At 44.6% G+C, this 144,179-nt stretch overlaps 1 protein-coding gene and 1 long non-coding RNA gene across 5 annotated transcripts; both read right to left on the reverse strand.

Annotated features, from left to right (window-relative positions):
* Positions 1 to 13,917: 13,917 nt before the first annotated feature.
* Positions 13,918 to 15,371, reverse strand: LOC147062703 (uncharacterized). Its single transcript, XR_015066634.1, has 3 exons — positions 15,089 to 15,371; positions 14,873 to 14,975; positions 13,918 to 14,692 (listed from the first exon to the last, which is right to left on the reverse strand). It is a non-coding gene; the product is annotated as an uncharacterized LOC147062703 (long non-coding RNA).
* Positions 15,372 to 19,133: 3,762 nt separating this feature from the next.
* Positions 19,134 to 75,649, reverse strand: zeb2b (zinc finger E-box binding homeobox 2b). Of its 4 annotated transcripts, none has more exons than XM_085909316.1 (10): positions 75,468 to 75,649; positions 67,423 to 67,573; positions 33,698 to 33,949; positions 30,302 to 30,367; positions 29,100 to 29,288; positions 27,760 to 27,974; positions 25,460 to 25,568; positions 23,373 to 25,372; positions 22,025 to 22,205; positions 19,134 to 21,137 (listed from the first exon to the last, which is right to left on the reverse strand). In XM_085909316.1, the coding sequence occupies exons 2-10, from the start codon at positions 67,493 to 67,495 to the stop codon at positions 20,551 to 20,553; spliced, it is 3,672 nt and encodes a 1,223-aa protein (XP_085765442.1). In that variant the 5' UTR covers positions 67,496 to 67,573; positions 75,468 to 75,649; the 3' UTR covers positions 19,134 to 20,550. The 4 variants fall into 4 exon arrangements, with proteins under 4 accessions (XP_085765442.1, XP_085765434.1, XP_085765451.1 ...); XM_085909308.1 differs by having other exon boundaries at positions 75,374 to 75,649; XM_085909325.1 differs by lacking the exon at positions 75,468 to 75,649 and adding an exon at positions 68,516 to 68,758 and having other exon boundaries at positions 22,103 to 22,205.
* Between the last annotated feature and the right edge of the window lie 68,530 nt (positions 75,650 to 144,179).

Here is a 144,179-nt window from a genome sequence, read left to right on the forward strand (position 1 = left end):
GCATGTGAGGAAACAATGCTGTTACATTACTGACGCTCACACGATTTGAGTCATGTGAACCGTCAAATATTGGACCCTCAAAACAGACCGAATAAATAGAATAAAAGACACGTGTCAAACTCAAGGTTTGGGGGCCAGATATGGCCCGCCACATTATTGTATGTGGCCTGCAAAGACAAATTCAAATTCCAGACAATTGACAAAATTCCCAAGGAAAGTTTTCTCGTGGATTTCAAACCCTTTTCCAGATTTGAGTTGGGGTATATTCCTCACAGCATTAATGCCGTGTCAGCGTTTTGAAAGGTCGCGCCCTGTTTTCAATCAACATACAAGTAGAAATGTGATGATGCAGTTTTTTTGTTTTTTTGGGGTTTTTTTAGCACTCATGCAAGCCAACTATTAAGTCGTGGGAGTGTTATTAGCAGCTATAACACAACACCTTTGATTCAAGCAGGCGACATTTCCATAGATACCAAACATCACTTTGGCGCAAATACGCAAAGATCAAATTTCCACAGCCACAAAATGCACAATGACTCGGCTTCACTTGACATCAACATCAGAACTTCCGAGGTGAAACTTTGGACTAAGGAGACTCGGGATGCGCTCTTCGTAGCAGAAGTTAATTGCATTACGAGTTTGGAGCGCGCTTAGCCCTCATCGCGGCGCCGAGGGGCTAACCGGTGCGGTGGCAATCTGCGGATCAGAGGGAGCGGCCGGGCCTCGGCTCCCGTGTGATAAATGAGTTTGTATTGTCTGTCGGGCTGGCTTCCTGCCAGCGCAGGTCACTGCTTATTAAATTACCACTTGTCAATGTCCTAAATACTGATTGATGGATGAGAGCGGCCAACCGAGGGCTGCTACCACTTTTTTTTCCCCCCTTCCCCTGACACAATTTTTTCATGACGAGGGGAGGCCTCCATCACATTGTTATCGACGTGTATCGAACCGGGGACCGCTGGCCGCCTTCTTGAATTCTTCTCGTAAGTTTGGAAAAGGTTGTATTTCACAGTCGTCAAAGTGACCTTTCGATGTTTTCCTGATCACCTCGTTGGATTTCCAGATCCTTTATTTTGACCTCAAACAAGAGTGACCGTAAACAAAGTTCTGCTTATCGGCCAGCCGTTAAATGAAGTTCTCCTTTTGGTCCTCCTCCAAGCGTGGCTGTGCAATGGTCCCTGAACGCCGTCAACTTGTGTGCGTTCATGCGCGCTTGGCGGGTCGGGGGCATCGGCGAGTCGATGATATTTGAACGACATTGAGTCCGTGAGCAGATCGTATCAATCGGCGCATTGTTCCCGCTGTCACCGCGACGCGTCATCGCTGTTGCCCGAGGAAGTCGGAACCAATTAAAAAGCAGCGCCGAGGTGCTCAAACTTCTCCAAAAAGAAACGCTCACCACCATTGTGTTTTTATTCCGACAACTTTTACCAAAAAGGCCGTCTGTTTTTCTAACTCTGCCACATTTGCGACCGACGATAAGGTAAATGAAAGGATGTTTCAAACGGAGCTGGCTTCTCTAAACACTTTGCTCACTCAAAGACCGGACAAACTAGAGCAGTTTGGAAAAAGGCCGCAGGCGTGCCGAGTGATTGTCAGCCATGCAAATAATCACTTACTTACACTCAGTGAGTTTGCTTCGGATAAGGCAAATTACCATTTGAAAATGAGCTCAAAAACACTCTAGGCAAAAAAAGCTTGCATCATGATTCTTGGTAATATTATCAAGGATACGTAAGCGTGCACACGTACACACACACACACACACACACACGCACGCACACACACACATGCACACGCACTACTGGCTGTAGGGTCATGGTGCACTCTCACATCTGATTTGCTGTCTCGCTGCTCTGATTGGTCCTCGGCCAATCGTGTGCCACCTCGGCTTGATTTCCCATATGCGAAAAGTTTAAAGACATTTCGGAAACATCATATAGAGAGGGATGAATGGTGGCTGCGACGGACTGGGCAAGGCTGATATTGAAGGGGGAGGCACTAAAGTTGTGCTTCAAAGAATTCAATGGATTCCAAAATCATAGAACAACAGAACCTGTGCAACTTTTATTTGAAAAAAAAAAAGTGCTCAGTGTCATAAATTGCGCTCACACTGAACATATGAGCTAGAAGACTCGTGATGGTTTGTTCAGCATTTTTGGTTTTAGTGCAGAGACACAAAGTCAGTCACGGAGCGTTTACAGAGGATCGAAGCGTCTCGGACTCTCGGGCAGGTGATGAGTGGATCACAGTGAATAGCCAGGTTTGGGAAAAAAATACTTTAAGCTCATCTTATCCACTTAGTTGCTGAGTCTATGGTCGACTTCAGCAACAATATGAGCATCTCAGCTGGGATTGGGAGGCAAGCGACGTTTAAGCTACAGTGTCAAACTAATGCCACTTTGATTAAATGCTGCACACACGAGCAGCGGGTGTTTTCGGATTCTCAGCACTCTCTCTTTTGGACCTTGTCTGGTGCACTGCACGGCACGTGGGGTCGGTTCTGTGGTCTTGGGAAAAAAAACATTTTTATTCATCTATTTTATATTTGTTTATTTATTACTTAATCAGTTTAAACACAGACAGGTTAATGTGTGGTGCAGTCAGATTTTTATATTTATTTGATATTTATTTATTACATAGATGTTTTATATTAATCAATTAATTAATTAAAGCAGTTTAAACATAGACAGGTTGATGTGTGTAGTATAGCCAGACGTTTTTGACCTATGAACTCATTAGCAAAAATAATGACTTCTGTTCTGTTTTGGTTTAGCTGAAGCAAATTTGGGTGCATCCAGTTGCAAATTTGCTCCAGAGTTGTGTAAAAGTGGAGCATTAATAGTCCCACTTTGCACAAGGCTCCAAAAGAGATGTATGAAGAAGGAAAAAAACATTCTTATGCCTGATTTTAGTCAAAAGGAATGCTGGCACAAGGAAGTTGGGAAGAAAAAAAACAAATATGAAGGGAGGCATCACAAAGACATTGTGGTAAATTCGCAAAAAAATTTGGCTGTAACATTAAACCAACGGACGTAATCCTCCAACAATAGTCAACCGACCGCAAACTAATGCTAGCTCGCTTACTAGCTTGTCGCATGTAGCGATTGTTGTCATTTGTTGATATGATTGCATATGGAGTTGAATTTTTTTCTAATTGAAATGCCTTTTCTTGTCAGTCGAATCACAAGTTTTGTTAAAGCAGACGAAAGGAAAAACTAATCAAAAGTAAAAAAAAATAATTTTGCAGCCCACCGGTGACCCTGATGTGTCAAAAACGGACCAATGGAAACATTTTAAAAAGAATCATTGTGAATGTAAAGCAAGCAAGTTTTTCATGGAAAAAAAGGTGATTGAGCAGGTTTAGTTTGTTCCTGCCAAGTTTTCATACTTCATGGAATGCAAATAATGATTCAGAAGATTGTTTGCAAGATTCAGACAGAAGGCTGGAAACTGAAGAAATCATATTACATCGTGAAGATATTGTTTTCAAGTAAATGGAATAGCCTCGATGGAGGTTTGGTTTTCCTTCTTTCTCTGGACAATGATAAAAAATCATTTGTCTTTATGAGACATGCTTAGTTTTTAAAATCCAAACTATTCTTCTTTGGTGAGGTGTGAATATGAAATATTCTGTTGCCACGCAAATGGGCAAAAGATAATTATTGCTGATGGCTACAGGTAAGAGCCCCAGCTGCAGCAAAGTAAAGAACAAAGGTCATTCTTCCCCACGATGCTCGGACGAGCTAAGTAAACGCTGAATAGCCGTCTTCCACAGTATTCCTGTCAGGGCTTATTACAAGCTTAGCAAGAAAAATGAGATACCGGTTGACCTATTTCTGAGCACTTTTTTTTTTTTTTTTTTTTAATTTTCAGACAGGCTTCCCTTCCTCCACGTCCAAGGCGAGTTCCTTTTCATGGCTGCGCCCACCGGTCCTTCCAGAGAGGAGGTCAGGTCAGAGGCCACCTGGCTCATCCACGTTGCCGAGCGCGAGCAACCTGGCAACAAAAGCCGCCGCTGTTGGAGATCCGTCACCCGCTGCCAAACTTTCACCGTCGGCCCCTCCCCTCGAAGGCACTCTGTGAAGAAAACCCCCGCGGGGATGCTTCAATGGGGGCAGCCGGCACCAGAGACTTTGCAGCGCTAAAGTTTGGATGCTGCTGTCACCAGGGGAGTCACACTGGGAACTCACGGGCCACGGGAAGGTGGGAAATAAAAGCGGTGACGTACCTCCGCTTTAGTGCCTGGCACAAAGACACTTCTACAGCCGCCGTTTTTTTTTTTTCCAAGTCTTTGACATCATCGGCATCATTTGGCTGTCAGAACTCATTTTGTTGTTGGGCCCCCAGAAGCTGCTTGATTGGCTGTTTCAAAAAAAACATCTTCAAGCAGCTTTAAATGTGAAACAATACGCTATGAAACCAGATGAAAGAGCATTAGTTTCTCGCGCCACGGAAAAAAATCCTGCACGTTGAGTTTTGCAGATAAGACTTGAAGGCCCCTTCGCTTCTGAAAGCAACATTGGAGACCAGGGGTTTGGTCTTAAGAAGAAGTTTGTTATTGCGCTGCCTTTGACTAAGGTCATACCAAATTAACAGATGAGTGACTGAATAAAAATAGCATGCTATTAATTCATTTTTTTTCTTCCTCATAGATCTTAAAGGTTGACCTGATTTTTAAAGCTAAACTATGTGGAGAAACCAGGGAGGGGAGAGGGGGGGGCTGCCAGGGTAGTCGGGCTCTTCAAATTGGAATAAGCAGGACACATTCTTCCTAAACCACTTTTCACAAGGAAACTTAAAAAACAAGTTTTGAAAAACAACTTACAAGAGCTCGGTTGGAATTCCTAAAGTCGTTGCCCGATCAGTGCTGACAACTGGAATCAATTTTCAGGTGATAGAAGGCATAAACAAGCCCAGTCGTTTAATTGCTAGCCAGCGTAGTCGTTAACGCGCTTAACTCCCGGGCACATTCAAATAGATGCTAATTATTTCTTGTTGAAGGCCTTAAGATTGTCAACTCTTGTGGCGGCTGACGATAAAACACGGCTCTTTCAAACTTAATCATCAAGTACATCCATTTGGCATGAATGGCTCAGAGGTTAGCAGCGCCATTAAGTCCGCCGTCCATTTTTGCTTGAATAGGCTGGCGTGCACAAAAAGCAGATTACGTCCTCAAATCAAACTCAAACTGATAATCGCGTTGCTGAACAGTCAATTATAGAATGTTTACTGTAGCGCCATTTTGTTGATAAAATGCGAGCTGGGCTCGAGATTGACAAGGATTTGTGGGGAAATTGCGGGAAGACAAATGACTAGCAATTGAAGACTTTTTTTGTTTTGTCCTTTTCTAAAAATGGACCACGAGATACCGGATGTTTAATGAGGAGAGGCGATGATGGGCAGTCTTCACATCATAATATGCAAATGAGCTATCTATGAAATAGTGTCTAATGCACTTGTGCACAGCGTCGGATGCCAATGACGACCGCGGCTGCTTCGTTATTGGGATAATTAGTTTTGTTTCGCTTTTTTTAAGAGAGGAAGAGTCAAAAGGGATAAAGTAACAAGCGAGGCACTGGAATAAATATGCACATCCTGCTTTTTGGACAGATAATTTGTTCATCAATTGAAAATATGATTAAAATGGAACCTCGTTTCCAAAATCCAGAATGCCACATCCATCCTTTTTTTTTTTTTTTTAAAAAGTCTTGTCGGACGGACGAACCGTTTCGTTCCTTGGACGGACCTCCCAAAGGGTCCACGATTAATCGCAGAGATATAATATGGAACAGTGGATATTCATTTTTTTATGTACATGGTCCCTGACAAAAATCAATGCATGAAGTAGATGAATAAACTCAATTCGTCATTTTGGCAATGTTGTCATTATACAACTTTTCAAAAAAGTCCCCCCCCCCAAAAAAAAAAAACTATTCCTGCTTTTGACTGAGGTTTTTTTGTTCTGTACCCTTTTTCATGTTGCATCTTAGAACAATGGAACTATCAACCAGCATTAATGAAAGACATTTCTGGCCACAAACAGTGTGGCCGGCCAACCTCTGCGTCTTTGAAGCCCCCCTGCCCCTCCTCCCCCCCTCGCTTAACTTAACCCACTCTGTTGGCTTTGTCCTTTAATGTGGCGGGCGAGCTGGCCTCCTCAAACCGTCCCAACAATCACGTCAGTCGACGTCTTCAGAGCGGGGACTATTTGCATTTCCTGCTCCGTTTGAGCTTCAATCACACAAAGGGTCCAGGATTGCTGCACAAGAAAGAGCGGTGGGGGGGTTGCAACCCCCCCCCCCCATCTTTAAAGTGATGTGGTGCTGCACAACTCAAACCAGATGAATCTTCTGTATTCTTACCTTCCCCTCTGCCAAAGACACATCAGGCACATCCTGTTCACTTCACCAAAGACGAACTGAGGGAACAATGATGCTTCACCCCACACACGTATTTGATTTTGGGTGTGTGTGGGGGAATCACAAACAACATTCATGGTGGGAATTATCAAACAAACATCAGAACGCAGAAGAAGTTTTTCCAAGGTGATTGTCAGGCTTTTGTGACAAATAACTTTGGTCACATCTAAAATTTTCCATTCTCCATGCACTGGCCAAACGTATTGCGACACTGTTTAGTTATGCTCTCAATTATGTGTTGTTTCTCTTTTGGAAAAAAAGTATTTATTATTTCTTCGTACGACGTTAAATGTTGATTAATCGTCTAGTATAGGCTGCACAACAAACTTATGAATAAATTGTTTTGAAATCAGAGACTAGTAAAAACTGTTTAAATGTTTTTAAAAAGATGAATGCTATTAAAATATTTCTAGAAAATTTTCTATTTTGAAATCAGAGTAGTAAAAATGGTTCAATATTTCTAGACAATTTTCCATTTTAAGTGAAGACAATTTGTCATTTTTGGTATTGACATGAAATTTATCCAGTGATTTATGTAACATTTTTAATTGATTAACCCAGGTGTCTTTACTTAGACCATAGGTGTCAAACTCAAGGCCCAGGGGCCAGATACGACCCACCAAAAGTTTTTAAAAGCAAAATCCAGACATTTTGCAGCCAATGTGAGTTATATGTAGCAGGAAACCGTGAGAGCTTTTATGAGACACTTTATTGTCATAGCCTATACACTGCATCACTATAATTTTCAAAACCTGACCCAAAATAAAAGTCTGGAGCCTGTGAATATCATCAACTTTGGCATTTCCTCCCTGGAAATGGGACTGTTGACAAAGATCGTGATGTGTGTCGCTCCCAACCTTTGTGTTGTTTCTTGTATTTGTATGTCGGACAAGATCTCAAATGGGATGATTCATCTGAAGGGGTAACTCCACAATAAAAGTTTAAAAACGTATTTGTTAATTAACTTGTTAATGAACTCATTTGTGATTGAGGCGGATTCAAATAAACATGACTTGCTTCAAAACTTTTACAAAGAACATACATGGAATATTTTAGAAGGGTCAAGGCGTCTGTCTTTTGTTAACCCAACGCTTTTCCTTGACTGAAAATTAAAAGTGAGGGCAGCAAATGAGCAGTCAGTGAAGAGCTTCTTAAAATGAGGTGATGATGTCACTAGAGTCAAAATGTAGTGATGATGTCACTGAAGTCGACTTCAGGCAGTCATTTGTAGCAATTAATTTGTATTCAAGTTGTATTTTACAAGTCAGAAACAGTGTTGAGCTCTTGAGAAAGGCCTTACATAAAACTACCCTAAGCCAATTCCCAAGAACCCAGTTTTACATTTTCTCTCATTTCATTTGGTTTCATTTCAAATCCATTTTTGTCAGGAGAAATCCTTCAACGTCTTTCTTTGTTTGAACACTTCTGAACCAAATTGCTTGCAGTATTTCTGTAAATTTGTGTCCTGGCTCGGAACCACACTTGTAATTTAGGTCTACAGCCTCGAGTAAGTTTGGGAAACTGCGGTCTATAGAGAGAGCGCAGAATGTAACTCCGCCTCCTCTGGCACCGACGGCCGCTTAAAGCAAACGGGGTGAATTCTTTGCAGCTCCTGCTTGTCCCCACCGCGCTGTGAGGTGCGAGGGTGTGGCCCGCTAATCCGAGCCATCTGAACTGAAGCGAAGGCCAACTCGGAGCCACATCGACAAAACACAAACACGAGCGGGAGTGATTTGCACAGCAGACAAGTGGAGCGAGCCGACCCGTCTACAATAGAGATGTTCTTGTAAACAAGAGAGCGGCCCTAAAACAATACAGCTGCGTCTCCGCTGGCTAAGCTGCGATCGTCATCGCTTAGTGTTTACTAAAAACGAACGCCGAGCCCCACGCAGTCTGGAGAACGCAAACCGAGCCGGAGACCCGTCCAAAGGCATCAGCGATACACTTCTTCTTGATCGCAAATTGTCATCTTAGCACAACGTCCTGCCCAAGTAATGCAAAGTGACAGTTTTCCCCCCGTCGTATCTGAAGGCCCGCAACACTTTCTCCACGGCAACATTTCCAAAACTAATCATCGGTCTTTATGGAAAAAGAGCTTATCATATGCAAAGTGCTCCACATCAATGTCTTCATATTCTCGTTTGAGAAATTCATTGCGCTGAGAATTCCCTGGGGAACGGCAAGTTTCTGCCTCGCTAAAGTTTTTTTTTTTTTAATTCTCTCGCTTTAATTCAACTTGGCACGTTATTTCTCAGAAATACCGTCGGGCTCGGGGGAGACACACAGACGTGGTCGCACTTGTTAGTGCTGAATAAAGATCAGACAATGGCTGAGGGGAGAGGGGCGGCAGTCTAGTGAGGTATTGACACAGGAGATATTGCCTGAACAAAGTGGATCCGTGAGAAAAGGGAGCGAGCGAACGAGCGTGAAGGGAGGCGGGAAAAAAAAAAGAGAAAGATTATCTTAATTTTCATTCAGGAGCTGCTTAGTGCAGCACCTGTGCATGAATAATGTCATTTATAGGCACATTGAGATGTGCATAATTCCCCCTTAAATCATACACATTAGCGGCATAACAAGGGATGAACAAGTCGGCCTCTCGCAGGCTCGCTCAGGAGCTTCATTGTCAGCCGCTCACCTCCCTGCTAAGAATGTACTTCTTTATTCAAACACTTGGCTCTTCTCTCATTTAACATTTGCTATTCGGACCACAGGGGCTGTGAGGTTACATATCCTGCTTCATATTACTGAGCTGGATTTCATTTGTGCCCCGCAATACTTCAATATAAGGCTAATGGAGCGCCAGCGGCGTCATAACGGTTGTGTTTTCGAGTCTTAAAGCGGCGGGGGCCGTACGGCGGCATAAAAACACGATTCGTCGCATTGTTTACCATCGAACGGCCACGGAAAAGATTGACTGCTTCTAAAGAACAGCCAGACGGAAATGACGTACTTGCGTTTGGCTAAAGGTTAGCTAGCTTAAGTGAGCTTGATGTAATAGTCTCACAAAGAGATAAACTTATATTGAAATATTGTGAATAATTTGGTTGCGCTGGGACTGAATAATTGATCAAATAATAAATAATTTTGATTCAAAAAATAAATTCATTAAAATAAAAAATAATTAATAAAAAAAACTAAACTAATTAATCAAATTAAGAATCTAATAATTTTCATTAAAATAAATTGAAATAAATTAATTAATTAAAAAATAATAATTAATAAACAAATTAAACTACAATGTCATTTCCGTCGATGCATACATTGAATAAAACAAAACAGAATTCAGGAAGCGTACCAAGTAATGGCTAAGCTAACGGGGTGCTTCAGTTATATTTTTGTAATTCTATTCACTTTGTCCTTTACGCAAGAATCGGCATTGACACAAAACAAAATACACTTTTCCATTTGGGGAGAAAGGTCAATTCATTTTTTTACCAGTGGTAAACATTCACCACTAAAAATAACGTTCCAAAATTTTGTGATTAATTTGTCTCACTTTTTACTTTTAGGTCAAACTAAATAAATATGAGAAGATAATTTGCATGGGTACGGGATACTTAGGGTTAAATTCTCAGAGATGCTCGAACCACGGTATCTTTGTCTCAGCGGAATAAATTTACACCACGAGTATGTCAAACAGTTGAGAACAAGGCGGGTGGGGTTCCAACATGCCACAGTCACAGAAAGTGTTTGTCAGCCACGTCAGGTTTTGTGTTGCCCTGGGAGACACACACACAGTAGCCTACAGTAGAAAACAAAAGTAGTAACGAGCGTGCCATCAGAGAAAAATGTCAGATATTTGGGCCCACACTGCAGACGCTGAAGCGGCCCACGCGGCCCAAAGTTCACCACGACAATGTTCGGCATTGTGGTGTCATTTAGTTTACGGCGGGCCCGTTTGAATTTCAACTATGCTGGCGAGGATTTACCGTAGGAGGCATCTGAGGGAGTTTGCCATATTGACACATTTTCTGGCGTGATCCTGCAACCACAGAGAGATATCAATTCTTCATCCAGAGCATCATATCACTTCTTTTACAAAATCAATTTGACCTTTCCTTCATACGTGAACTTCCTTCCGTCTTTAAAGGGAACGGAGGCTTCCCCTTTTCCTCGTTTGCAGCAGCGCCGACATCATCATTTATATCGAGATCATTATTCTTAATCCCTGCGAGCATTCCGGTAATGTTGGATAATTGCAGTGGCATGACCTCAGGACAAACGCCATTATGAGTCCAAAGGATGACAAGTAATCTGAAGGATGTAAAATTGGCTAGCCGCACGAGACACTCTGCCGTGTTCCGACTTTTTATTTATTTATCCACATATCTTTGAGATAAGCAACCTAAATAAATGATTCACATCAATTAAGGTTTAATCCCGCACAATGAGAAGTTTTTGTCCCGGAATAGCGCTTTTCCTATCGCTCGAGGACATGTCTGTTAAATAAAACCATCAGAGCTTTACGTAGGTGCAATTTGCATATTAAATGCTGGTTGGGACATGACGGTAGAATTGGCTAAAGCAATCTAATCATTGCGCTACTCTGACTAGAATCCCAAACACTTGGATTTTTTTTTTCCATTTGGTTCTGAGGACATCGTTTTTATATTCAGCCTTAAAACACAAGCTCGGGAAAAACACACCGGCGAATAAAAAAAATATTTTTAGCCCAATATATAATTTTTTGTCAACACTGGACACGACAATGCTAACACCTGCTAAATGTGAAAACAAAACAGAGGTAACGTTTTTACATAAACGTCCCGGGAGGTGGCATGCGAAATTTTTTTGGGGCCTAACATGCCGAGCAAGCGGATACTTTCTAACACGGGTTGACTGCAACAAACATGGCGTGCGGCTGTGTGTGTGTGTGTGTGTGTGTGTGTTTGTTTGTGTGTGTGTATCACGCTGATCACCTCTGATAGTCTGCTGCCCCATGGCTACACATGCCCTGTTTAGGCAGAGACAAGAAGACACCCGCTCGTATCATGGTCAAAGGCTTCAAGCGCCATAGCTCGGAGGCCCGCATCACAACGCCGCAATTAAAACACACAGACGTGAGTGATGTTTCTTCTGCAGCATGCAAACTGTTCTGCTAACAAAAACAACACCAAAGAGGAAAGCAAATAAAAATAATAAAAATCAGGAAATGAGGAGAAGAAAACAGAACGTAAATGAGTAAACAAAAGCAATTGGAAAGCGAATTAGGAGAGGAGATAAGAATAGCAAAGGGACAAGACAACCAAAGTGAAAAGCAAGATAATTGAGGAAAGGAAACAAAAAAAGCGGATAAGCGAGGAATTTACCACAATAAAAAGGATTGGAAAGTAGACAGGAAAGGACAAAACGCAAAGACAAGGAAGGGCATGAAGGAACTTTAAGATGAGTTAGCGAAAGTTGTTGAATGCTTTGTAGAGTGGACACAAAGTGCAGAGCAGCAAACTTCTCAGCCGGGCGTCACTGTGACTTGCTGTGATTTGTTTGCCCCGTGGCGAGCGGCGGCCCGCATGGGAAGACGAGAGGTGCCCCGAGTCCGTTCGCCTCTCTTCTATCGGGTCACATCACACGCCGGCGTCACTTCCATGTCCACTCACTTCGGACCTGACCCACTTTTACCAGTCCGAGTGCGGTGCCGTCATCCCGTCCGCCTCGGCCGATAGAGCCTGACACGCGGTGATTGGATCGGCAGTTAATTAAAACCTTGCTGCGCCCGCGTCCCCATCAGCAGATTGATGCTCGACCGCATCACGCAAATGAGAAGGGCCAAACGTTTGAAACTTTGGTCAACTTTGACAAATGCGGTCGAGAGGACAGAGTGAAACTCCAACTCTTTTTTTCAAGTGACTTGCTGTTCTGCTGCCAGAAAATACAGTTTGGATTTGCTAACGTCTCTCCACGCTGAGAGGAAAAACACTTCAATTACTGTTGTACTTATTATACACATAGAATAAATATGCTTGTCGCCAACCAAGTTTTTCATCTTCATTCTCTGCAATATTTCATTACTTGTCACAAGGCACGTGGCTTGGCTCCAATCAAGGAATCAATCTGCACTTTCACACAAATAAGGATGGAGAGAATTTTTTTTTTTGAGCTTCGGGCCCGGGAAGTTGCCTTGGATCCTGGACATCTGAGATGTCTGGGTTTTTTTTTTAACGAAAAAAAAAACCTGAAAACACCCACACAAATTGACTAGTATCCCCCTCCCCAAGTCACCCCAGCCCCTCTGTGCAAATTTGGACATGATTACAAGTGAGAAAAGCAAAGGGGGGTCTAGCTTCATGGCAGCAATGGAAGATATTGCTCCCATGTGTGCTCACACACACACACACACACACACACACACACACACACACACACACACACACACACACACACACACCTCAGCCACAACTACACACGTGCCCAGCAAGTCGACTCAATATGCACAGTTGCACAAATGGCATGACTCGGAAAGTCTCCAAACCTCACTGGAGGTGAAAAGTGTCCGGGAAGAACTTGAACAAAAACGCTCTGTGGCTTTGGCGTGGTCACCATATTCTACTTTTCCTGAAGTCTTTGAAAGAAAAAAAAAAAATAGATGAGCCAAGCTAAATATTGCAAGATTAAGGGCTCCAATGACACTGCTTTTCTTTGATTTAAATTGAGTAGGAGCATCATTACACTTTAAAAGTCCTCAGTGGAAAAAAAAAAAAGTCAGTCATTGAGTCAAAAGTCATCTAATTACCAGAGGACAAATGCACATAATTCTTGGCGCCAACCCCCACCTTGCGGCTTGTACTCAAAAGGGAATGTTGTCAACCATTTGGGGATTATGGTGCACGACAGCTCAAGCACTTTTCACTTGAGGTGTCAAGGTTTCACCGGCTGCAAGAGGAGAGTTAATTCCTGCCAGGACAGCTGGCACTTGGGGATCTTTGCAAATTCTGCTCCTGAGTGGCTTGTCATCCACGACAGAAAACTACCTTCAAGATGACATTTTCAAGTCGCTCTCATATTTTTTTTTACTATTAATTTTTATTCATTTATTTATTTTTTATTTAATTTATTTTTATTTATTATTGTCTTTATTTTTATTATATTTTTGTTTGGGGAAATAATGTCATTGCACTGTTATGTCCCCCCAGCACAGTTCCCTCTAACTACTTGTTACACTAAAGATATTTAATTTTTTAAATGTACCACAGAATGTTGGCTAATAACAATGTGAAATTACTCTTATCCTAAAAGGTACGGAAGAGGATTAGGGCCAGTGAAGAAAAAAAAACGAGGGGTGACAGGATTATGACATTTTTTCTTAGAATTCTGACTTTAAAGTCCGTAAAAAGGTCTAAAAAAAAAAAATCTTAATTAGAATCGTGTGGTGCGTTTTTTTGCCATTTACTTTGAACAATAACATGAAGGATTTAAAACATGCATGAAATATACAATAATCAACTAGGATTGTACTTTTGGATTACAAATGAAGTCAAATATTTGAAGACAAATGTATAAAAAAATATATTTATTCTTTTTTCAATACAAAAGGTGCCTGACATGACATTTTATAAAGGAGACAAGCCCTGATTTTGCAACATCCGATTTCCGCGTGTAGCACAAAACTTAACACTTGCGGATGCGCGGACAGATGATGAACGTGAATCCTACGAAGATTTGTTACCGACTGACCGTGTAAAAGTTCCCCTCTGACATCCTGCTGCTCAATACTCATTTTCTTGAGATATTAGCCAATTTAATTACACTTAAGAGCATTAAGGAGCAACTTTAACTGTAATTTGCAGTTCATGAACTGTTTTTGAAAATGACTCTTAATATAATTAACTTCTGTCATTAGGCCTAATCCCTGCAGGCTGTGCTTCCTTAAAGACATTACATACAGGCGAGGCGAGGAAAGGCGAGGCCACATTCATCCTTCTCCACCAGGAAGGTTGGACCAGGAAGTGGCGTAATTAACTTTTCCCACGGAGTCAAAAAGCGGATAAAACGACGCCTTGGCAAAAAAACCGAATTCTTCTTAGCAACGCTGCAGAAATGAGGGCAGGCAAAGGGTTAACAAATGGCTGCTGATTTTTTTTTTTTTTTTTTCCCCCGAAGACATTAACCCCGTGTTCACTCAAAGTGTCACGTCGTGCTCGGCTGAAGAATGCTGCTTAATTACAGCAGATATTTTACGTCCAAAATGCTGAGCTCTCATTAAATGGAGTTGCAAGTGAAGTGAAGGCCTCGACCGCATATGTGGCTTCATCAAAAATACATGCTGATCCCTGGAAAAAAAAAAAACCGGTCATTTCGAAGAGGAATCAACCCCGCACCTTTGCGATGCTTTGCTTAACGTCTCCTCCGATGAGGTTGAGGACGTGTCACTTTGTCTATGGCGGCCTTTTAATCAGGCTCCAGCCGCGCCGAACTGACCGCTGATTTTTGCATGATATGATTACACCTACCATGCTGCGCACCGTCGTGAATCAGCCTCCCTCCTCTCGAAAACCTGTAATGAGCGATGTACCCTGCGCCCAGCTGGGACCATGATCCGGCATCCTAATCAGCCTTCAGCCCAGAAAAAGAAAATTTAGAAAAAAAAAAAAAAAAAGCCGCATGTTAGAATCTGTGTTTGTGCATATCAAAAGATTACCACTTTGGCAAAACACATAATCACTTACCCCGTAGTGACTGGTGGGAGGGGTTCTTCTTTGAATGCGGGAAGATGCTACCACTGTTAGATGACCAGCTGCATGTTTGATTTGTGTGGCTGAATGCATACTTTCAACTCAGTTACTAAACAACAAATTCAAATTGGAATAAACAGCAAAACTGTCAGAAAGTGATTGGGGCTAGGCGACCAAATGCAGCTTGGATCAGGGCTTATTGGAGAACTCAAAAGACGAGAATAACTGAACAAAAAGACAAGATAAAGACAAGAACAACGACGACGACAGACGAGTCGGGAACAATCCGACGGGTGTGACCCGCAGACAGGACTTATATACACGACAGGTAGCGAAAGGCAGGTGACTGTGATTAGTACATAGATTGAGAGTAGACACAGGAAGGGAGGGGCGAGCACACAGACACTGACAGAACTAATGACAACCTACACATAATGGATTAACCGGGGCGAGTCGTAACAAAAACATGGCAATCCCATACAGTACAGAAATACGTAACAATGTTTCTACGTTGATATCGACCTGTAGCTAGAAAGCGAAGCGCAGAGAGTCTCTGTCCCCGAATCGGGTGATCCATCACTACCATAAAAATGTTGTCTTTTGACAATCGTGTCATGTTCTCGGGATCCGGTAGAAAGATTACGAGATGTTTGGCGCCTCAAAACCCGATACAACGCCACAGTCGGTCAATCGCTTGGTGTTGTGGTGAAGAATCGGTTTCACACGTAAAAAAAATACGATGACACAACTCATTACGTTCGACTCTTTATCCTGCTCATCGAAAATTAGCAATACGTTGAGTTTGAAATATTTTGGTTTTTGCTATCTTTCATTTCTTTGAACGTCTTGAAGAAAAATATTATGGTAAGGGTGATGCGTGGTGGCGCCCTCTATTGACTGGTTGCCAAGTGTATTTTTTTTTCCCGGCCGTCCAGTTCAGCCTCTACAATTATTTGGATAAGACGGAAAATAAGAAGAAAATGTTTTCAAACTCATCTTGGTGTGATTTGTTGACCTTTTTTAAACGTTAGCATCTTGTTCTACCTTCTGTTCCTATATTTTCACTACTGCTTTTATTTTGGAAAAATGGCACATCAATAAAGCGTGATCTTGGCTTATTTTTCCCATCTTCTGCGTTTGTAGAATATTTATTCATGATAATGCGGGCAGGGAGTCGGCGAGTGATGCCGAAACATTAGGCGAGTGTCTTTCATCAGCATCTTCCTCCTGCCCCCCCCCCCCTTCCCCCCTTCAGCACCGCTGGCATCAGGCTGCACCACCTGCTCCAGGCCTCATTCCGCTCGGGCCAGAATGAACAGCTGGCCGCTCTTCTGACACTGTGATTGGTTAATCCCTGCTGGTCACTTGTGCCTTCTCCTCCCTGCGTGTCATTGAACTTTTCTCTCGCCCAGAGCCAAGACCCTCCTTCATTCTCTGGCCGCACCCGGCAAATGGTCAGGCTACCATGTTGGGGTTGTGCTCATCAGGTAAATGTCTGCAAGTGTCATTTTGGTCTTGGCTTGTCAATAAGTGGATCAACACAGATTGATGGTGAGCAATTTTGACTCAGTGAAGATCATTAGGAACTGGGCGAGGATTAGCACCACTGTTGCTCTCGAGGGAAACCATGTGGGCTTGAGGGACACATTTGTGTTATTTTTTCGGTGACCATTTGTGGATGAGGTTAAAAATAAATTGTATCGAAAATATGAAATTTTAATATGAAAATCCTCATGAATGTCAAATTATTTCATACGAAAAATAAGACGGGTCAACATTTTTTTTGTGCAAATCAGAGAAGCAAGTAGACTTCTAAAATAATTTCTTCAAACATATCAAGTCTTTATCATTATAATGAGGCTAAAACAATAATATCAAATGTGGTCTTTGTAAATGAAGGTATATCAGGTGGATTTTTTTTAGAAGGTCAGATATAAATTATAATAAATAGTCATATCAAAACTTGATATGATAGAAAATCAAAACGTATAAATCCATTTCTAAAAATGTCCTGTTGACAGGTGCAATTTGATGTATAAAACACACATTGTGAAGTGGATTATTTGCAATAAATCAATTAAGCGGTAGTTGATTAATAATCATTATAAAAGACCCAAAATGTTCAATTTAAAATGTATTTTTCTTTGTGGCGGAATAAATTAATTATTTGATCTTTTAATGAGTCAAATAAATCTCAGAATATGACAAGACTCTTGATAATCTAAATACTGGTTGGGCCAGATTAAAGAACAAAGCGGGTCATACACGGCCCCAGGCAATACTTTAGCCAAGCGCTCTTCCGAGGTTCGCTGAAGCTCATCGACTCTGCGGCAGCAATTCTTTGCTTCCATGTTGAAAATACCAATTGTGTTTTGCTTGAGTTCAATCCAGTTTGCAGGCCCAGCGATGTGTTTTGAGAGCATTTTGACAACACGAGCGTATCGCTGTCATTGAGCGCCACGCAGCCATATGCCTGGCCCAGATTGGCGGTTTGTGTTGGACAGCTGAGCTGCGATGATTCACTGCGGGGCTTCGCCGAGACCAAAGCGAAGTGTACATTTAGCCCGAGGCCATCGCGCTGCCTGCGCACACGCTCGCTCCCGCCGCCTCCATTGACTCCTTTACATCGAAAACACCGTCTTGCTCTAATCACTGTCGCCCCGTCGTCTTGCTCTTCAGCAATCGAATGTGTTGGGGTGGGGGAGGGAGCGGGGGACGTGTTTTTTGTGTTTGAGGGGGGGGTGAGAGGTTCCATTTTGCAGTCCCGGATGGGAGTGACACAAGGCCATGCTTAACAAAGCAGATATACAAACATAGCTATTATTTATTTATTTTTATTTTATAATGATATGTTTTATTTCTTTTTTTTATGCCTAGTAGCGATAGACATCATAATGTCTTGAAGAGCAAAAATAACTGTTTTCATGTTGAAATCAGTTAGTAAATGAAGTGCACCAAAAATCAATGCCTGTTCACGTACGTACATCGAGCTCGATTGCAATTAGAAGTGGACCTCTACTAACAGTGCCAGACGATATTGATCAGCACATGGAACTGGATCACTTTCAGCCGCTGTTGGCGGAATGACACGAGCGCTCCACAGCGATGCGATGGCTCGCTTCGTCTCTTTTATTCGTCTTTGGCTCGCTCGCGTTAGTGCTTCGTTAGCGCGGCTCCTGCAATTGCATCACACCCATCCTGACCTTTGACCTTCTTTTCAGTTGAGCCAGCGAGCATGTGTGCAGGTCAGAAAGATGTAACGGACGCTCACATATTTTGTTGATGCGGCCTTGACAACCGCCACCGCCCCCCTCCCTCCGGCTGGGCTGAACCAACTGGCCCACTCGTTCAACACTTTCCGCCACGTCACATATCAAATTCGACAGCTAATCAACATTTAGCCCCGCTCGCTGCCCCGCTTTCATCCACGAGATAGTCTGCGAATGATCCGGTGGCGACGCGATCGATGGGGAAAAAGGCAAAGCTGGTTGTGACGTTTGGCATGGCTCAACCTTTGCCGCTTTCATCTGGGCCTTTTGAAGTTGCCGTTCATCTGCATAAAGCGGACTGAAGGGCGGGATGGAGTCCACCTGTCAGCGCCAAGTACAAAAGCGAGAGGACGGAAACATAACTAGAATTTCCTCCTGCTCAAATGAATTGGTGTTTAACATGGGAAAATTTTTTTATGTGTATGTGGGGGGGAATCGTTTCTTTTTAAAATGAGGAATACATTATTTATGGTATTTATTTAGAAGTCCACATTTGTATAATTAAGAGCACATTTATTTCATTTTAATTTAAAACATTTATTTATTTTAAAATGTTTGCATAGTTTTCGAAATGAATTGCATTAGGAGGAAATCACATGACAGTGATCAATAATATCAATGGATAAGAAAAAAACAAATCAGCGTAGCCGAAGCCGATTTCAACTCAAATGAAAGTGAGCGCAAAAAGCACGAGAAGCAGCACACGCTAATTTGCCGCCTACAAACAAAGACGACACGGCGAGCGTTTTGTATTTTGTAATTTGGCTACTTTTATTCGAGCAGGGTCATTTTCAAGAGAAATTACAAATCAAGAATTCAATAATACTTTTACAAAGACATTTCAGGAAAGATTCTTCTTCAGTCATGATATCATACATAGTATTTAACAGTCCCTCTTCATTTTTTAGCTTAAAAAAAAGAAACAAAGATGAAGAAAGTGGAATTTTTTTTTTCAGTCGAAAATACAGTGTTTTCACAATTGTATAAAAGTTCCCAAATTTGGAATTTTCCATTATGTGGAAAATAGAGGAAATAAAATAAAATAAGATTAAACTTCGCATTTCACAATGTTTCAAAACACAATAAATGCTCTCTTTACGTAAATTTTGCCCTATGATCAACACCATGTTCCTTTTTACTAAAATATATCTATATATTGAAGACCTATAGTACTGTACACAACAGTATGAAATAAATAAAATTAGGAAATATAAAATGGGCCACATAAATAAGTTTTTTTTTTTCTTCCGACCTACAAATAAAATGAATGCAATTTGTTCGTTTTCCAAAAAAGAAAAAAAAAAAGGTTTGGTGTAATACTGACAAAGAAACATTGCACAACATAATGTAAACTAAGTAACTGCTGCCTAGAGTCTTAATACTGACACGGGTGCCGCAGAGAACAATGGTAAACCATCCCATAATACTGAAGCTGGTGGGAAAAAAAAAAAGTAACCTTCCTTTGACACAATACGAGGGTGGCACTTGCAGAAAACACACAGGTTAAAAGGTTTGCATATAAGGCTTCTTCTTTTTCATAAAACACCTCAAAGGCTTCATCCTTCATTTGACACCTCCCCTCCCCGTTTTTTTTTTTTTTCCCTTAAGACGGAGGCACCGCCAGCTCATCCGCCTCCTCCTCCTCCTGTTTGCCCCGTTTCCTTCACAGTCTTCATGATTGGAGGCCTGACACAGTGCGGCTGCAGGTGGCGGAACTAAAGGTGGGTGACGACAAACACCGAAGGGCTGAAGGGGGGGTACGCAGACCCCGCTGCTCTTGTTCCGACCCCGTATAAATATATACATAGGCAACGCTTTCTTTTTTGTCTGTTTTTTCTTCTTCTTCTTGGTGATTACAGAAGCGGAGTGCAATTTGTACAAGTCACTGTTTTGTGCTATAAATACTATGGAACACGGACGGGCAAGGGGAGGTTAGCACCACACTCTTGTGTCTGTACATTTTTTTCCAAATGTATTTATTCTTTGTCGGGTTTGCATAATGCAGCTTCAGTCACAAACCCCTCCCCTTCACCGCCGCCGCCACTGCCGCCGCCTCATTGATTTAGCGGTCGAAGCTTCCCGGAAGCTTCAGGCACGTGCACGTAAGGGTTTAAAACATCCCCGTCTTAAACCCAACAGGTAAGAATACCGAAGCGGGAGAAAAGCGTTTTTCCTCCCCCCCGGCGACTACATGGCGTCCTCCATGGCGTCCTCGCGATCCGATTTGGTTTCCATTTTGCCATCCAGCGAACTGTCGTCCATCGAGTGCTCTCCATTCTCTTCTTCGTCCCTCAACGTGTCCGGGTCCGTGTCCATGCTCTTGCTTTCCTCCTCCTCCTCAAACTCAAACTCGTCCTCCCTGCGTCCCATCTTGCCGTATTCTTGGTCCACTTCCTTGCGTCCCTCTACGATCCCTCCGTTCACGCCGTCGTGCCGTAAGATGGCCTCGCGCTCCGCCGCCACCGCCGCCAGCTCGGGGTAACCCTGAGGAGCCATTCCTTGCAAGTAGGCCCGGCTCATCAGCAGCTCGGTGGGCTCCAGGTGGCCCTTCTCGCGGGCCTCCCTCTCAGCCGCCTCGCGTTCCTCCGCCTCGCGCTTGCAGTACGAATAGCGATGGTTCATGTGCTGCGAGTACGAGCCCGAGTGCGAGAATCGTTTGCCGCATTTGTCGCACTGGTAGGGCTTCTCGCCCGAGTGCAAGCGCGAGTGCTCGATCAGATGGTGCTTGTGTTTGAAGGCCTTTTTGCAGATCTGGCATTGGTGCGGTCGCTTGCCTGCAGACACACAAAAACAAAAGAGCGGACGCCGTGAGCGCCGTGACGACGGGCGGGACGCCACAACAAATCACACAAAAGCAGAGGAAAAGCATAGAGTTGGATGGATTGGATGGCGTGGAGCAAAATGACATAACGGGGACATCAAATCCAGAGTTATTCAAATTGGGAGCGGAAAATGCGCTCGCATTCGCCGCCTGATATTAGGAAAGTTCCCTCCTGCGGTCTAAACAAAGAAACTCGTCGACGCGTCGCCAACACGCTGGCTGAGGAGTCGAGAAATCGGCGGGATCTAGTCGGGAGGGGGGAGGGGCTTATCCGGAAATAGGATTGAAGTTCACGTTGATAGCCTGCCTGCCACAGGAAGCCGCCATTTCATTTCTTTGAAACTTTTTGCAAACGAGACGAGGCGAAAGGGGTTTTTAATCTCCAGTCCGACCACTTCTCTTCTGTGCGGGGACCAGAACAACACGGCGACGTGAGTGAGAAAGCGGCGCTGCCCCGGCCCACCCCGCTTTCATGTCCGAATAGATAAGACACACAAAAGCGGCAAACACTAGACGAGAGATACCGACTCTGAAATGAATGATGCAACCCCATGAAAGAGGAACTGGCTACGCTAACGCTAATAAGAAAGACTTGTTTACGGCGCTCTGAAGGCGTCGATGCGATCTCTCGCCAATAACGGAGTCGCTTTTACTCGTTGGGCTAACAAATAGCAAAAAGTATGTCCGCCCTGTTGATGAAGAAGCAAGTTACAAGATGTGCAACAGAGGAAGGAGGAAGAGGAGGGGACAAGTTAAAAGATTCACTGAGGATTTTCAATACAAACATTGACAAAAGGAAATATAATGGGGTTGGAAATAAGGGTCTAGAACAGTATATACCTGTGTGTTCATATTTGTGTCTGAGAAGGGAACTGCTCTTCTGGAATGTTTTGTCGCACAAGTCACACGCGTACATACCACTTTCAGTCTTCTTAATCTTCTTCCGCGACAGACAGGAGTCGGGGTCTGTCATGTCGTCCAGCCCTGACATGTAATCGGCGGTAGCGTCAAGCAGCTCGCCCTTAGCAAGGACAAAGAACAGAGAAGACGAGAGGACACACACACACACAAAAAAATCAATTGGGGTTGGAATTCAGATAACACAAAAATTCCTCATCTTAGATATTTACTCGTTCCCTTACTTTTCACGGGTGATGCGTTTCATGTTAAAATATAAGGCCCCGCCCCCTCACGCACACGGTTCCATAAACACTTGTTACAAAAGTTTCAAATGTACTTTCCCACTCCAAATGCTGTGCCCAGTGAAGGACCAATAACAGGCCTTGTCAGAATTTAGCCCGCACTGTGCCCCAAAGCAGCTGAGAACTTAGATGGTTAATACACGGATCACAAAATTCTGGCACTGACTGAATTTTTTTTGGGTGTCATTTAATTTAAATGTGACATTTACATCTCGTTAGGAGTGCTATGCTAAAAATGCTAATCCAATGCTATCCAAACCTTAGCATAGAAATCTTTGTCTAAAATGAAAGTCTTTTATCCGGCCTGACGCAGAATGAACGGAGATTTGCGAGGTGGTCTATTGTTTCTCCTTTCAGTCCAGTCAGTAAGAGTACCATCCCTTTAAAAATCTCTCTTTATATAATGAAGACAAGTGTGGCGTGTGAATTGATGGAGAACAATACGCCGCGGTGAGAGGAACATTCTGCGGCGGCGATCACAATCACAAGGTGTGACGTGTTCCTTTAATGAACTTGACAATGCGAGGATGTTTGAAGACGGGACGGCGCTATCACTCGGCAATCAATTCCAACTAAACGCCTGTAGCTGTATTTTTAAAATCTAATTTAATAACTTAGAATGAGAAACATTATTAATACTTTTTTTTTCCTCATCAAAATGGTTTCCCTCTATGTTAAACAGCCCTCAGCATGCAGCGGTAATGAACACGGGTGCATTATTAAAGTGCACTCGCAAGCTAATCTCGCTTTAAAATGCGACTGAGGTGTGGTGGAGTGGCGTGGGGGTGCTCTTCAAGGCGGGATTTTGTCATTTGTGCAAACATTCTGGGGCTTTTGCAATTTGGTACCAGGGATATGATGACTCGACACCGAATCTAGTGATGGAGCACAGGTTTTTTTGGGGGGGGGCGGCTCTAATTAGCAGAGATAAGCGTTTATTTGGTTTCCGCCTGGAGCCGTCACCAAAGTGCAGGTGGTTTATTTACCTGGAAACCATGTTTCCGCTGGTACTTTCTCCGCTGTTGCATCTCAGCAAAGGTAGCGGCACCGGCTGCGTATGTGTAGGCCATGTGCGGTAGGAAACCCATCTGCTCCATGCCCGGGTAGGGCCGGAGTCCCGGGATGCTGGCCTGCATCGGCGGCATGAACGTGGCCGGCGGAAAAGCCGTCTGAGGTGGAAGTGACGTGTACATGGGTTTGGCGGCAAAGGGGTTAATGCCAAAGATGGGGCTAGTGCTTTTCTCCAGGTTGCCGTTGTTGGCAGAGGCGGAGAATTCCTTCTTGAGATAGGCAAGGTTCAGAGGCTCCTCAAAGTGCTCGCGCGGCGAAGGGACGCCGCTAAGCTCGACGGCGACGCTGTTGACTTTGGGTCGGCTCTTCACCGTCAACGCGTGCTTAGGTTCCTTGATGAGTCGTGGAAGCGAAAGGTCCAGCGGCTCGGCTTGCAGGTCCTCCGACACTAGGCTGTTGGGGGTGTACGAACTGCTGTGCGAATGTTTGGAGGAGGTGGACGACAGGTTGAGAGGTGACGGAGTGTTGCTGCGGGAATGGTCCAACTTGTCACCCGTGGCTCTGGCGTCGCCAAATTGGTGGTTTTTCAAATGTCTGAGGGAGTTGTCACAGTTGTTGTGGAGCTCGGCAATGGCTGGAGATGTGATGCGGTCGCCCGGTTTGATTAGAGACATGGGCGACCGGGCCGCCAGAGGGTCTTTGGGGGGACTGTGGCGGTTGTTGCTACCCACAACCATTTCCGCGTTGTTCTTGTGCTCGAGCAGTGGCGGCGTTCTACTGCTACCGTATGGAAACATCTTCCGCTGATCAAACCACTGCTTAACGAATTCCTGAGGAAGGCCGACGGCAATGGAAATCTTGAGCAGCTCTTCGGAGTTGGGCTCCATGTTCATGGCGAAATACGCCTTGAGCACAGACATGTGGTCCCTGTAAGGGTGAAGGGAACCCGCCATTCCCTTTTCGGTCAAAATGGAAGATGTCAGATGAACGTTCTTCTCCATGAAGATATGCTTGTTGGGCATCAAGTTCTCGCTGGGTTGGAGCACGGCTTTGATCTCCTCGTTCATTTTGCACAGGTAGCGCTCATGTTGGTGGAGAGGGATGGGACCCGGGAAGGTTTCTTTACAATACTGACACGCGTACGGCGTGAACATGTTCTCCGATGCCTTTTCCTCCATGCCACCTTCCAGCATGTGGTTGGGTTTCTCGTGTTTGATATTGCTAATCTGTCTCTTTGAGTCTGCGGTCAAGCTCTGGAGACAGGCTTTGGCTTCGTTGACCTTCTCAAGCGTGTAGTCTATGATGCTTTTGGTGGCGCCGTTGTGATTGACGAGCGGAAGACTGACCTGCCCCCCTGCTGAGTTCAGGCCCTGTCTTTGCTCCTCCACCTGTGAGCCCAGTTCCTTCATGTAAGCCGTGAGCTTGGACAGCTCCTCCGGTTTGCAGTCCATTTTCTGCCTGCACACCGTGTTGTCTACAATTTGGAGGACCTTTTGCACCTCGCTCAGGTTGTTCATCAGAGGGCCCGGGTAGCCCAGAAGCTGCGACTCCAGCCCGGGCATACCCAGGTGCTGCAGAGGGCTCTGGGCCGTCGAGTTGTGGTGAACGCCCAGCGGACTGTTGCCTCCAACTCCCCCGTTCATGAAAGGCCCAGGAGCGCCGAATCCGTGCGTGGCCATCATCAGTTTATAGTCGTTGAAGTCAAGCGGTTCGGTCTTGATGCTCAGGTGGTTGTTGTGGTCGGCCAGGCCCACCGGCTTGCCGTTCTCCAGCTTTTGTCGCAGTTGGGTGATGGCAGTGTTGGTAGGGGAGGAGGACGCCGAGGTGGGCGAGGAGCCCGTTTTCATGGCGCCGCCACGCATCCGACCGTTGACGGCGATCAGGCCGATGCACTTCTTGCTGCTGATATGTGAACTGTACGACCCAGAATGCGAGAAGCGCTTCTTACAGTTTGGGCATTCGTAGGGTTTCTCACCTGGAACGGAAAAGCAGATACGATAAGCCGTCTGGAGGGGGGGGGGGGGGCACACGTCTGCAAGCGGCTTCTTAGACTGCCACTCACCACTGTGGATGCGGAGATGTTCTTTCAGATGGTGCTTGTACTTGAAGGCCTTACCGCACTCGGTGCACTTGAACTTGCGGTTGCCGGCCGCTTGGTTCAGCAGTTGGTGCTGCGGGAGAGATACTTGCCGTTAGAATTCTGCACTGTCACCACAAGCGGTCAGCATGTTTCACTCGCTGAACGGCCGGCCACAAGCGGTGGCGATAACAGAGAGGATCCCACACCTTTTCATTTCCTGCCTGCTCGACTGTCTTTAGAATTTGGCAGCCCCAGAAAATAATCTATATTTAGCGCATTTGCCTTCATTAGAGGCACTGATATGATCTACTTTTTATTCATCTCCCTGTAATAAGTCTTGTGTCGCCCTGCATACCTGCAGTCGCATCATTTGGGAATTTTTTTGTAGCAGCTCATTAGCACTTGGAACGATCATCCGTAACCAGCTAGCTCGAACCTGCTGAAAACAGTCACCCCAAATTGGAGAGGACATTGTTTTCCGAGCCCGGACCAGAAAAAATCCAATCCCTCCCCTACCGACAAATGCTGGGCTGTACAAATTCCTGGAGAGACAGATGGTAGTGCACAGGACACTATGAAGAAAAGCTCCAACCTTCACAGATCAAGCAGGGAGAGTTGAGGGTGGAGGGATGGGGGGGACCCGCCAAGCGCCGGAGAGAACCGCGCCACTCGTATGTTGCTGAGTTGCATAAACAAACAGCAACAGCTGCTTCGATGCCTCCTCCCCCTCCTCCCCCTTCTCCCCCCTGAGGACCTCTGCCCGTTAAAGTTTAGTCTCACTGCTAATAAGACACTCTGGGCCCTTAATTGTGAATGGCACCAGCAAAATGCTCCATCTCGCCTTCATGCACTGGCGCCGTCACTTGTGGGCGGGGCACCGGCAGAATGCTTGCATATGTATAAGATCTAATTAGTCATATTCCGGCTAATTGCTTAAAAGGAGGAGGAGCATTAAGACTTGTAAACATACGAGAGCACATGTTTACTGATGGGGTACATTATTCCTTATGCTAATGCACCTCGTTGTCAGGTTCGCCTCGGCGGGGACGGGCGGGACGGAAATGACAAAGCGACGGAGAAGCTGACAGCGCAGTTGATTTTATAAGTGAACACAAGTGGTGGAGCAGAAGGAGCTGCGGTGCTTGAACACGATTGGCCGGCCATTGAGAGCCAAAGCGGCGGCGGCACCGGCATGGTAATGTGGGGATTGGGACGGCCAGGCATTGGGCCGGCCCATCTGCTCACGTTTACATCCAGCTGGTAGATCAGGTGATGACATCAAATTCAGCCTGAGGCTGTCATGCGACCTCAGGAGACAAGTCAACTATGCACGTGACATGGATTTTTTTTTTTTTACACCACTTTTTTATCCTGACTAGAGATTTTCATTGGTGTGAATACACTTGAAGGGATGTTTGATATGAAAGGATATTTATTTATTTATTTATTTATTTATTTATGTTTTAATTTTTTTTATTTTGAGGATCTTCCAATTAAATTTGCAGAGAAAATAAGGTCATTTCTGACAGTAGTTTTTTTTTCTATTTTTATTTTATTTCAGAATTTGTTTTGTGTATTTATAGCTTTAAGTTTTGACTTGGATAAAAAAAAAAAAGTCTAGTCCCAACCAACATGTTCAGAGATGATTTCTCTTCCAATTCTCTAAATAACTTGCATTCAATGTATGTACAATCTTATTCCATATTGTGGCCCTAAACCGTACCATATCGAGCTCTTTAAATCCTAAATTTCTTTGTGCCCAATTTATCATTTTATTTAAAATGTTAAAATCATGTCTTAAATTGAGCTGAATTGCAGCTTCATTGCTATAATTTAACATCCATGACTAATGGAAGTGTTTCATCCTCACGGGACGACTCACGTCAACTGTCACGAGACGCACTTATATTACAAATCTCTGAAGTATGTTGTGTAGATGTTGCTGCTGATTATGCAGTGTGTGTGTGTGTGTGTGCGTCACCAGAACAACATTAAAGACCAGGAGCAAAGTTAAGGAGCTGATAAAAATTTCCAAATTGGAAATTAACACAATCACTGGATCGTGAACACGAAGCTGCAAAATCATATCAAGGAAGGCCATCAAAAAACCATTTAGGGCCTCAATTAAAGTTATTACCATTAAAGGAGTCGCATCTTCAAAATGCCATGAAAAATTAATAATGATTGCCAATCAGAAAAAAAAATGATCTCTCTTCTCGGAGGATCAGAGCACATTACAGATAAGATGGAGGTTGTGTGTGCGCGTGTGTGAAATAGCTAACCTGATCCCTCGCAGGCTTGTGCGTGGCCATATGTCGCTCGAGCTGAGTGCGGTAGGCAAACGTGTAGCTGCACAGCGGGCAGGCGAAGTTCTCCTCATTCTTCTCATGGCGGTACTTGATGTGCTCCTTCAGTGATGTCAAGCGCTTGTAGCCTCGGTCGCAGTAGGGGCAGGTCAACAGTTGGGCGAAGGCATCTGGCGTTCCAGGTGGCAGGTCTGCATGGGTAGGAGGGGAAAGCGGGCCAAAAGGTCAGCCAATCAATGGCAGCTAATGGGCGCCTTGCCCAGAATGCTATGGGAGCTATCTACACAATCTGCCGCACACCCAAGGACTTGGAAGGGAACAGAGTACAATTATTTTCTTATTGGACTAAAGATTACATTCTAAGTTCACATATTTTAGTAATATCATTGAATTAATTTCATTTAATTACAGGAGATGTAATATGTGTACAAAAGGTCTTTTTTTCGTCTCATGAATTTTCTCTTACTTTCTGTTTAGGTATTGAAGACTACACACATACAAACATACATCTGCACACACACACTCACACTCACACACACACACACACACACACACACACACACACACACACACACACACACACACACACACACATACACACTCGCCCACAGCAGGATAGCAAGTTCCTCACTGCTGTCACGTCTTCAAATCTTTCCCACTCCTATGCTTGCCATGTCTGCAGCTTGACCCCACTCGCTCAATCCTCAATCCCAGTCCGCCTGCTGGGACCTTCAGAGGTGAACTATCTGGTTTCTGCCCAGCTGTTGCTTGAGACTGGAGGTAAACACTGTGGCATCCGGCAAATCTGTGGGACCAACAGCTGTCTGCTCGCGTCGGGCGAGAGAGCTGCTGCAGCTTCTCATCTCTCATTCTGAACTTTTTTTTTGCCCCCTAGCGCACGAGTCAGGAGGCCGATTGCCCAGGCAATTGTCTTATCTCCGTTTTGATAGTAACATTTTGGCTCCAGTACTGGCTATTTGTGTCCTATATAGGCACTATATATGTAGTATTTGTAAATATGTGTAGATGTATTCGTGTGTGTGTATAAATATTTATTTATATTCATTTATTTATATTTATATTTATTTATTTATTTATATTTTTACTTATTTATATTTATTTAAATATATATATGTTATATACACATTTAAAAATACGGTTGTGCATTTAAATTGGAATCTGAAGGTTTCCAACACTGAAAATGATTTTTTTCTATTTTATCCTACCAAACTGATGCTAGTTGAAAACCTAATGCAGCGACCGCCACAAACAAGTTGAGGCGGCAGAATAAAACAAGAGGCAAAAAAGTCCCGTACCGTTTTCCTCCGGGCCTGCTGCCTCCGGCGTCCCAAGTCGGGAGAGCTCCTCCGGGGCTTCTGGGTAGATGATGGCAGTATCGCCTCGCTGGAGATACTCGGCGATGCTCACTACGTGGCTGTCACTGTCGCCCAGCTTCCTCTTGGCAAAAAAGTCCTCGAACTCTGAAGTGCAATTGACGCTCTTGACTAAAGGCGAGAAGGGAGAACAAACGACAAGACATAAGATTCCTTTTTGAGAAAAGATTTTGGGAGGTTCTTGCTTCAAGTGTGAGGCGACACAAAAAGAATAGAGCAAAGCGTCGGGCAGATACGACTAAATTATGGGTTCTGTGTGTCATTCCGCACTGCTAAAATAAGAATCGGAACCAAATCCAACTTCAAATCGTACAATCAGTCGAGGCAGAAAAACTTGAGCGAGGTAATTCATTCATGACTGCCAAGAGGTTTCTTCCATAGCAGAGCACGGAAATCACGTTTAAGACCGGTGGAGAGATTTTTTTTTTTTGGTTTCCGCCAAACCAAAATTCATCCCAGCCGTGGCTGGTGGTGCCAAGATGACCATGAAATTGCTAACCATCATTAGTCCTCATTTGAGTGACAACTAAATGAAGATCGATTGTGGCTAACGAGCCTTTTGGATGGCGAATCAAGGTGAGCTTTAAAGCCATAACTTGACCGGCCAATTTGTAAAAGGTCAAGGTAGCAAATATTTGGTGATTTGGTGGGGGGGAAAAAAAGCAAATGTCACCGGTGCCAATGGATCCCTTTTTCGCAGCCTCGACGGCATCATTTACGCTATTCGTTAAACGTGTCCTTCCGAGCTAATTGCTGGAATTGTGCTCATGCTGATTAAACCGGCTCGCTACTTGTGAAAATGATAAATGTGATATATTTGAACCTGGCCTGGGAGGAAACTGCATTCCTCACAATGACAAGCATATGTCATTATTTAAAAAATAAATAATAATAATAATAATGATAAGAATAATGATCATTATTATTCTAACAATAAAATAATAAAATAACAATAAAACTAAATATAATAAATAATAATAATAAAAACGATTTTACCAAATAGCCTCAAGGATATTGTGTGTGAGCATCACATTATGAACAGGTGAGCATTTTATTTGTTGTTGTTTATCAACACAAAGTGTTTCAAAAGTTGTAAACAAGGGGCAATAAACCGAGTAACTCACCTGTACCGTTTCCAGCTATTTGCAAAGTGGTATCGGGGCCCAAAGTGTCAAAATCTTTGATTTCATCTGCACAGAAGAAGGGTGGGGAGGGGGTGTGTGGACAAAGAGGGCGGAGTGAGTACAAGATGAAACGTTGAAGGTGTGGCTCTTTGCTCATCACTCTCAATGAATCCTATCAGGGCAGCCAGACGGCCACGTATTTACCTTTCACATGACAACAAGCTGCGACTAAACGCGATATCCACCTGAGCAATTGTTGAGCTTGAGCCAACATGTGGCTTGAGCTCATTACACCCCGACTGCGATGCCGCCGCGCTCTGCATTTTGCCTCCTTTGTGACATGTTTTCATCCAAAGCTGTTACACACAGCGGCAGTGCACTAAAAATAACACAACTCGCCACCGCAAATGAAAAGTTGCGTTACCGCCTTTGCTGTCAAAAACGGCCAACCCACAACCCGATTGCACTTTGTGCGTCTTTATTGGAAATGAACTTTCTTCCAAGAAGGCCGTGTTTTGTGCCTCACTTTGTCACGAGGCGCCACCGTCTGATGTCACTCTTCACGCCACAGGAAGAGGCGGAGCCAGTCACGCCGATGCTTAATGTTTCCCCCGCACAAAAGCCAGAAGCAAAGTGGCTTTTTTTGTATTTTTAGCCGACAATGGACTTGATGGCGGTGTATGCTGTGAACGCCCCCACTCGCTGGCTTCTGGAGACATTTTTTTTTTTTTTTTGAAATCACATGTCTGCCAAGCGACATCAGAACCGCAGTTTGAGAATAACCGTCTTTTTAGTGGCATAAATCAAGAGCAACAGATTGAAATATACCCACACGGCTCGGATTTCAGCACATGTGCGTGTCCTCACGGGCCGTGTTTGCTTTGGCTAATCAAATTTGGCTGCATTCTTTTGCCCTGACGCAAGGGGATGACCAGTGGGATTTACTGCTCCTCCTCTCTGCCCTGTTAGTGTTTACCTTGGAAAACATGTGTTATCTGCGGCGTGAGGAGGGCGAGCGAGCGAGACGCGGCTCCACCTCTGGCACCGGGCGATGTGTCACCGCGGTGAGCGAGGAAGCAAGCCAGCGGGAGGCGTTTACGTCCTGACACGGCAGCCGACGCTCTTTACACGGCGTGAAAGCCGTCACCAGAAATGCCGCAAAAAATGTGCGGCTGTGGGTCACGGGGTAGCCGTGCGTGTGTTGCGTCAGCGTTGGATCGCACAAGAGCCCACACCTCGTGGAAGAGCCAGACTCCGGCTCACGTCGTCACGCTGCTGTTTGCTATGAAAACATTCCTTTTTTAATGGATGTTCTCCATTTAGCTTCTGAGCCGTATTCGACCCAAAAAATATTCAGAGGGGGTGTGCAGACTTTTGCATGCATCTTTTCACGATGGAGGAGTGTAACACTTTGATATTAGCTGTTTGTTTTGAAAACATTCCTTTTTTAATGGACGTTCTCCATTTTGCCTCAACAACAACAACAAAAATATTCAGAGAGGGTTAGGGTGCAAACTTTTCCATCCATCTTTTCACGATGGAGTAGTGTAACAGTTTGATATTTACTGTTTGCTATAGAAACATTCCTTTTTTAATGGACGTTCAACGCCCCCCAAAAAAATATTCTGAGAGGGGGTGTGCAGACCTTTGCATGGATCTTTTTCACGATGGAGCAGTGTGACAGTTTGAAATTTGGACGTGACAAGATGGAGAGGGAGGGCAAACGCTTCTATTCAACAATCCTCGAAACGTTCGCAATGACATGTCCGGTGGCAATAAAAATACGGCGCCGTGTTACGTTGCTCGCTGGAGCATCAGGTGATTTATGCGCAAATGCCTGTCAGTGACAATGATGTCATGCTTTCCAGAAGACTTCATCCAGCCACATTGTGGGATGAAGGAATGTCAAGGACAAGGCCAGATAGAAGACTTTGATTGTCTTCTGGAATCCCAGGAGCTTCCTGTCTGCTGGCACGACGTCGTCGCCGTTAAAGTACATTCAGATTTTTCAAGCCAGATTCTTGCGAGGCCTGATTCGGCCTTCCGGAGGCCCAGTGAGAAGCTCCTGATAGGGCTCCAAATCAGCAGGACAGCGATATGTGTGTGTGCGTGTGTGTGGGGCTGCTAGCTTATCTCAGGACTCAGTTATGTGTTGAGGTATCTGCGCAGACACTCAGGCACCGGCAAAGTAAGAGTAGGCTGGGAAACACAGCAGCCACAAGATTGGGAAAGAGACTCTAATGAACTTGACTCGCTCTCCCAAATATGTCAGACACTTTATCACAGCACAAGCAGATTATGTGAGAATTGCAACATGGCTGATTTACAGACATTACGGCACCGCGGGTCTTTATCAAATAAACAATTACCGTATGCAACGACAGCTTGTTTATCCTTTATCTTGATTTATTTACCCGACTGTCTTCTTCCTCGTATCCCCTGAAGGATACGAACTGTTATTTCGGCTTTTTTTGCCTCGACTAATAAATGCGCCACCTCCGGTATTAAAATTTAAGCCCGCCCGAACGTTGCCGACTTCTCGGGCGCCGTGCATGGCTAGTTCATTAGCAGAAATGAATAGCAAAGCCGAGCTCATTTAGAAAGGCGCTGTCTTACATGACTTCTCGCCGCACTCTGTTCCTGTCACTCGCTTCCAAGAATCATTGACTCTTATTATACATGTAAATGGCTATCATAAAAATAAAAATTTCATTTAAGATTGCTAATGACTTTTTTTTCCAGCAGTCTGGCTTCCTTTAATGGGTCTACCCTGCCCCCTAATTAAAAGTATTTATCTTTCAAGCATCCGTGACTGGCGCCCCGGCAATCAGCGCCGTTTGACAAAAGAGCATAAGTCAAGTTTGGGGGTTGGGGTGGGGGTGGGGGTCACCTGGGAGCAGCAGATCGGGGGTCTCGAGCTCATTTTTGTCACATGATGCTCCTCAAAAGTTGTTGCTGTTTTTTTTCGATGGGCTCATGTGACCTAGATTATAATAGCACCGCAAAATGGCGAGTGAAATTTTGAATGGCGTGCATATTACAATTAATGGTGGTGAGCGCCACGGAGGCCTCGCCGTCAGACCTGGCTCCAGCCTTGTTTGCTCCACACTTGGCTCCATTTGTTTAAGGCTACACCAGATGGGAGGGGTTTAACGTATAAGATGATCCCACAAGCGGCAGCATGAGCACATACAGAATCTGCCGGTCGGATTAGGCGAGTTCAGTCAAAAAACGGCTCACCTTGAACGCCGCACATCTGGCGGCTTACAGACTGCCAAATTCTACACCAGGTGTCAAGTTTTTAATTTAAAAAAGAAGGTATGTAGGAGTGGTGCTTGCTTTCTGTAACCCCGCCCCTTTTCTCAACCCGGAGAAATGACATCGGCCGGTACTCACCGGCACCATCCGCCGAGGCACTCAGCATGTCGCTGTCGGGCCAGATGTGCTCCACTCCGCTGTCCCTCATTTCGTCGTCCTCCTCTTCTTTGGTGGGCAGCCCGTGGCTCTCGGCGCACGGCGAGGCGTCGGCGTTGACCAGGCTGGCCGGGCTGCCGGTGCCGTTGATCAGCGGGTCTTCCTCGGACACCTGCAACTTGTCGTCCTCTTCCGTCTCCGAGCCGGTCTCCAACACATTCTCGTAGTTGAGAGCTGCCAAAGAGAGGACGTTTGGATCAGTGGGCGGGGTCGTTTCTTTCCCAACGAGGATTTCAACATCTTTTTGGAAGCCGAGAAAGGCCCCGCGTCGCTATTTGGCCCGAGTCACGGGTTCCGCCCCAATTACAGGACTGGAATCTGCGCTTGATCCACAGCGACGGGCAGACAGCTGCCGGTGCGATGTGGGCCAAAATAGCCGCTAATTTCGAGTCGCACTCAAATGCCTGACGTGCCGGCGTGCTGCACCTTTCACGCATTTCAGATGCTTAACATAGCACGAGCGGCACAACCGAGTTGCGGCGACGAAGCTCGACCCGATGACTCATCGGGGGAAGCCATTCGTGAACATAAATACAAATTTTAACTAACTTAAAATAAAAGCAAAGACAGGACTCAAGGCTCAAGAAAAAACACACACGGACGACCCTGGTGTAAAAAATTTAATAATGAGCGCTGAAGAATGATTATTTCAACAACAACATTTAACCTGTTAACTCAAACAAATGACCTCTGACCTTTTGTTGCACAATCTTTGAATGTTTTGACTATTGTGATGGCCTTCAAGGGTCTGAGGTTTTTTTTTTTCTATCTCTTGAAGATAAAGCGTGCGGTCAGTACAGGGTGCCTTCATTTTTTTTTCTTCAGGTCAATTTTGTTCTGTTAGTGTTGTAACGTAAACAAAAAAACGCTGGAATTTTATTTGGTCATTTCAATACATTTGAATGGATTGTTGCATTATTGCATTATTAATTGGTTTTATTGTTGTATTAATTTAATTATAATTAATGAAATATTTTTATTTTATTATAAATTCATTATTATTATTTCATTGGCCATTTTGGTGGGTTGTCTTCAACACAAAAAAACTCGACAATTAATCCTTGTGAACTATGAACTCGCTCCAAAAACGGCATCCGATCAGGCGCCACCATCAGCAGGTCGCGGTGAAGGTAGACAAGCGAGGCCGTCTCTAGATTCAATCACGAGGAGGCAGCACGTCGCATTACGTTTCTCACATTTTGAGAGCTTTCATAAATCTACGAGAGGCTGCCTCTTCCCACGGTGAAGTCCGTGCATGACACTTGTGTTCACGTTCTACATATGAAAGGCTAAACCTCCCACAGCCCCCTCCAGGCACGTATGACTGGCTGGTCCACACTTGCCTACATGGAACAACTGCACAACAGGTGCAAATTAAAATGAAAACGGGGCTTTGAGGCGGGGTCGGGGTGTGTGTGGGGGGGGTGCGGGCGTCTGGGATTGCGCTGACCTGCTTCGAATACCAATCGGTGGAGGAAACAAAACCCTTTCAAGAGGTGTGATCACAAGGGTTTAGGCAAGTTCAGACTCAGTAATGCTGCTTGTGATGACAAAAAGGGCAGTGGTGACCTGCGAGGGAGGGGCGAGTTGTGGGGGATTGGTGCCGGGCGGGGGGTGAAACTGGGCCGGTCAGGGTTCTCCTGGGTGGTCCAAATCTACCTTGGCATGGTTGATACTGAGCCTTTACTGCACAGCACTCAAAAACAACACCATTTGAGGAATTTGACTGTTTCAAACGGAATTCACCAGCCAACATCTCGCCGCTTAGAACAAAAGCAAGCCGGAAGGCTCGATCGGCTTGCCGCCGCGGACCCCAATCGAGGCATGCAAATTTCCGTGACAGCTTGTGAATGACATTATGGAAAGGGCGGCTAGGTTAGAAAGGTTGCGAAAGGGGCCTATTGTGTGGCGCTAAAAGGAACGAGGGAGCATCTCTTTGTTGCGCCGCTGACTTCCACTCCCACGTGTGGAAGGTGGGGCGCCGCCCACCTTCCATACAACAAAACTTTCAGTGAGGAGAAGAAAAGTGGCGCTTTCATTTATTTTCGTCACCACTTTGTGTCGGCTGCTGCACGGGGGCGGCCAACTGTCTTGCCAAACTACAGCCAGTGCCATCTTCCCCGAGCGTCAGCTGTCTGTTGGCGTCGAGGGAGCTTGTCAAGGCACGACATGCGCCGCTAACGTGCAGAAAGACGCCTTTGTTAAGGTGCCACGGCTGACGAGTCGCTCAGCCGCCGCCATTGTGCCGCGCAACAAAGTAATTCTAACCTAGCAACATTTCGCAGGCCGTCATTTTGTCACCCGCTTTATCATCCTTTTGTGGTGGCCAAGACAATGATGTTGACGCTCGCTCGTCGTACCTCGGTGTCAAAACGGCGACGAGCGTTACCTGCGCGGCCGCGCTGCTAATTCGGCCTAACTGTTGCCGTTTCTGACACGGGGCTTTCACGAGACCGCCATTAGCGGCTCTCTTGTAAGTAGAGTGCTGCTGCGCTATTGATTAGGGCGGTGACGCTGACAGTTTGTTTCATTGTTCTCATTTTTTAAAAATGTATCAAGAAAAAGCGTCAAATAAGGACAGAAAGTTTGAAGCGCCACTCGCCAAACAAAGACAGCAAGCACAGCAAGCACAGTTGTGCTGCCACATGTTGAAATCCACAGCCGTCAACTCTTCAACTCATAGGTGTCAAACCCGAGGTTGGGGGCCAGATACGGCCTGCCACATCATTTTATGTGGCCCGCGAAGACAAATTTTGTATCGACTTTGTGTCATTACTAAAATTACAAATTGTCTTAACTTTAGAACAAAGAGATATTGCTTACAATTTTTATATCTATTTGTCTTTTTAAAATATTTGACTCATAATGGCCCTCTGAGGAAATCTAAAACTCCAATGCGGCCCTTGACAAAAATGAGTTTGACGCCCCTGCACTTCCAACTTAGTTAATATCTTTGACGTCTATAACCGTCAATGGCACTGAATGAGTTAACATGCTCGTTTGACCCGATCAAAAGTACGAAATCACGTGTGCGATGCAACTTTTTTTCTTTTTTTTTTTTAAAAGCCAAAGATCAGCAAGCTTCCCCATCAGGTGAGCGCTTTGCTCTCAGGCGCCGAGTTCAGAGGTGCCGCACCTGCGCTCGGCAGCGCTAACAATGATAATCACATTCATTTAAGCATCCCAAGGTGGCGTTAAGCGCCGCGAGGAGGGCGCCTTTCCTGCTCGGGAGAGAGCCAGAGCGCTCTTCCTTCTCACGGGGCGGCGGTAAGAGGTGATGGCCGCGAGGTGGAATGACTAACACCCACGCTGTAATGCTAACCCCGGCTGACTCTTTAGCCGAGTGTCGAGGCTTAGCTTCGGGTGACACACTTGGCCTCCTACGCCGATAATGAGCCCGGACATTCTCCCTATTGGACCGTAACTGCTCGCGCTCGCTGGCTGTCTCATGAATGTGAGCCAAGCGGATCACCTGGATAGCTGAGAGCGAGATACGGGAGGGGGGGGGGGGTGTAGCGTGGCGTTACGCAGCCTTGGTGTGTGGGGGAGGGCACCAAGGTGGAGGCGAGGTTGCTGCCTCGTGGCTACGGCTGGCACAAGTGGATTTTTCGCGATGACCTTTTGTCTGCCGCGGCTACTTCTCGATAAATAAAATACAGTTTCAAAAAAAAATTGAAGGCGAGACACGACGACCTGATAAGGGGGGGGGGGGGGGGGGACGCCAGATAAACAAACAAGCCAGGAAAGTTTCTCCCATTACACTTGAGAGAAGAAAGAATTGTCAAGTCGCCGACAAAAGTGAGTGTTTGGCTATTTGGTGTTATCTGGTCTGGGAATGAGGGCACGGGGGCCACGAGGGGGCCACGAGGGGGCCGAGTCGTTGAAAAGAGGGAGGTCGTGGGCAAACAAAGACCCTGAAAGGACACAGCCAGAGTGAAGGCAGGAACGAGGAGGTGGGGCGGTGGCGTGCGATGAATGGTGAAAACTCAGCCGAGTGGAAATGCAACCTGGGAGTGGGCTTATGCATGCGTGTGTGCGTGAGAGAAAGACAGTCTTCATAAAGAGATGGGGGGGGATGCTGCCACGCTGAAAAGTGCACTCAATCCAATTTGGAAACTTTACGCAACTTTGAGATAAAGGAATTGTTTGTTTTTGTCTGGGACTATTCAATAGAAAAAAAAATTACTTACTGGGTGTTCAGCCTGGTCCAAAAGAAAGGACACTGGTGACTAATTCCATTAAAGTTACATTAATGTGTCAAGCAACAGGCAGGGGGGGTGTTTAGCGAGCTGGTGTGTATCTATCTTTCAGTTGTGTGTGTGTGTGGGGGGGGTCCCAAATTAGGGCCAAGGTTTGCTAAACAGCTCAGTGGTACCACCTTTGCATCGACCAACCATCTGTGACCCGCCTTCCATAACTACAATCAACCCCCTCGGCAAGCTTGCACGCCCACCGACGCCCCCTCCTCGCCCCTCCCCTACCCCCCAACACCACACATGAACCCCTTTCCTCCTCCCTCAGTTCATGGATGTTCCCACCTCAAACAAATGTCCCCCAACCCATTTCCAGCCCCACCTCCTCGTCCTGCTGGTCACACAAGGAAAAGAATAAAAAAAAAGGGACACAAAAGCTTCCCTGGCTGCCCTCAGGACCCCGAGGCCTGCAGAGAGGAGGAGGAAAAAGAGGGGGGGGGGGTCTTGGAGGGGGGGGCGACTGACAAACCTTTTCCTTCCTGCTCAGGTAAGCTCCACTTCACCTCCTGACTGTACTATTACATGCATGGAGCAACAACACGAGGGGGTTCAAATTAGAAAATTTAATTTATTTGATAATTTCCCAGAATAATTAGAGTTAATGTGGGTTAATTAATATGCAAATCTCTCAGCAGATGTTCGTCAGGGAGGCCAAGGAAAAAACAGCCCCCGTCGACGGTACCTTCGCCTAGCCGTCTTATTGGCTCGTAATTACTGTAACTAAGCAAATGTACACACGGTAAGAAAACAACGAGCTGAAAGGAAGCAAGTGTCCATATTTTTTTTCCTCGCCACAATAAAAACTGCTTTTACTCATAATTAATAAAACATGCTGCCACAAAAGACACTTCAAACACTGACATCAAAAAGTTTACAGCACAACATTTTGCAAGTTTCGAAGCCCACGCAATCCATTGATTGACAATTTGAACGAGTCGTTCCGTGTATCCTCAAAGACACACACACCTAAGAGCCGACACGGCGACACGAAAGCCAGCTTTCCAAATAGACAACACTAGTAAAAACACACGCTGGTGGGGCGGCGGAATCTGCTGACGCCAGCGCGGAGCTGCTTGAGGGGGTGCCAAATTGATGGCCGCTGCCCTCTTATCATCTTGAGTATAAAACCTGTGCGTGTGTGTGTGTGTGTGTGTGTGTGTGTGTGTGTGTGTGTGTGTGTCTCCCCAGGAGAGGTGGTGTAGCCTTGCAGCACTTTGAGCCACCCTGATAACACATCTGCTTTAACTGTGTGTTTATGAATCATGCTTATCTGTGCAACCATTGCTACGGCGCGCCAGTATGTGTGTGTGTTTGTGTGTGAGTGTGTGTGTGTGTGTGTGTGTGTGTGTGTGCACATGTGGGAGAGGACATCTGAGTATGTGTATGTGTCACTTTGTGTATTTACTAGGGAGGGAAACAGGGAGGCAATGACAAAAGGGAAAAAAATCTCAAGGAACGTCCAACCAAAGACACACAAAAAAAAGAAAAAAAAAAAACCACTGTCCATGTTTTCCATGTCAACTTTCTTGAAGGTCCTTCTGGGAATCAATGGCAACAAATATCTGTACAAGTCCGCACCGAGAAGAACGTGAGAGGAAGGCAAACTCTCACCAAGTAAATTCCAAAGACAAAAATGCTAAACCGTCAGAAAGGTCTTCATTTTTTTTTTGTCTTTTCTTATAAATCTCTAATCCCGCTCCCTGCTTTGTGCAGAAAATATTCTACAAAAATAAATAACATGCAAGCATATGCAAATACAAACACACGCAATCATTGTGAAATGATTTTTTTTTCCAAGACTGATTAGAAGCATTAATTAATCTATAAGCAGTGTTGCAGCAATCTGATATTATAAATATATTAGGCTGTCTGTAAAATTAATTATAAAGCTGTGCTGACATATTGCACTGCCAGGACAGATTAGTCAACTTTTTTTTCTTTCCATGAGCAAAACCTGGCCGTAGCACACCAAATAAAACACACAAATGAAGTTTCTCACGCCTCCATTTTGGAAGAATTAATGGTGGCTTCAAGTTCATCTTTAAATGATGCCAAAATCCAGCAGATTCAAACTGGAAGCTTCCAATGTACGTACAGACGCCATGAATCAAAATCTCATTTGAGGTTGAGTAAGGCACGCACCATGCCAAGTTTACGGCTCAGATTCTGGCAGCGACCGAATAGCATTCAAATGAGCAACCATCCTTTGCCTTTTTTCTCTCAGACACCAAAACTGTTGACCGGGTTTGATCTTACCAAGGTTGCATTCCTGACTAATACCACAAGGTCGCCGCTTATCTCTGCATAAATATAACCTGAGCGCTAAAAAAACGTGTTCCTGCCTTCTGGAGGTGCATTAGGGAACAAAAAAATAAATTCTACCATTGTGGATGACAGTGAAAAAAATGTAGCACCGTCCACACGTGTATGTGTTTGTGTTATAGCGGACAGGAAGTCAAGCAGGGAGCTGGGATGAACTAAAGATATCAGACAGACTCAACCAAATGGGGGGTGGGGAGCAAGGGTCCAGGTGAGGGGCCACATGAGGGTCGGGGATTCTTCTGTTTCCTCTCTAGATTGACTGAGCCAAAGCGGCAGCCCAGGGCCTCATTCATATGCTAATGAGAGTGTAAAATCACATCTGTTACTCACACGCACACACATTTGGTCGTCTGGACACTCTTAACCAACCTCCAAATTAGCTGGTTAGCTATAGTGCTACGTTAGCCGCGGTAAATGCTTAATAACGACGGAGATGTTTTATTTCCGGCTCGGCGTGCATCTGGAGTTTTTTGTTTTTTAAACACACACATACAAACACACACATTTGGTCGTCTGGACTCTCTTACCAATCTCCAAATTAGCTGGTTAGCTATAGTGCAACATTAGCCGCGGAAAAGGCTTAACAACGACAGAGATATTTTGTTTCTGGCTCGATGTGTATTTTCGTGTACACGTCACCGGAGGGGATTATTTTTTTTTAAACAATGCAAACTAGATTGATTTTTGCAAAAATTTGCTGCTTGAATAACTCCGTACTAGCTAGCGGCAAGGTGCGCCAGGTGCAGGCCGACGGCAACGTGACACGACTTAACCTCTCTCGCCATCTCGTTTTAACGGCACCAAGCAACACCGGCGAGGTCCGGGCGGGGCCCCAGAGCCTCGCATGTGTGAGTGGGAGGCAACAAGCGCTGCTTTTTACTCTTTCCCTTTTCCAAATCATCCACCTGTCTTCCCTTTGTAGCTGCGGGAAAGTCGACTTTTAATGACAGCGTGGCGTGACGGAGGAGGTGGGACACCTGGGGCTCTTTGAGCCCACCTTAATAAGACAGCCAGCATGTTTAAGGTTACGACCCCTAACGTGAGCTCCCGTTTGATCACGTCAGAGCTGAACATCGCACTTTGCCGCAACAACAGTTACCACATTGGATCTTTAACCCTTTGGAGGTGCCCTCATTGTTAGCCGGTCGACTGTCGCAGGCGACAAAATTCCCTGCTTGCTCAGATGAGCGCTTACATAATTGAGCAGCTGCACTGGTGTGATGTGCTGCAAAACAAACGCTCTCTCTCGCTCTTTCTCTCTTCTACCCCAGGGTTCAGCCTCCCCGTGTTTCTGTCAATCCTGCTGTTTTTGATCAGCGGATTGAAAGCGGCGCTCAGGTACTCGGGTGCCGGCGAGGCGCTAATTAGCTCGGCAGGCTAATTGACGTGTAGATTAGGCCGCTGAACAAACGCTCAGACTTATTTGTTCTCCGCTACCTCAGTGCTAATGAACAATTTACCTGCCGAGTTAAAGGAGGTGCTTGCGTCAACAAAAAAAGGCTTGCGCCCGAGTTGCGTCGCCACATGCCGAGCGAGCATCTCTGGGATTCCTGAGTGCAAGGAAGCGTGCGTTTCCAAACCCTGAAGGAGAGGATGGCAAACATGCGTAATTCCAGAGGGGGAAACGATTCAGTAATGAAAGAGCATGGCGTAAAGAGCGAGGCTATGCTCCCAGTGCCCCGCTTCACCCCACCTCCCCAACTAAAAAATGATTTCCTCCATCTTTTTGTCTTCAGGATAGCAAAGCACGTGAACAAGCACGTTCCCCCCGCTCGCATCCGTTCTTTAAAAGCGACGACTGCATACAAATATTGGCCCGAGCTTTTGTTTATAGACTGATCGCACACGCATTTTTTGTTTTGGTTTTTCAGCTTTACTTCCAGTGCAAATTTGCTACTTTTTATGAAATATTTTTTTTCTGAATACGCTTAGTTTTAAGTTTTTTTTGTTTTTTTCAGGATAATAATAATAATACATTATTTTTATGAGTTAATTTTTTTAAAGACACATAGTTTTAAGTCTTTGTTTTTTCAGATCATAATAATTAAAAATAACAATAATAATAATACATTATTTTATATTATTATATTATTATTTGTATACGTTAAAAAATTCAAATAATAATAATAATAATAATACATTATTTGTATATGTTAAAATTTTTCAGAATACGCTTAATTTTAAATTTTTGTTAGTTTTTTTCTTTTTTTCAGGATCAGGATATTATCCAGCTTCTGCAAACCTTTCCGATTATCTGATCATTTTATTCAGGTTGTATCAGGGAAACAGAAAATATCGAGGACACTGGCACTCAAGGGTTAGTAATCGCCCAGTCTTGCTTTAGCGGCAAAAAACTGTGAGGAAGTGAGCCCAGCCCTCAGTCAGTCCGGCTGAGACAGGAAACCTGGTCCGAGCGCTTTTTATCTTTCTCACTCGGTCCCCCTGGACAGAACGCCGCGAGCGAAGGGATCATTTTAAGCACATACCTGATAAGGAAAGATGCATGAAGGAAAATTACCTCCCTCCCTCCTAGCGTGGTGAAGACCCACTCATCTTTTGCAGATAGAGTCCCTTTCATCCCCGCCAATCGGGTTTCCGACGGTGATTAACACCTTAAAACGGGTCATTACGGAGGGCAATGGCGATGGATCAGAGAGCGCCACTTTGAAATCAAATCCCACCGAGTTCGGACCTGGGAGGACGGCAGCATTTTGAGTTTGCGTCATTATAAAACAAACAGCCCCCCCCCCCCCACTAGCACTAGCATAACTAGCGCAGTTCCCAGGCCTTCTTTTGCTGCGCGAGAAATAAATGGTGCGCCAGGGGAGCACTTTCCCTTTCCTTCCTCATCTCATTCCTCCCTTGCCACTGTTTGTTTTTTCAGGTAATGCAAACAGAGCATCTCACAGCAACATTGTTGACTTGACCCCGAGCGACCCCAAGCGCACCTCCCTCACATATCCAGAGGTGAAATTTGACAAGAGGTTCAACTCCTCCCCTCTGATGTGTTCAAATTGAAATACCCTGTTGCATAACTACTTCGTCTCCATGGTAACCAGTAACTAATTGAACCTTGGCGGGGTTGTCATGGAGGGATTTTATTTATTTCTATTAGTTATTTATTTCATTTAATTATTTTATTTAATTTAATTATTTTTTTACTTATTTTATTTCTTTTTATTTTTTTTATTTTAATCATTTTCTTTGATTTAATTTCTTTTAATTATTTTATTTGATTTTATTTATTTTTATGACCTGCTCCAACATGCCTACCCTTTATGTCAGGTGTGACAGAAGCTACCAAGAGGAGCCAATCAGTCTTTAACACCCTGACTTGTTCTTTTAATGTGCCCGCCGCCGCCACTGTGCCTCGTGCACCGTCCTTTGCTACAAATTGGCTTCCAACAGAAATATGAGGTGTCACAAAGCCATTAGACGGACGGAGACTTGAAGTCAGCCCAGGAATCATGTGACAAAGTGCGACAATCAGCCGGCCATTAGCTTTGGCAGCAAAGTCACATCTTCAACTCACATCAACATTAACTATTTTTATTCACATCTTCATCAAATGACAAGCAGAACAAGCCCAATTAGAGCTTTTTTTATGATGCTTGCCAGTTGTCATTGTGCGCCACCATGTTTTGTATGATAAGTTCAGTTTTGCCTTTTGACTTCCTGCTCGATAACATGACAAACTGGAGCAGAAATATTTTTCTATCAAGTCAAAGTTTGGACACTGGACCCCGAGCTACAGAGAAAGAGAACGCTGAGAAAGCAGGCATCTGACCCTCGCAGCTGCTTCCTTTAGGGATTCCTCGAGTTGCAACACTGGAATTTCGCCTTTTTTTTTTCTGGACGGACAGGAAGCGCACTTTGACCAGGGAACAGTTGCGACATGGCGCAAAAATGACATCCAGGGTAGCGACTTCAGCTGATGAACCTGAGGACAGCTTCATTTCCCCTTGGCCATGCCAGGAGAGTTGAAGTTTTGAAACCATCTTGACCAAGAGTCGGCTGCCATGCTGAACGGACACGCTGACAGATGTTTTTGCGAGGACGACGCAATTGGCGAGCTGGCTGGCAATGAGAGGGCCACCCACGCCTAGACCGCCATACTTAATGTTATTACGGATCGCCGGTAGCACATTTTGCTGGACACCCAACCGGTGCGGCAATTTCTCTTAAAAAGCTAGCGTCCTATTTGATTAGCAATGCTCAATTAACGACAATTTAGACGGCGAGGAGGAAGTCGGACCTGAGAGGAGATCAGGTGGCGTCTGTGCGCGGGAGATAAGAGCGGTGCGCATGCAGTCGGCCCGAGGCCCATTCCGGAGTGTGTGTGTGTGTGTGTGTGTGTGAGTGGGGGAGGACATGTGCTTGTACAAAGATTTGTGTGTGTGTTGGCGTGGACGACACATGAGAAAGGTGCTTGACGGCGTGAAGCGACTTATCTCTCATTACGGCAAACAGAGCAGGAAGATGCTCTCTTCCAAACAATTAGACGACACGCTGTCGCGGCCGACACGGTGCCCGCATGCTAGCCCGCGCGGCTAACGAGCCGCTCGCGCTTCCAAAGGGACACGTGACGGGCTTTGAGGGCTTTCTCGGAAAAATGTAGGATTCAAAATCGATGCGGACTGGCGAGCCAGACACAATGAAGCAACTCCAGAAAGAATGTGTGCAGCGGGAAGCGTGATGAAATGAGAGTAAAGGTAGCTCGCGGGAGGATAAAGCAAGTGACAGCACGTGAAAGAGAACCCCAGTCGCTCTTTTTGTCCTCCGCGTGGATTTGAGCATCCAGGTTGACTTTCACTTTGCACGTCGCCACGCATCAACGTGTCCGCCGCCGAATGGCTAAAAGGCAAATGTCGAGTGACAGGCCCCGGAGAGCTCGCCGCCCTGGATGTTGCTGCTCGTCCTTGATGGCGGCCAGAAGAAGATAAATATGTTTGTGGCCAAAGAGGAAGAGGGAAAAGAGGATTTGGCGCCACCCAAGTGTGTCTGACAGCTTGAAGGGCTGGAACGGCGCGCGAGCCGACACCTTGGTGACTCCCGGGTGGATACGGGAGCCTTGTTCGGTCGGGGAGGAGGAGCGGCAATACAATTTTGCAGCCGGTGTATTTGTATTTATAGTCTCACACCTTCCCGCTGACACTCTGGGTTCCCTCTCGGGCAAACGGAACCGCCACAACACACGCAGACGCTTCCAGGTACAAGTCCCCGCTGATGCTTCCAAACCACTTCCAGCTGATCCAATAAAATACTTAATGATGATTCAAGGACAACAATTCTGAGTTCTGATCAAGTCCAAATGAATCAAATAGCAAGAAGCGAAGGAAGCGACGCCGACCAACCCTCTCGTGATATTTGCCACTTCAGCTGCCACTCTTACCTGCCCCCCACCCTCGACAAGAATAAAGGGCTTCTTAAGGATGAGTTCCTTGGTTTTAAACAAACATGACCCTCCTGGTTCCTTCAGAGGAGAAGTGGACAAAACCACGGCTGAGTGGTAGGGAAAGCTAAGAGCCCTCCATGGTGGCGATAACTCCTTGCTTTTTGTTGAAGAATAGGTATGATGGCGCTGGTAAAAGGGGGGGGGGGGGGGTAGGGAGGGGGAGGTCTTGGTGAAGTACCATCCAACACCACTTCAAGCTGCACCCTCGTTACTAAAAATAGATGCGCCTGGAGGAGGGAGAATTAGGAACATAAAGTTCGCGCATGCGCGTAGAGCCTAGCCGTGGCGAGACAAAACAGCGCTGGAGTTTTTACACGGCAAACCAAAACTTTGGTGTTGAACATCTTATCTGCCGCTCAGGGACGTCTGTCGGAAACTCTGCTCGGGATTGCGACACTTCCTAACATTCCGTGATGGAGAGTCGCGGGGAGGGAGGGCAAAGAGGAAGTAGGGGGAGGGGCGGCCATCTTGAGGTCTTCCAATAAGGGATTATGACATAGATCATAAATATACTCAAGCTTATAAATATTTGAGCAAAGCTACTCCTCTTGCTTAATGTGCTATACAGGACTAATTAAGCTGCCATCTGATAGATGTAATGACGGGGCGGTGGGCTCGGGGTGTGCGTGGTACGCTGACGGAGGGATCATGATGTAGCTGTGGTGGCTGGGGACAGAAATATCATCCGTATTGCTAGCTTTATAATCATGATAGCAACGCTAATGATGAGCTGCCACTTCAATTAAAAGCGCTTACTATGACCCAAAAGGAGACGCCCCCCCACCACCACCACCTTTGACAGACACACTTGGTCTCTTTCCACCTGTTTAATTGGAGGTCCAACTTTCCAGCACATAGCGGGAACCCGACATCCCGCCAGTGAAAGGTTCTAATTCCAACGTTTTATTTTGGAGGGTGATGACAGGTGCCAACAATAGGCATAAAGAGAGGAAAGGCGGCCCCTTGCTCACACTCTTATTAAGAAGAAAAAAAAATATGCTAAGGAGTGACGTCTTTACGACGCGCCGTAGAGTGAACCCGTTGATTCTAATGCGACCCGAGACTGACTTTTGCGAAGCTATTGTCCGGTGAACCCGAGAAGAGGGAGCCGCAGACGTCCTGACTCGATGATTTCGCCGTAACCGGATGATCGATGCAGATTAATTATGTGATAGTGGTTCTGGCCACCTGCCACGATGTGATTGTGACTCTCGGCTTGAAGGGGGCAGAGGCAAAAGTCAGGCTCGTTCAGGTACTTTATTCAATTAGAGTTGCACTGGAAGCACACACACACACACACACACACACACACACACACACACACACACACACACACACACACACACACACACACACACACACACATGCACGCACCGCTGACCCGACACGCTCATACTGCTGAGCAAACACGCATGCCAAGTAGCCATGAGCCTAATGAGCCCATTATTGTATTTACCTTAGATAAGGTGAGTGATGCCTGTCGATAAGAGCCAGATAAGGCGCGGGGGGGGGGGGGCGTACACGTCGCTTCACAATTCAACGGTCGAGCCAAAGTGGGATCGCCGGATTTCAAAATATCTACTGGGGCAGGGCGGGATCTGATTCTGAACATCATGAGTGACTTCTCAGGCGCGTACACGCCACATATGTAATGTCCCCCCCCCCCCCACGTCCTCCTGCATGCAACCTGAGATGGGCCCCCAGCAGAATTGTGGGCAATTTTTCGCTCACATGCTACACTGTCGAAGGCGGCGCTTTTTTGAGGTGAGAGAAAGTGACAGCGCCGACTCTCCAGGGCAAAGCTTCCCAGTCGAGTGGATCGGCATAGTGAAAATCACTTATGAATAGTCATTAAGGCTTGGTTACTGAGCGCCTGCGAGCCCGCCACTTCCTGCCTGGCGTCCTCGCAAGGTGCATCCTTTAATTGCCCGATGATCCCCCCAATGTGTGAGTGCACATCACATGACAAGACGCAGCCTCAGTCAGCCCTGGGCCTCCACATCTGTTCAAGACCCAGAAGAACTCGGAGTAAAGAGTAAAGAAATGATTTCGGTATTCTGTCCTTTTCTCATGCCGAAGGAGCAGAACTCGCCGTATCAAGCCAATGTTTCATTTTTCTGTTTCCACATTCCATGGGTGAGCCAACCTTTTAAAAAGTAAAAAGAAAAAAATAATTTCAAATCTTAAAGAAATTTCCGCCCTGACCTCCCAACGTGTCACCGACGCCCGCCCGCTACAGAATCTCTCGCGCTTTTTCTGGTGTCACGACATTCAAATCAACAGGGTTATCCGTCAGGTGCACTTTGCTCGGGGCGGAGCGAGCATCGCGCGTCGGCTACGAGGGTCATTTCTACGCTGCCTTTATTTGCAGAGCAATTTCATCCCGCCTGCGTGCGTGGAGGATTGAGCTCGCCGTCTCGTCTCGCCTTCAAATGTGGCAAATCAGTACAGTCGCCCCGTTTGACACCAAATGCGGCGCGATTATAGACTCGATGCAGCCTTAATAAGCTAAATAATGAGGGAATTGCAGAACTACCCCGGCGCCATTACGGCCCAACAATAACGCAAGGAGAGCGTAAAGCAGTGTAGGGCAGAAGGTAGGCGGCGAGGAAATAATGAGGCTACTGTGGAAGTAATGTTGTCTCCATTGTACGCCTGTGTAAAAGGCTGATTCTTAACACGCAGCAATAAGCCAGGCGGAGGCTTCGGGAAGAATGGTGCACAGAGCGCCGCTCTCTCTCGCTCACTCTCTCTCTCTCTCTCTCTCTCGCTACTTCACCCCGTTGGCCGCCGCCTTTCTTTCTGCGCTCGTCTTGGTGACGGCCGGCGACGTCGCCGGCTGGCAACGCGTGGCGCCTTTAAGGCGAGGGATGAGCTGCAGGTGTGCCAAACTTGTCAACACGAGCAAATTGCACATTTTGCCAACCCGTGGCAATGAGGTCACGGAATAATTGCTGTTTTGTCAGCGTCGGGGCGGAGGAGGATTTTGGCTTCACGCGATCGTAAACATTTTGGCGGCAAAGTACTGCGGCGCCTTGCATCCAGCTGCTCAAACGAGGAAAGATTCGTACACGGTGGTCATTTTGACGTGCATGTCAACACGGTGACCGACAAAAGTGTCCGTCCGCTCTTGCAAGACAAGACAGGTGCATATAATTCAACAGCGGCGCACGTGTGGCCCTGAAAGAGCGCTCGGCGATGGCCGCTTGGCAGGATTGCATCCAGGTGGCGAGCCATGAATGCCGACCTCTGTCGGGCTCCATAGAGCGGCGAGTGTCTGCAAACAATTCAATACATTCTTCCGAGCCGTACGCACGTTTAGTAGCCGCCGAACGCTCGGGGACCTTTGACCCCATCCTTGCATCTTCAGCTGCTTCCTTCGATACGTTGCACTTTGTTTAAGTAGGCCGAGCCTCGGCGGTAATTTTTATTTTATTTTTTTTACGAGCCGTTAATATCGATTGGCGCCGGCGCCGAGAGCAGACCCGGCTCAATCTCGGTAACGGCGTTCCATTATATAGCGGACGACAGGCGCGTTAGCCGCGTGTCTTCCATACAGCGGCGTGCGCGGCGGCGGTGAGTTATCAAATTGATAGTGACTCAAATTGATTTGGATAATGAAGGTCGCTGCACCTTGAAATATAACGGCCACTTATTGTAATTACTGTCGCAATTACCAAGGTCATCACCACGGAGACAAAGGGCCTGAAAGGCTCGTGCCAAAGATGAGCCTTTTATTTACTGCTGTCGCTGTGGCGAAACATCTAAAAGTCATGTCAGACTTACAACAAATAACCGCTTAGAATGCTGTTTGACTTCAGGCCCCCTCGGCCCCTCCCCACCGCGCATCCCTCCCGCCGTTCCCCTTCTCCTGACTGCCTGTCACCGAGGAATGACATCCGGCTTGAGACGTACTCAACACCTTGGCGGCGGCGCCGGCGGGCACAAAAAGGTTTGACATGGAGCATCTTAGAAAAAAAACCCAAAGTGACTTATGCGGCGCTGTCAGGTGCAGCGGCTGTTTCCTCGCTACACTATCTGTCAGAATCAAACACTATTAGAGCGTGTTTCCTTTCACACAGTCGAGCCTGCAATGAAACCCGTGGCCTTTGTTTGGGCCGCACCAAGCAGGAGGATGACCTCAGCTCTGAAACAATAAAGGCCCTGTAATGGCCCCTCCAGAGGCACGCCGGGGGGGGGGAGGGGCTATAAACTTTTCTTTAACACACTGTGCAAATTGATGCCATAAAGTCTCCATCTCATTTGGGAGATCCACCGCTTATAAAACAAGCGAAGTTTGTTTCTCGCCGCAATAGGCGCCGAGACTTTGGCTTTTGCTTTTGACAGCGACGTGTGGCTTTAAAAGTTGTAGGAGTGGGCATGAGGCATGGCAAACCGCTAAGAGGATCAAATATGGGAGCACAACAAAAGCTGTGTCACAAGACGCCCCCTCCCCGCCCCGCCCCTCCCCACCCACCGCCTTTACCTCTAACCTCCTGTTACCACGACAGCACCACAAAGGCAGCGGCCCATAAGAACACAAAGAACAAAACGGCAGACAGATGTAGGTATTGTCATGCAGAGTCCGCGCCAGCCCTCCGAAGGCTCCCACCCCGGCCTGGCCCGACCCGGCTCGGCCTCGTCTGAAAAAAGAGCAACTGTGCGGCACTGCCCTCGCGACGGCCGTGACTGTCGCCGACCAGGTCGATCAGAATTGGCCATCTAATCTTGACATCACTTGTCTTTCGGTGTTTTTAAAATCCAAAATGGATGCCATTATTCGGCTATCGCGTCCGGGGTCGGATCCGATTTGTGCTGCAACTTTTGGACCGATGTGTTGCGGCACGTCAGCGTTTGGACCACTCAGGGTATAATTGCCTTGTGGTGGTAATGACTCAAGAGCGGGGGCGTCGCGGAGCTGCCTTAAATTAGCCGAGGATTTAATCTAATTGGTGAAAGTCATCTGCTCCAACCGTCCTCATGCTAAATCCCCTCGCTCGGCAGTCTAGACGGAATTCTCATGTTGGGACAAATGTAGAGCGGCTGGCCGGTCTAATGCCTGAGTTAGCAAAGCGTGCGTTTTTTTTTTTTTTTTTCTTCACCCAATCAATACGCTTTAAATTGATTCTTGGTTGTAGAGTCAGGATTTGCCCTGGAGAGGAGCGGCGAGCGGTGAAGGACCCGAGCAGGTTAAATAGAAACAAGACATATAATCACACATTTCAAGCACTTACGTCAACGTAGCGCACAAATGCCTGAACCAAAAGTGGGCCATTGCGAAGGTAATTTGCTCGTCATCTTTCCTACGCTTTGAACGTCCTCTTCAATAAACCTGTTGATAGCCTGCGGCACGGCGGCGAGAACACCCGGAGGGAACATCACGTATCAAAGGAAGACAATCTTTACCCATACAAAAGCGCCACTACACCTTAATGTTAAGTTTAATCTCCCGCTCTCCCAGGTGCTAGCAAAACTGTTCATCCATTGACGTAGCATAAAACGTAGAAATCATCTTACGACGTGACATTTTACGAGCGCTTGTGTGTACGTTGTAAGGTGAGACGTGTGCACGATTGCGTTCTATTAAAGATGAAGCACGTGCACACACGCCGCGAGGCTTAGTGCATAACTCTTTTTTTTTATGTCATTCAATTTAGCTGCCGCTGGTCCTCATGATCAACGACAAACCTGAAGGCGTGCGTGGCGTGTCAGGGCTCCACCTCACCCGCCACCTTAGAGGATTCCTCAAAGTGGATCATTTTCCTGCTTTAACTGAGCGATTGTTTACACAGTCCCAGTGGGAGGAAAGCGTTACCTACACCTTGGATGCAAATAGCACGCCTACGGAAGTTCAATGAGCCATTCGCGTTAGCTTTAAAACAACAGACTAAAACAAAAGAATCTACGTAAGAAAAACCAAAAAATTCCACTCGATTGTAATGAGATGTCGCAGGCTTCCCGCAGCCTTGACTGTCCAAGCTTGTACAGTATGTCGGCGAAATGCATTTCAATATTCATCTCCATGAATATTTTCCTCTGTTTTGTATGAGAAATAAGGTGGAAATCATAAACAGGTTCCGGGGGATGTTGGAAGGGGGGAGGTGCTGTCTGGGAAATTGTGCGTGGTGGGAAGACAAATCATGGCCTTACCTCAGGTGAAAAATATTGTTGCTTTGTTTAAAAGTGCATGGAAGGCGAGCCACGTTATTAGAATGTTTAAATATTAATTCTTCTGCTCGTAAAGACGATGGAAGCGTTCACTACTTTGTCCCTCCCCTCCACGCCGCTGCAGCAATCTCAGTGTGCTTGCCCTCCTGGGGGGGGAACGTCATTTGCACTTGGGGCAACATGATGGTGTGCAGGTTAACATGTTTGTGGTGATATTACAGCAGGTTGTCACGAGGCCGCTACTGATGGGAGCGTTAACATCTGACACCTCAACAACCTGCAGCTCACCTGTCACATGCTGAGAGCTGGCTAATTGCTAACCACGCGCATGTGGGTCGCTCCCGTGTTGCTAAGGAAACGTCCAAAATTATTAAGTTGCCGAGACATTGCATATTTTAAAAAGGAAGCGGTTATCCCCCCCACAAAAAAATTGATATACATCCGTAGACATGGCATAAGTATTCACGCTTTGCTCCAAAATCAGTACAGGGACTCAAAAAAAAAAGAGAAGTACTGATTCAATTCATATACTGATGATTTTGAGATGCACCTAAGCACAATTTTCTTTTATTCTTATCACTGACATAAAAACCTGTTTCACTGAAGAAAATAAGCTAGCTAGCTTTAGCTCAGGCTTTTATGCTATCAAAACTACCCATCTTGTCAAAACAAGCTAATGACGTCAACAACAAAAAATATATAATTTTCTGGTCAGTTTTTTTCTTATTTTTCCATATAGGCAGAGATTTTTTGAATGCCAGAAGCTGGTGGTTTTTAGTTCACACACCACTGGCTACACACACACACATCAGTGAGTCACTAAGAGGCCGCCAAAGTGCGGCCAAGGATCCACGTTAGCTCACGCAGACACCGAGAAGACATCAGATAGCCACTGAGGTCTGCGTGCACGAACGTGAGAACGTTTGGCGTCACTCTCAAGTCTTCCCGCCGAGCCCCGCCCCGCCGCCACATGTTGAAGTCAGTGATGCGGCAGCGGCAATTCACCAGTTGGGTGTCGAGCCACTCTAAAAGCTCATCAAGCACGGCCTCTGCTCGTAGGAAATAGCTTATTCATGACAACGGCGGACACGGCGAAGGTAATTACTGACATCAAGGTGGCCTCGCAAATGTTTAAACCTACAAGTGCTGCCAGAGCGCATGAATAATGCAGCGTCATTTGCATCGAGATCTTTTAAGTGTGCTTTATTCGGGGTAAAAAAAAAAAAAACTGTAACATGGGCAGCGATTAAACTTTGATGAGCGAAAACTGAGTGTGCGTGTGTGTTTGCCGCATCCTTGTTTCTAGAAATTATTTAAACAGGTGATAAAGGGGACGGAGGAGGTGAGAGGAATGGCCAATAAATAATAATAAAGCAAGAGTGGTACAACGGTGGTGGCAGCGGTGCCATCAAACAGGTTCGGTCGCCTTGTTTTAGACAACAAACACGTGTTTTTACAGCTCATTGAATAATAATGAGGACAGAGAAAAGCTGGCTGCTTTTTGAAAAAAAAAAAAAAAAACAGGCTTACCTGCTTTGGAGCCAGCAGGTGCACAAGGAGCGGGACCCCCCCAAAAAAAGAAAAGGAGAGTGAAATTAGTGAACACAGTAGCTTCATGTCACTGGTAAAAACATGATGGGACCGTATGATAATGTCTTCAGCACCCTGTGTTTGGCTGATAAATGGACCTGAGCCCTCCCTCTTTGTCAAACAAACCATACATCACCGGCTCGCTCTGCTTGGCCGAGCCGGGGGCCGCCGAGGTGACACAGAGCAGGGGGTGAAGGAGGGAGGGGGGGGGGGGGGGGGGGCGCGCTGGGTATTTTTAAACTGAGATTGCAAACAAAGACCCCCACCACACACACACTTCTGCCCGGAGGATCACCTAGCACCCCCCCACCCCCACCCCCCACCCTGCCCCACTTTTCCCACGCTAACCTCCGGCCTCATTTGCATCCCCACCCAGCGCCGCCGCCATTATTTTCAGGTGAGCTGTTCCGTATAAAAGAGACGGCTTAAGGATGTGTCACTGTGCACATTAATGTGCATGTGAGGTGATGTCTCCAGGTCCGTCAGTGTGTGTATACACCCCTGCCCATTATTCGTGCTCCCCCCCCCCCCCCCCCCCCCCGCCCCGGGCTCTTAATTACGACTGACTGGCACCAGACACAATCGCCCCCTTGATTCGTCTGCTTCCCATCGCCCCTCCCCCACCGCCGCCGCCATCGCCACCCAGCAGCCCGCCGTTACCCGACTCATTTCCCAGCAGCCCGAGAAGCTCCCGTTGGTAAACATCAAGACATGACGGAACTGCGTCGAGCTCGCCATGAACGTCCAAAAGTCATCTCCACCTTCACTTGACCTCGCGAGAGTTCACCGGCACCACCTTGCTCTGACACCGGGAGAAAAGATAGTAGTGCTTCTTTTTAGCGCACATGAAGAAAAGTCACCAACTTAATGTGGCGAGCGTCTTTGAAGTTAAAAGGAAGGAAGTGGGACGCCACTTGAGACGCCAGAGGTAATCGTCCAAGGCGCCGACGAGCGTGATGTCACACGGCGCATGCCGAGACCTCATTTAGCAAATAAATGAGCTCCAAACCAAAAAGATGTGAAGAAGTGAAGCTCTGCCAGTTAACACATTGTGGAAGACGATCGAATCCATTTTGAGGCAGGGGAGGGGAGGGGGGGGAGTGTTATCAGCGGATACACCTCCATTTTATTTCATTTATGAATTACAAGCAAAGATGCCATTATATATTATTAATTCTCTGCTGTTGCTTTGGCTCCGGCTGGCGCGGCGGCGACGGCGGCGAGCTACGGATGTCGGCGGCGGTGTAATTACGTTCTAGCCGGGCAGCCATCCGTTTCCTTTCAAAAATTTACAGGATTCTTAATCACGTTGCTCATTTGGGTGCACGGTGGCGGTGATGGCGAAACACAAACAGGGGGGCATGTCTGCTTGCACGGGAACACCTGCTTAGCATTGATAGCAGATGTCACCCAGTCAACTGAGGAAGGGGAAAGTGCGTGTGGCGAGGAGGGAGGGAGGGGGGGGAGGAGGCGGAATTAAAAACGCAAGCATCACCAACTTCTTATTATTTACTGACTCTGAAAATGAACTACTGGAATGGGAAAAAGAGAATCCTGGCAAACGTCAGGCAAGCGGGCCCCTCTAATTGTGGAGGGGCCTCCTCTCTTTGCTAGCGACTTCTTTCCGTTTGCATCAGTCTTTTGCTGCATTATTCATTTGCGTTACAGCACGGGATGTTAATTAAGCCTAGGATGCCGTTGTCTTTATGTGAAACGTGCATATTTTAGACCGGATAATGCAGAATGACACACACACACACAAACACACAATCTCAAATCACGGCGCCACCTTGCTACAAATCCACTCGGCTACTGTTTGCAAAAACAGCGTGTAGAAAAACACACACAAAGGTCTTGGCGACAAAGCTAGGACCTTGATACGGGCACCTATCAGTAAGATAACAAAAGACGAGAGAGAGAGTCAAGGAATTAGGGAGGACGGGAACAGAGGGTGGAGAGGTGACCTATGTCACACATTTACAGACACACAAAAAAACACCTTCCAATTCAGAAGGTCTCAAACACATTACGAGGTCAAGAAATTAACGGGTGATAACGCACAGCTGTGAACTGAAAGTGGTTCCGGGTCATAAAACGTCAGCCACATTGAAAAAGCTGACTAAGAAAATATCGACGCTGTTGGGATGTCTACGATGAATAATCGAAATAATCAAATTGTTTGGATTAACAAAATTGTTATTCTTAAAATAATTCCATCAATATTCATAACATTAACATTGAAAAAGCTGACTAAGAAAATATCGACGCTGTTACGATGGCTACGATGAAGAATCGAAGTGATCAAATTGTTTTGATTAACAATATGTTTTTCCTAAAATAATTCCATCAATATAAACATTCATAACTTAAATATAAAAAAAAATCTGGTATGTTTGTTTTTCACGATTGTACACGATTGTACAACGGTTAGCCAAGTAGCATAGCGACGTTGCGTGAAAGGATGCTAGCTTCGAACGTACACAAACGTGCCAACGCTGCAAGACAAAAGCTGGCGAGGTGTGATGGAGAGCTCGCTCGGTCGAGAAGGAAGGATGAGCGCTGCCTTTAACGCCCATCTGGCTCCGAGATGTAATAAAAGTGACGTATTGATTCCTTTGAATTTACGAATGCCTGCCATAAAGTGCATTTCCAAAGCCGTGGCCTCTTTAGAGCGCCCCCCTACCACCCCCCCCTGAATGGATCAATTATGTGCCCACGTAATCCTGTTACCTGAGGAACCCTGGCATACTTCACAGGTCGCGCTCGCATTATGCGCACATTAATTCACTCAAGCTTTTTTTTTTTTGTTTATTTGTTTTTTTTGTGTGTGTGTGTATTCCACAACCCCCCCTCGTGCCCCCGCTCTAATGCTGTACTAATTTTAGCGATGCCCCCGCCTCCGGTTTTCCCTCTCCGTCTCTCCGCCAGGCTTTTCCCTACACGCTTTGTTGTCATCTCCCTTTCACCTAAGCGCCGTCATCCCGTCACACAGGCCGACAGAAAAAATATGTCGGAATCATAGGGAGACACTTAAGGTAGCATTTTGTCTGATAAATCCACGGTTGTCTCCACACTGCGCCCGGGGCTATAAACAAGGTAGAGTTTTTTTTAATACGACACACGAGAGGCTTCCTCCATCTGCTACGAGATAAACGCCACTGTGTGCGAGGAGGTAAAGCGCAGCTCTACACATCTGTTACACCAGTCGGGCAGCTCCAGCCATTATAATAATATTATCTCTTATATCCAGTTGGCAGAAACACTTATCATAATAAAAATCACAACAGGTACTCCACACAGATCAGAAGAAGAATTTGAAAATGGTGGGATTCCAAAATAGAATGGGTTCATTTGAATCTGTGCCAGCAATTTTTCAAAATAAGATAAAGGCCTTCCTTGGTACAATGCAAAAAAGTGCAAAGATTCATCGTCAATAATCTAAAAAGAGTTTGGCGTCAAACTAATTTTTGTGGCAGGCCGCATCAGAGTTATGTTTCACTCTTAATGACTTAAATAGAAATGAATGGGTGGATATTATCACATCCACGCAACAGAAAAGTTCAACAATTTTCTAATTTATTTTGAAATTAGGATTATAACAAACATTGTTCCAATATCTCACTGAAAGATAATTTTGGTATTTGAACAAGAAACATTGAATTGACACACATGATTTTGCGGGCCACATAAAATGATGTGGCGGACCGGATCTGGCCCCTTGGGCCTTGAGTTCAACATCTGTGGGTTAGGGCAACCTAATCCCAACAAATCCTAATCCTAACCCAGAGTGGAAACAATTTCTACCCCAATCCAGGTTATTCATCTATCTTCGAAAATGACTACCGACATGAATATCAGTACCGGCTCATGTGGTAAAGCGGGTACAACCAAACTATACATCCAAATAATACTTCCAAAGCAGAAATAATAATCACGGTGAATTATGACACACTTGGCTAAAGCAATTTATGATTTACAATATGTCGGCAGTGACTCAACACGTGGTCGCGGCGGCCATAAGCGGTCACGGATCATCGCGGCGTGAGTGTAAAAGTTGGACGCAGACGGCGGCCTGTCAGGTGGAACATAAATAGACGTACCAGTCTAGATATCTGTTTTACTATCTCAGTGGAGCCGAGAGGGAAAGTGGTGAGGTGGGCTCGGGAGGGGGGGAGGGATTGTTCAATGGCGGTGAAAGCAAAAAAAAAAAAAAATCAGCCTCGATCTTATTTTCCACACTTGGGCGAGCTACAAGCAGCTCAGTTACACTACACTTGCAGTGAACAATCAGTCTGGCAAAGGTTCACAAAACAGCGAAATACCTTGTCACTTACTGGCTGACCTGCTCCGAGGATGAGAAGAGAGGGAGGGAGGGAGTGGGAGTCTCCGAGAGGGGCTGACAACATGAAATAATCGGGAAGGAACTCTGCTGTGACTGAAGGAAAACGGCCCTTTTGGAAAATATCTCTTAAATTGTTTATTTTTATTTTACAGATTATAACCCCTAAAGGAAAAAAAAAAAAATCGGTCGACTCTGCTGTACATATTTTGTGATGCACAACGACCCAAAATAAGATCACAACAAAAGTCGTGATGACGAGGAGGTTTAAGGATTCACTCCTGGACTTTCCGAACTTTTTGCCGCCACGCTCTGCCGTAAGGACGCCTCCCATTGGACGTAGCCTTCCACCCCCACCAGCTCTTTATACCACACTGTAAAACACAAGCGCCATGTTTGCTGGCACAAAACAGCCGTCATAAGAAATGTGGCTCTAGCGAGACGTTCTACAGCCAGTTTGTTTTTCTCCCCCCCCCAAGATGGTGGAAAGGTTTGGCTGACTGTCTAGTTCCAGATCCGACATTCCAGCGCCGCCAACTATAATGATGTACAATGACAGGTAATTACTAAGGGTTGTGAACATGAGAGGTCCAGATCAGCAGTATCTGTGAAGGTTCTGGAAAATCTGAGTGGGAGCGAGGACGGCCGCCAACATCCCGAGCGGAGCTCCCATCGGAAAAAAAGAAGAAAAAAATTCCCAGCCACCAGCTTCGTGTTGTGTTTTCCTTGACTTGGATTGTGAAGCAGCAACATTTGGGTCGTGTGTGAGCCACGTGCACCGAATTTCCAAATAACTTCCGAGCTTTTCTGCGTGTGGCAAATAACTTTCTGTATTTAGCCAACACTTTCACCTGCATGCAGTGTGTGTGTTGCAGTAATCATCCTCACGTTACACCCTCCACAATGCCCCTCCCCCACCCGCCATAAATTACCTCATCAGTGAGTGAAATTAACGCAAATTCTTGCAGGCAATCTGACAATTTCTAATGCTAATTAGCTTCTTCCCTTTACTTTTAAACTGTAGCACCTGTTTAGGTGCTGGAGTGTGTGTGTGTGTGTGTGTGTGTGTGCGTGCGTGCGTGCGTGTGTGTCTTTGCTTGCGCTGCAGCCGCATTTAATCACAATTTTAATTAAGCATGTTGGTAGATGTGTGAGAGAGAGGCAATTATAATGCAGATGAATGATGATTTTTCCCGCATTAAATTGTTTTGTTTCTTCGTTAGCTTGATTGCATAAACACTGCTCACTTCTTATCTGCTGTAATTTTGTAACTGTTTTGCCAAGGGAGGGGGAGCGAGGGGGGGGGAACACCAAGTTCTTGGGATTCTTTGATCCAGTTAACCCTTTAATTACGCCAGCGAGAGGAAGAGGATTTACTGTCTTTCTTCCTCAAAACAATCAGAGTAGCAGCTTGTCAATCATTGTGAGGGTTTTTGTTAGAGCGCTGACCTTAAAACAACCAATCAAAGTCTTCCGCTCTCAGGCGCAGATGGGTTCCACTGGCACCGGCTCCCGATCTTTATGTGCTCGTCAAAGTAACATTGGGTTCCACGACGGCGCCTTCACCCGCCTTTACGGCTCTGGAATGTAGCTTTGAAATTAATGTAAAAACAAAGACAAACCACCACGGCGCCTTTTTTTAGTTTATATGGGATGGTTTTTCCCTGAAGAGCTGCAAGTGGCGGCCGTCCTCCCTATTTTTTTTTTTTTTTTCATTCTTTCTTTAAAAGAGCCACTTTGACACAATCGGTAAACTGGACTTGCCCGAAAACACGGTCGGGGAAAAAAAAACTCCCAGAATCCCTCCGTGCTGTGTTCAGTCCAATGACCCCCTCCCCCCGAAACAACACTCATTCTCTAATCCCACTGAGCACTGCTTTCAGTTTGTCCAGAGAGCATGCAGGGGACAGTCCAGACACACACACACACACACACACACACACACACACACACACACACACACACACACACACACACACACACACACACACACATAGCTATATAAAACTTTGCCTTCCCTTCCGTCACCCTGAAGTGCATCTAACAGGCCGGAGCTCCTCTCTGAATATTAGCGGTGACTGGCTGGAGGTAAACAGAGCATTAAATCCTGCAAAAGAGGCCAATATGCGCTCGGGACAATGGACCCGGCCCGCCATCTCCAAGCCTTTGTTCTGAGCTTAACAAAACTCTGCCGTCACACTGCTTTACCTCAATGGCGGCCTGTCGAAACGGCCATCAAGCCGTCAGCCCGCAAAAAAAGATGAGGGCGGGGTAGAGACAGTGGGAGGGGGAGGGGGTGGGGGGGTGAAGGAAGAAGAGGATGATGATGACAGGAGAAGATGAAGGCAACGCGAGTCGTGAGAAGATGAAGCGGACTACCGAGAGGAAGGAAGCCGTTAAATTATTTGCAAACAGGTGGTGGGAGGAGGGAGGGGGTTGAAATTAAAAACATAATCACCCTCGCCTCTCCCACGCAAACCTTAATAACAATATATGGCAGCAGGAAGGTTGGGGGCGGGGGGGGGGGGGTTGTCTGTGACGTGAAACTGGAGCAGCCAGACTCACTAAAAGTTTCATCAAAAAATCCTTATCTGCTTCCCTCTGAGGGTTGCAGCGAGGTGGGCGGAAGGGGGGGGGGGGGGAGAAGCTGGCCGACACATGTTAAATAAAGAATGTAAGCGTCTGCCATTTTGTAATTGACAAAAAAAAGAGCCTTGGTGTAAACGGTTGTCTGTCGTTCTTGCGACTGTCTGGCGACCAATCTGCTTTAGTCTGCGAGACACTCGAGTACCTCGCCGAACAGACTAAAATTGGAAAAAAAGTAAAAAAAAAAAAAGTCCTGAGTCAGCAGAAAAAGTATCACCCAAAAGTGGGCAGTGCCAAATTATTAATTGCCAATGCAGCATGACAATTAAAGAAGGCTACTGCAAAGGTAGCACAAATGAATATTTCATGACTTTAATTACTGAAAAGTCATTGCCAGTCACAGCAACTAATTAGCAAACATAATAACATTAGCCAAACTGTGATTGGTGTTTCACCAGCTTGCAGACAAATGAAGAAAGCAGGAACAGCAATACCTCCACCTGCATATCTATTCCCATTATCCATGTCCCGTTTCTTTGGGTCAAGGTTTTGAGATCATGCCTACAATAATGTCAAGAGGCTCAAGAAAGAAAGTACTTGGAAATGAAATGAAATCAACGAGAGATGATCAATTTCTCAGATTTTGCCTTTTATAGATCAGCCAACTGAACATTCATTTATAGAAAACTAAAATTAGTCACAATACTGATGAAAATAGAAAATATATCTCATTATCGTGGATAATTTATGAAGATTTTTAAGAAGTCAGAATATTTTTTATTGCATCTTTGCAATGTCATTTATATAATCTGACTTTATACACTGCAATTATTTTATTCAATTTTGAAATTTCAGTTTTAAAACTTTGCACTTTCAATTTTATTTTATTTCCAACGTTTGAAAGGTGATTACAAAACTGTGAGCTTCAATTTTCCATAACATCACAGCAGATACATGACTTGCGTGTGTTTTCCTTCCTTCTCTAGGGGACCAGAATAGTTGTACAGTCAGCGCCATGTTTTAAGATGTCACTCTCAATCTAATTATAGACACATATCATTAACATACTAAAAAAAAAAAAAAACTTGGATCGTATAGGATCAGATCGCATATAAGTATATACTATGTATATATGTATATATATAGAGAGAGATACACATATTTTATTCATATTATATATGTATATATATGTGTAAATGCTATAGTCAGTAAAATTAATAAAAATATGATATAAATAAAAATAAATGTGAATTAAAAAATCTCAACTTTAGAATGCCTCTCAGAACAAATGTGTTTTCCGCAATTTTTAAAAATACTCCAGCTCCTAGCTAAAAAGAGGAAGTACAGTCCACAATTTGTGTCTATCACCTTTAGTTTGCTATTTGGTGCGAAGGACGAGAAATAAAAGGCGCTCATCAGAACGTAGTGCCCTAACACCATCATAAAATGACCTCAAATTCAAGTATGGAAGATCTCGTCAAGTCGTAAGAATAACAGTGCAATTTATCTGAGGAATGCCGGACGATAAGGATGCAGCTTCTCTTGGCGGGGGTGCATATAGACTGCACGGAGGAGAAGGGGGCGGGGGGCTCGATATGGGCTGGCGGTAGAAGTAATTAGATGCTGAGCTGCACGGAAGTCCCAACTTCTAGTCAGGAATGTTTGGAGACTAAACACCAGTGAGTTCCAACCACTTGCTTTGTGGATGATGAGAGCTCATCAGGTGTGCCAAAGGTCAACCTTGATTGGTCCTCCAAAGATATGAACCTATTTCTCCACTTTCTGCAATGAGCGTGCATGGCTGCCTCGGCCTCGTTGAAACGTAAGCCCGAGTGTCTCCTCGGCCGTGTGAGCCGCCTGTCAGGACGACGGGCCTGTCGGCGTGATTATCCCCCCGCTACCTGAGGAGGTGTTTGTTTGACATCTGCCTCTGACAGCGGCGGGACGAGCGGCGTTCAGGGGCGGGGGCTCGCTATCCAGTCACAACCGATTAACACGTAAATTCACCTCTCTGACTTTTTTTTTTTTTTTTCGCCACGCTCGACTTTGCTGCACATGTCCGTGTGCTGACATTTAAAGTAAAGGGTGCTGCACTCCCCCCCCCTCCCCCCTCCACGTTTCATCTCTCCTTGACTCACTCTTGCCAGAGGTTAACTGTATGTTTGAATAACAGAGAGGCCGCGTGTAATTTCTGACCATTTCCTCTTTAGGCTGCAACCTCCGGTTAGCCGGCCGCTTGATCAGCGGTTGAGATGAAAGCTAGAAAAAATGCGTGCAGCCGCAAAACGACCTAATTTTGTTCATCTGGCTTGGCGATCGGCCGCAATTAAAACGAGATAACGCGTCGGAATTCCGTGCGAGGGCACGCGGCGGCGCGGGCTAGGCCTCGTTAGAGAAAGGTAACGGGAGGGGAGCGGCGAGGTGGCTCCCAAGCGGTGAATAATGGAGCAAAGTGATCTCGCTTCAAATAGCATCCTCTAGCAAGGTGGCAAACGCCGCCGACTTCCACCTTTACATACCGCGGGTTGGATAAGCTCAAATCGAAAAAAGTCGAGTCGTCAAAATCACATCAGAAAACAAGCAGCGGGATGAGTCAAGCCGTGATATCTGCCGACGCATCGGGTATCAAAAGTGGCGTGCATCAGCGTGCAGGTATTTGCCGGACCACTGAGGTCTACATTTTCTTGCAAGGGAAGGGAACGAGGAGGCGGGACATCAAGTCCAACACGTGTCAGAAGAGTCCAAGAGTCACCAGCCACCAAATCACAACGTCCTGGTCGCCACTTTGGCCACAGACTGCAAATGTGTGTTTGGGGACCCCCCCCCAGCCACCAGCCACCCCGTCCCTCCAAAGCAGGGGTTAATATCATGGCTGCCTGGTAAGGCATTATCCAGAACCTCCCAGAACAAAAGGCCCCTTTTGCAAACAGACTCTTTCTCCTTCACCCCCTCCACCCCCACCGCCAGTGTCCAAAGGTGTTTGCTGAAGTAAATCTGCCTAAATCCTGCGCAGCTTGGCCATGAGGAAGAGGAGGGGGAGGGAAGGTGTACCGATAATCCTGCTTCTTAACCAAAAAGAAGAAAAAAAGTTCTGTGTGAGGAAAAGAAAGGGTAAAAAGAAATCCATATCACATGACCCCCCCCCCCCCCTCCCGACCAAATCCCACACCTCCCCATCTTTACTCAAGATTTGCATCCATCCCCGCCTGGGAGGTTGCCGATAAAGATATCAGTTACACAAGGAGCTTGCGAGACACCTGCCCGGTGTTTGCGGCTCCTAACTTTTTTTTTTCCCCGGCAAGAACCAGACGACACCTGCTCGCGGATGCTCCGGCCCGTCGCTTCTTCTCAAGAAGCGGACGGGTGTCCACGAATAGTGCGAGCACGCCATCTCGTAACACTATCTGTGTGTCAGGAGGGGCCCGGGCCCCCGCATAGAGGAGGGAGGCTATAAAAGGCTTGTAACCAGGGGACCGGCAACAAACAAGCACAAACAGCCCAGTTATTTCTCTCCAGCAGCCACCCCTTCCTCCCTCATCTTCCTCCATCACCTCCCCCCCTCCCACCCCCTTTTCATCTCGGCCCCCTTTCTGATGCTGAATGCAAATGTGCAGCCCTGCTGCTGGCGGCGAGAGGGGCTGAATTGTGATTAAGAGGGAGAAGAAGAAGCAGCAGAAGAGGAGCTCCTTTCTTTGTTCTCCCCCTGGGGGATGTTTACCAGGAGAGACGCGGCGGATCAGATATGAAAGGCATTCAGGTCAGCATTGATGTGAGCCAAAGTGAAATGGTACCTAAGGCATTCCAAAGACCCGCCGTGTCAGGGGTCCGGCCCGCCGGTGCCTCTGCGAGTGTGGGTTCTCTGGCCGCCAGGCGGAGGAGAAGGGGAAGGTGGGGGCGGGAGGGGGGCGGGTGAAAAATAAAAGACGTGTCTTCACACCAGCGCGGTGGTCGAGGATGCAAAGGAAATAAAAAGAAATCAAAATGGTAAAGAAAAACAAAAAAAGGTCAGAAAATGTTTTTCGTGGCTATTTTCGGGGAAGGATAAAAAGCTTCCATCCAACGTCCAGGATGGAGGAGATGATCATTAGTCTGTGTGTGTGTGTGTCCTGCTTTTATGTGTCTTATCAAAGATGCAAGCAACTGTGCATGCATGTGTACACATGCTGCCGAACTAGGACACAAATCAGAAGAGATGACGATGAAGACAAAATGTCACATCAGAAAATGAGAAAATGACAAAATATCAAATTTAAAAAAAAAAAAGGATTCAATTTTTAACGTTGGGGGAGAAGAAGACTGCCGTGCGCTCGACTTCCATCCGGCAGACGTATTCATAAATCTCTTTTTATATTTACATTTATAAGCCACGGCCGAGGGAAGATGAAATCCAAAGGTGTCACGCCGCCGGTGACGGGACAATTCTGACCTCGGCCCGTTTGTGATTGTCGCCGGGCTGTGACAACGCCGCGTTTGTGCCGACGGCGCCGTCGCAGCGGGCCCCGGAACATCTCGCCGTCATTATTTCACTCGCTCAAACAGAATAATCCCTCGGACGCAGACGCGGCCGTGAACTGCTTGTATGCGCTAGAAGAAGCCATCAGGAGCGGAAGGCTGCACACAATTGGCGACCCGTATGGGAATGGCGGCGCTGAATGGCGCGGCGGACAACCCCCCGCCATTATTGACGGTATAAACATGTAAATGAAACACATTACCGCTGACAATCAATTGTCCGCGAGCGGCCTGCGAAACCTCCTCCTTCCCTCCCTCTCTACCTTGAGGGAGAGGGGAGGTGGGTGGGGAGGGGGGGGCACCTTGCCTCACTCTCACATGCCCCCCCCCCCACCCCTCCTCCCTAAACGCTCACGGTTTTCTCCCACACAACTTTAAAAAGACTGCGGAATAATTGTAATGGACAAATTGTTTGGACTGGCACAAATGTGGCATTGTGTTACACTCAATACATGCTTAGACACACACACACGCACGCACACACGCTGTAATTCAGACGACATGTAAAGCGCGTTACTGAGCTGCAGCTGTTATGTAATCTGAGTACAGTTCCAAGGGGACATCCTGACAATTAAAGGTCAAAGGTCACAGAGGGAAATCAGAAATGATTCAGATGAGGGCAATGCACAGGGTGAAAATAAATATATTTCCCGGTTTATCACAAGATTTGCCGTTGCCCGTCGTTTGGTGGGAAAATCAACCGCACATTTGTTCACCGCTGGATCCGAAGAGCCACACCTGACCGGGCCGGAACTTTCACTATGTGTGTGTTCATGTGACTTTGGAATATTGTGCGCAGACATGCAGGAGGAAGTGACGAGCTGTGTCTAAATATCACATGACACGCTGGCCAGAGAGCGTTACCGTGTGCCACCTCCAGCCCTGAAGGCCAACAGTCATCTGGATGAGAATGTCATCGCTTGGACAACTTAGTGAGCAAAGGCCTCATTAATACTAATTGGCTGGATGGCTGGAGAAAAAAAAACAAAAAAACATCACATTGGCCACAAACAGGCCCTAAAATAAATTGCAAAAGAACACACGAAGCCGCTTTCTCCAAACCGCGCCAAGATTTCGACACCACGCACGTTTGGGTTTGAGTCGTCTTATTCTGGCGGTGCTCTCGGAGCCGGGCACTGCGGAACAGACCGGGTTAGTCTTCCGCGCAGTCAGGGGGAAGACACAAACCCCAATAAGACTCTAGATTCCCAGGGGACTAGGGGGTGGGGGTGGTGGGGGGCGTAAAGGGAGGGCCCGGTGAGGGCATCAAGCAGGGATCTTACTACATGTCATATAATATTATTCAAAATACTCCATGCAACTATTTTCACAAGCGATTCAAATAACTGAGCTCCTCCTTAATGTGTGAAAATCATTTTGAATATTTTTTTAACATTAAGGGGGTGATAAAAAAAACATTTATTTGAAAAAAAGGTGCTACTCAACAAACTCTAAATATATATTTGTTGAAATAAATAAATATTTGAACGCCAGCTGCTGCTTTTCACAAGAGGAATATTATGTTTTCCTAGCATCGATCCAGCAAATCAATAAATGAAATCTGATCCAAATAAAGAATCCGTGTCGGCGTTGCTATAAAAATCTAATACAATTAACAAGTTTCGATTCAAGAAAAATGCAAAGCTTGTCTGAGCAGCTGCATGGCAGCCTTCATGTTTCACACACACGCGCGCGCGCGCAAATACGCAAGCACGCACGTACACACACACACACACACACACACACACACGCTCAGCGTGTATGTGTGGAATAATCAGGAATAACGGGGCCAGGAAATGTCACAGCACATTTGCCTCTTGTGGGAAAGTGCGCACTCGAATGGATAAAGAAAAGCAATAAATGTGCACCTCCAGCGCGCCAATTAGTGTCCGAGTTGAGACGACAAGTCGAACCGTCAAGTCCAGCAATGCACGCGACGAGCCGCGTGGCTTTCTGTCACCGATCATTTTAGGTTGAAAATTAAATTAAATTGAAAAGAAAATTACGCCCAAAAATTAGATATACAAGAATAGCCTGATGTAAATAAAAATCCAACACCCACACGCGCAAATGAAGCAAAAAAAAAAAAAAAGGAGTCACAAGTCGCGCGTGTCCAGGGATCAGCCACACTCGGGTGACCGTTAGACACAAGCACTCCAACTCCACCCCACGACGGACGGGTTCGTGCCAGTCAGCAGGCCCGTCGGCACCGACACAACTTTCCAACATGCCAAAGTTTGCTCACCAGCTCCATCAACAACGCAGCCCCAAAAGACACGCAAGCCGGGCACACGAGACCGCACAGGCAGGCAAGCAGGCGGGCGGGCGGGCGTGGGGTTTGTCCCCGAGCGGACTAACGGTCCCGACTGGAGCGCTCAAACAGCAGAGCGAGAGGGAAAGATCGGAGCGGATGATCTCTTACCGTTTTTCCGTCTGGGGTTGGCCTGTTTTCGCCGCTTGCACCGGGGCCCATCCGCCATCATCTCCTGCCTCATTTAGAAGTGCGCGTGTGGGCTCACTCAGACGGCAGCTCGCATGGACCCCAACGCGTGGATTCAGTTTGTCGTCTCACTCTGACGGGACACACACACACACACACACACACATCAACATGCACGCACACGCACACAAACAAGAGCCGCGACAGTGTTAGCCTTGCGAGACAGACGCACAAACTAACTTTGGTGTAGACAATGACAAAAATAAAAAATGATAAATACTTGGGATAATTCTGAGATTACGATGTCAACAAGGGACGATAAAAAAATCAACAAAAACCTCACACATCTTCATTTTTTTTTATCATGGTTGTGTTTAAGCTTGAAATAATTTCATTTTAAAAGTTCCTCATTTTGACGTTTTATTTATTTAGTTTTACTTGTTCAAGTAACAGCTTGTGTAGTGGCTTCAAACTCGACAATGAGGGGGGAAAGGCACCTTCATCATATTTTAGGTCTTTTTTAAACTGAGTTCCACGGGCGTGCACACACACGAGGAAAAAGTATAACGGAACTTTGAACAAATTGCTGCGACTGCATTGTTAACGCCGCGCACAGCTTTCGCAAATGGCAAAATCAATTAGAAAACACGCAAGTGAAAATGCAAGAAAACCAGGTTGCGCTGAATGCGTAAATTGCGCACAAAGGAAAGCTAAAAGATTGTCGTGGAACTAACTGATCAAATATGTGCGAATAAGTTCGAAAACGACGTGTCAATTGTTTTGCAGCGTGGCGCGAGTGGGCACAAAGTGGACCGAGCGGGCGGACCAGCGTCGTCTGCTCCTCTCCGAGCACAGGCGGAGCTGCGCTGGGCAAAACGCCGGGCAAAGAGCGCCCGGTGCCGGCTACGAGGAGCCTCCACTGACCGCCTCTGCGCATGCATGGATTTCTCTTTTCCTTTTTTCTTCCCTTCAAACTACCTCATCCACCTGCGCAGGTAAGTTCCAAGTGAGGCGCGAAGTGTGGCGCGTCAGTTTGGAGGGCGAATAAAAGGGGAAAAAAGTGCGCGGAACGTACCTGCTTGCTGTGAGGGGAACAAACAGTGGTGTGTTGGTCCGATGACACCGGAGCGCGGCGGTGAGCGGATTCCGGTCCAGCGGTGATAATAAAGCCTTAGAAATAAAGCCTGCTTGTGGTTGGGAGGAGGGAGGGAGCGCGCGTCCTGCTCGGGCAGGTTTACAACTGATGTCTTACACCCACTCCAGGAAACAAACCTGGGTCGGGACTGACGTGTTCCGCCTCTTCTAATGACATTTTTTTCTTTCCACCTCCTTTTCTTTGCAGTGCACACGGAGGAGAAGCCCCCTAAAACGCACGCCACCTATCTTCACGGGAGGGGATAATTGAGGGGAGCCAAACGTGAGCATCTTCTGGCTTCAACTTATTATTATTATTTTTTTTATTTCCTCTATCCCACCCCCCACCCCAACCCCCGACACGCTCTTGTTGCCCCCTCCTGCTCCGCTCGCTTTCTGCATCCTTCTCTTTGGCACTGTGAAACCAACTATGTCCACGCGGAGTTTGTGTGCAAGTGTGATGTGTGCGCGCGTGTGTGCGCGGGGAAAAACTTGAGGCACGTCCACGCCAGCCGCAAACACGTAAGGATTCTTATTTGCAAATTTTTATTTACACTTGGTGTTTTGGGCAGAGATGTGCGCATTCTCGATCCGCTTCATTGACCGCAAAGCGTTGGCCGGTCGCCCAAATGTGCAAGTTTTCAACGGAATATGTATTTTTCTTTAAAATACAATAGTAGCAATTTTGTACGCTAAATTATTGAAATTAGAACCAACGTCTTTTAGTGAGCGTCTAACTATGTTTCTGTGAAAATTATTTAAGAAAACTCGAACAGTTTCACTCAAAAAAAAAATTGTGTGTGGGTGTTAACAAATAACAACGTTAATATTTGGGCTCTTCGTTTTAAATTTGATGCATAAGATGCCATGTGTTTGTAATTTTATTTGTTAATTTTTTACCCCAAAAAAGCTGACAATCCTGGCACTGCATGAAAGTATATCTACATAACTTACGTGTAAATGTAACATGCATGGAGGGGGGGGGGGGGTTAATTAGCATTTTACTCATTTGCACATTTTTTAGCGCTAGATAATAAATAATAAAAATCAAGCCCAAAAAAAAATCATGGTTTTACATTTAAATGACAAACTATATTCCAACAGTGACACATACAGGCTATTTTAAAATAGCTCTGTGGCACTAAAAGAACGAAGAAATAAAAAAAAAAAAGAGAGGGGAGAAAAACATAAAGTGACATAAAGAGACGTAAAGTGTCCGCGGAGCTGCACGAGTCCCTGCAGGAATATTATGCGAATATCATCGACATTTTCGAGCTTTATTAGAGTGATTCTCGCTTCTGGAGGCCACTTAAGAGGATGAACCCCACATTTATTAAAGAAGTCAACCATCTCAACTCTCTCTCTCTCTCTCTCTCTGTCTCTCTCTCTCGCTCTCTCTCTCTCGCTCTCTCTCTGGCTCTCTCTCTCTCGCTCTCTCTCTCGCTCTCTCTCTCGCTCTCTCTCTCGCTCTCTCTCTCTCTCTTGCACACGCGCGCACGCGCACGCACACGCACACACACACACACACACACACACACACACACACACGCACACACACACACACACGCACACACACACACACACACACGCACACACACACACACACACACACACACACACACACACACACACACACAGGCATATACACACATCCACAGAGGGATGGAGTGAGGGAGCAAGCCCCGCCCTTGCAGCGAGTTGATTGGCTAAGCAAATGAAGGGATATTTTGTGTCCCTTCCTTTTGCAGGTCGCTACTGGATGGCTAATTAAATCATCAATCAATCCCCATCCTCGTTTTTTTTTTTTTTTTGCAGCAACAAAAACAAAGATGCTGTTTAATTTGCAGGAAAAAAAGTATAATCAAGCTTGAGTCTTAAACTTATTATTAATTATTATTATTAATTTGTATTATTATTATGTATTATGTATTATTATTATTATTATTATTATTATTATTATTATTAACGGGTAAATTGAATTTATTTCCAGCCAACTTTTGTGGTGTGACGGAAGTGACGTAAGGCCGCTTTGCCTGTCATTTTCCCCGGGTGAAAAGTGAATCAGCTCCTGGGTGAATTATTGCCACGCGTAATTTGCTGTTGGGGTATTTGCATGTAAACGAAGCGGCGTGGTTGGCGCACTTTCACACGAGCGCGCGCCCGCGCGCACACGGCCACAGATGCATTCATCCAGGCGGGCCTGAAGTGGTAGCTCTTGCTTTTCTCCACGCACGCAGGCTCTTGTGCGTGGGGCCGCATATTCAGCGTGTAAACGGATTAAGTGTGTGTGTGTATGTGTGTGTGTGCGTGTGTGTGTGTGTGACCTTTAGGGGGAGGCGGTGTGTTTAGTGCCTATATGTTGTTAATTGAGGGGGGCGTTACTGTTTTAATATTTATTCTGCATGTAAATTTGATTATCAAAGTGCGATTACGAGGTGTATTCTTTGTCTGCTTGTTTAATACGACGTTGCAGCAAAGAAATCTGATGGCTTATTTTGTCAATTTGAATCAATAGTCGCTGGGAGTTTGAATGTGCCTGGAGGCAGAAAATCAAAATATAATCCTCGTTTTTGTTTTCTCTGTGTGTGTGTGTGTGCGCATGTGTATTTGTGTGTGTGTGTGTGTGTGTGTGTGTGTGTGTGTCGTACAAAGCTGCCTACTTTCCGGCCCAAACTCTGAGAAGGTGCTGCTCAAATTGAACTCGCAGAACAAGATGACAGCAAAGAAGCAATACATTTATTTACATTTTGAAAAGGTCAAAGGTCAGGAAACAAGTGCTTGAAAGAAAATATGGATTCCTGCTTAGGTACAAACACAGATTTTTTTTTTCCTCTTGATGTCAAAGCTTCAGTCAACTGAGCAAAATGTACAAATATGTCGGCTGATGAATAAATTCATGCAAGGTTTGTTTGCTGTATGCTGCACACACGCACACACGCCAAAGAAAGACGCTGCGGCAGCTACGGCGCCGACACGGGGCTCGACTACCACTCCGCTACCAAATTACAAATGTAGCATTTCGGAATAAAAAAAAAAAAAAGTCCACAATGGAGATTTTATCTTCAGTTCATCTCGTAATCATGAAGGGTACTGCTCTAACGTTGACATGAGGATATCATGAGACACGTCAGTCGTGTCAAAACAGATCATGTGGAATTCCTCTGCGCCATTTTTCCTTGTTGGAAATGAAAATGTGGCTTACAGTAAAGTAACACAGAAGGAGAGCGGCGAGAGTTTGACCTGCGACATGCCGACTGACCTCGCCGGTTCCTGAAGGCCCGGATCTGTTTTTTGTTGTTGTTTATGAGTAGAGTAGGAGGAGTCTGAAGCAAAGCTCGGGCATCCCGTATCTCATCTCACCACTGTGCTTGTTTGCGTCTCTTGCAGCTTTGCCAACATCAAACCGAGCAGCTCCCATCTGACTTGGTCTCTGATAGCCGCCAACGCCACGCCACGTCAAGATTGACGGACAATTAAAGAGCGGGAGGCGACGGCCGGGGCCGTGTGATGTGTAAGGGCTCCTCCGACATCTAAAATGAAGAGTTAGCATTTTTTTTTTTTTTTTCTGATCCTTCTCGCGAGGACAAGAAGGAGAACAAGCTAGCCCGGGCACAAACAAATGTTTGCACTGGAGAACTATTGATTTGCCATCTTCTCAACTATTCACTGACACACACATACACACACACACACACACACACACACACACACACACACACACACACACACACACACACACACACACACACACACACACACACACACACACGGATACAAACGTCCGCATGTGAAATGAAGCCGCCGATGCTGGATTGAGTGAATAAAGAATTTAAGACAACTTTGCACTCTGTAGACCTTCACTGACAACTGGACTTCACTTTATTAGGGACACCTTGCCGCTCACCACCACATCACATGCAGTCAATGTCACAAAGAATCAATTTGACAAATAAAAAAAAAGGCTTCTGATCCGGGCTCTGATAGATCCCGCCAGGAAACTTTTTACTTGCAGAGAAAAAAAAAAAAAGCATAACTTTAGCGCTTGCCCCAATGAATAATTGACAGTGTCTCCGCTGAATAATTAATCAAACATTTGAATAATTGTTGTATCTCTCATCTCAACATTCATTTGCATATTGCCGTGCTCTTAATCGAGTGCACATCCTCTCAGGACACAAAGAAGAAGAAAAAAAAAAAGTACAAGTGTACATTTGCAAGAACCTCGTCCCACATTTGCGCCCGACGACCACAAAAACATTTAGCTGGGATAAGAAAATAATCAAGATCGTTCTTGGGAGTCACATTTGATATTTTCCGCAGAATTCCTCTTAATATCCCTCAGGGAATAAGTTGGTTGCAAAACTAGAATAGCACTCAGTGGATCCCGGACCTGGACCGAGGCAGAACAAACCTCATTTGGATCCCGTCAATTGCAAAGGAATGTGTGAGATGTAAATGGAAAAAAGCAATGTGCATCAACGCATGAAGAGATCAAGCATTAAAAATTAAAATGCTGCAATAATGGGCAAAAAAAAACCAGACAATAATCTAAATGTGAAAATAATAACAGCCATATAGGAAATTACAGGAATAAAACTGCAATCAATACATTCGCAATGTGAGTGACTCAATGCATTCGGCATCTTACCCTAGATGTGGAAAAAAATGCCTCAAGTCAAGAGCAAAAATGTATTTCCAATATACAACATGCGTTCGTAAAGCAGCAAAATCTAAAAATCGGCCAAGGTCACATGACCCAAGCCAGAAAACAGCTGAGCCGTGATTGGTCATTACGTGAGCCCGGTCGGCCGGGCAACACTGCGATGATGGTGACAAACGGCTGCGTTTTGCTGCTTCATTCATATCTCACAAATGAATTATTAATCACAAATTGGGGATTAGATTATAGTGGAGGCGCATAGAATACATATTATTGCCAACAAAATTCTTGATTTCACTTCCTCTTGAAAAAAAGAGCAATAACAATAATCAGGTGTAAAAATCAGGGCGGAGCTAGCCAATGGCTCCGCCCACAACAGTGTGTGTATGGTGAGCTGCTCGAAAGCAAACATCTTTTCATGAAGCTTTCGACTCGTGACCTCTCCGACATGCCTCCGGGAGTCTTGCATGTTTTCACATTTTCTATTTGAATTATTTTCGATATACTTTTCAGACGGGCTAATCCATTGGTTAGAGGTCAAGGGGAGGGGAGAGTCACGGTCGGCCGGACGTCGGTTTGTTATCCCGACACTCAAAGGATTTGGAGGGATGTTGATAGAAGTGGCTCGAACGCTTCCTGCCGAGCGAGCGGGCGAGTAGACGAGACGAGCGCAAGCACGCACGTGGCCGAGGTACGACGCCTCTTTTGATGGCGGCCTTGTTGTCGCAGCCTGCGCCGACTCGAGAGATTGTTGGCCACAATTGACTGTGACAATTAGGGTGCCATCAGCGTTCTGAGTGGCGCTCTTAAAGCTAATTTACATGTCACTTTGTTCTAAAAAGAGAAAAATATGCCGCTCACTGCCTCCTCCCCCCCCCCCCCAACCTTTTGCGGCTGTCTCCAATCCATCCCAGATCGCCTTGTAAACTGTCATTTGTACACCGCTCAGGGGAACCTGGCTGACGAGAGGCGGCCCGGTCGCCATTTCCATGTGAAAAGAGGCAATCACCAGGGCACTGCTGAGCCTATTGTTGGCGGCAAAGGTGGTGGAGAGGGGAGTGGGGGGGGGGCGCCAATTTACAGGCAGAGAAGTTAACCTTCTGGCGAGGTGCGTTTCACACCCATTAGGCACGTATGTGTGTCTGCTGTTTGCCGATTTTCTGCCCTTTTGTCAAACATCTTATTAAGCCCTTGAAGTTCGCTTCGGTACAAATTGTGAGTGCAAAACCTGTAAGAATAGTGAAATAAACAATTTTGGGAACAATTACCAACCGCCATGATAGAAGTCACCGTAACGGGAGCGAAACACAAAGCCAAGCCAGGGCCAATAACCACGACATGGAAATTGCTCTTCCTTGTTGAATTGATTGGCGATGCTGTCGCTGTCTTCCCGCATTGGCAAGCTCAACTTGAGGAAACGGTCGCTCGAGTGTACTCGAGTGGCACGCTCACCCACACACCACCAGGATTTACACGATCCAGATTTTGGAGCCGACTGCCGATTAGCAAGTAACGATTAAAGTAACGATAACCAGCGTACATTTGGGATTGGGACTGGCCCGGCCCACAAATTCTGTCTAATAAAACAAATGATTTAAAAATTTGCTGTGAGTTTCTTCCTTTGCGAACGCAATCAATGACGAGATTGATCAGTTTTCCGATCATATTTTAACTGATCATTGTTTTTGCCAAGTATCTGCTAATCTATGAAGTCTACTGAAATTGTTTTTGCTCTCACACATACAGGATTAGCGAGGTGCTTTTCTGTTATATATAAATGAAATATTCTCATACCACCAAAATTCTTTCACACAAATGTATTTATTTATTTTTTATATTAATATTATACGATTATATATATATATATATATATATATATATATATATATATATATAAAATATTGTAGAAAATATATTTTTGTATTGATTTATTTTTCCTCTCACACACAAACAACTGAAACACTCGGCTGTTCATGACCGAAATGATCTCTCACACAAAATTTACATTTGATGATTTGTCTTTTGTCTAGAACAGGGGAGCTCACACTTTTTCAGCTCACGAACTACTTTTAAAATGACCAAGTCACAAATATCTACCGACTACAAAAAAAATTATATATATATATATTTTGTAATTACCTGAGTTTAGTTGTTTGATCACTTGCACTTGGAACCCCACTCACTTTTGATGATCATAAACTTTTAGTTTAAAAGAAAAAAAGCGAGTATTTACCATCCGTGCATTGATGCATAGTGCGTTGATTAACTTGATAGCTTTGTCGCCAGGTTTATGTGAGTAAGGGGGTGGTTCGAGCCTACAGAAAAAAATAAATACATATTGTTTTAAATGTTATTTGATCGACCAGTAGTAGCTTGGCGATCGACACCCCTGGTCTAGAAGATATTTAGGTTTGTTTTTGGTGGTTTGTCGTTGATTCCACCTGTGCTCGTCAACCAAGTCTCTCGTGTTAGCCAATCAGCTGGCTCCAACACTTTGTGTTTTCTCCAGGTGTTCCTGGTTGTCTCATCATTTGGCTTGTATTTACTTCCCTGGTTCCTTAGGTTCTGTTTGCGGTCTCCTTGATGTGTGTTTTGTAGTCACTTTGAGTTTTGGTCTCGCTTGTTCTTTGGAGCACCCCCACCAACTCCATTGTTATTTTTTTGTTGTTGTCATGAAATCAGTTGATTCAGTAAATCCTGCCGTTTCTGCCTTGTCTCTCCCGCAATCGGTTCTGTAATCGTACCATGCAAAACCTTGAGATCACATTTTTGAAATGGCACATTGACACTGCTGAAATCTTTCATACACAGATTTTTTTTTTTTTTAAATTGTATTCACACATTTTACTGAATTACTCTTCCACACAATTACTGTCTGTATTGTTGAAACATTCTCACGCCCACATTTGTTTCAGCTCATACTAGTGAAATGGTTTCATAAGCATGAGAAAATCTCTCTGATGAAAATTATTACCATACTTTTGGACATATTTACTGAAATTCCCATACACTGTCTCACACTCACACAACTGAAACTCTCATCCTCGCTTTTCAAGCACAAATGAAATTTGTCTTTCAGTTTATCATAAGGGCGTTTGCCAGTATGTGTGAGAGCATTTCAATACTGTGAGTGAGTGAGTAACAATTCACTACTGAGTATGTTTGAGTGGTCTGAATGAAAGCAATTGTTTTTATGAGCACATTCCAGCATCATATGTGAGAGGTAACCATGAATTATGTCGCTGATGGGCCCTCATAGTAACATCCGGACGGCCCAAGTTTGCCTTGTTGTGAGAGGCTGTCGGTGGCAGGTGCAGTGTTTGTGTGTGTCTGTGCGCCAGTGTGTGAAAGCCCCCCGGCCCCTCCTACTTTTAACCACTCAACACACACATGCGCACACACCGGCTGTCCTTTCAAAGGGAGCACAGAGTGTGTGCAGAAACAGCAGGTTGATGGGATAATGCCCATCATCTGTTGCACCAGTGTCATTTGCGCACCGCCATAACCTGCTTTTGTAACCGCCGTACACACACACACACACACACACACACACACACACACACACACACACACACACACACACACACACACACACACACTTTTTGGCAGCATGGATTTTGCAAGTGTGTTTACATGTAAGTCTGAACAGACACAGAATCAGATGGGCTTCCCGTGTGTGTGTGTGTGTGTGCGTGTGTGTGTGCGTGTGTGTGTGTGTGTGTGTACATGTGTCAAGGTGGCGTGACATCACCCTGTTGTGCAGCTCACAATAATCATTGGAATAAATTCCCTCTTGTGATGCGAATGACCTAATCCAGATTTGCTGCTCATTATTTCCATTCTGCCACAAACATACAACAGATATAATCTCGATAATTCTTAATCTCAATAATTCCGCTGAAAATGCTGACAAGGTGGTATCTTTCTCAACAACCCAAAATTTGCTTGACAATTTTTCTACAAATCTTTAAGCTTTTTTTTTTTTTTTTTTTTTTTTTATAAACATGGCGGTGAGGCAAATATGAGTGAGAATGTCAGTTACTAATCGTGGCCTTTTAATTAATTGTGTAGCATGAGACAGGCTGGATTAGTGCGCGGACAGGTGGGCAGATTTAAACCGTCGGACACATGTTGGGACTAAAAGCGAGCCATCATCCCGAACAAAGAGGCTTTTTTTTTTTCATGGATACACTCCAAATGTGTTTGTGTGTGTGTGTGTGTGTGTGTGTGTGTGTGTATGCCTGTGTTCAAAGAATAATCTTCCAATCATTCAGCAGATATTTTTTCTTCTTGTTCCTTGGTCAAAACCATCTACTGTGTTTGTTTTCTTTCAACGGAGTCTTTTTGAACAACACCTCTCTAAATATCATCATTAAATGTTGCTGCAAAGTCTCCCCAACATGAGTCATTGTTGTCATGCCACCTTCACACATCACGTGACCCACTAACTGGCACATGAAAATAAACAGACAGATGTAGAAAAATACAGTTTTACCTTCACTCACAAAAAGAAGTCATCTGTGACTAAGTTTGTAACTTTCTTTACTTATGCTGATGTTTTTGACATTTTTATGCTTTTTTTTCATATATACCATTAAGGGACAGCTAAACCATTTGATGGAAGCTTGAATAGAAAAACAATAAAATTATATTTATGATAATATAAGGAATATTGATATTACAAATAATACAATATAGTATAATCATTTTTTTTAGCATTCGTCATTCATTTTTTATTTGTTACTTTAAACGATACCTGTACAGAGCTTTTACAGTGGTAACAATTTGATTCTGGTTTTTATTTCTATCATTCCCAGTCACATCTTAAGATGCTGTCTTTTAACTTTTTGACCATCAAATGTGCTTAGTAGTGAGTAGATCCCAACTAAATGATGTCTGTTTTGCAGTCTTGTCACGCACGTATGGACAGGTCTGTCGGTGCGGAATGAAACTGGGCATCAGTTGCATTTGGACTTGAAAAAAAAAAAAAAAATGCATAGAGTGTAAAACGCACACAGTGTATGGGTCTCATTACGCGCAGCCTCCAGTGGCACAGCAACATTTTGTCCTTCATGCCTGCGGCGCTCCATACAGGCTGTTAGTGGCCCCCGACGCTTTCACAGCACATCTTGGGTTTGATCTCCCGTTGGAGGTTTAATGGTGTTGTGTGGCTGAGCAGATCAACACCACACACAAGGTAAGCTTTCGGCCATGTGGATACCTCACTCCATTTCAGCCACACACACACAAACATTTTGTAGTAACTTTATAGAATCAAGCACAAACAAGATATAAACAGACCAAAATAATCACAAAGATACATTTCTTTCCTTATAAAGTACCAAGAACCAAAACTGGAATCAAAACATCTGCTCATCAGATTTCATCACTTACCTTTGTGAGCACAGGACAAAATTAAAAAAAAGCGGGAGGAGCCTCAACTCTCCGGCTGTGTCTTTCCAGAGCCGTCTGTCAATAGGTGCAGCCGGTGTCAGTAGTCCTTCCCATCAAACCGGGCCTGACAAAGAAGCGGCGGCGCATGGGAAAGGGGCAGCAAGGTGAAACTAATGCCATGGATGTTTGATTCATCAGGGCCTCATTGTTGGCGGCCACAGCTGATTGTGAAGGTGCAGTCAAGCAAAAGGGCTGCGGAGTAATCAGTCGGATTTATGGTGCCGAGGGCCTCGGAGCTAGGGAGGAGGAGGAAAAAAATAAATAAATAACTGGATGGAAGCCGTGTAAGCCGCGGCAAGAACACATTTTCGAGTCATGTTCCGATGCTTGTTCTTGTGCATAATATATGTTGGAGCGTTGTCAGTCGTACAGGTGAACAAGCGCTAACACCAACTAGAAACCAGCCGGTCCGTCAATAAAATCAATCTAAAACCATTCTAAAAAAATTGGAACCACCTGGAAGGAAAAAGTTAATGAAATGGAGTGGAACTCTCAGAACAGAAACGGAACATCTTCGAAAAACACGACGCGTTCGTACACAAGAAGCGGATTGCAAGTCACCGCCGGCCGGCCTCGTCATATTTTCCTCCCTTTCTACCATTCTAATTCTCCATCATGTCGGACCTCCCCTCCCCCTCTTCAGTGCACCTTCCTGATTGGTGGCGGTAGGAAGACAGATGTAGGGCGAGCAGCCACTAAGCCCTTGTACTCTTAAGCCTAATGTGGAAGTTTTATATGCAGAGAGGTGAAGCGGGGAGGAGGCGCTTGCCACTGATTATGATAATTCCTGCTTTTAATACAGCTGTCCCTCCAGCTTAAGGTAAACCAAATGTTGCCATGGGAGATTAGTGTACCTTGCTTGGCTATTAGTCAATCCCTGCTTCCCCCACGTCAACTCAGCCCCTCACGCGCATGTCAGAAATGCCACTAAAGCCGCTCACGCTGGCGTTGATTCCAGAGGCGGAGAGGCAGGAAGCAGAATGGGGGGAGAAAAAAAACCAAAACATTTTGCAACTTGATCAGTCGCCGCACCTGTTGGTGGAAAATGATGCACAGCCGCAGATTCCGCAAAGACATTTTGTCCTGTCGTGACTTTTGGATCTTTTTGGCCTTGTGTGTGTGTGTGTCTACCTGCGCATTAGCCTATTTGTCAGTGAGCGTGAGCGGTGGAGATTCTTTAATGCCTTGACACCCACAAGAGAAGCAAAACACAGTTTGACACACTTGGCATCATATGTCAAACAAGATGTCAGCCGCTCCCTGTGGAAGCGACTAAACAAACTCTCACAAACTTTCAGTGCTCAAATAGCCAAGCAGGAAGTCCAAGCGGTCGCTAGATCTCTAATTTGCCTTTGCTTACAAAGTAATGATGGTGCTGCTTATTCCAGACTCAGTGGCAAATAAAGTGGCACTTTATTGCCTGGTTCTCTGCAAACGCACACAGGAACAACATTCTTCAACATTGTGGCTTTGGAAAGGCCCTTTGCTGTTCTGCAAGACTTTGCCCAGTGCACATAGCAAGACTTGCACAATGTTCTTGTGGATGAAGCATATCGTGAATAAAAAAAAAAAGCCTGGTCTGATGTGAAACTCACTTGCCCTCATCATTCAAACTGTCAAAGGTAACAGTGAGGTGATTCCTTACTCGCCTCACACAACCCTTGTTATAAGCTGTGCTAAATCCAAAAAGTTAATCCATCTTTGAGTTTATCTTGACACATCCGTTGATGGGGAGGATTTGCTCATACGGTCAAATCTTCATCTAAATTTGCCTATTGGGCATCAAAAAACATTCACCTGTAAAAAGTACAGTTTTGCACGCCATGTTTTGCAGCGGGCAGTGTTGATGAACTCAGCAAAATGTTGTTTTGGCAGCAAGGCCTGAACGTTCAGCCCGGGGATAAATGGCAGGACGCAGTCCACCGGGAAGAGAAAGATGAGCAGAAGCGCCCCGCCAGTGCAAGGCTGTAACTTCTCAAGAGGACTTTGACTGCTACAAACGTGACCGTCGTGACACGGCCCTCGTCTGTTTTGACATCGGTGACAAGCACAGGCAATGAACTTCAACCTGAGATGCCGCCACCAGGAAGCGGCCTAATCGCGGTGAGGAAGCGATAAGGCTTGCTCTGTTGCAGGAAGTGACCACTCAGCTAAAACATGCAAACCTGCCAAGATTCAATCAGCTCAGACCTCAGAAGAATTCCAAATGGACTTGTCTTAGTTTAACTTTCAAGAATCTACCTGGCTGAATGAAACACTTTTGCTAGCTTGTCCGCTATTTTTTTTTTTCCCTGCAAAATAACTTCTTTCAGTATCTGATGAAGAATAAAATATGTTTGTTGTATATTGTACCAGTCCAAGGTCTGTTGGTTGGCGACGACTGCACTCGAGTGTATGGTCATTCTTCAACTTTTGAATTTCAGCCCGTTCAGTATTAACAAACATTTCTACGGACCCCAGGAAGCCACACCTACATTCTTCCCATCCTTCCTGCTGGAACAGCACTTCGGCAAAAGTCACCTGGGCCCGAAACAGTCACTGAGCTCATGTGAATCAGTGACAAGCCGCTGAGAAAAGGCAGTTCTGGCTGCGAGCTCTGGGGTGTGTCCGCTCTGGGCCGGCTGTGCGCAGATGACAGGGCAGGCGAGCACGGATCCGAAAGGAGGGAGGGGTGACGGTGGGTCGGGTCTTTGCTGTTCTCTGATTAGAGAAGCGGCTCTTTGGGAAAGTTTTGCTCAACATGGAACTCTGGCCTCTGCTTCTAGTCACCGATCAGAAACCTTTGCAGGTCCATTAATGGTGCCACGGGTACCTGTAGTTGATAGGGGACCAAATAATACGCTTTCAATCGGCGCTCCCGGTTCCGTCTACCAAAAACAATTTTATTGCTGTCAGCTTTGCAACATGAGTGGGCTCGCTGGGCGTATTCGCAAGCTCTGGTCGTCACTGCCAAATTGTGACGTCACATCCTTATGGTTTTCAAATTTACTTCAGCTCCAAATATTGGCTCCAGCGTGTGAACAGACATGACCTTTGACCCCACCGAATACAGAATAGTAAATTATTACTGTAGATCACTAAAGCCGTTTACTTCACTACAGATTGTGTGGTGGACTATTAACATTAAATAAAGCTGATATATTATATTGATTATATTAATTATATGATATTATTTTTTTATCATATTATATTATTTTATAATATATTTTATATTATATGAATCTGTATTTAGATCACTGACACATTTACTTACAATTAGCACGGTAACCAAGTATTTGTATTTTTGTTAATTCCCACAACTGACATCGACGCGACATGATAGAGTCTTGACCTCACCACCAACGGGCGCTCCAGATCTCGTCACTCACCAGGGCCGAGTCATTCCGCCACTGTCAATCAAATGAGACAAAAGCCAGTTGTTGGACATCGGGACGTCGCTAAGAGCAACCAACAAACACCAAGATGAGACACTCGCGTTTGCGATGCCACCCGCCCACTCGAGCGGCTCGCAGTGAGGGCTCACTTTTTCGGCGGCGGCTAGAGCATCGCTAACCCGCCACTTTCTTTTCAGCGCCATAATGTTGACCCATATTCCCTGCTGGCGTGGAGTATTATATATCTGCAAGAGGTAATGTTTTTCAGAGCCATGACCAAATGTGTTTGGCTTGGCCCAGATAGCTCGGTGAGATTTAACACAGGTTACATTGGGCTGATAGCTGGTCCAAAATAAATTAATTCCAGCGGCTCAAAAAAAAAAGGTGAACATAATGAATATTTACACAAGGCTGAGCACATGTCAAACTTCACGGAGGCGGGACAGAGATCACTCACTATGGCGCCACACGAAGGTGAAGTAACCGCATTGTGATGATTTATTTAAACAAGTCGAGCGTTCCGGCAGACAAGCGGCGAAACGCTGGTGATTAAAGCAGAAACGGAGGATGAATTGAAAACAAAGTGAACGAGAATCTAGCCACCAAATGCAGCTTAGCCAAATTTCTCACAGCGACTTCGAATTTGAAAAAAAAATCTGTTGACATAATGGCGAGTATTTATCGTAAAGTGGATCGTGTGGAATAAAAACTTGGGTTTGTGTTAGCATAACATGATACGGTATGCTACATGCTACGCCTTATATGTCAGTATAGCGAGAATCCAGACACCAAATGCAGCTCAGCTAAATTTCTCACGCCAACATCGGATTTGAAAAAAAAATCTGTTGAAATAATGGCGACAATTTAACATAAAGTGGATCTTATGGAATAAACCATGGGTTTATGTTAGCATAAAATGATATGGTACGCTACATGCTACATGTTATATGTCAGTATAGCGAGAATCCAGCCACCAAACGCAATTCTGCTAAATTTCTCACGGCAACACCGGATTTGAAAATAAAATCCGTTGAAATAATGGCGACAATTTAACATAAATTGGAAAGTAGGGAATAAAAACACAGGTTTGTGTTAGCATATAATGATACGGTATGCTACACGTTATATGTCAGTATAGCGAGAATGCAAACAAGATGAACCCAGCCAAGCCAGTTAGGTCATGTTCCGTTTGACACGCAGAACGTTCCGCGCGACGTTGACGAGGGTTTTATTGTGATATTGGAAAACTCTAAATTGGTGAGACGCCGACTTCCTTGTCCTCTTTGCCGTAGACGCTCATTTACCTCCTGACACCGTGGCAGAACACTGCGCCTATTTTGTGTGTCTGTCTTATGCCCCTCCCTCATAATTCACAGTGAGCCATTTGACACAATTAGGCGCACTCTTCCCACCGCATCGCATCCCGCTGGATGGCCCTCATTATCACGAGCGTTCGCCTTTTAGATAACTTATAATGAGGCCGAAAATGTTTCACGTTTTGCTTTTGCGCGACACCGATAGTTCAAAGAGATCCACTTCCAGCTAATTAGGAGCTCCAACGCGGCTCTCGCACGCTTTTTCCCGCTTCTTACGACATATGGATGTACGCTAGACAGGATCCCAAAGCCATTATGTCAAGGCGGTGACAAATATCCTTGAAGTGAGCGTCCCGCAGTAATGTTGGAGGAGATGTTGGAAGGCGGTGTGGGGAGATTTTCATTCCCCAGATGGAGCTGACATCTGCACATGTCAAGCACCTGCTCTATTCTACCACCTCGTCCTGCCCCGGCCGGCCTGCCGGCGGTCTGACGTCGGAGCAACGGCTCAATCCTGAATGTTCCCATGTAATCCGCCCGGGAGCTCGGATCCGTCGGCGCCGTTTCCAACACCTGTTTGGACGCGCATTGCGATCCCGCTCGGATTCTTTTGGAAGCTGCAGGAAATGGACGTTTTCCCACAGACCGAGTCAAAATAAAAAAAATAGGACGCGTTATTGATTTATGCGCAGAAAATATACCCTGAAAAACAACAACAGATTTTCTAAGAGCACACTTATATATCCTAAACTTCACCTTTGACCTTACTTGACCAGCATTCTACCTGGGCTGGTTAGAGGTCACCGATGTGTGTGTGTATGTGTGTGTCTGTGTGCATATGTGTGTGTGTTTGTCAGTTCCCTCACTTCAGTCAATTTAGCTGTCAGTGAGCAACACCTTGAGCAGAAGTTGACACATATGAGAGGTGTCAAATTTCGAGTCCAGGATGTAAAGCCAAAGTGCTGAAGGTTCTCCTCACCTGGAGCTTATTTACCTGTCAACCACCCATGGCTAAATTCACTTTTTGTCACACATTCAATGAGCTGAATTTGCTTCTCCATAAAGTTAAGACACGTTCCTCTCTAGACAACTGTCGGCTGAGTGTTGCACATGTCGATGACGGCTGAAGTCATCCGCTTGCTCAGCGGCCCCGCCTCCTCGCGACGTGAGCCAATAGCGACTTCCTTCCGCCCGGCTCGCTACCTTGGCAGGAAGGTTAACGGCCAACAGGTGCTGCTTTATGTGCTGCTGCTGCCTCAGCTGCTTACCTTCGCCGCAAATGCATCGCGGCGGTCGTCACGCTGAGGTTTTACTCACACACTGATTTGGCAACCACCCAATACTTTGAATGATCTGTGTGTGTGTGTGTGCTGGTTCATACGTCAACAATTGCATCCTGAGCTGCTGTTAAAAGTCCAAACCTTTTCCAATGAGTTCACAGCTCTCATGAAACTCCTGTTTAGAATTTAAAGGCTGCAAATAAGTGGAAGTCATCTGGTTCCCATAATCCTACTGTCAAAGCAGAAGCCGCCAGGTCCCGCAACATACGCGGATGGACAGCACACGTGTTGTAATGGCTCACACACACACACACACACACACACACACACACACACACACACACACACACACGCACACACACACACACACACACACACACACTCACGCACATACACACACACTGCACAAATGTCAACGTTCACTTTGTCGCACGTGAGTTGACCAAAAATAGATAAAAGTTTTTTACAAATTCACTTTTTAGTGACCAAAAAGTGTTCAGTGTTGCTTCCTGCATTAAGGTTTAAATTTGACCCATTTTCAGATTCGACGGCAATAAAAATAGCTAAAATGTCATTTTTTCACTGTGATACTTGAATGAATGAATGAATGAACTTAATTATTTGATACTAAAGAAGCTAAGGATTTGACAATTATTTTCAGGATATTCTTAGCCCGAGTCAAAACTAACTCGGCATGTAGGTGTGCAGGGAAAAGGGCAAAGGTCATCTTTCTCTCTATTGAAGAAAGATGAGTGGGCTTGTGTCACCATCTTGGCACGACTGCACAATTACTCCAAAGGCGTCTGCGGCTGCTTTTGTCTTTCCAAAGCAGGTCAGTTAACCACCTGGCGAGGCTTCCAAAGTGGGAAAGCTTTGTTCCGAGCACGGCGAACCTTTTCCCTGTCGACTTCCCGGGGGTAAGATAACGCACACGGTATAGGGAGGCCGGCTAAGTATTCCCCTTCTTTTTTTTTTTTGTTGTCCAACCCATCGTCATTAGCGGGCTACATTGAAGAAGAGGGAGGAGGAGGAGGAGGGAAAGAAACGTGAGGCCCTTTACGGGACCTGAACCTTTTCAAATGAGAGCGCGCCTTTTGTTTTTGCAAGCCTGTCAAGAACGCTCACCTAATTAGAGCTGATATCTCTGGCCAGAGAGAAGCCGTTTGTTAATGGCTCTTTACTGAATGTTCTTAATGAGTTTAGATGGCCATTGTGCCACACAGAGCTCCTCTAAGACAAGTGCGCACGCACGCACACACAATAAAAAAAGGGGGAAATGAGGGCGAAGAGTCTACACGAGTAAAGAGGAAGGTGTAGCAAGAACTGTGAAAATGGCGTCAAGGCGGGTCATTATGGCGGGCGCAATTTTGCGTGGTTATGTTCAACTCTTGATGGACATTTGAAGAGACAAAAGCACCTTGATCAAGTCACGACAATTTTCTTGTGCAAACTCCACTCCTCGATACTGCCTCGGCTCCAAACCGCCCCCCCCCCCCTATTCTCTTTCTTCTGCTTCTTTGTATTTTCATTTTATTTATTTATTTTGCGTTTGTTCATGTCTCAAGGCTGCAGCCTCCTCCTTTCTTGTCAGTTGCGCAGAGAGGGAACGAGCTTGTTAGCTGCCATGGATGCTTTGACTGCAAGACACTTTGGCCACTTGCCTATGGAAAGAGAGTCAAACCGCAACCTGGTTTAATTGTCACATGGGCAGTCCTGGGAGAGGTCTTTGCCGAGGTCCGGGCCTAATAAATATCAAAAGCTCCTCTCATCTGATGCTCCTTCCCTCCTCGTCTTGCTCACCAGCCGGGAAAAAAAAAACTTATAAATTATCTCGGTCTTTCTCTTCTTGCCTCACAATGTCTAGTTATTTTTCTGTATTTTTCCCAGAAGTTTTCATCAAAGCCGAGCACTGTCTGAGGCCTCGTGCAAGACCATCCATGCAATTTATAGATTTGATGTTTATAGAGGCTTGCTGTTTCTCGCTTGATTTAATGAGAGTCTAAAGCTTGAGCAAAATACACAGCAGCACATGAAGGAACATCTGCACACCCGAACGGCAAACAAGCTGCTTCGCTGCTCGGGAAGAAAGGCGGATGTTGGGGGGGGAGTCCGACTCTGTGCGACTCGCCGCCGCGGAGAATCCGATCCGAGTCGTACGCACGAGGTGTCGACAGTGGGCTCATTGAGAGGAAAGGCTAGCAAACATCCTCGTAACTTAACGTTCCATTCAATTAAAGGTCACAGAAAGCACTTTTGTTGGAATCCATCAGAAACAAATGCATTTGATGAAGGAAAACACGTCGAGGTGAGTTACGATAGTTTATAATTCGTATATTAGCAATGGCTCATATGGACTGCGACATTGTTGACATCAAAGATTCAGCGTTGGGCCGTAAAATGCGCTTTGGTCATCGTTGCTGTAGACATGAGACACGGCGGCTCGGATTCACGGGGTTTGGAAATCCCAGCGTCACATGAGGACTCGATGATATCAGAAATCTGGAGACTTATGAAGCGAGACCGAGAGCTGTTTTCCAGTAAATGAATTAAGGTCGGCAAAATATTAGACACAGCTCGGTATGAGTCAGTAGAATTTTACAAACGATGGTGGCAATAGTTACTGAGTCGCTGCCAATTAAAAGTGTAAATTATCATCATTGTACAAGTGGGAATATTTTAATTGGATAGCATGATATGGTAGTGGTCACAGTCAGTGCTTTAAGTAGGGGAAAAAAAACAAGTGGCGTTACTTCTTTACCTCCGGTACACTCGAGCAGATCATTAAGTTAATAAATAAATAAACATATAAATTAAATTCATTAAATAAATAAATAAATAAATAAATAAATATGTGTGTACTTTTTTATTATGACTTGTTTAAATTAAAGAATACTCATTTCAAGACTGCTATATATATATATATATATATATATATATATATATATATATATGGGCCTAGTACTATTTTCTTATTTTCACAAATATTGTCAAGTTAAACTTTCTTCTACTGTTGGCAGATAATTTGGCTTATTTTACGCATTATTTTCTTTTCTATTATTGTTTTTTTTCATTTCATTTCATTCATTTTTATTTATCTTCTCAAGTAAACCTTTCTTGTTCTATTGTCAAATATTTTGACTTATTTTAAGCATTATTTTCTTTTTTATTATTTTTTTCATGTTTATTTTTTGCAGTGTACCAAGGCTTTTGTATCAACATATTATTTGGTAAGCTTCTCTTTTGAAGTACCGCTATTCTATACGGCTGCATACGGGCCCACTCACCGTACGAGACATATTGTAGTCCCTCTTTTATATTGGCTTCCTCCCGTTCTGGACAGTTGAAGCCGACTTTGCGTACGTGTCTATTTGCTGAACATGACACAGTGTAGCCTTGTGTGCTTCTCATGTGAGTGATTTACATTGTGTTTATGCAACCATAAAGTTCTTGCCTTGGAGACAAACTGCTGACAATTTCTGCTGCATGGGGGGAGGGGGGGGGGGGCATGCGGTGACTTAAGGTGACATTAGAAAAGGGACATTTCGTGTGAAAATGAAGAAAATAACAACAGCACAGTGCTCCGGGGTTGAAGTGTCAGCTATGAAAGATGCACACAGACAGTTGCCTTCTCAGAAAAACAAAGAGGGTTTAAGCTTTTAACGCCCCCACCCACCCAGCCCTTTTTAATAAGCACACTTTGCGACAGCTTCGGTTTCATCGGCATCTTAGGTGAAACCAGGCAGAAAGTTCCAATTAAAGTGGGAGGGGCCGTAACGAGGAGCGACCGAGGAGGAAGGTGACGATCTGCATGTTTTTTTTTTCTGGCAAAACCACTTTGTTAACCCAGTTAGTGTTGTCGTAATAGCCGCCGCCATGCTTTATGGACTGGCCGCAATTGGATTAGTTGTTTTGTGCTACTTGGCGGTGGCCGGATGTGAGGAAAGAGGCACTTACAGAAAGTCCAGCTGTTGATTTGGAGTCTGGACAAGGGAGACGTGTCGGAAGCTGCTTTCGCTCGCATCTGCCTGCCATTAATGCTCCAATCTTTGACGAGTCGGCTTTTTTGGGCTTTGGCTCTAAGAGGTGTCAGTTTCGTCGACCTGACGTTGACAGCGGGCGGGGTGATGAGGTCACCTTGGGTCACCGTGGGGAGGCGACGCCCCTTCCTTGGCATCAGCGTGTCCAGTTTAAACTCTTTGGGCAGAAAATTCCCTTTCAAAATGCTACGTCATGTTTGAGCTGCAACATGGTGTCTTGTGATAAAAACTTTCCACTTATCTCTTGATTTCCATGCCTCCTGCGCCTCTGTGAATCGGCATGAAAAATGATGAGCCGTTCATTTTAGTGTGTGACTATCGGTCCTACGGTCATCATTATGTCTTACGCGAGGAGTCTTTGTTTGTCTTTTTCCAGGATTCCACAGAATTGAATGGATTTCCACGGAACATGTTACGGAATGGTTTTCACAGAAATTCTTTTTCCTGCAATTTGCTGAATCATTCTCCATTTTTATTACATAACGCGAGTTGCTATGTTGCTTTGTTGTTTAAAAGACCTTTCTGAACAAGGTACATGAAAGAATATTATATTTCATTATATTATATTTCGTTACATTACATACATTATATTATACATATTAAATTATATTATATTTCATTATATTATATTATATTTTCTCATATTATACTGCTGCGCCCAAAAAAAAAAATTCCAGTGGTCTGACCATACCTTCCCACTGCTTTCACCAAGATTTATTATTGTAACGTTGCAGACATCAACATTTTGCATGTTAATCTTCAATCTGACCCATAGATCCCCACAAACTGGACAAATTGTGACGTGGATGGTTCCAGCTGATGCCAGCCATGCAGTATGATATCTGTAAGAACAAGCTCCAAGACTTTGCGTTTAATGTTTAGTGAATCGTGTACTGTGGGTCAAAGTGAATATTCAGACGGAGGCTTTTACAGCTGACTGCCTCAAAAACCTGCCGTCAATGTTTACAAACCAGGTGAAGCTCACCTGTAGACAAAAAGTTAATCATTGCATTTTTTTTTTGAAAAGCTCAGGTAAAAGTGTAAAAATATTTCCAGAAGCCAAGCTGACACTGCACAAAACACTTTCCACTCTTTGCACACAAGTTGGTTTTGTTTAGACCGTCGCTTTTACCTTCTTGCGACGCTCTAGCCAAAAGAGTATTGATGACGAAAATAGAAGAAACACACAGTCATTTATCAGCGTGCATTTTAAATTATTAAATGTGCAAATGTTGTCTACACAATAGTTGGAAAGATTTTAGTTGGAAAGATCCATGCAAGATCCTGCTGTTAATGCATCAATTATGCATAAATGCATATTGCAACGCTTGTGGATTAAATGCAAAATCTTTTCCAAACAAACCAGAAGTCACACTGTGCTGTTTTTTGGAGGAAATAAAGCCATTGCGGCATGCGAGCTTCCCTCCTCCTTAGCGCACCTTCACTTAATCCACTTACAATGTTCGAGCTGTTTGCCAAACACGACGACATCATCAACTGTCATGTTGGCAAATAGCGCTGGGCTAATGCGCTCAACCACCTGCAAAGAGGTGCTGTTCGAGAAATCTGTTGCTAAGGAACGGCGGCATGGGAGGTGAAGGGACCTCCTCGACGCAGATAACGACGGCGGGTGACGGGAAACAAAATCACGACATCACCGGGCCCTGCCAGGATTCGCCGTCTCTTTCCAAGATGCAACCTGCACAGCTTTATATCTCGGCTAATGTGATTGGTGTAGAGACGTCCCGCGTGAAGGATGTTTTTAATTCCAAACCGGTGCTAACGTGGCCTGCATAGCGTGGGCACCCAAAGTGACGATGATGAGGAGGGACCGTGAGGCTCATGATGCAACCTTGGGATCATTTTGGGAAGCAGAAGAAAGCGTTGAGGTGCAAAGAGACACAATAATGGTGATATCAGCTGACCGGAGTTGAAAGTGTGACACACATTGAGTCAATCGATCTGACTCAATATAAAAAGTAGAGCGTGAACATTTGCTGGAATTGGATTTTTGCACAAGGTATCAGGTCACATGAAGTGGAATTGTCAGGATAAGTGTGCATGCATGAATTATCACTGTCGCGTGTCGCAACAGGCCCGCTCATTTATTTTTAACAGGCTGACTTTTTATTCAGCGAATGATGCGAGACTCACCTAAGCTGGCCAACGCCGTGCGGCCGATTAACTGTAATTGCACGCTTTAGCGAGTCAGCCAGGTCCGCCGCGGGTCAGCACTCTTTTATTTATCAAACGGGGAAGGTCAATTATAGGCGAGCATATGATGAGCTGAGAGGTTCTGGCAGCTGATCTGAACCTGATGTAAGCGGAGCCGTGCTGAGATTGCCCGCTGTTACGTCATCTCGTGTGCGGATGATAACTAGGTAGAACCCACCGAGGCACCTCTCGGAGTGATGAAACGGACCGCTGGTGGAGGGAAGTGCCAAGATATGGTGAGAGCGTCGGCAAAACGCTTCTGCTCTGTAGATAGATAGATAGATAGATAGATAGATAGATAGATAGATAGATAGATAGATAGATCGATCGATCGATCGATCGATCCCTCCCTCCCTCCCTCCCTCCCTCCCTCCCTCCCTCCCTCCATCCATCCATCCATCCATCCATCCATCCATCCATCCATCCATCCATCCATCCATCCATCCATCCATCCATCCATCCATCCATCCATCCATCCATCCATCCATCCATCCATCCATCCATCCATCCATCTATCTATCTATCTATCTATCTATCTATCTATCTATCTATCTATCTATCTATCTATCTATCTATCTATCTATCTATCTATCTATCTATCTATCTATCTATCTATCTATCTATCTATCTATCTATCTATATATATAGATATATATATATATATATCTATATATATAGCCGCAGGTAACAAGAGGCATCGAGTCCATGGAAGTGTCTATCGATTGAGGTCGTTGTAAGAGGGGGCGTAGTGACTCGTCGTGGCAGGCGCTGCTATTGATGGGCTCAAAGGTTCCGCTCCCGGGTAGAAGAATTCGCTGGCTAAATGAGTCGCTCTTCTGCCACAGCTTGTCGTGAGTGGAGCTGATGAATACGGCCCTGGTTTTGTCCCCTGCCACCTTCCCCAGGTTGTACACCTCTTGACCAACCAGAGACATTCTTGAGTTTACCAGTCTTCACTTTGTCGTACTAGCAACCCACTACAACGTGCACCGGCCACCATTGATTGAATGATGTTTTGTTTTTTTGTCCAGACTTGCAGAAAGAGGTCTACGCGTTCGTTGCTATCAGGCAGCGGGGCAGTGGGCTTGCGCACACCTGCATGTAATATTTACCGGTGTCGGATATCCCGACCTGCACGTTGCGGAGATACCTGTTTGTCTCAGCTCTTGTAGAAACGACAGCGCTCGGTCTCTAGCTAACCTTTACATGTTAATATTTCATCAGGTCGTGCTGATATGTTTAGAGAGCTCTCTGTAGAATCAGGAATGGGTGAGCGAGAGGGGGGGGGGCGAATCCACTCTGTTCAAGGAGTATTTCTGTACCTGTTCAAACATGCTGTGGTAAATTATTCATCCAGCCAATAGTGAGCAGCCATGCTTTTACATCCAAACGGTGAAAATGCACCTTAACGCACAAATAGTCCATCAGTGATGGGTTGGGGGGGGGGGGGGCAGAGTAACATGGCCCACAGCAAGACACTCGGTTACTAACCTGTGCGCTAATTTTTCTTTAAGGGACACTTTGCAAAACTTTAAGGTGCCATTAAAGTTGGTCGAAACTTGGAGGAGCGCTCTAATTAGTAAAATGCAAAATGTGTCTTTAATGACAAGTGGTCTTCATCTCACAAAAGAGTCTGAAGATAGAGAGAAAGGGAAACTTGAGATTGTTGAAGGAGCGAGAAGATTAAATGATCAGCTCGGGCCAATCCTTGCTGATCAAGGATATTACAGGATGGCTCATCATCTTTTGTCTCACTAATTTCAAAGAAACATGGTGATGCAAAATTCTCCACAGCGCATCTCCACGTGCTTCAAAGGGCTCGCGAAACGTTTCAGGAGGAAAAAAAATAGAATGCTCTTGATGACATGCTCACACAACTTTTTATACACAAAATGTATGTTGTCTGTCAAACTGCAGTTCAGCTTGTTTTGGGGCAAAAACTAATCAGTTTTTTTTTATGTAGGACTCAATTTTATTTAAAAAAAAAATCTTTTTTAAGTCACTTTACATTTTGAAAATATCAAATATATTTTTGTCTATCAAACTGCAGTTCAGTTTGTTTCGGGGCAGCAAATAAACTAATCACCAAAAGAAAATACTAAATCCAAGGCCTTGTCTTCCGTCGTTGGACCAAATCTGACGGTAACGATGTGAAAGATGTATTCGTAAAAATAGGTACAGACCTGAAATAAAAGGTGCGGGTCTTAAGGAACTGGCCAAGTAGACAATGAATGCTCTCCGTGGTTGTGTTCGGAAGTGGGAAGCAAATGTCTGCATCTTCAAAACGCAATTTGGAGGTTTCTCGCTAGCCCGCGTTAGCCACCGGGGGCGGCTTTCTGCTTCAGAAGAATTCCTGGCAAATGAATGCACTACCTCTCGGGCTAATTAAATTAAAGGGGATCAAACCTACAGAGCTGCTTTTGTGGCGGACACAATGTTGTGCTTCATGTGCTTGTTGCTCCAGGGGGAATTTCTGCCACGTAGCCTCCATGCCGCCGCCGGCTCCGCGCCGGACTCGGCTAACACGGTCAACTTTCTCTAATTTGCTTGAATGAGAAGGAATTACCAACTGATAATAAGAGAGTGAGAAAGCGTCGCAGGGCTGCGGGCAAGGATGAGTGGCGAGCGACTGAACTGTGCGGCACCTGAAGCACACGCGTGCTTTTTTTTTTTGTATGATTAATTTCTCCTTAAAACAAGGCATTGAGGAGTAAAATTGCTGTGCAAACGACATGAGCGATTATGCTTGTAATTCCTTGTCTTGGGCAAAATGTGCTCAGAGGCTTTGCGGCATTACTTAGCCGCTGCTAACAAGCTACTGCTAACTATGTGGCATTGAGCATGATTTCTCTAATGCATATTAATGAGATTACAGTGATTAACTTCTGCATACATATAGTATATGAGTTGCGATTTTGAACAAGGTCAGATTCATTCTAATCAGCCTTCACACTATTGTTGTGTTTTTAAATATGTAAAAATATATGCGCGTACCTTGTGGCTTAATAAATAAATAGATAAATGAACGAGTAAATAAATCAATAAATACAAACTAAATAAATGAATGAACGAGTAAATAAATAAATAAAAGTAAAAGTCAACACACTGTGGCATTATGGGAAAAAATGATTTAGCATTTAGCCTCCAAGTTTGTCTTTGCAAGTGAAGTAATTATTTTAGCTATTCCGGACTGTGAATTTTACTTGTCAGATTTTATTAGTATTTTTTTTCAACCTTTTTAAGGACATTAATCAGCTGTGTTGAGTCAGCCTCACATCTGTAAGTGAATATGATTTGGACCAGAAAACCACGAGTCTTTCTCGCCCTCCTTCAGGAAATTGCTCAGACATTGGGAGGGATACAAGCCCCGCCCACAACAACTGCCACAGACTGGTCATAAATTAATACATTAGTGTTTGCTTGACATGGACGTGGATTATCTTCGGCTGTTGCCATTTTTGCAGTCACGGCGACGGGGGAGGGGGGTTGAGGGAGATTATTAAGGTGACATCATCTGATGTTCTCTGTCTCAAGGCAAACACAATCCGCTCTACCATCTCCATATTTGATCACACGGACATGAGATCGGCGGTCGTATCTGCGCTGAAGGATGCTTCAGGCTGGAGGATCCACTCCGCCATCCGAGTCGTGACCTTCTTGTGCCCGCTTTAATCAGCGCCGCTCGCGTGGCTTGCGGCGTGCCGGCTCTCAGGTTATTAAGGTCTCGGTGGTCATCTGTGTGGGAATGTGCCAACAACACACCACCTTTAATTAATACATGTGCGCTCTTTGTTTGCACGCACGCCCAACACACAACGTTGCGACTGTGATTCTACGCCGCTGGAATTAAGCTCTGTGAACTTTCACAGGCCAGCAGCTGTCCAAATGGCAACTTGCTGCCTAATCCGTCGAGACTTAGGCTCCTTCCTGTGTACAAGGGCCCGGGTTGGTCAGGGCCCCTGTCCTGTTTAGATGTGTGAGGCCGATAGACCTCCACGGCCAACAGGTCTGTTATGAGTGGGAAACGGCAAAGCAAGGGGGTCGGGCTGGGGGGAGGGGCGTTCACATAGCCAAAGTCAACCAGGGGATAATACCTCCGTCCTAATGGGGCTCAGCGCCGGCATTATCGGCAGCAAATGTTGTCCCCCTCCGCCCCCCCTACCCCAGCTTCCTCTTTGTTCAGTTTATCCGGACTCCCCGCCGCTCGGTGAACACGCAACCAAAATCCCCCCAAGTTCCGACCTGCTGGACTCCAGGTACAGCAGCGAGAACGTGAACTCGACCGGGGCCATGTAAGAGCCTTTTCCCATGACAACACCGAGGGGAAGATCTCGTGTTGGTCTCCGGGATGCTCGACGTGTCGGTAAGGTGCCGTCACACCGCAGTTTGTTTTCTCTGGTCCGATTTAGTGGGTGGATTTATAAACTTGGCCCGGTTTGATTTCTATTTCACGTGGAATGAAATCAAAGCAAAACAAAGAAAACACGAGCAGGCCTTGGCATCTGGAATTGCAATTGTGAGTCATCGGGAGTTACGTCGCTCTCGTGCCATTTTGTGTCAAACCTGAGTGTTGTTTTCGATTTTCTCCCTTTCTTAAAATAACCAAACAGTGTTTTTATCAAGATGAGTTCTCGGGTGGAACTCTTCTCGAGCAAACCGATGATGGTCCACACCCAGGTTCTGCATTCTACCTGCTAAAATAAACCACCCCGAGTGGGATAAAAACCCGACTAGTGGTTGCTTGTAGGATAGCACCCTAAATTAGTCACGGTTGTTAGTCGGGGGGGTGTTATAGCAGTGCATACCTAAAGAGCCAGGTTGCCGAGTGATTACAAGGTTGTTATGCGGTGCAGATGCTAATGATGTACATTTCAACTCGTCTGTCACCCCAAAAAAAGAGAGATGGCACGTGAGGCGTTGTCGCTTTTTAATGCAATCATTTTCACATCAGGAGAAATGTGCCAAAACAGACTCCTGTCAAACATTTGCTACTTGTCAAATCCTCTGCACACTAATGAAGGCCATTACCGCCGTTGCTACCGAGATATGAAACCAAGTAGTACTTCTCGGTTTGAAACGCAAGCTAGCTGCTAAAATCTGTGACGACGAGCTAATTTGCTGTGATTGGGCAGAACCGCAGAACCTGCGAGGAACATCGGGAGAGCTTCATTTAAACGCGTCCGGCCAAATAGAAACGGGAACGACGAGGTAAACAAATGGAGCGCTCCAACCCTCTCCGACAATCTGGGGGCGACCTCAGAGGATCTCCACCTTCGCAAAGGCAGACCGGGACTGCGAGCACGCTCGCGGAAAGAAAGCAAAGCGTCAGCTTTCATCGCAGCCTATCTCTCTGTATACAGGACCCCGTCTGCCCGTTTCCTCTGTCAAACAGCACCCCCGCCCCCCCCTCGCTTGCTCTCTGTTTGCTTTACTGTAATCATTGCGCTGGCCCAGAACCGTGTGGGTGTGCTGGCAGCCGCACAGAAAAGCAGGAGAAGGAGAAGTTACATGGGAACTGAGTTAAGGTTGAATATTTATTAGAAGAAGCCATCTGGCGTCACAATGTCTGCACAAAGAGGGTTCTGCTCTGCTCTGCTCTGCTCTGGCTATGTAATGGTCCCTCCTCCTTCTCCTGCCCCGACTTTATCTCTCCTTCTCGCTCCCATTTTCTTCATCCGACACCCCTCTCGCCCCCCCCCCCCCCTTTTTCCCTTCCACCGGCCACCTCTACGCCCAATCGGCAAGAAAATATTCATCTTTGACCGCATACTTGCGGCGCTTTCACATAATCACAGTGTTACAGCATTTCAAAGCGGCTAATCAAAGGGAGGAGGATATTCTATCCTGGATGGGTTACTTTGCAACCTGTGTGTGAGGGATGGGGGGGGGGGGGGGTCGAGGGTTAGAGGGGGGGGGTGCAGGCATGTGTGCATGCATGGGGGCTGTGGCACAGCTGTTTACACAAGTCTCGTCAGTTAGTGACATGAAAATGTACAGTGGATCCTCGCTAGTCACGAGGGATGGGCCTCAGCCCAACCACGAATAGCTATATTCGACAAATAGTTCCCTGACAGTCATTATATATGTTTGTATTGAAAGTGCCATATATACACGACGGGTGCAATTGATTATGCAAAGAGGCCACATGAGAAAGTGGAATGTTTGCAGAGGGCCAAAGCCCAAACCAACACCACGAACCACAACTTTGTTGTTATTTTGAATGCATTGTCTTGTTTCAATAAACTGCTACATGTGTGTGGTATGTATTGTTAGAATTAAGAAATAAAAGACACAATTAGAGATGGTTATTTATATTGCATTTTTACACAAACATTTTTGCTAGACTCTTTTTTGGAGTAATAGTCAGAAAAGTACAGCGCTTTAGCTTGCTACCTCTCGAGGCTACACACTTAAATATTGAAATAAATTTGAAATGAATTTATCTATTCATATATAAATAAATTTAGATGTAAATATGAATTTGATCAATTAAATAATTTTTTAGACTTTTTTTCAAAATAAACCACATATTTTTTAGGTTAGTTTGACTTCATGGTCACTGAGAGGGTCGGCCAGTCAGAGAATGTCGGCGGGCCACATATGGCCCTCAGGCCGCATTTTACCAAGCAATGATACTATCAAAAACATGTATGTACTGTCCTGATTCCATTGTGCTAATTTCAGATTGACATTTTGTTGCCACGTGACACAAAAGATTACAGTAAATTAGTCAAAAGTAAACAATGGAAAATATTTTTAGTGGCAACATATTTTGTTTTGTTGAAAGAAATAAAACGACATGACAGTTTGAGAATTTTGAACACTTTGGTGACCAGCTACAATTCAATCCAACTTCACAGGGCATTTTTTTTGTTTGATAAAAACATACCGACGTCACGATGCTGGCATGGAAGCAGCAAGAAAAAGGTTTTCCAACGTTTTACCTGCCAAGCGGTCCGAGCGGAATGTACGCGCTGTTATTGTGTCTTCACATTGGCAGCAGATGAATCGACTCCCACGCTCATCCTGCATTTGCACGCAATGTCTCCTGCAGAGAACAAACTTTAGAATTTATCACATTAATTGAGAGGATTGTTCCACATGAGGCAAGTTAACACTGCAGGCAATAAAGCGTATTAGAATCAAATACATAAAGCGTTTGTTTGGAAAATGTTTTGCCACTTTGCAGGTACACACACCAGGCGTCCCCAATTACGGCGGAACCAAATTTCCATCTCCATTCAAGAATACTAATGCGTAATCTTCCGAGAGGTGCCAAAGAGGTAAGTACCTTGCCAGGGGCGTGACAAATGGCGCCAATTAAAGCTTAACTTGCTTGTTTTCTCATAACATACATGTTTTCATAAGTGTGGAATCAAATAATTGCTGCTCTTTATATCGGCAACAATAAAAGGGGAAATATGGCGGCCGCGGGATGCTGCTGAATATTTTAGTGCGACGGAGAGAAGGTGGCAGAGTGAGATGCATCGGTGACGTTCCTTCAAGATATCCCCCTCCTCTCGTATATTTTTCTCGGGGGCACGCAAGCTTGTGATTCCGTGCCAGACTGGCATGCGGCGGCGGCCGCCTCGCAGATTAGCCGGGACGGCGGCGACGAGCGGCCAATCACGTGCTAGTCACTTAATCGAGTAATTTAGAGTTCATTGAGTTAAAACAGGGGTGTCAAACTCATTTTTGCCACGGGCTATGTTGTATTCATAGTTTCCCTCAGAGGGCCATCATGACTGTCAACGTCTTATCAGTATAGGCTACACAACAAGCTAACAAATAACTAGCTTTGAAATCAGAGACTAGTAAAAAGATAAATGGTAATAAGAATTGCTAGCACTATCTCTATTTTTAAAAAGTGAAGACAATTTGTAATTTTAGTAATGACACAAAGTCATTGCAAAATCTGTCTTGTCCGAAAATGCTGTGGCGGGTCTTAATCAGAGACTAGTAAAAACTGTTTAAAAAGATGAATGGTAATAAAAATTGCTAGCAATATCTCTACTTTTAAAAAGTGAAGAATATTTGTAATTTTAGCAATGACAGATATTCACAGCAAAATGTGTCTTCTAAAATGATGTGGCGGGCCGTATCTGGCCCCCGGGCCTTGAGTTTGGCACCCATAAATCCAAATGATCGGCCTATCCAAGTAAAACTGTTTTGAGTCACATACCGAAGCACAAAGCATCAGTGCTGGCTTTATCTGAATTCAAATCTCCGCTATCAGGTAAGATTAGTGCCGTCGCTAGGCGATGCAGACAGCGCCGCTAATGATTCAATCAGGCCGCCTGACAAAATGAGGTGGAGTCTTTTTCAAAGGCCCCGGGGTTAAGTAACTCTTGCCTTCGACATCTCCCTCTGCTAAATTGAAGGAAGTGCTGCCAGGAGGGAGGATTAATTGCAAATAAAGAGGTTATCCTCCAAAAGAAAATAGGCCACTGCTCCCTCCTCCTTGGCTCAAAATAAAAAGGTCACAGGTGCTAATAGTAGTTTGAGTCCATTGTGTCTGTTAGCGAGTCGTTTCTGGAGCTGTACGTACAAAAAAGACTCGACTGTCAGCCCGGACGGAGAAACGTGCCCAACATTGCTCTAATGCGAGATGGGCTTCACTGTCTTGTTTATTCAAGGTAGAATCAGCGGGCCGCTCCAAATAATTGGCCAGTTTGCGGTCAGGCTCGTGGCGCTGTCCGGCGAGCGTGCGGATGACACGTCGACACGCATCTACGCCGTGCCGAGGAAGTGGGTCGACATCAAAGTTGCTTGTGTGACGAGCGAGAAACAATGAGGTTTCGCTGGGCTGGGCCGGCCAGCCGGGCCGAAGTTTGCCATTGCAGTGGAAACAAAGGATGCATGAATTTGATCCAATTTAACTTCTCGCTTGCTTCTCGGTTCGGCCAAATGACCGAACGGCGGCACCTCGCGCTTGTGATGTTGGGTCAGGGCGGTGCAAACGACTCACTGTGGGCTTAGGAATATGAAAAGCGATCTGTCATTGCGGGAGTTTTTTTTTTTTTTTTGTCTTCTTTGGCAGAAAATTGCGTTAATGGCCAGATTTTGCCTCCCAAATAGGAAACAAATAAGAAGACAAAGCTCTTTTTGAAGCCGACGATACGAGCGGGGTGTGAGTCGCTTCTCTCCTTTTGATGGAACGGCTTGATCTACAGCTCCGCCCACTTCTTCTCTTCTTTCTTTCATGCTGTTTGGGCTGCACTTCCACACAAGTTCTACAGCAGCTGTAAATTATTCATTCCAATGGCGGCGGCGGCGCCCCGTCCTCGTCATTTGATCAGCGGGGCCCGTTCGGCCGGGGCCCCGCCGCCTCGGAGATCCTCCCGCCCCTAATTACTGCCGTAATTGTTCAGGCATCTCCTCACCGCTGGAACGGCCAAGCGGCGCTCTCACGCTGTAACTCTGAAGCCAGAAATGAGTGCCATGTGGGGAGAGACTGTAGCCCGACCACAGCAGAGAGTCTGAGGTGGCGCCTTGACGCCTGGAGCCCGCCGCCACGGCCCGAGGCTGCCAGAACCGCCGAGCGTAAGACTCGAGATGTGCCTCGCGGCCTCTCCTCTCTGATCCCGACGCTGATTTATATCTGGGAAACGTCGATGACAACGTTGTGATGTTTAACAGGACGAGGGAACGCTGTGGGAACGCGGCATTGTTCTGCTCTTTGGCCGAGCTGCATTCTTGTGTCTCTGCGGGCACGTCACATGCTTTATTCTCAGTTCTGTAGGCCAAGGCGGGCCTTTTAATCACAATGTGACATTTGCCAGCGTAATGATGGAGGCGTCGGAGTGCGTAAAATCTGCTGCCTCACCCTGATTTAAAGAGTCGGAGCCTGTAAAAGTGCTTTATTAGCTCATAAGGCGAGGAGAAGCTTTTCCACCCTTCAAACGTGCCGGGGCTTCATCTGCATGACAGCGCTGCTTACACACCAGGCCACCTTTTGTTTCAAGCGCCACAAAATAAGCAAGAAAGCACTTTGTGACAGGCCATGAATCACGCACCATAAGCAATAATATATTTGATTTGGACTTTGGCTGAGCAGTTCTGGAACATATCCATAAAGAAGAAGAATCTGCTCATTGGCGGGAATGCTTTTCAATGTGTGTGTTTGTGGCGCAAAATGTGAATTTGGGACTCGCATACTGCCATGTGAAGCAGCTTATTTTGAGACTCTTCTCAAAAAGAACACATGACAAATATCGTCATTTCTGGACTATAAACCACACCCGAATATAAGATGCACCAGCTGAAGTTAGGAGAATATCCTGTTTATTTATTTATTTATTTATTTATTTATTTATTTATTTATTTATTTATTTATTTATCAAGTTTTTATATTAGCCGCACTGGACTATAGGTCGCAGGTGTTTTATTTATTTATTTATTTATTTATTTATTTATTTAAATAAATATGTATCTTCCCTGTTTTTATATTAGCCGCACTGGACTATAAGCCGCAGGTGTTATGTTTAAAATATATGAATATATAAAAGCGAATATGCACAAATCATACAATATCATAAGAATAATAAGAAATCAAGAGATAAGCCGAACTGGGTTTTTAAACAGCAGGGGTCTAAGCTTGTGCAAAAAGTAGCGGTTTATAGTCCGGGAAAAATATGCTAACTGAAATCCGACATATAAAACGAAAGTCTGAGGATGTGACGACCCAGTTCGTGACCGATGTGGAAGTTCACGGTGACCTCATGAGGAGGATGTCACCAACTTCCTGAGAGGGAGGCTGAGCTCAATCAGCTGCTGCTTTCAACAACATCCAAATGCTCTTGACAAGTCCCTTCCTTGGATTTTCGTTCAGCCATCTTACAGTCATTCACGTCTTCAAAATCCGCCAGCGCAAGTCCAATCAAATCAGCCGCTCCCATCGGCACCCATTGACACATTTTGGAGAACATCAATGTTGAAAAACAAGGCGCAATCACGTGTCTGCAGTAAATATAGCGCACAAGCAGAGACTTTCCCGCCATATAATTAGCAAAGTATGTTCCCAAAGTGCATGTAAGGCGCTCGCACATGACGAAAGAAGTTCACAAACCTCACATGCTTCAATGTCAAAGTTGGAGTGAAGCCTCCTAAATGGATAGATGGACTCGATGTCGCGACGAAAACACACGCTTTCACACCTCAACCTGTCTTCATTCTCAGGAGCGCTTCGTTTGGCGGACTGGCGACCTTTAAGGACCGAGCGATGACTTTGCTAATGAACTCTGCGCTTCTTAGCAAACCTGTCAGGGCTGTCAACAGATTTTACCATCTGACATACTCGAGAAAGAAAAGGAGGGAAGGTGCAAGGTGGCTCCTTCGTCTTGAACTGGCTTGATGCGGAAAATGCAATCGTTAGCAAGTTTGGCGGCGCAGGTGGCGGCCGGGGCGGCGTTCAAATTGGAAGCGGGTGTCACAACACACTGACGATGAGGATGACACGTCGGATTGGGATAAACATCTTAAAGCTGACATTTACTAAGTAACTGCTCTCAAGAGTTTTAGTTTGAAATGTTGTTTTTCACTTCATTTGTGTTGTTTCCCGAAAATCCAATTCATTATAGTTAAAGTGATATTGTTACGCAATATCTGAATTTGCAGATCCCTGTTTGATATTTTTGAGAATTTGACGATCAATTTTACGTTTAAAAAAAAATCTGGTTCTTTACTAGTTTCTCAGTCCAGTATTTGTCTTGTAATACTTTTTTCTTTCTGTAACTTGAATCATATAATTTTAAATTGACAATACTTGAGTATTTTGTATGTATTTTCGAAAAATATGCTTAATTGACACTAAATATACTTTAGCTATATGGGTTAGCGGATTTTTTGCTAAACTAGCATACACGTAGAAATGGCGTTGCTGCACCTTCACCGGCTAAAAATTCAATGACGTTTTTAGGGTTAAGAAACCTTTTTTTGTTTCATTTAAATTGAGTCATTAAACTTATATTTGGACACACAATTTTGAAGAAGCTGTGGAGAGAACTAGGTGCAAATTACTGAAGCGGATGGGATTCTAGTGTGTGTGTGTGCTAGCGTTGTACATGAGCAGGCCCGTTAGCAGAGTCGACAGCTCACTGATGTTCCATCAAAGCGAGCGGCGCTGCAGGTAGAGCTTGTAAAGGCTTTGCTTTGAGAGTACCTGTCATCACGCATCAGGAGATTACAGCACCTTTTACAGCGGGTTGGCTCGGTGCTCCAAAAGCCGCTGCCGCCGCTACTGCCGTCTGCAAAGAAAGACATCAATGAGGGAGCATCGGATCATATTTGCCATTTAAAACAAAAGAGGCAGAAAGTTGTCACGGAGCGTCTTCCAGCATCTTCACGCTGATCGGGTTTTTCATGTTTGGTGCAAACCGATGCCGCGATTGTTGTGTGACAAAAAATTATAACGATGATGATTTGATCACGTCAAACCGCTTTGACTGGACTTTTTGAATAATGCCGTTTGAACGTGTTATGTTGGGTTGAGGAAAAAAAGGCCAACCAGGAATTGCAAGACACGTCGGACCTCGAATAGAATAAAAATTAAATGATGGTTCCTTGGGTAATCCTTAGTGACCCGTAAGCACGGCCCGTCTCCCCCTACCCCCGGGCGAGTCTTAATGCGCTCTGGTGTCTCTTTCCACCGAAGTGACGTGTGGAACTCCATAAATGTGATTTAGAGTGTTTGTGCGCGGAATGAGCAAATACATGAGCACGGCTTCAGCTTGCATCAAGCCGGCGAGGATGAAGAGGAAGCTGGTAAGCGGAGAAAGCGCTTACTTGTGCCCATACGGAAAGGGAAGGCGAAGGTGGAGGCGGTCCCGAGGCCGCCGGAGATTCTGAGAAAGACAACTTTGAAGGTTGAAAATTGTGCTTGTCGCTTTGTTGGACATAGCACACAATGAGCTTGTTTTTTTTTTTTTGATCTAGTGCCAACATCCGGACAAACTAAATCAGGGGTGTCAAACTTATTTTTGTTGTGGATCGCGTTGTAGTCAGTTTACCTCGGAGGGCCATAATGACAATGACAGTACAGGCTACGCAACAAACAGATGAATAACTAGTTTTGAAATCAGAGACTTGTAAAAACTGTTCAAAGATGAATGGTAATAAAAATTGCTAATAATATCTCTATTTTTAAAAAGTGAAGACAATTTGTAATTTTAGTAAAGACACAAAGTCATTGCAAAATTTGTCTTCGCAGACCACAGAAAATGATGTGGCGGGCCGTAATCAGAGACTCGTAAAAACTGTTTAAAAAGATGAATGGTAATAAAAATTGCTAATAATATCTCTATTTTTAAAAAGTGAAGACAATTTGTAATTTTAGCCATTGCAAAATGTCTCTTTGATGTGGCAAGCCGTATCTGGCCCCCGAACCTTGACTTTGACACCTGGACTAAATGATGACACTGATGACTTTCTACAAGCTACAGCGCTCCGTATCAATGCTCCGGCTGCGTCACGTATCAGCAACTCTCGTACTCATCCGCTCGGTTGCGGCTTGTGCAAAAAAAAAAAAAAAACGTGCCCTTTTGACCGCCTGCTTGGGCTAAATCACAACGGACTGCACGCCGGCCACAGAAAGTGACTTGGGCGAGGCGTGATGGGATTATTCCAAGATGGTGACCTTGTTGGACACTGTTTTGTTCCCAGCAGATGAAGAATAGAAGACATCAGCGCTGATCCCATCACGCTGGGATCATCCATCAGATTACTTGGCACTCTGCTGTCCAAATTCCTATAATTACCTTCCGACTTTGTTTACATCAGAAAAAGCCAGGCCGGATGCTAAATGTACATCGCTAATGGTAGCAGTACAAAAACCTTTGAGTAAAAGCTCACGTGTGTTAAGTGACGTCTCCTTTTCTTAGATTTGACTTTTATTTGGCACGTGAAAACCTTTAAGGCGTTTAAAATATGGCGCCCGGGTTTTCTCCAGCCAGGATGCTCATAACTCTTGTGTTTTGAAGGTAAAAGTGGAGAGCGCTTGATTCCACGCTGACTCTATTTTTAGTTTGACATCTGAAGCATCCACGGAGTCTAAATGTGGGAAAAGCCTGTCCGCCTTCCTCCCTTAGCGTCTGATGATTCCCAGCAAGCCCCGCGTGTGTGTACATGTGTGCGTGTGCGTGCACGTGTGGGTGTGAGAATACATGAGAGTGTGTGAATGGACAGCAGAGGACTGTGGGAGGACTTCCTCTGTGGATCCTCTCTGTTTTCTTTTCAGAGAATGACATTCCGAAGCTGTTTCACTTTTCAGGCAGGAAGTGAAAAGCATCCCATCGTGATTAAAACCAGCAACGGCAACAGATCAGCTCCAGCGCCGCCGCCGAGTTTGGAGTGTTGACACAAAGTCAAACACTGCTGAGATATTGTTTCATAAATCTGAGTTAGTGGACAAATAGTACATTCAGGTCTGGGAAAGAGCATCGCCCGTTGATTTGGGAGAGGAAAACCTGCCAGCAACAAAAGCATCACACCGGCGCCGCTGACATCCCCATTGGCGTATGACGGTTTCATCAGGACCGGGAAGTTTGGACCAATGTGTTGCCAACCCGTTTAGAATTAGAACAGGTTATTCAGAAACCATTCATCAGCTCAGGTGGTCCATCCTGACTTCAACTATCATTTGCTAGACTAATTGCTGATAATACTTTAGTGCATTAAAAAAAAATATATAATAATAGCAAGAACACATATTGGCACATAAAAAAATAAAATAAAATAAATAAAATATATTAGGGTTAGGGTTAATTAACTAAATAAAATAATTAAATATATATAAACTAAATAAAAATGATATTTCTTGTCTGGGATTAATTATTTTTTGGAACACTTCCAATATTTATTTACAAAAGCATCTTATTGATAGAAATATATAAATCAAAGGGAGTGATCTCTCAAAGTCAAAACATTTTATACTCCACACTAAATAGTTAAAGGTCCTTTTTACAAGTAACCTTTCTAAAATCCTAAAGTGTATTCCCAGCCCCATGTATGGTTGGATGGCTGTTCTGGCTGGAAACACAATGTTGATTTTGGTCTGCGGCTCAATTGTGCACTTCCTGCTGCAGCCACAGAAAGGCCCACGTGGACGAATGACAAGTCAAAGGAGATTTCGTTCGGCCCCTCCACAGTAACTGGGTTGACGCACTGAGGACGAGATTTAAAAAGATCCCAAATAGTATCTATTAAATTGTTGGTAAACATGTTTTACGAGATTTGTGCGATCTTTTACAAAAATCCCAAATGGAGCTAACGTGTGTTCTTTTGCCAAGAGCTATAAAAATGGCTACAAAACTAAACAGTGGACATGATAAAAAAGAGTGAATCATTGAAATTTACTCAGCAAACTACAGCACCACATTTTCTGCTTTTCCTTCACCTTATGTGGGGACTTTGATTGTATTTAGAATTTTGTTTCTTAACTGTCAGACCAATGAATTAAAATGGAAGGATAAAATACAAATTGTGCAATCTTTTATAGATCAAACAAAAAATGAAACTCCCAACTGATGTGCTAGAAAAAATGTTTTAAATATATTTAATTATTTAATCTTAAATAAAATTAATTAATTATATTTCATTAACAATTAATTGTAAATAAATGTTACATTTTAAATATATTTTGAGATTGAGAAATGTACTAAGCAGTCAAAACTTGTACAATTAGTGGTAATGAGCAAACACAAGACAGAAAGAAACTTCCATCGCCGAGAGCAAAAGACAAAACAAAGTGAACGGCTGCCAAGGTGTCACTCAGCGATCCGTTCGGACCAGGCAGACAACTTGGAGTGCCCTCCGACCCTCTTCTCGCTCATCTGCATACGCAGTCAGCGTGCGTGGGCTTGCAAGTTGGGCTACTTGGGCTCTGATTGTATGCATCCGACCGTAAGCGGCTTATCAACGGTATAGAGGTTAAACGGATGTCAGATATTCAAATAGACAAATGCAGATAAGAGTGAAAACTCTCATTTGTTAAGTTGAAACATCCAAAAGGCTCGCCCACGCTGGCGTCAGTTTCGCCAAGATCAACTGAAAAAGGGTGCAAGGGGCTATGGTGTTATTTTTAGGGCTGGCCACCCTTCAGCACCGCAAAGTATTCTTTCTTAAAAAATGCATGAACATTGGAGGGGATTGAAAATGCGCCACTCATGCATCATGGACGAGAGGCTCTATAACGCTTGTCATAGCTCCGGATCGGGAGAAGTGAAACCTATCCTTCTTTCCCTCCCAAACTCAGCCTGTAGCATGGCTCCCATTGGTGAATTATTGACCAGGGCACAGAAGTGGCCTGGTGATGACTCCACACCAAGGAAGCTTTCTTGTTCTCAACACAACAACACGGACAAACTCACTGAAAAAACAAAAAGGTGAATTTACTGGGGTCAGGGTGGAAGATAAGTCCGCAGAAAAAAAACATTCTATTTTTCTATTCTATTCTATTCTATTCTATTCTATATTTATTCTTAATATTTATATATATATATATATATATATATATATATATATATATATATATATATATATATATATATATATATATATATATATATTTATTTATTTATTTATTTATTTATTTATTTTTACATCCATATTATATTGTTTATATATCGTTTTTCGATTTATACAGCGCATTTTACAACATCTGCAGCTGTAACAAAAGCGCTTGGGAAAACCACAAAGATGGTGGAAATGGTCAATTGAAATACAAATTAATATATGAAGGGGTTATTATGTCTGTGGCGAGCTTTGCTAAAAACAACCACTTAAGGATCAAGAATGGAAACGGTTGTGTTTCTCACAAATGAGGCTGATTTATTACCCATCTGGTTAAAATTTGAATGGCATGCTTGGACATTACGTTGGTACGTTAACGTTTGCCAAGTCTGCGGGTGGTCGGCCACCATGACGGACAGCCACTCACCTTCTGACAGCAGCCACTTGCGCTCAAAGGAGTCCAATTGATTTCACGCGTGCGTCACTGTCACAACGTGGCAGGGTCCGGCTTTAAACGCACTCCCGCCACTGTCGGATAAATCACGTCAAACGCCACTTTGCCGTCCCTCCTTTGTGGGTAATTGCAGCGTTGCCGTCCTCCCGTAAACGTTCAATCCCTCCATCCGTCAACCGATTGGCTCCGGCGGCAGCGGGGGAGCTACTTCCTGTCAGAGCCGCCAAAGGGATGTGATATTTAAGAGGCACGGGAGATCAGATATCTATCAGCGCTCTACAAGCACACATCAATTGTTAAGAGTGTTTTATCAAGACGGAGAGGCGAGTTATGACTCTTCCATCATGAGTCCGTACGTCGAGAGAGCCTGTGGGAGATACACCCTCAAAGGTGACGGAGATTATTTGCTCCAACCGTATCGCTCAGGTGAAAAACAAAGCATTGAGTTATTTTCCGGAGGCTAACCGCGTTGCCCTGAACGTGAGTGCTCTGCCATTTGCCCGAGTGGTGCAATTCCCACAGTAGACTTCACTGATTAACAGGCCTTCGACTACAGGAGGCAGAGCTAAGTGCTGGAATTAGGTTCAATCTATATTATTCCCAGGGGGGAATTTGATTCACGGCCAGGAATGTTACACTCACGTTGCGTACAGTAAGCTTGTAGGTAGAAAGAAAACAAAAAGTAACAACTGAGAATGAGAGGGTCACGTTTGAAATCGGAAACACACTGCACGATTACACCTTTTGAGGATCTTGAGCCTGCACATATACGGTGAGCCAGGAAAAATAAATAGCTGTCCAAAACTGGAACTTCTTTCAGAGACCCTGAAGGACAATGGGAAAAAAGGTTTTTTAGCACCTCAAGCCTGCAGAAATTTTGTGTGGAAGTTTGCCTGGTCTTGCGTGGGTTCCCCACACATCCCAAAAAAATTGTGTTGTCCATAGCAGCGATTGTTCGTCCATACCAGGGGTGTCAAACTAATTTTTGTCACAGGCTGCATCATAGTCATGGTTTCCTTCGGAGGGGCATTATGATTGTTAAAGCCTTATACATTGTATACAGTATAGGCTACACAACAAACTGATGAATAAATTAGCTTTAAGTTTAGTTGTAAAAACTGTTAAAATATTTAAAAAATTGAATAGAAATAAAAATAGCTAGCAATAACTATGTTTTTTAAAAATGAGCAAACATTTTTATTTAGTATTGATACATGAAGTCGATGCACAATTTGTCTTCGCGGGCCACATAAAATGATGTGGCAGGGCGTATCTGGCCCCTGGTCCTTGAGTTTGACACTATACATACGGTTTTCTTGTATTTTTCACACTTGTTACGTTCCCCTGCTGAATTTTGGGTGGAGAACTGGCCATCATCCAATCGCACGGCATGCTTTTTGCTGAACTGACTTTTAGGGTAAGAAGTCGTTTGACAGACTGTCTGAATGATCCGACGATGCCGCTGTTGATGGAGGACGCGTCAACCTGCCCTCTCCCTGAAACTAATAACGTCCAAATGTCGAGGCGGAACACCGTATTAAATCAAAGAGGCAACAGGAGAACACGGCCGGGGAGGGGTCCGTACATAATGCGAGCGGTAAATCCTAAAATCAAAACTCAGCATCCTATGCTTTCCAAATGCACCGCTGTCATAAAAGCATTCCCATCGACAAATGAGTCTGCGGGAAAGGTCAATAGTTAATTGAATAATCTATCACCTTGGGATGGACAGAGCGCAGCATGCCACGCAATCAATGACAGGCGCATTAAAAGGTCAGCCACAGACTGCTATGATAAGTCACCTGGCTAATGTTTTGTGTGCTTGGACACAGCCAATGCCCAACACCATCCAACATGCACATGCTGATAACATAAGAGCGGCCCGAACTTTAACTTAAATGCACGATACTTGGTGTCTACCTGTTGTCGGACTGTTTGTGGAACAATATGCGTGTATACGGGTGCTGCAGCTTGACAATGGAAAATTGTTGGTGGATCCAACTTTTTTGGAGCTTTTTGTTACTCATCACTCATACATTTTGATGATTCTTAACAAGTAGAACGTAAGACAAACCTTGGTATTTCTCCATATTTTTTTGTGTTGCTTTTTCTGAATGTTGCTATTATTAAGAATTGCTATCTTTTCATGAGACGTCCACCTGGCTCCTTCTCCTTACCGGTTTTCTGTTGCCTGAGGCATTCATAAGGCATTTTACATTTTATTTACAATTATTTATTTATTTATTTCAATATATATATATATATATATATATATATATATATATATATATATATATATATATATATATATATATATATACAATTTTATTTATGTATTTATTTATGTATTTATTTTTGTTTTTATTTACATTTTTAGATATATGATTTATTTTATATATTTATATTATTTAGGAAACAATGTACATGAAAAAAAACTCTGCTAGTATTTGGCCTTAGCCACAGGTAAAGGGTAGGTAAAAAAGCTCCCGGAGTAGAAGCACATGTGGCTAAAGCCAAACATTGGCAGCGTTTCTACTTGCTAGACCTGGATTTGACACCTCTGCACCTGGTTGGGAAACATTAACTCGCGATTAACATCGTAAATGTTATCAGTTCCTGATGACAATGTATTTCTTCTGAGGGCTCCTGCACCTGGCAAATACTCGATAATCGACATTCATTAGAGTGGAGGGTAATATCTGAGGATAGCTTCTAATCCATCGTAAAAAAGATATTGCAGGCACATGTAGACTGAAAATATTGTTTGGCTCCTCTCTCACATTAAAGTAAAAAAAAAAAAAAAACACAGAATAGAAGAGCAGTCTCATCTGCCTCAACCTCTCATTAAGTTTATTTTTGAAAGAGAGAAAAAGAGTCAGAAAGTTGAACGTGCTTGCCCTCTTTGCAGCAATGCATCATAAACACTACATCATAAAAACAGAGGTGGTGCAATGCCGTAATGTCACATGTGACCTCTTTATTAAATACAGACGAATTACATTTCCTTATAATGCCACTTTGGTGTCGCTCGCACGCGAGCACAAAGCGTCGGTCACTGCAATGTAAACACGCGGCTTCCAAGAAAAACACAATAATTATGCAAATTTGTGAGGGAATAATTATGGCCGTATTCATTATTTATAGCAGCGACTAGGAGCTGAATGTAGCTTTCTGCTTTAATTGTGTGTGCGCAGAATTATGTCATTTATTTCAACCATTTCCAGCACAATTTCATTAGAACGGCGGCAGGCGAGAGGGACGGAGATTGCCAATTTGCTTCTGGCACGAGCGTCATCTTGTGTGTGTGCACGTCTAAATGTTTACTTTCCGGGCATATTGCTTCATGAAACCCACAGAAATGAGTGAAATGAAGGAGAATCTCATTGATGTCGTCACACAAGCGCACAAAGCGCCTCATTTTTGCCAGTAATTGGACTCGCGCTCGCATGTTTGTTTCAAGCGGTTTTGACAAAGAGAAAAGTAGACGGAGGGATGGATAGCAACATTTCTCATTATTTCCCAGGAAGTTGGAAACTTTTCCCAAATCAAGACGACGCCGTGAAGTGCGGCAGGACAGTTGCACGTCACCGGGATCAACGTGATTGGATCCATCGAGGGAGCAAGGGTGATCCTGGGTGACGTCTGCTTGTCGTGGCGTCTACCGCCACTGTCACCCTCAGAGCCGCTCTCGTCACCGTCAGGCTCGAGACAAACAATTAGACACGGTGCCGCTACCGTAACCGAGGCGCCCCGGCCGGGCTGCTTTTTCCAAAGTCTGACAAAGGTTTTTATAAGCGTACAATCTTCTAACTGTATTTGTAAATCGGTCGCCATGTCACGCTTATCACATGAAGCCAGTCACGGTGCAAGATCTTCCCTTGCGGATGAGGTAGTAATGTAGGCAATCGGGGACGATCTCCATTGTGTGGCCCGTTTTGATTATCTACGTATATCTATTTATCTATATCTATATCTATATCTAGCGACCGACCTACCTACCTACCTACCTACCTACCTACCTACCTACCTACCTACCTACCTACCACCTACTACAAACCGACCGATCTACCTACCTACCTACCTACCTACCTACCTACCTACCTACCTACCTACCTACCTACCTACCTACCTACCTACCTACCTACCTACCTACCTACCTACCTATCTACATCCCGATGACTTGCGGCTGTCCTGCACATTTCCAACTTCCCGGGTAATAATGAGAAATGTTGCTATCCTTCCCTCTGTCTGCTTTTCTCTTTGTCAAAACCGCTTGAAACAAACCGCTTGATGTTGTTTATCCCTGACAAAAAATTCGGAAGATTTCAAACAATAATCTAGTAGGACTGGAAAGCAAGAAGTGGAGATTCCTGATTCTTGACATGTTATTGTCGTGTCTACGGGGGTCTACGGGTCATGGGTCAATGTCAGTTGTTCTTCGTGACTCCGGGGAGGATTCCCGTCATGTTCCCCTCGCAAGTGCCATTGTTTTGTCATTGTCGCAGCGTCTCCCGGTCATTCTAAATTCTTCTACTCCAAAACCTTTATAAACCCCGCCGTTCCATACTGGAACAGAAACAGACGTACCAAAACCCGTGAAATGTTCTAAAATATGAATTCATGAGATTAGGAGCAACCAAGCAGTTGTTTGATTTTTGGGGTTTGGTTTGGTGGTAGGACGGCTTCTCCTAATCCATCACATTTCCCACTCAACATCCGTAACAGAGGCAGAAGGAAAAACAATCACTTAAAGAGATAAAAAAAAAAAGGCTGATTTCATCCACCTCCTGATCTCTGAGGCTTCTCACACGGTTTGAGAATTGCTTCGGAGCTCATTGATGAAGGTGGGAGACGGGGAATTGAAGAAGGAAAAGGTAGACCGAGGGAAGAAATGTCTCCTTGGAGGTCATGCCGGCAAAATTGAAAGTCTCAGGTATACCCTAGCCTGTCGGCTTAATAAAATGGATAGAATTTCAATTTACCCACACCCGCTCGCCCCCTCCCCCTCATTTAATGTATTGTTCTTGTAACAGAAGCTGCGATGCGGTCGGCAGCCGAGAAATGCGCTTTATAGACACAAATAATCGTAAATTGAGAATGTCACCTTTAAGCCAGGGCATTTTTATTATTGTTTGCGCCGGTGCTGTTGAGTGGCTCTGATGCTTTATTCTCACCGGGACGCCCCGTCTTTGCTTTCGGGTCGTTTTTTTGGGGGGCTCTTGGCAAAGGAGCGAGACTGAGCTAAATCACTCCTTCTCTTCCAGATGCTTGTGGGTGATTGATGGTGGATGGCTCACTTTTGAAATAAAGCCATCCATTATGGACACCATTAGGCTCCGCAATCCGTACCGGACTTGGGCACGATCTGGACTCGAGTGCCCGTACGACCAGATACAACCCGGTTATTCTATCCGTGAGCTATTTGGCTATTATTTGATTGTTACAGAGCCACGTTTAGTTTATGGCGGCGGCTTTTATAGATCCTCGTTCGCACGACGATATTAACTGCCTCTCCACGATATGAGGGAACAAGGGCTCTGGGGAGCTGTAGCATAGCGGTAGCGTATACAGGTGCTTGTCTAATTAAAGTCCTGGGAGCTTCGGATATCGACACACATCTCGCCGCGCTGCTTCTTCCCTATGACTGCGACAAAACTGAGTCCAGGGAGAAAACATTCATATATTTAAATTCGATTTGTAACACTTGACTGACTTCAGCCGGCGTGCCGCATGCACCTCGGATGGACCTGTTTACTCCCGTCGCTCTTATTTGCATTATATGAGAACGCAAATTAACCAAGGAGGCCCTTTGTATTCGTCTCCATTTTAATTGAGAGGAGTAATTTTAAGGGGTTGCCGCATTCATGCCGGGGAATATTGCGTTCTAATAAGTCGGCGCAACATTGGCAGGGAACGCGGCTTATTAAGAAGAAGCAAGGTGGAGATGGACGTCACTGCAATACACCTAATCCTGAATATATTATACATTTGCATGCAAAAGTAAGATTTGAATATTAATTAAGATATGCAGATGGGCGTTGCGTAATTATTGCTGATTTAGAAGTATAATTGGATCAAAACTTTTTTTTATTGGACTCAGCCGTGCTCAGATTTAAATGCAGAGTCATGGCTGAATCTGCTCAGCCCGCATTAAATTCGTTTGGAGGGTTCAGCAAGCCAGCCGATGACAAAGCAACAGCAAATAACCCATGCGAGCAACCGCTCTGAACTTTTGAGCAAATGTAAGCTCGTGTTAGCATTCCGAGGGTAAATCACAGTTCGTCGTCTGCCAAAAGGTGGCTCGGATGTATCACGTGATGTGACACCCTCCACTTTCTTGTACAGAATAGAGTCCACGTTGGGTCACACGTGGAGCTAATTCACCTGGCCCTCTTTGACACTCCCATCTTACATTCCTTCACCCTCCCCCGTCTTGTGTTGTCAAAACTTCATGAGTCATGACAGGCTGGTGTTCAAAGTGACCTGCTGGAAGTCACTCCCACGCAGCCCTGAGTATCCCCACCACTCCCGTCAAAGTGAGGAGAGATGCAAGAGGACCTCCGCTAACTCCTGTCATAACTGTCACGGCACTTGACAAGTGGCTGCTTGAAATATCTGGCGGGACCTGTCGCATTGAGTCCCCCCCTCGCCCCACCCCCGGCTGAATACTGGCCGTCAGTGCTTCTGTTATATGCTTATACGCGTTGTTCTTCGAAACTCAGCTCGAGCCCACATCAAATTCTGAAATGAGCAAAATACAGCGATGGGAAAATGAAGCTTCAAAAGGCTTCATGAACCAGTTGTTGTATTTTATGACGGCTGTTAATGACTGTGTGTGTATGTGTGTGTGTGTGTGTGTGTGTGTGTGTGTGTGTGTGTGTGTGTGTGCGTGCGCGTGCGCGTGCGTCCGTGCTCACATATATAAAAATATGTAAATATGAAAATATATATAGAGAAATTATGTAAATATAGATAGTATATATGTATATATATATATATATATATATATATATATATATATATATATATATATATATATATATACACACACATATATAAATATAGAAAAAAAAATATATAGACTATATATAAACTATGTAAATATAGAAATAAAGAGAGAGAAATTATGAAAATATAGAAAAAATATATGTAAATATATATAATATAGAAATATAGAAAAAAAGATATATAAATAAAAATAGAATATTGTATAAATAGAAAATCGAGTGGCATCAAAAGTGAGTGTGGCAGCAAGAATATGCTTCCATAAAAGCGTGTCCACTGCACATAATTATGATTTCAAAATAAAAAAAGAACAATAGGGCTGCAGTCACAGCATGTTTGATAATCATATGTGTGACCAATTTGCATATCATGTGTCCGCACACCATCAAATCTTCTGCAGTCTTAATGAGTCACAACACGTTAAATGTATTTTGTCATTGCAAAGCTGATAATCATATTCCGTTTTGTTTAACACCATCAGAGAGGTAGACGTGTCATTATTCATGCGATTGTCCATAGGTGAGAGTGTGACCATGAAAAATGTCGCTTTGGAACACAGGTACAGCGACATTTTTAAACTGATAGGTACGTTGTGCCAAGAGTTGTTGTCAGCTGCAAACAAATTTCACAAGCAACGTTTAATGTTTTCTTCCTTTATGTGGATGTTTGCAAAACAACCTTGACTGATTCTGGACAATAACTAGTCAAGTGAGTTGGTATGGCACTGATCCAGTCAAATGAAGTTGCTTTGGCTACCAGGAAATCCAAATTATGGCCTTCCGCCGTTTTACACGAGGTCCTATTTTGAAACCGGCCTAATGAATCAAAACACAATTCTCTTGGTAGTGGCAGAACTTCCACTGTCACTGCTACGAGCTTCACCTTGACAGATATACCAAGCAAACACGCCCACACAATCCAGCCGCAGGAAACGAGTCACGCCCCAAAATGTCCTCCCCATGATTGACGGAATCACCTTGAGGACATAATGGTGAATCCCACTTTATTCCGGCTGTTAAATATACTGTAAATATGCAAACGTATGGACGCCACTCGGCAACAAATTTGTGTCTGTGTTGCATACGAGACATCGTTGGAGCTCGCGTTTGTTATGCTCCAAACTTGAAATATTTACTCTGAAGGAAACATACAGTAATATGGAAGGGCCACTAATTAATTATATTAATACTAATAAAATATTTAAAGATGAAAAAAAAATCTCGACATCTGGTATTCACTCGTTTAAAAAAAAAAGTGCATTAGTAGCATGTGTTATTTGTGTTTTTTTAAATTTTTTCGTTTTGAAAATATATTTTTAGTACATGCCGTGGGGCGCCACGGATCATTGTTTGGACAACCGTTTCATCGCTGGCTTCATGAGAAACATAACGGTGTGGTTGTTAGAAGCATCTCTTAGTTGAGCAGCTTGTGAGAAATTTGGGTTAAAAAATGACCACCAAGTTGTTTGTTTTTTAAAGTTGTTAAGACATGCCTGTATGTGTGCGTGTGCGTGTGCTTGTGTGTGTATGTATGAGTGTGCGTGTACTTGTGTGTGTTGGCCCACGTGCACATCGATGATAGCCGCTACACGACATTGGGGAAAATAAACACCTCGAGAGGCTCGTACAGATCCACTCCGAGGGAAGTTTTATAAAACGGGCCACAGTGCACTGGTCCGCCCACGCATGCAACAGATTACAAGGTGTCCAAACTCTGCCAAGAATCCTCGAGGTGCAGCACATTGGGAGTGTGTGTGAGAAAATTGTTTGGGGGCGCGGGGGCGGTTGAGGGGCCTGGTGTGTGGCGGGGGCCGAGGGGGGTGGGCGGGAGGTTTTGGTGCTGAGGCCGGAAATGTCGAGCGAGACCAAGGAACAGTGGGAGAGTGACCTTTTACAAGACAGCTGTTCTCTCTCAGGTGCTTGTTCTCAGCAAAAAGTGCTTCAGCCATTATTGGGCCCCAAGGGACCAGAGGGAGAGCCTGGGGAAGGGTGGGAAGCCACGCAAACCTGATACATCAAATATTATTTACTGCGGCTCTTTATTTTTCCGCTAGTTTATGGCAAATGCAACTCAGGGGCAGCAAGATGATGATAAAGAGCCTTTTATTGACAAGCATCCATTTATTCTCTATTGGTTTTATCCTCTTTATGGTCAGGGGTAAACTAGCGCACCACACCCTCGACTAGTTCTCAGCCAATCACTGGGCACATCGACAAACATTTACAGACAATTTGATGGAGCTAGCATATTTTTCAACTGTGCAAGGAATCCACAAGAGACACAAACAAACATACAAAATATTTTTCTATTATCGTACATAGAAATGGGCGAATACCAGTGTCGGGTATCGGTCCCGGTCTTACTTCAAGAGGCCATTATAGGTATCAGTAGCACTCATATGGCCATTTTAATACAAAATTAGCATTAATTTCATGCAAGTTCAAAAAACATTGTTATATTGGAATGTATCGGTCATTCCTTTAAAATTACGTGATTATTATTATTATAAAAATTTTAGTCTAATCAAAGTGTCATAAAAAAAAAAAGAGAAGTGCCATTAATGTTGCTGCTTCTAGAAAAGTCCAGGCTTTTGTTGAGCCCAAGGAAAAGGCATTAGGTGCGAGCTTGCCAGGTTACAAGAGATTTTCTTTCCCTCCCTGCAAAAGTCTTCAATCTTGTGTTGCCTGAGGGGCTGAGTAGGTGTTTAATTATTAAAGGTGTTTGAACAAAAGGCTTTTCTAAGCCTGCTGGAGCCACCAACTGGACATTCCCTTCAGTCTTTGATGGATGTTAACGTCACAAATAGTCTCTTTTGCCGCACTGTGTTTGTGCTAAATTACCCCCAAAGACCAAGAAGAGCCCGCCATGAAATAAGGCTCACACTTTAGAATCTGCAAAATCTTTATTCCTCGGGACAATTCGTGCTCGCTGTAGCTCTCGATATCATGTTTGGAACATTTCCTGTACGAATCTCGCTGAGGTTTTCATGTAAAAATAAAAGTTGATACCTTGAAAATTTGACACACACTTTTAGACAATATATATATATATATATATATATATATATATATATATATATATATATATATATATATATATATATATATATATATATATATATATATATATATATATATATATATATATATATATTCTTCTATATAATCTATATAATAAATAAATAAATAAATAAATAAATAAATAAAATAATTATATATGATAAATAAATGAATAAATTACTTATTTCAAGAAAAAAAATATATGTATATATTTATTTTTATTTATTTATTTATTTATTTATTTATTTATTTATTTATTTATTTTATAGGAGACAGGATATCTGTGACGTAAATCAGAAAATGACCACCGTCTGCCGTCTGAAGCTGTGAGTGAAATGAAGTGCGCCGCCATCATCCTCCTTTGCGAAAGCTTTGACCCAGTGACATCAGCACCTCATGCCCCAGAGGAAAAACCTGGCATCAAATTACCTCTCTGCCTGCATCTCCACTTTCTTGGCGAGACACAGTTTTGTTTGGAGGTTGGGGACAGTGGTGCGAGGTTATTGGGCTTGTACTTGCCTTGACCACCAGTTGGCCCCAGGCCCCCCGGCGGCAGTGTCAGGGAGAGGTGAATGCTACTATCCTAACTTGCAAATCTATCCCAGGGGCCTCGCAATATCCCGGTAAAAAAAAACAACATCCTTTAAGTGAGTAACTTCCTTGGCCATCCTTGCAGGAGGCGGCGAGGTGCGATCTACCGGCGTTGACCTCGCTCCGAATTTCTCAGAGGTTCCTGTAAGCGCGGCCCTTGCTTAAGCACTAATTTAGGTCTGAATTAGAGGATAATGTGCATTTTAAGAGAGGAAATCCTTTGAGTTTCCTCTTTGCGATACTGCCGCAACTCACATTGGCTAATTGGAGCCAGATGTTGCTGCATGCGGCAGCGCGAGTAACATCTTTCTTTCCTGGGAGAGCCGCGAAACACGTTGAAATTCTGTCATCATGCCGTCTTTTGTGCGTCCTCACCGCTTAATCACATTAGATTTAATCGAAGAGGAGGCACATTATGCGCTTTTCCCGTCAAATTTAGCGGCGTGACGAGCGGCGTGCACAATCGGTGGGTACATGCTATCCCAGAGTGCTTTGCAGCAATGGCAGCCGGGGATGAAAGGGAAACGCTAATAATGTCTCACATGTGTACTGGCAAATTGTCTGCCAACACCGGGCGAGCGAGGCAAGCGTCGAGCGTAATAAGCGCCGCCATGCAGTATTTATGATCACAAAGACGGGCCGGGGAGGGCGAGCGCTGTCAAAATAAAAAAACATGTCAATCTGTTGCCTGTCTGCAAACGCACTTTTTCTTCATGTTTGCATGTGATGTACAAAGGCGGGAAAAAAATCACATCAAACTGGCACACTGCTTAAAGTTGCGCACGTCTTAAAGGGGCGGCGACGCCAATCAAAGAGAATATCAAAGTGGGCACAAGTACGCCGCCAATGTGGGAATGTAAATATTTGCTCCTAATGGTTTTGCCAACGCACGTGACGAGCTGGTGCAGGAAAAGCAAGGTGGTGGAAAAACGGCTAGGTAGCAAAGAAAATGAGGCCAAGCTAGCTTTTAATACTTGATGGAGCATTGAAAATTCTCTATGAATTTGCCCAACTTCTTCCCGCTCGGCACAATTACGCATGTTTATTCATTTTGATTAACAGCGATGAAAAGTCGTGTTCGCCGCCTGCCCGAGAGAAAAAGATTTGTGTCGCCGGTTGAGTGACAGTCTGTCAGAAAAACATGAAAGAGCAACTTTCTACTTGTTTCCGCTTTCTACCTAGCGGAACAGCAGGTAACTTGGAAGATGTTGAATATTTTAGCTGTCTCGCAGGACGCCGCTATTCAAAGAGCGAGTTGATTTAAGCGGCTGTGACAGCGGTAACGCGTTGATGAGCTGCCTTGGGCCCTCGGCTATCGCAAAAAAAAAAAAAAAAGGTTCGTCTCGCCGAGGCTCCCTTCAGAATCCGGAAACCGACGCTAGGCGGCGCAACCAGCGCCCACAAAAACGACAAAAAAAAAAAAAGCTTTTAATACAACGGCACACAAATTGCGAAAGCGGGATATTTGTAAAGTGACACTTGACACCAAATAAAAAAAAACTTACGTAAGTGTCGTAAATCATTCCTCCCTCTTTCCATAAACACACAATTGTGGTATGTGACATGTGACCGTCTTTTATTCCCAACAGAATCACCGGCAACATTTTACTGTGATAACAAACAAAGGAAGTTTCATGTTTACATTCTTTTTTTTTTTTTTTTAAATGATTTTTATTCACAACGTGACGTAAAGTCAAAGAAATGTGACGTCAAGAAACTTCTGCAGATTTAATTTTGAGTGTCACTAACACCGACGGAGCTTGTTTTTACAATTGTGGGACCTGATCTACATCATTGGAATTCTTTGGAATGTTTACACAGTGCAAACAAGGCCACTTAAAGGTGAGGAACATTTACAAAAAAAAAAAAAAAAGTGATGTAACAGAGCTTGCAGCGTGGGATACAAAAATGGATGGGGGGGGGGGGATTGAAGATTGGGGTTCCTTGGTTTGAGGCAATGCTGCTGGAGAGAGCACGACAGCTTTGGAGTATAATAATAATAAAAAAGAAACACCAATTTCCTTCCCACAGCTGAGCACCTACAGGTCATTATTTCCTCTGTTGGGCTGTAATGTGAAAATCCCGAAGCCCCGGCTTGGAAAACTTCCCGCCACTGGATCAACAGTAAATAATGACTCCATTCCACCGCTGTGACCTCTGGCAAAAAAAAGAACAACAGGGCTGACATGGTGGTGAAGGCAAGGAACATGAAGACACGCATGTTTCACGTGTCCCCTCCGTGAAAACGATAAGAGCACGTAAACACGGCAACTCCTGAGGCCGGCCGGGCTAATGAACGGGCTCGGACAGAAATAGTTCGTGAACTAGCCGGGGCCGTTTTCCAAAATATCTACTCCCACACAGGTCAGTGGACTTGGCTGCATCCTAAGCGGTGCTGGGGAGGGAGAGGGGGCGAGGGGAGGGAGCTGCTTAAATGCCTGGGATCTGAGGAAAGAATTTGACGGGGCATGGGAATGGCAGTGTCACAGCGGTCGCCAGAGAACGCTCTTAAAAACACCGCCGCCATCGCAGCCCGCAACAAAGTCTCGAGCTTGACGACCGGGACGAGAAGTGTTTCTCTAAACAAACGTCGTGCGAAAGCGGACCACTGTTTACTGGCGACAGATAACGACACTCGAGGGTAATTCACCCGTTCTGTACCATTATAGACGTCAAAGAGGGCATTGGCCTTTGGCAGGTAGGAGGAGGAACATGGCGGCGGGAAGAAGTTGGGAGGATGGGAATAACATGTTCACTCTTGTTTTTTTTCCCTCCCCTTAAGTCATAATTGAATCCAAGCATTTCCTGACAAGGAGGGAGGCGCCGCTAACTAAGCACAGATAATGCGCTTATAATTTATTTCAATTACTGGCGGCTCAAGAAGGACGGAGCTGGTGAGGGAGAGGGCAGGCGGCGTCGGGGAGAGGTCAACTTCCACTAAAATAGACGAATACGCTTTAATGAGTCTCTCTATCGACTCGGAGAAGTCACAAACTCGAAGGCAGTCTCGGTAGATTCGCCGTTTTGTGGCGTTGGTGAACGTCAGATTTTGTGGTCATTTTTCAGTGATTAGTCTGCAATTAGAGCACAACTATCTGGCAGCTTTTGCAATTATCACAGCAAATATGTAAATTCACACTGATTTCATGGCCCAGTTTTTAAGAAACAAAGCGGCGGAGGATGTGTGTCACAGTGAAGGGTGACAGAAAAAAAAAAAGAAGGAAGCTCATCACAAAGTGTTAATTGAAAATTGTTGTGTCGAAAACAGCCCCGCCCTCAAATATTGTTCCGTGCCTTTTTTGGCCATGCTAATCAGATCGACGCTCGCCTTCAAACATGTCACGGCCTCTCAGAATTTTTGGACGTGTTTTTAAGAAGAATCTCATGGAATGGGGAGGGGAGGGGCGAGGAAGGGGTAATTAATGTTTGATGATGCCGTCAGTGTGTTTTCCTGACTAGCCTCATCTCGCCGTTTAAACAGCAGGAAAAGTGGAGGCGGGAGGAAATGGCTTCCCGTGCAACAAGATTAAAGATGTTGGAAAGTCAATTTGGCAACTTGAGTGTGTTTAAAATGCTCTTTTGTCAAGAAAAGAAACTTTTCATGGCCTCCTGCCCACTGTCGCTACAAACTACAACCCGTCCCATTTCCTCCCCCCAACAAGCGTTTCCGGGATTGTTTTTTTTTTTTTATCTGGAGAAGGCGGGATTCTTCGTGGGGGGGGGGGCAGACGGACACCCCGGGGTAAGGGGGGCAACCACCCATGAACATGCCTGCATTATTAAAACCGGACAGCGAATCAAAGTCTGGATCAGGATTAAAACCTGGCCTGAGGCAGTGAGGATGATCAAAAATAGGAATTATTAACCTTTAGAAAAAGACAAGAACGGTGTATTTAGACGCAAATGAGGAGGAAACGTTAACTTCTGGCCACCAATAAAAAAATGTGAAAGCTTAAAATGCTCAAAATGAACAATTTTGTCCATGAATTTTTTTTTTTAACTTTATTTTATATTTGAAAATGGGAGTGAGGAATGATTCCTCATCTGAAGTTTAGTTTTAGCACATTTATCACAAAGCACCGTACATGAAAAAAAAAATATTAATAATAAATAGAATTACCAACTGTGACGTGAGACAAAGTAGAACTCTTCATACACAAAAGAAAAAAAGAAAAAAATACATAAAAAATAAAAAGCAAATATAGATATAGTAGTCAAATTTTATTTGATTAAATTCATAATTTCTTTTATTCAACTAATGTAGGACAAGTTCCGGTTAATTTTACTGCTTAGTGTGATAGTTTCCGTGAGAATCTATATCAATTTAATGATCGCAGCAGTTTCTTTCTCAAAATTTCAAATTGCTTGCACAATACAAAAGAATTGTGTTCTACTTCATATTTGGCAGCCTGCTAATCCGGGCGTCCACTAACCAGGTCCGTTCTTTTCCGTGTGTCCTCATGTCCTTGTTGGATAATATCATCGTAGGTGAACATGACAGATTGTGCTTACCTACCAAATCCGGCATTAGAACCATTTTTTTTTTTTAAAGCCTCTTACATGGCAAAAAATCAAATCTGTCCCATTCTGAGCGAATGCCAGATCGACTCAGGTAATGCGGGACGGGAAGCTGACGGCTCAGCTCCACCAATGTCCATCGTCATCTATCATTTGCAAAAACACACTGAGGCACGTCAAGTCATTAATTAGGCGGACAAACAGATGAGAGAGTGGGAGGTTTTATGCTGATGGCAGGTTTGGGAGCTTGAAATGGACCGTTGGGCTTAAACGTGTTGATAGTGACGTGGGGATAAGCTCTCTCTCTCTCTAATTCCTCTGGTCAGCGCGGTCAAACTAGGCCTCTATCTCCCGTCCTCAGTCTCTCCTGCACATGCTGGATAGAGCTAATGTGTTTTAATGCCCCGGCTAGGATTTTCCACTCAAAATAATAAGTGAAGCGCCCTGATGGTCAGCAATGCAGGTGCTTAAAAAAATAAAAAAATCATATATAACTTGAGCTTTTACTTTTTAGTTTGTTCACTGTAAGACTTCCAAACCCCTCAGGTTGAATTTGTATGTGCCTTAAGAGATCAAAACCGGTACTGTAAACAAGGTCTGAAAATATTTTTCATCCATCTGTCCATCCGTCCGTCTGTCCGTCCATACAAGCATCCGTGCAACCATACTAGCATCCATCCATCCATCCATCCATCCATCCAACCATCTACCGTAACCCTAAACCCTAACCCTACCCCTAATCCCATCCATCCATCCATCCATCCATCCATCCATCCATCCATCCATCCATCCATCCATCCATCCATCCATCGGTCCGTCTGTCAATCCATCAATGCCAAAATAAACCTAAATTTACCTCATCTATATTTAATTTCCCCATTAAGAGTCAATATTTTAAATTACTGGTTTCATCCCATCAATTTCTTTTTTGCAACCCTAAGTGACGCAAGCTCTGCACGAGAATGACGAGAATACTTTATATGATGTCACATTTAACCAACACATGCACACACAGTTATTAAGCACTGGGCTGCACACAAGCACTCCATTTTTTTTTTTTTTCGCTCGATGTTGCACCTTGCAGACTCCCAACAGGTGCCTCTCAGATGTGACTGCAGTTGATTGGCTGCCAGCTGGCAGCAGCTAAGTCTTTTCACGGCTGCAACGCTACTCGGCAAGGAGCGAAGGGCGGACAGTGATCCGAGAACCAGAACCTGATTGGGTTTCAAAGAGTTTGCCGCCTGCTGCAGGAGGAAACCTGCCCAGAGATGATTCCTGTGTGCTTCCACAACACGACACGGGAAGTTTAATCAGTGCCGTATTGAAATGGTGATTTCCTGTGCTTGCATGCACGTACGCACTTACACACAAAATTTGAATTTACCGTTTTTTTATTTTGTATTTTGACAGAACACATATGGGTTGGATGACACAAGTCTCATTTTCTCTGCTAAATTTAAAGTAAGAATTGTCTGCACTGTTGTAATACTTTTGGAGGAGTGTGTACAAGCTCATGACCTTTCCACTTGCTGAGCGGTTGGTGACAAAAATGAATTTTTGAAGTCAAACATGAAATGGCATCTCGGCATCACCATTGAGCATTCGTGCCATGTGTGGACATGTCAATTACCGCAAGCGAGAGGATTAACAAGCCAAGTGGTGTCTCGCCGCTGCACCTGAGTGAACCTGCCTGTCTCCTGCGTCTTCTTTGGCCAACGCCAAGCTCGCCCTCAATTTGCTCGGATTTGATCTCCTGAATTATGGCTTAGTAGAGCCGCTAACAGCTGCTTCTGCTGCATATTTAATGGCATGAATTAAAGATAAGCAGGAGGCCAGCTACCACGGGCACGGAGGAGTGGATAGGTGAGGCACCTGACAAGAGGGGCACGGCCCTCGCTGCCCCAAATGTGGAGTACATTCATGTTGTCTTGCCCTTGCCGTGCAAAACCCTTCACTAAGCCTTTGTATGGATTTTGAAAAGTTACTTGTACGGCAACTGAAGCTAGTTTCTGACCCAAATTCTTTTCGGGGAACTACCAGAATTATTTTTTTTGTTAGATTTTAGTTACTAAACTGACTACATAGCACTGCTCAAACATTTTGATTTGTTTCCCGTAAATTATTAATTAAATTTGAATCTGTTCCAGGGGATGACATAAGTAGATTTTTTATTGTTGTAATTTTCACACAGGGCTCAGTCCAAGATAAGTCTGTGTCAAATGTTAAGGAGTCAGAATCAAGTCTGAGATTATATATTATTTATTTATTTATTTATTTATTTATTTATTTATTTGTCTTGTAAACTTGACAAGATGTCCAATTGTGAGATCTCTGTGTTTGTGTGACTCCCACTGGAAAACATTTTGCATTGTGGGGAAAAAACTGATTCAAATCCCGTTTTGTCTCCCACTCATTTTCCCCATCACCTCATCTCACGGTGTGGCTTTTCGCTTTTGTCCCAAGCAGGTGGTTTTCTTCAAACACGCAACTTCTGTTCGCAGCAGCACGGTGAGGTGAAGCCCTTCATGTGCCTTTAAAGCCCACAATGGGCCGCGAGCTTGGCCAAGCTGGTGAGTCGAGTCTCAGGTGCAGACGACAGATGCGTGGAGATCTCCCACGGCACTGATCCTTATTAGATGGCTGCAATTACCCCCACTTCCCCAGCCCGCGGCCCCCCTTACCGCTAACTCTGCTTCAAATTAGCATCTGGCCCCCCTGAGGCGACCGGCACCTCCCCGTTAGTGCAGTCCAAGGTTAATGTCAGGTAAGCGGGTCAACAGGCGACGGGGTGATAATTATGTTTTGACTGGCTGACCTCGGCCATTTAGCGCTGGAGGCGGGGCTGTGTTTGTCTAAGGTGCAGGAAACCGGCATATCCTTTTTCCCCAGCCGGCCAACCCTCGTCACCATGACCACAAGCACATTCTTTAGATCTCCATGGCGATGAGGGAGCCACTTTACATCCTCTTGTTAACTACACCGATGACAAGCGCCGTAGTTTTTCTGATTCATCTGCTTGATTCACCTCTTCACTTACGAGCCATTATGTGTCCTTTCCTTGCATGGCAAGCTAATTGCATTACCCAACATCCCTTTTCATCTCCCGATGTCTCTTCAGGTGTCTGCTGGACTGTGGGAAAGTGAAGCAAAGCTCCTTAATTGCCGGCATGTCTTTTGTTTTTGAGATTCTGAACGTGTTTGAGCTTTGACTCACACAAGGGAGACGTGACCATTTGAGGCAATTTAACAATGTAACCTTTTGAGAGCTTGAGACATTTTTCTTTCAACTAGCTTGTAATAATAATGATACAAGAACTAAAACCTGCCTGCTTTGAACACAATCCTATAAACAAGCCCAGGTAGTGGCGCCCTAAGATAGGCGAGTCGAAATACATGCGGGCGTATCCGCTTCTCCCGCTCACTCGCAAAGCCAAATTGGAAAGCGTAAAGGTATCTGGGCTGTGACAGAAACAAGCGTCTGAGTGCTTTGTTTACCATGTCACCGAGTCAAAGAGGCTCAGGCCCTGTTGCTGTTCCGATTCGGGCTCTAATTAGTTTCCCAGCAGTCTTTACCTGACTCAATTCCCCGCCCCCGTCATCGTCCGCTTGCCACTTTCAAGCCGCAGACTCCTCTGCTTCTGCTTTCGTCACGTCCGACACTTTGCTGTACAGTTCGGAACACATCAGCTGTCGAGCATATTTCCCGTACGTGTTTGGCGGCGCCCTAGCCGCTCGACCCGACCTTGATCATCTGCGCGGTTCTGTCAGTGAGCATCTCATTAAGGCAAGCGTGTCGGCTGCAGAGAGTTGAGCCAAGCGTGTTGGATTTATCGTATGAAGGTGTTTAAGGCAACCCTCAGGTTTGCCTCCAAGGAAAACTGCGACTAAGCCTCTGATCTGTTTCCCCTCCATCTCCATTCCCGCCGCCTGCGCGGTTAGCCGCTACGCTCCGCTGAGCCGTGTTTGTTCCCCTCGGAGGAAATTTGTATGCATACTGTACGTGAACTTTAGACAAATAAATAAACGCCCAAAGAGCAGCCAGATAATTGAGAAGGAAGTCGGGCAGGAGCGCGGAGCAATTTCCTAGCGAAAAGGAAGCAGACAGGTATGATGATAAAGCTAAACAACATGTGACCCCTTGGCAACATTCCTGAGCGCTGAATGGGTTGAACCAATTATCAGTGAGTCAACTAGCTAGTGTCTTCCTGTGTAATTGTGAAGTTAGGTTAGAAGTTTGGTTTGAACGGTTGTTGTTTTTCCAGGAACTTTATTTGGAAGGTTATCCTGCTCAAATCAGCTAAATGAGTTGAACCAATTATCAGTCAATCAACTAGCTAGTGATTTCCTCGACAATTGTGAAATAAGGATTGAAGTTTATTTATTTATTTATTTATTTATTTATTTATTTGTCCATTCATTCTGGTTTCATTAACCGCACTGGACTATAAGCCGCGGGTGTTTTATTGTTTTAATTTTTATTTATTCATTTTATGTTTTAAAATTTTCTATTTTTTGTTTTATTTCATTTATTTGTTTATTTTCCAGTTTATCCTTTTCCAGACTGATTTTTTTTTTTTCCCCCGCAGGAACTTTATTTTGATGGCTAACCGACAAAATCAGTCTTTAGACACGTCAACTGAAAAAAAAGAAAGTTCAAACTATTGGGAGAATTTTACAGTTGGGCGCTTGAAAATATGACAACTTTTGAAAGATTGTTGGCCTTCCTCTTTGTTGTTGCTTGCTATAACAGTTTGCTTTATATCTAACATTTGGATCAGTCCGTCACTGCAAAGCAGGACATAGTTACCCAAATGATAGCACATTCCACAAACGTTTTGACTGGCACTACACCGAAAAGCATACAAACGGCTTCAAATCAGCAAGTGCCGTGAGAGGCAAATCGTTTCAAAGTGTTTTTCTTTCAACCCCCCACCCCCCCACAAAACAGCTCAGGTACAGGACTTGTACTTTAATGACTTTAGCTCAGATGGGATTTGCTGGTCTCTGTCATATTGACGTGCATCTGGGCAAAAGGCAGCCATGCAAATAATTAAATTGGAAATACTCTGTATTGGGGTTGGAGAAATCAATGGTACTCATTGTGAAAGACAAAGAGTCAGCTTGTCGTGCAGGTAAAACAATCTCTCATTGGAAAGGAAAAATGCAGCAAGTCGACGTCAGTGTATGTGGGAGAAGTCTAATGACAAAAAAGGGGCCGCCTGCGTTATGACAATATCTACATGCCATTAAAAGACGATCGGGCTCAGGTGGCTCGTATTAACCTGAGAAAATGGAGGGAAGATATTTCCTCCTGTAAGCGCTGCTGCATGCCACTGATGACGGCGGCAGCAGTCGCGGGGGTAATTGAATTCCAGGCCGTCACACCTACGAGCTTCATTGAGATTAATTACTCGGCCCGACCCCGCGCGTGCCTCCCGGATGGTTTTTCGCTCGTGCAGGACAGCAACCCCAAGAAAGAAAGAAAGAAAGAAAGAGTGGGTGGCCGCGTAAAGGGTGAACAAGCAACGATACCGTCGCTGGCATTGTTGTGGTACAATTAATTAATTTCAAGGTGATTAGACATTACTGAGCAAGATTTTACCCCAGCGGACCACAAAAGGAATATCAGAGGGTTGCAGATAAGCGGAACAATGCTGGAGGTAATATTTTCAGGACAGACTCATAAAGAAGGCGAGTGGTCTAAATATTCATTTAATAACATATGTGTCGAGTGTAGCACACAACCATTGCCCTCAGCTGTGTTTGCAGCTGTGACCTATAAACCCAGAGCATGTTGCCATGTCAACATTGGGAAAGGAAGGGAGGTAAGGCAGCATTACAGTGCCCAGAAGCAACGGTGCGAGCACATTTAATGCAAAAATGATCCAAAATTAAAGTTGGATCATCCTTGGAAAAATATATATACGCGCCTGACATGGCTTGACTGCTGAAAAATCACATAGCAGTTCATATCAATGTATATAAATAAATTATGTATTATAAATTAAATAAATATAAAATATTAAATATTTAAAAATTACAAATTTTTAAAAAATTATATATATATGTACAATTTATAATCAAAAAATTATTTGTCATCTATTTTTCCACTTAAATCGTGTTGCTCCAGTTCCGAAACCTACTGGATTGGTTCTAAGTGAAAGAAGAAAAAAAATCAGTACTTTGAATGCATTACCGTTCTTTATCATGCTCTATGGGTACTAGCTGGCTATTGTAAATAAAATAGATTTTTATTATTTTCTCCATTTTTCTTCTTCGATGGCTTATACTAAAAGAGTTGCATCCATATTTATACTCATGTCCTCCTGCAAATCTTATCTTGCACATCTGACTAGTTGAGTGGCGACCTGCACAGTTCAAGCTCTATTTGTTCTCGGGGTGTCCATACGTATCGGACCTTCGAGGAAAGGGGATTAGACCTGCCAAAGTGTGACCCGTTTTATATGCGACCCGCTCAGCCAGACATCTTCTATTTATATCCCGCCCGGCTCACTTCCCGCTTCGAGTCCCCTTGGGTCGGCCCAGATAACCTGAGATGAGGATGAGAAGGCAAGACGGAGCGGAGCAGGTCTTCGGCGCTTCTGTCGACGCTCACCAGGTTCTCTGTTTTCCCTCCTAAATCAATAAGAGGGTTCCTCCGGGGTCCCTCGGCCAGCCATCTGGACGCAAATCCGAGGGCTCAGGTTGTCCCCCGGGCCTCACGCACTCGCCCTCCGAGCCTGGATGTACAACGACCTGGCCCGAAGTTAATGGTTCTGCCAACCCCATCATCATGGTCCTGCCTTCTGTCCGCTCGTACACCTTCCGTCTAATCTGTCCGGCTGTGACTCAAATGTCAGGCCACCTGGGAAAGGCAGCTGCTGGCCTGCAATGAGAGCTGCCGCTGTGGGGCTGCGAGAGTCCCACACCGTGTATGGCTTTGAGGATGGGCCCGTTTGCAGATTTGAGGTTTTTGCCGACAGATTGGTGAGAAGAGGTGTCACGGCGCTGATTGTTGATATTCAGGTCAAATAAAAATAAAATAGAATAAATAACTAATGAAATACAAAAATACAAAATATGGAATATAAAATATAAAACAAAATAAAAATAAAGTACAATGAAATGAAATAAAAGAAAAAGAAAAAGAAAAATAAAATAAAATAAAAAATAAAAACATAAAATAAAAAATACAAAAATATATAACATAAAATAAAGAATATAATATACAATATATAAAATATAAAATAAAATTAAAATAAAATACAATGAAATAAAATAAAATAAAATACAATCTAAAATGTCAGTAAAATGCAGACCACGACAATAAGCGACCCAAGGATCATGTCAGCGGTGACATCGAATAAGAGGGAAGGGGATGTCATTCAAAGACACAAAGCGGACGACTCGAGATACGCGTCACACAGCAGGTAGGCAAATGAAACATTGGCTGTGGAGGAAGCAAGGCGAGCCAAAGATAGCGGCGAGATTTCCATCAATACATCAGCAGATAAAGATCCATCTGGATCCACTGAAACGGGCTTTGGTGGGGCTGAGGGTAGGAGGGGGCGGCCACTACTTTAGGCATCAATGCCAAGCCATTGATTGTGCGTCCTCTTACCAGTATATGATCCCATCTAAAGAGGAAGATGAGATGCTTCGGGCAGGTCTGCCGTCACGTAAGCAAGACATCCTCTCCTCTAATCACTCGGGGACAATTTGGGATAAATCCAAACAAGAACACAAAGCACCGCTCGGGAGAAAAGCCCAGATTTGTTTGGAGGTATTTAGAGGAATAAAAGAGGAAGAAAAAAAAAAAAACCCACGGATTGGCTCCAGTTGCGGGCCCCCGTGGGGAAATACCAACATAAAGGTAGCAATCAATATTGAAACACAAAGATTAAGCATTTAAATTTGTAATTAGGGAGCGGGCACGTTTGTTCACACCTGTACGCCAGCGCGGCTGCCAACACCGGCGCATCTGCTCGGTTCCACCTGCCAGGCACCTGCTGCCGTCTCAATGCCGCCTGATTGCATTCAAAGGCAGAAGACTCTTTTAAGCTTCTTAGCGAGCAGCCCCCTTCATCCTCTCTGCCGCATTATTTTCTATTTATTTGTATCTGCTCATTCCAGTGCAGGTGCCTCGCAGTAATACTCAAGTGCGCCATACATGAGTGAGTCTTTTATGCCTCACTTCCTGCGTTTGTCATTTTGGCAAAAGCAAGAGGATTAAGGGTTTGGATGCGTACCTCCTTCTTCTTCTTCCTCCTCCTTGGCTCCCTCACTTTTAACAACATCCTTCCAAATTATTTGCATAGCAAATTCTTTAACCCCGCGGTGGTCGGAAAGAACGGTCACGTCAACGGAGCGCTTGGAAACCGGGTTTTGACGCTGTCAGAACCGCAATTATACTAGACCTGACTGAGGAATGCATGTGAGGTTCTGAATATTACTATCAAACCCAAAATACTCCTTGATCTGGGCTTCCTTGAGCAACTTCAGTGTCCTCAAATGACCTTCACAGCAATAAATATCCTAAACCACATTGTTTCTGCTATTGTGAGATTTAAGAGATTTAATATTGTTTATTTTCATTAGATTTTTTTAGTAATTTTCATATGTTTCTTTTTTTAATTTTTAGGACTTTTTATGTTTCTTTCTTTATTCTTTGGTATTATAATTTAATATTTAAAATATTTTAGCAGAACGGTATTGTCCTTTCCAATAAAATAATTTACGTAAAAATAAATAATAAGAAATAAATAATAATAAAAAAGAAAGAAAAAAGTAATAACTAAAAAGAAAAAATAGATAAATAGATAAACAAACAAATACTTGTCACCTTTGACCTGCATTTCTTCAAACTATCATCGGATCACCAGCACCCCCCAAACACACGCTCCTTCCTTCAAGCACACGAAAATCACGTTTGTGTGGAAAGTTGGCCGCCGGCTGCAAGTGTAGCAAATTTGCTAAATTCCCTCACTTTGCCCCCCCACCTTGGAAACTAATGGAATCATTCCGATGTTGTTATGGAGATTCAACAGTTAGAGGGCTGCCATCTGGGTTTGAGTGAACCTGAGTCAGATGTAGCCCGGCACCACTGCAAGGTACAGCAGCTTGCTTAATGATTCTTAATCTTTTCTTTAATTAAATTGTGCAGCCAACCTGAAAAATCTATCTTCATGCAAATGAGAGCTCCTTTTTTGGCATTTGCTTACCGTAATGCACTAATAAGGTTAATTTAATAAAAATCAGTTCCAGTTTTTAGAGATAATTGTATTTTTTTTTCTCCACTGATCTATTTTGTAGAAATGTTTGTTTGTGACTTAAAAAAAACAAAAGCTGATGAGATGAGTCACTTTCCGTAGATTAACCGGGTGCCTGTTTGTGATACCAAACACAATGACTCCATCCAAAGGCCAAAGTTCAGGAAAACTGCTTTCGAGCAGAAAAAAAAAAAAACAACGATACTTTGATTTGAAGTTGGCGCAGCAGTATTTCAAATGGAGCTTTTATGTCGTCTCTGCAGGTTCAAGTTTGCGGCGGCGCCAGAATGAAAAAAAAAAAAAGTCATTAATTAGATTACATTAGCTGCAAGGCTTAGTGAGGATTAATGTGGTAAAACGTGGCCATTCAGAAGCATGAGATAGTGTACCTGTACGCTTCCAACCTGATTAGCTCCCCTGGCGTCGTGCTACGAGCGGCTTGACAGCTCGCGTTTGTTGTCTACCTGCCGCTTTGAGCGTAATCTCTCCATTGTGGCGAGATTTAGACGTCGCTGTGGGTTTCTCTCAGCTGTCTGCACACACACATTCACCTTTTTTTTTTTCCTGATGTCTCTCCCGCTGTCTTGTACATCTGCTTGGTGTACACAAGGCCGTCCTGCTCTGCAGTTACTGGCACGTCTGTCACGGCCAAGGTAAGTATACAACCCAAACCGCTTGCTAATAGACTTTCCCAGAAGTCTTCCCTGGTGACCGCATATTGGCAATGTAGAGAGCGGAATTGGAGTGGAGCGTGTCAGAGGCTCGCTGTCAGCGCCGGCGTTGTCCAGGGCGACAGCTCTCTTGTGAATGTTGAAGACATCTGTCAATGTCTCCTCGGTGGATGATTCCCAAGCTGCTGAGAATATGAATGTCCCGGCGAAAGGAAAAAGTCAATTATTCAGGGGGTGGGGGTTCTCGAGACTCGGAAAAGGTAAAAAAAAAAAAAAGAATCGGATCACGGTGCACGTCAGGAAGTCCAATACAGCCAATAACTTGACGGCGCCATTGTCAGGGAAGTCTCAAAAATGACAACACACAAGCCACCTCTGCAGTGGAGGAAGCAGCAGTGAAGAAAATGGTCTCATCTCTGGAACCGATCGTTCTACCTAAAACATATTTTCACTTTAAGGCGAGAATTGATTCAGTTCCTTGTTTGGTACAAACTTGGACAATAAAGCTGATTCTGAAATTCAGTCAGGGGTTTTCCGCAATCGCACATTTTTCACCCAAAAAGTCCACATCCATTTCCAACGAGTCATTGAACAATTCACTCTGATTTAAAATTCAAAACGTTCAGATGATTCAATTCACCTTGGGATCAATTTTCAACATTCCTCATTGCATTTCTACCGCAGACAAGTCGCTCAGGTTTCTGACAAAAACGTCACCCTGCCTGTTGTCAAATAATCCGGGTCTACCTGCTCGTAATATATGTAATCTCTTCGGGATTGGGCGGGAAATGTTTGACAGGTGTTCCTGCATTAGCATCCATTCAAAACAGATTACGCACTGGCTCCCGTTTTTTCCAAATGGCTTCAAAGCTATTTGTGAAGAGCGTTTTTGCGTGCTATTTACTAATATCATTTTTGACCTTTTATAGATTTACTCCGAGTTTGCATGTGTTGCATTGTCTCCTCCTTGAAACGTCTTAGTGCGCAAATAAACTCCATCAAATCCTGTATTATGTATTTCTGAGCAGCTTCAATAAGTGTGGCGAGGTTGTTCCAACAAAAAAAGCAGATTTCAGCATAAAAAAAAACCAACAACAACCAGAATTTGCGGTCTGCATTGTGATGCTTTCAAGCTCGTCGGACGTAATCACATGAAACATCAAGTGAAATTAAAATGGCACACCCACCTCTTCCTCCAGCTGTGGTAATGGCTGGCAGGTCACAAGCGGGCAAAGAGGAAGCGCTAACATTAGGTCACAGATGCAAGCGCCTATAATGAGGCCCAGTAAGGAGACGCCATCATAGCTCTGCTAATAAGGTATAATTGTCTCATTGTAATCAACTTAGGTGCAATTTAGGAGAGTTAGCGGGAGGGCCTTTGCTCTGATGCTTTTTTTTTTTTTTTCTACATCTCTCCGGATGCACATCGGCGTGAGCTCTGTTGCACGGAAAGTACGTGCAATGTTTGACCAGAGAAAAGAAAATGAGTGTGATGAGATGACACAAGAAGCCCGAAGAGAAACAGCAATTCGTAAGTAAACAAAATACAACATATTTTCTTGGCATCATGTAATACTCCTAAAGCTTGATTCCTAATTTTGCCTCAAAAACTGTGATGTAAAACTGTTTATTTCAAACCCCGTTTAGAATAAACAACAAAAACTTTGACAGTTTCAGGAATATTTTAGTAGGCAATTTTAGCCATATAAAATACAGACAAGCGCATGTCACCAAAGAGGTGACACAGCACGCACACAGAAATGTAGTCGATAGCGCTGCTGCATAATAATCGATCACCATTTGTACAAGTGGGGCAGGCGGAGGCGTCCGATCAGTGCAAATTATTGTCACAGCGCACCGCCGTGCTGTGCAGTCAGCTGGACGGCGTGGCGCCGCAAGATAAATGACAAAAGAGTCACAGGAGCAAGAGAGCAGTTAGTCATACCTGGTAGTGGAGAGAACTCTGCGGGGGAAGTGGGGGAACATCAATACGACAAAGGGAGGGGGAAGGGGGAGCGAGAGTAGGAGCAACCCGCAATAATGATGCTTGCAAGCCATCGTCTAACAAGTCCAAAGAAAACTGGCACAGGCTTTCTTTGACACCTGTCGTTATATTTTTCTCTTACACGGCATAAAAAAAATTGAAGGACCTGCCAATCTGGACTAACATTTTACTTTTGGACGTTTATGTGTGTCAGTGAGTTCACGGCTGTGTCAGTCATGGCCTCCTGTGTCTCGACCAATCAGTTTCTTGCTCCTCTTGTGACCTGCTCAGCAGGGCCTTGCCTTGTAATTATTCCTGTCAAATTTGGGACGAGCGAGAAAGAGGGAGAAAATAAAAGTGACGTGAGAGCGCTCAGGAGTTGGCCTCCACGAGAGTAGTTAAATCTGTTTGTGAGTTTGGATTTTGCAGATAGACTAAGAAAAGTATTAGCGTATAGCTAATAGCAGTATTAGCTTAACCTCAAAACATACTTAGCCGAAAGGGCGAAAAAACAAAAGATTGGAATGATGTAGAAGAAGATCAGTATCAGAATGTTAACCCTTATAAACATAATTATGTCTTCTATTTTTATTGACACTGTCAGATTTGTCAAGTATTAAAGAAACAAAATGGCGTCACTCTGTTTTTAATGCATTTGTTAGAAAAGTAGCCCAAAAATGTTTGCGCTCTATGAGTCATAGTTTTTGATTGCAACACCTCAAGGCAAAGGGCACATTTGTAAAGAGTTTCAAGAGATCAAGCTACATCTCCACAAGTCTGTGCAGCATTGTATCAAAGGCTCTCATTGATCTTAAAGCAGCCAAATGGAAGGTTCTCATTGATTGGAGATGCTCTGGGTCTTATTAAACAACTGCGAGTGTCCCTAAAGCAAACGACAGGGACAACTTACCTAACATCTGACTAGACTCCATTGATTTCTCTTCTTCGTTCTTGGTTGTGTTTGCATGAACCTCTGCCCCCACCCAGCTCCCCCACCCCTGCGCCACATCCCTACTTTTGCAACGTCGCGTAAGCCACAGCCGCTATAATTTGCCACAGCCGATCTTGCTTCTCTCCGGTTCGATACCGCATCGTACGCGGGCCGACTAATAGGAATAAACATTTCACCTTTGTCTAAACAATTGAGTTGTCCCAATTCCCCACAGTGCTGTTGGGTCAATGGTTGACATGACAGGGGTTCCTACATGCACAAATGACCATCACCAATCAATGGAGAGTCATATTTCCAGTCATATTTCCCAATGAGCTAGCTCAGGTGCAACGCTAATTGTTGTCCTTTTAATACATACCCAGTGCAGTATCAAGCATTTGTAGACGCAATCAGTCTCCATGTTGCAAACAGAGGTACGCCTTTGATATTTAAAGAAAAAATCAATAAAATAAAAAAGAAATATATATAAATTATAATTAGTAAATTATATATATATATATATATATAGTCATATTATATGAGTCATAGTAAAATATATATATATATATATATATATATATTTTTTTTTTTTATATATTTAATTTTTTATAGAGATATGTATAGGTCAAAGAGTGAGCAAATAGTGAAATGACTTGCTTGTCGTCACAGCCACCTTAGCATTGTATAACAACAGAACAGCTCTTGAGAGCTCTGGCGAGGAAATCATTGTGGAAGGAAGTGCAGACAATTAGCGTAGGTGGAGGGGCACGGGGTCCTCCACATGGAACCACTAGAACAGACACGATCAAAAGGTCAAACACATTGCCACAACAATCGACTTCTCCTACAATGAATAAAAAATAAATAAAAAAAATCTCATAAATTTTACCTCGACGCTATTGGACACAGAAGAGCAAAATGTGGGCGTAAAGTGCATGTGAGCATCACGCAGCATTTAAAAATAATGAGCTGTGAAAAGTAATGGCCAATTTAAATGCAATAATTCCTATAAACTTTATAACTCATCACAAGTCCACCTGCATCAAACCAGAAAAGGTCAAGCAAACACTTCTCGAACCTGTCGTTGGGCTCATCATCTCCGAGAAAACACACCTCACGCGTTCAAAGGTCACACAAAGAGTTGTACGACGTGTCGGCTGAACATCAGCGCTGCGGTGTTTTCCATTATTTCAGACTTAGAAGCAGATTGCCGCATTTCCTTGGGCACCTGCGCAGCGCATGCGGCAGATGACACCATATTGGATCGGTACGCTCCACTTGCCCCGATGCAACGAAAGGTACTGCGAGGACAAACGACTAAACACGCACATTCATCTCCAGCCGAGCACGCCGGCAGTCGCAGCTGTGCCGTCCGGCGAGCTTATGGCGGCGTCATCATACTTCAATTATGAAGGGAAACATGGAAAGTGAGTGAAATTGAAAGTGAGACTGCTCCGGGGTTATTTGGATATCTTTCAAATGTTCAGGCGATGCGCAAACTCTATGCTAGCTTTGTTAGCTTTCAAGGCTAGCTAGTGACATGAGAAGGAAGACATTGAAACTTAACAGAATCCACTTAATATTTGTAGTGCATAGAAAAAGCTGATGAAGTCCAGGATGTGCCGACCCGGCCTCACGGCCTACAAGCCGCAAACGGCAGGAAGCGAGCTTCAAGTCCAATGTCGACAGGGGCTCCACTTGAACCTGACTAGCCACTTCCTGCTCGCCACACATGAAAACACTGTAACTCCTCGGCTTCAAATGGAGAGCCGGGGGTCAAGGGATCAATCACTATCGTGGGAAGCTTTTAAAGACTTAACTTGTGGCTGATGCAAAAAATAGCCTTGGCGAGGACGCCGCAGCGCTCCAAATCCTCCAAAGACATTTCAAGTGCTCCCAAACCAATTGGATCCTTTTCAAATGAACTTGCATCTGTATCTGCTTGACCCATGCTTACGTTCTCTATTACGACCTGAATACAAATTGAATGTAAACCATGGACGAAGGAAAAACTGGAGAGTTTCCACCACTTGCTGACTTTTTTTTACAGGTTTGATGAGCAACAAAAGAAGCGTTTGGAAACATCTTGCTGTGGGAAACAAGTGTGGAGAGAAGCACCTCAATTAGAGGCACTTTGCCTCCTCCTCCATGGTCAGATGGCTCCATTTGAAAGATACTTTGACAAGAACACACACACACTTCCTCCTCCTCGAAATACACAATGGGAATGTCAGAGTCTACGAAGCAGCCAGCCGGTACCTTGATAAAATGTGGGTTCCGCAGCCAGGAGTATATGGAGGCCCGGGGGCTTTGTAGACATAACGAGGGGAAGTTGTGTCAGCTTAAAGTAACGATGACACACAACATCCAGTTGCTGAGGTGTGTGTGTGATGATCAAGAACCAAAATACCCAAAATGCTAACAATACAAATTGATCTCTGTCGGTTTTCACGCGACATGACAATGTCCCCTGACGACGGTGTAAAAATGAACTTGTTCAGGTAGCGGCGACACATGCTCGCCGCCAACGCCGCCACCTCGGATCCGGGAGACAATTAGCTGACACCTGTGCGCAACAGATTGCGCTGGCACGTAGCTGCTGCTCCTGTCGCCTTCGACACCGCCATCTGGCTCGGGGAAGGTGCTGTACCGGTTAGGAGCTAGGAGTGACGTTAGAATGACGAGTTTCCATGCATCTGGTATTTGAGGCTTATTTTGAGCCTTTGTGTTCATTTTGTAAGTTGGACTTTTTTTTTGTAATCATCTGTGCTTACCATTTGAAGAACTTTGGTGAGGAATGACAAATTAGACATGTTGCCAAGAAGAGGTTTAAGGACTAAAATATAAATGTAAACCGAGTTAAAAAAAATTAGCTGCCATTTGTCACAGGTTGAGCCAATTTTGCAGACAATCTTTGCAAAGGTGGGAGCGGAAAAGGTCCCGCAAGAGATCGACGCACACAAAGTACACTTCTGCGCCACAACTTAGACCAGCTCTGAGCTAGTCTAAAGTCACAATATTGTTTTTTTCCCCCAGATTGTTTATTTATATGTTTATTTCTATCGGATATTGAACTAATTGATAATTTCCAAACGGTTGGTGCGTGTCACCGGGGAAAGCTGCACAACACCCTGACACATATTTTCCTTGATTGGCCTGCAGGGAGCCGCCATTTCCGGCCAACCAGAGGACGTGTGGGGGTGGGGCCCTGATGCCTTATGTCATTGTTAGCCAGTCATTCTGGATGAGAGCGTCACCTAAACGACGGAGTAAATACTCCTCCTCTCTCCCACGGCACAAACTCAAAGTGACCAGCAGATCGTGGAAGATTACAAACGTGACATATTAGCTTGATCCTAATGTGCTTAATATTCATGTCTGATGGCGGTGCAGGAGACCAAAGCGGCTGATTTATTTGATCATCTCACTTGTACACACTCCGCTTCCCTTTCCGATAGAATTCAGGTTGCATGGAAAGACGGGATGGCTCCAGGCGTGGCACGCCACCCCCGACCCCGCGATGCGCTCACACATGGCGCACGAGCACGTGTTTATGAGCAAGCCCCGCGCAAGTGGAGAAAAAACATCCACTACATTATTAGCATGAATCCAAAACTAGCCACCCTGCAATCTTTCAGTAAAGCACAAGCAGCAAAAAATCCTGACCCGGAACAACCCTGCAAACTTGATTTTTGAATCATACCGTGATTTTATAACACTGACCTACTATTGGCGCTGCACGCAGCTTCCGCATTTTGTCAGACACGAGCCTCTCTATCAGTGTGTAAAGATCCCGAGAATATGCATGAGATTGCCAAAAGTATTATGGCGCACTCATTTGCCTCGGCTGATGATTCCAGATGTGCATGCGGCATGCTCTCCAGACTAAAAATAGAGTGAAAATATTTAAAAATTCAACGCTAAGCTACAGCGAGTGAGTGAGTGAGTAACTAGAAGTGCAGGACAACCGCATTGTATCTTGTATGTTCCAATTCATTCATTGATTTACCCTCTGGCATGAATACAAAAATGTTACGTTCATTTGCACATCTAATTGAATGACACACCTCTGATGTATGGTATCCAAAAAATTGTAGTTTTAATTAAATTTATTTTTGTTACATTAAATTAATGTTATTTTATTTAATATTTATATATTATTTTATTATTATTATTATTGTTTCTTTTTATTTACATACCGAGAGCTGCTTTGAATATTTCAAGCCTTTTTTTTAAAAAAGCAGTCCCATCTGGAGACATCTCCAATAGGCGCTGTTGTTCACCTTAGCGGCGGCATAACTCACTTATCAAATACCCCCGAGTCACACACGGTATGTGAGAGCCTGTTCGCGTCATGTGTCTGTACACAGGCCAGTTTGTGCATGCGTGCGCGGGTCACGCAGGCCTCCGCGTCAGCCACACCGGCCGCTTTTCCTATTCGAACGACCCCGGCGTGTACGATCTGGAACAGGTAGCGGGGGCGTCTTGCATTATTCATGTACGAATGAAGGCGGGGTAGACGAGGGAGCCGGGTCAGAGGTGCTCAGCAGCGTCTGTGGGCTGGCTGGTCAATGTCGACTTTCATTTCCTGGTAGTGCTGCTTGGGGAGATGCTGTGCTTGAAAAGCGCTTGCTGTGTAAGTGCATGTTAAAGTCATTCCTCTGGTGGGCTCGCAAAAGATATATAGACACAGTATGGGCGAATATACTCGCTGACATTTTGTATTTGATGTCAACAGTCTTGTAATGTAACAGTGAAAATATTTTTGGAACAGACCTAAACAAAATTCTCAAGTATCTGTACATCGCTGTGTCATTTCTATTTCTGGCAACTTTTACCTTAAAACCTTCACTGTTAACCCGGTTAATATCTTTGACGTCTATAACCGTCAATGGTACTGAATGAGTTAATTACATTTGCTTTTCTTCATAATTCCACAGATTTTATGCCTGAACCGCCGAGCGAGCCATTCATTTTATTTTAGCTGAATCCAGTGTTGTTAAAACAAGATTGTTTTCAATTATGAGCTTTTTTTTTTAGCATCCGTTTTTATGTGATGACCAGCTAACGTCTCATTAGCCAACATGTAGCGTTTAATTATTGAAACAGAAGTAAGAATAAACTAAACAAAACTTAATAACTGCTTCTCCAAAATATTAGAACTTATTGAATGTGATATTCGAAAGTAAATTTAGTGGGCAAAAAATACCTCCCAGTAGCCATCAAGTGAAATTAATTTAATGAGGCATGCTTATGTAACTCCACCCTGTCACTCATACAAAGCGTATGGGCCTAGTGAGCCAGAAAGCAACGAGCAGATGGCACCTCCGTGACCGCGAACATGCTACGTGCGGCGTTCATATTTCTGCTAACTTTTACATTCACGAGTAATTTGCCGTTTTGGTTAAAGCTGGTGAGTTCTTTCTCTCGCTACTGGAGGCACGCGGCGGTGCTTTAATGACTAAAATGAAGTAAACATGACTGAAAACAGCATCTTGTATGTTGCTACTTGAGCACGCTTGGACTAGCTTGAAGGGCCTTCCACCTCTTGACCTTTTCACCTGGCACGCTATGCCGAGATGCTGCAACTCCATCTCGCTGCACATTCTTTTGTGTGTGTGTGTCGATGATTGTGAGAGTGCGTGTGTGTTTGCTTTGATGGGCAATATGAGGTGCGAAGAAGTAGCGGCAGACAGCACAGGAACAGACCTGCATAATGGAGCGCCGATCCCCCGTTGATTCCTTTTTAACACCTCCCAGCAATTTGACGGGAGATGGCGAGATAGACGGCCGAGGATGTCGGCCAGACAAAGAAACTTGTAACTGAGCAGGTTGCACGAAAACAACTTTTCACAAGTTGGCATGCTGAAAAGTTCAGACTCTTTTTGGCTGGACATACTTTTTAGGCTTGGGGGGTATTGATTCCAAGTGGTGTTCGACTGTTAGAACTTCACACACCTACAGGAGGGGGCTGGTGGTGAGGTGCCACCTTTGGTACCGGCAGTGCTGTCTGGCTCCTTCTGTGGTGAGATTGAAGGTGGGGTGAATCTACAAAGACAGATCTTCAAGTTGGCTTTGGGCGGACAGGGGGGGGGGGGTGTTGAAGAGTGCTTCTTTATCAGAAGGTGGAGAGCAGAGAGAATCAATGTTGACACAAAAAGCATGCTATTCGGTACCGGGATTCTTGCAACTTCAAATCCCGACAAATTGCGAGGACAGAATGCATAAAATCAACGTGCTTGACCTACCGGAAAATCAACAGAAAAATAAAATGAGTCATGCTGAAAAGGGGAAAATCACACCACTATTTGTTGTTCTCGAAATGAACAGTTTGATTTTGAACCAATAGCACGGCAGCAAATGTGGGAGCCCCAAACACACGGAAGCCTGGAGGAGGGATTTAGCTGATGCAGAAAGACATGAAAATAGTCATCTAATACCTCTGCAACATTGAAATGCTGTCTATTTATCTCTTTAGCATGGGAAACGCTGGAGATCCGCAGGCACCACTGCATCTTAGACACATTTTGGCCTAATTAAAGCATCTCAAATCAGCGGCCACATGGGACCGTGCCAGGCCCTGGGTTAGGGAGATGCTCTCTGATGCTAAATGGATAAAGGATTTGTGACTCCAGTCTGCTCACATCAAAGCTACAACACAAGGGGAAGATGGCAAGGAGTGGCAAGGAGAGGCACGGTGGGGGTTGCCTCAAACCCGGCCAAGTCCGGTAAAACTCCGATAAAGACAGACGTAGAGGAAAGACACAAGTTTGACTTCAGAGTGTCCTTTGGTCCCTCTAACAGGTGGTAGCTAGGAGGTTTGGAAGTTCTCATCGGAGGAGGAAGGGTTTGTGGGGGGTGGCCAGGAGGTAGAGCCCAAACTCCAGAATCTCCAGTTCTGTGATCCCACTCCAAGCTGGCAGCCACACTATCAACACCGGAGACTGCAGATGTTCCTGGGCAACCCATCTCCTCCAACATGGCCCTCAGCTTTCTTCCCTCCCCCTCCTGCCTGGATGTGTATTTGCATATGTGTGTGTGTGCTGTGTGTGCTGAGTGGGAGGTCCTATGTGCAAATCCCTATCAAGGCCTCTGTGACTGGATGAAGCCATGTCAGGCCTCATTTCAGAGAGGTTGCTGAGTGTTCTTGGCTCTCTTGGAGGCTGGGGAGGCGTGTCGGCATTTGCCTCCCTCGAGCTAACTTTCATTGTTAAACGTGTGTTATTTACGTTTGTCGCAGTGATGATCCGCATGATGTCTAGCTAACGTGAGATGTCTAACATGTTCATTAGCATCCTTGGTGAAATTTCAAAAAGCCTTTTCAAGTGCTAATTCAAGGACAGTGGAGCTGAATTTTTAAGTTTATATCATTGGATTGTTTGACCGTAGTGGAATGCCACTTCTCCCAGTTCTCAAAGCTGCTATGGAAGTTGCGCGCCACCTTGTTCCTCACTTTGAGCTGCTTTTAAATCATCGACTGCGGCAAGGTAAATTGGTTCATCCGTCTTACGTTCTCGTTATTGGCGCCATCACGGAGGACAAACTCTTCCTCTCCGCAAAGTGTCAACGTGGTGACTTTGCGCCATCCAAAATAAAGCTCTGTGTTTTAACAAGTTCATTGCTCAGGTCTACGTTCGCAAGGAAGACCTCGGCTGGTAAATTAATTAGCGAGTAAATCCGGCTTTTGAGATTTCCCACCTCATGGTTAAGGGAGGGGAGATATTTGTCAGCCGTTAATTACTGTCATATGACGACGGCACCTTCCCTCCACGTCGGTGACACAGAGTGGAGGGAAGGTGGTGGAGCGAGCGGCTGTGAGCTTGTAGACAACCTTGTTTACTGCACAAGCCAAAAATTATTTCAGTCACATGCAGCTTGTAGCCTTTGCCCGCCTTTTTGTCGTCGATTTTTGTATGTGAACGTTAAGAGGAGGATTTTAACGATTTTAGGAAAGGTGGCTGACAACTGCGGAAAAAAAACAAAGTTCAGTCCTAAAAGGTGGGAAAGATCTATCCTCTTGTATCTTGTTATTTTAGGTAGTGGGTAGTGTTGAGTTATTCACTCAATGATATATTAACTCTATTTTATGTTGTATTTATTATTTCTTGGTATGACAGAAAATGTTGATTGAACATGTAACATTTGGGTTAGGTGAAGACTCCTGTGTTAAGTGGGCGTGGCTATAATAAGAAAATATATAAATATATACATAATTAAAATGAAAGTACATCAATAAAATCTAAATAAATAAGTGGGCGTGATAAATAAATAAAATAAAACAT

Source organism: Syngnathus leptorhynchus, chromosome 1 (assembly GCF_054491065.1).
Source record: "Syngnathus leptorhynchus isolate UIUO chromosome 1, UIUO_Slep, whole genome shotgun sequence".
NCBI classification, from domain to species: Eukaryota; Metazoa; Chordata; class Actinopteri; order Syngnathiformes; family Syngnathidae; genus Syngnathus; species Syngnathus leptorhynchus.

Coding starts and splice junctions, on each gene's coding strand:
- zeb2b (XM_085909316.1), bottom strand. CDS start 67,495: ATGAGGCAGGAGATGATGGCGGATGGGCCCCGGTGCAAGCGGCGAAAA. Junction 30,368..33,697: donor TGCCTCGGCGGATGGTGCCG/GTGAGTACCGGC, acceptor TCTTCTGTGCAG/ATGAAATCAAAGATTTTGAC. Junction 21,138..22,024: donor ACACAAATATGAACACACAG/GTATATACTGTT, acceptor GTGTGTCTGCAG/GCAAGCGACCGCACCAATGC.